The sequence below is a fragment of the Siniperca chuatsi genome, linkage group LG6 (genome assembly GCF_020085105.1).
Source record: "Siniperca chuatsi isolate FFG_IHB_CAS linkage group LG6, ASM2008510v1, whole genome shotgun sequence".
Classification (NCBI taxonomy): Eukaryota; Metazoa; Chordata; class Actinopteri; order Centrarchiformes; family Sinipercidae; genus Siniperca; species Siniperca chuatsi.
The window spans coordinates 5,041,468-5,185,646 of record NC_058047.1 but is presented as its reverse complement, the minus strand read 5'-3'; the positions used below and the strand labels follow the sequence as shown (position 1 = coordinate 5,185,646).

The 144,179-nt window shown below is 39.4% G+C and overlaps 7 protein-coding genes and 2 long non-coding RNA genes across 21 annotated transcripts; 5 read left to right on the top strand and 4 right to left on the bottom strand.

Annotated features, from left to right (window-relative positions):
* Positions 1–17,221: 17,221 nt before the first annotated feature.
* b3galt2 (UDP-Gal:betaGlcNAc beta 1,3-galactosyltransferase, polypeptide 2) lies at positions 17,222–27,778 on the top strand. Of its 3 annotated transcripts, none has more exons than XM_044198504.1 (2): positions 17,222–17,423; positions 25,371–27,778. In XM_044198504.1, exon 2 carries the CDS (start codon positions 25,720–25,722, stop codon positions 27,046–27,048), a length of 1,329 nt encoding a protein of 442 aa, XP_044054439.1. In that variant the 5' UTR covers positions 17,222–17,423; positions 25,371–25,719; the 3' UTR covers positions 27,049–27,778. The 3 variants fall into 3 exon arrangements, with proteins under 3 accessions (XP_044054439.1, XP_044054440.1, XP_044054438.1); XM_044198505.1 differs by having other exon boundaries at positions 17,222–18,123; positions 25,458–27,778; XM_044198503.1 differs by having other exon boundaries at positions 17,222–18,123.
* Positions 27,779–43,976: 16,198 nt separating this feature from the next.
* Positions 43,977–46,922, top strand: LOC122877229. Its single transcript, XR_006378209.1, has 3 exons — positions 43,977–44,127; positions 45,296–45,424; positions 45,513–46,922. It is a non-coding gene; the product is annotated as an uncharacterized LOC122877229 (long non-coding RNA).
* Positions 46,923–62,553: 15,631 nt separating this feature from the next.
* glrx2 (glutaredoxin 2) lies at positions 62,554–67,069 on the top strand. Of its 5 annotated transcripts, none has more exons than XM_044198492.1 (4): positions 62,554–62,647; positions 63,959–64,025; positions 64,512–64,688; positions 66,133–67,069. In XM_044198492.1, exons 1-4 carry the CDS (start codon positions 62,589–62,591, stop codon positions 66,295–66,297), a joined length of 468 nt encoding a protein of 155 aa, XP_044054427.1. In that variant the 5' UTR covers positions 62,554–62,588; the 3' UTR covers positions 66,298–67,069. The 5 variants fall into 5 exon arrangements, with proteins under 5 accessions (XP_044054427.1, XP_044054428.1, XP_044054429.1 ...); XM_044198493.1 differs by having other exon boundaries at positions 62,636–62,760; XM_044198494.1 differs by lacking the exon at positions 62,554–62,647 and adding an exon at positions 62,648–62,786.
* Positions 67,070–67,347: 278 nt separating this feature from the next.
* uchl5 (ubiquitin carboxyl-terminal hydrolase L5) lies at positions 67,348–74,516 on the top strand. The gene is made up of 11 exons (XM_044198487.1): positions 67,348–67,537; positions 67,990–68,053; positions 68,143–68,248; positions 69,038–69,163; positions 69,926–69,987; positions 70,441–70,571; positions 70,782–70,845; positions 71,198–71,300; positions 73,113–73,226; positions 73,490–73,588; positions 74,140–74,516. Exons 1-11 carry the CDS (start codon positions 67,462–67,464, stop codon positions 74,182–74,184), a joined length of 990 nt encoding a protein of 329 aa, XP_044054422.1. The 5' UTR covers positions 67,348–67,461; the 3' UTR covers positions 74,185–74,516.
* Positions 74,517–76,638: 2,122 nt separating this feature from the next.
* On the bottom strand, positions 76,639–79,073 carry rgs2 (regulator of G protein signaling 2). Its single transcript, XM_044198488.1, has 5 exons — positions 78,919–79,073; positions 78,713–78,802; positions 78,156–78,217; positions 77,754–77,920; positions 76,639–77,574 (listed from the first exon to the last, which is right to left on the bottom strand). The coding sequence occupies exons 1-5, from the start codon at positions 79,011–79,013 to the stop codon at positions 77,380–77,382; spliced, it is 609 nt and encodes a 202-aa protein (XP_044054423.1). The 5' UTR covers positions 79,014–79,073; the 3' UTR covers positions 76,639–77,379.
* A 5,121-nt stretch (positions 79,074–84,194) lies between these two features.
* LOC122877228 lies at positions 84,195–90,775 on the top strand. Its single transcript, XR_006378208.1, has 3 exons — positions 84,195–84,771; positions 86,208–86,518; positions 87,355–90,775. It is a non-coding gene; the product is annotated as an uncharacterized LOC122877228 (long non-coding RNA).
* Positions 90,776–90,893: 118 nt separating this feature from the next.
* Positions 90,894–94,159, bottom strand: LOC122877226 (regulator of G-protein signaling 13-like). 2 transcript variants are annotated; one of them, XM_044198496.1, is made up of 5 exons: positions 93,823–94,159; positions 93,402–93,461; positions 93,028–93,089; positions 92,704–92,870; positions 90,894–92,488 (listed from the first exon to the last, which is right to left on the bottom strand). In XM_044198496.1, exons 1-5 carry the CDS (start codon positions 93,900–93,902, stop codon positions 92,300–92,302), a joined length of 558 nt encoding a protein of 185 aa, XP_044054431.1. In that variant the 5' UTR covers positions 93,903–94,159; the 3' UTR covers positions 90,894–92,299. The 2 variants fall into 2 exon arrangements, with proteins under 2 accessions (XP_044054431.1, XP_044054430.1); XM_044198495.1 differs by having other exon boundaries at positions 93,028–93,092; positions 93,823–94,149.
* Positions 94,160–99,368: 5,209 nt separating this feature from the next.
* si:ch211-117l17.6 (regulator of G-protein signaling 21) lies at positions 99,369–103,919 on the bottom strand. Its single transcript, XM_044198489.1, has 5 exons — positions 103,738–103,919; positions 103,564–103,659; positions 103,422–103,477; positions 103,056–103,222; positions 99,369–100,597 (listed from the first exon to the last, which is right to left on the bottom strand). The coding sequence occupies exons 1-5, from the start codon at positions 103,812–103,814 to the stop codon at positions 100,412–100,414; spliced, it is 582 nt and encodes a 193-aa protein (XP_044054424.1). The 5' UTR covers positions 103,815–103,919; the 3' UTR covers positions 99,369–100,411.
* Positions 103,920–116,675: 12,756 nt separating this feature from the next.
* LOC122877227 (regulator of G-protein signaling 8-like) lies at positions 116,676–125,014 on the bottom strand. 6 transcript variants are annotated; one of them, XM_044198500.1, is made up of 5 exons: positions 124,996–125,014; positions 121,483–121,547; positions 121,126–121,187; positions 117,907–118,073; positions 116,676–117,633 (listed from the first exon to the last, which is right to left on the bottom strand). In XM_044198500.1, coding segments are annotated over exons 2-5 (408 nt in total). In that variant the 5' UTR covers positions 121,485–121,547; positions 124,996–125,014; the 3' UTR covers positions 116,676–117,456. The 6 variants fall into 6 exon arrangements, with proteins under 6 accessions (XP_044054435.1, XP_044054434.1, XP_044054433.1 ...); XM_044198499.1 differs by lacking the exon at positions 124,996–125,014 and adding an exon at positions 124,745–124,866 and having other exon boundaries at positions 121,483–121,963; XM_044198498.1 differs by lacking the exon at positions 124,996–125,014 and adding an exon at positions 124,745–124,860.
* Positions 125,015–144,179: the final 19,165 nt, after the last annotated feature.

Below are 144,179 nucleotides of genomic sequence, written 5' to 3'. Positions count from 1 at the left end.
TGATTCTGCCACCAGAAAGGGGTCAGAGACAGGCTGTGGGTGTTGAAAGTGACCAATCAAAGGAGGGGAGACGTCAGCCATTGTCTATTCCATTCCCACCTCTAATGTCTCATAAGTCAACTTAACAAGCGAGCAAGTGTTGAGCAGTTGCAAGTGCATAGGGAGGGTCGAGCTTGCGCACTTGGAGCAGAAATGCTCTCTGACGAGGATGCTTTTCCTTGCTTTTTGTTTACATTTGCATGCGGTGTTTTTCCTCTTCCTCATGTATTGCTACATTATACATTTTATGGAGTATTACCACCAATAAATTAATATGCATTGCTGCCATCTGCAGTCAGTGGAAATCTGTAGTGGTTGTGCACGATTGTGCATGTGCTAGTAAAGCATCAGATAAAACACACAGACCTGTTCATAAAAACATTGCTCTACAATGCCAGTAGTGACCAAAACCTCTACAGGGTACCTTTATAACAACAGTGTATTAAGTTTCACATTTAATGATATTTTTTTTTGTGCACACAGAAATTTGAATTTGAATTAGGGCACATTTTACAGCAACACACAGATAAGTATTTAAAGAAGATTTTAACATGACCAATTTCATATATTTTGAACTGTGACATTACAAGAATTACACTTCACAAGCAACTGCTGAATGTTTTCCTCAAGCTCTTTTAGGAAGACCCTGCACTTACATTGATGAAAATGAATCATTTTCTTCCATTACTGCTGCTCCACTGCGTACCTTTATCAGCTGTGGCATTTGAATGAATAGAGAAATGGCAGTTACTATATTGAAAGGCTGCATAAAAAGACAATAATTGAGGCCAAATTACATGCGTTCAGGGAACAATTTTCGACAGAAATTGCATAGAAGCTTAATGGTAAAAATTTTGACGGGTCCAAAATTTATGTTTTGTTTATCTCTATGTGAGATGTCTGACGTTTAGTTCCTGCTTCTAACAAGGCTTGCGAGCCAATGGTATAACAACATTGGTATCACGTGGTCAGTTAGTGTGGGGAAAAATGGACACTTAGCACATATTAGTTATGTTAGTTAATAGTGTGAGAATAAAACATTTTAGTGAATGTTGCTTGCCTATTATATTAATACCATGTTGAAACTTTTTTACACACACACACACACACACAGGGCATGAGGCTTAACAATTCAAAGTGTTGTCCTGCAGACTTGCTGCAGGGAAAAGTTGATTAGCTTTTGCAAACAGGCTTCCATTTATACAAAGAAACAGGGATATCAGAAAGAACATCATGTACTGAGGACAGTATGTATTGTAATGACCATTGAGAGGAGAAGTATCAGTTTTGGGGAACGAAGCAGAGACTTTAGCAACTTACAAACAGAGGAAGTGTAGGATTCCTCCACTAGGGCGCTGTCTCCACACGAAGGGTGGAATCGTGTGCCAAGAGGCTGGGACCAGCCTGTGCACCACCGAAGGGAGAGCTAAGTCTAAACCACAGCTCCTCCCCACCTCTGTAGAAACCTGTCAGATAGTTGTACGTTCTCATTTAAAACTCTGTGTAATGTTAAGAATAGCATTCTTTTTTAGGATGATGGCTACAGATTAACAGCTTGCTGACTGTGGTTTTCTGAATAGAAAAGATCCTTGTACAAGATGCTTTTGATCCTCCAATGCTTTAATAAATGCCAAATTAAGGAATAGCTTCTCTCCAGACTTTTCTTTTGCAAATAAACGAACGCGCTGACAATAGTCTGGCCCACAATAACCCATAAAATTACAGTTCTGCATAAAAACAAAATAAACAACAACTACCGACAGCCATGGTCCTTAAAACCTTAACTAATGTGTTGTCACCAGTTAGATTGTCAAAATTAGAAAAATAACAGCGTCAGTCCCTGAGGAGCTACATTAGCATTAGAGGCGGTTGCGCCCAGTTACCTAACATTATAGTTCCCTCAAACAACGTAAGTTACCGTTACAAAGATGCGTATTCAGAACTACTGTAAATCTGCTCATTATACTGTTTAGACCCAAAACATGACTGTTATTGAGGGTGTCATCTCATATAGCAGTCTAATGTTAGCCCTATTATGAGACACCTTGCTGACGTACTTGTGGCTAGCTAGCCACGTAGCCAGCTATGTTGAGCTCAACAGCTACAGTACTCACATTAATGTAAAAATCTGAAAATACTGACATCGGATCATACAGTCGTCCTTTCTCCCTGTAGCCATTGTTGCTGTGTGGCGCTCAGTTGTTTTTTATAATCCGCTATGAAAACACTTGGACTGATGTTAGGTCAATACTACGCTAACACTAATACTAGCTAACGTAAACTTTTGCTGTAGCTGTCTGTCTGATGTGGAGCACTGTGAGTTATAATAGCATCCCTACAATGTACTGTACTGTACTCTTTGATTGGATTAAAATGTAAATTTTTACCTTATGTCTTATAGTGTAAGGATGACTGAAATGTCATTTTACAGTAAGTGTTGCAATATAGGAGATTTGTTCTTTCTCTGTAAATAATATTATAAAGAGTACGGTCTACACCTGCTCTATAAATTATGAATTGAATGAATTGACGTGTGTCATCTAGTGGCTGGATGTTATCAATGTTATCAATAGTACCTTTAAGCAGATGTCCAAAAATGACGAGTTTTTATCATAGGGGATATCGTATGGGTTTATCATAGAATTGCTGTCAACACTACACACCTTGTGGGATATCTTTATGCCACCCTAATGAAAGAACATGAATACAGAGAGGAGGAGATGAAAGCTCCTGAAAACTCCAATTAAAATATGTATGTCTTTGAAAATGTGCTTGCCTTTCATCATGTCTGATTCATTAAAACGACGTATGTGCTCGCTTCTGGACTCGCTTCCTTTCAACCTCAGATCAATTATACAGTATTTCTCTCACTCGCTCCCTCTTTCCCCCAGTTTTTTCAACCATTATATATATATAAAAGGGATGGTATTTTCCCCATAGAACCATGCTATAGGTTAAATTTAAGTTCTATTTTGTCAACATTTAGAAATGAATCAGCTTTATGAAATGTATTTTATAGTTCTGCCCTTGTTGAGGCTCTGTGATCCTCTTTGATGCTTTGATTTCAGTTCAAGGCCTTTTTCTCTGATTGCCATGGAAATGCTTCGGTGACCTGATAAAACCAGATTAATTTCAGCCCAGAGATTTGAAACATTTGAAGTACTTCCCCCCCCCCAATTTTCAGCGCAGCTTTCATCAGCTGTATCAAATTTCAAAACCCCGCAGTCCAGGTCTTTGCAAAGATTCAATAATGTTTAATATCTGCTGCTCATTCAGTCAGACACACTGGAATCTGAGCTGAAGAGCTCCACCGCTGCTCATATTGAAGCAGTTTAGGATTTGTTCATTGACTCTGCCAATTGTTGCCTGTTGATAAGAAATAAGGGAAATATTCCTCGCTTTTTTACCCTCAGTCGGCTTCATTTCCTTCCTGATGTGTTTTTCCGTGGGGATAAGAGGCCATGAATACCCTAAGTATCCTTGAGGAAATGTGAGCAGAAAGCATGGAGTCGATCCAGTTAAGCATGAGTGGTTACTTTCACTACTTCGCTGTGTGTGAGTGGTGTCGAAAATGATGCACGAAATAATGGCACTGTAGTTTTCATCAGTGACAACAAAAAAGAAAAATAAAACTTTATACTTTAGGTCATCACAAGCACTTAAGATGAGGGAATACTTACTGTCAGACATTTCTAGGATTTAATAAAAATAATGTTTAGTCTGTACCATTTAGACTTGCAGAAGGCAGTCGCTCTACACCATAGAGGTGCAAAATATTAATACATTATTCAGATATGATATGATATGAACAGCATTCAGATTTTTGCAGTAAAATTCGTCCATTAGTTAGGGAAAGTCTCAAAAGTGCATGCAAAAGGCCATCAGAGCTCTTCAGATTTTTTTGTCAATAGCACTTAAATTTCCATCTGGGCCTCCTCACATTTTATACACTAACTCCAGTTTTTAAAGAAAAATCATGCAATAAGGCCCAATGCATTTCTGACTTGTATATTCCCATTGTTAAAACCTTCCATTCTATTTCTACTTTCCATTTACATCTGGACCCTTAACATGTACACAGCTTTTATTTAGACTCAGTTAGACTCAATTTTTTCTCTTTTGAAGATGGGGTTGAAATACAAATCATGTTTTATTGTTTGATTATTTTGTTTCATGGTTAAAATAAGCATTTAGGCATGTTGAACTTGATTTTAATCCTTCATGGGGAGTTCACAAAAAAGCTCACCATTTGCCAGCAGAGCACTTAAAAATCCTCCCCTAACAGCCTCGTTGTGATTCAGCCCTGCCTGTATTAATATTTTTGTAGATTAGGCACAGTGAGGGGCAAGCTAGGGGTCAGTGCTAGAAGTAGGTAGTACAAGCTGATTTCTGCCCCCACCCGCTACTGGCCAACAGCAGGCTTTACAGCGCGCTGCTGGCTCTGCTGATTAGATGAAGTACCTCAGTTTATCCCATCTACTCCCTCAACCCTGACCAAGAAGCTCAGGGAGCATGTTTATGCTCCTGCCAAAACATATACTGCTGTGAATGAAACCTCCATAAAGACGTGACTGCAGACGCACTTCACCCCCCCAGGTGACAACTCACACTTTCCAGTTCATCTCAGGATATACAAGAAAGAGAGAAAAGGGGAGAATAAGAATAAAAGGGAAGAGGGAGACAGAGACATGGACCAAGACAGAGAATAAACAACAAGGAGGTACAATGTATGGGGTCGATGCTACCATTCTCAATGTGTTGCCTACAGGCTTGATGTCTCAGAAATGTTGCATTCAAACCAAACAGGGATAACTAATTATACATTTCAAATGCAAAGCCTGCCTACAGGGTAGTTTGGCAGGATTGCATGTAAAAGGATTTATACGTGTCTGCTCTGCTCCACAGAGAGAAGCCAACGGATGTGCATGCCAAACTGCATGCCTCTTCTGAGTTAGACAGAGTCAAAACAAAACAATCACACGAGAAGCATTATATTCTCCTCTCAAAGGCATTGCAGGGTTTGACAAGGGCTAAGTGGTGCTGTTGTAAGCATCAACCTCACGTTAAGGAATTGCCGTAATTCTTCTTGGAGACGTCATAGCCAAGAAGTAACGACAAATCTAAACATCATGTTGTGAGCATGCATCAACCCTCCAAATCCTGGAGCCATTGCGTGGCTGTAATGCATGTTGGGGTGTTTGACCATGTAAATCGCTCATGACACTATTATTTTACTCTTAAAGAGGCAATATTAGAGTGTAATCACCCTTTCTTGTCAGCCACTAGGAAATATAAGATTGGTAATCAAGTAATCCCAACAGAGATCCAAACCAAGCAAAATACTGAGCAACAAGATTGCTATTTTATTTCATTTTTGGGTTGTCACCAAGGGCCCTATTTAAAGAATCTATAGTGCGTGGTCTAAAGTGCATGGCGTAAGTGCATTTAGGGCGTCTCCAACTCTCCCTTTGCTAGTTAAATGCCGCATTATCTGGACGCAAAGTAAGGCACAAGGCGTAAAGGGGTAGTATTTAGTCCCTTAATTAATCATAGGTGTGTTCTGGACGTAACATGAATTAAACCAATCAGAGTGATGTAACTGCATGTATGGCCAAACTGGTAGATTGTGACATGCCTCCAATAGAACTCAGGGGATGCTGGAATGACCCACTTGCAAAGAAATGCAGAGCAGCAGTTTAACAGGAACGGGGAGTGCACAGGGACAGCTGGCATTAGACTCCAAATCATCTGGCAGGAGATTACAGATGTCCGTTAACAGCCTGGCAGGATAAGTGAAGTTTACAGCAGCACTCGTCTTTGCTGAGGAACAGGTATGTGGTCATTGGCCGGTGGACCCTCTGCCTCTGCCGTCTCTCAAATCTCTGTCCCATCAACAACTCCATTTTACTGCACCGATATTTAACTGAGGAGGATGAGTGCTGCTGCATGTCCCTGCATGTCTAACAAGCAGAGTGTATGTACGTTGTGAACTCACCTATGTAAGGTGCATCTTACTATCTGAATAATGCGGCCTTTAAATAGCAGGAAAATACTGCACCATTGACCATAGACCAGGTTTTTGTTGGTCAATCGCTTTCTGCTGCCTCAAGATAGCAATGCACCTGACCACACCTCATTTTGAGACCAACACGCCTATGGGCATGAAAATGACAGCTGCGTCAGTCAGAAACTAGCAATGACACTTGCGCTGTGCTGTGTGCTGCTTTGCGATGGGTGTAAGATAGGGCCCTAAGGCTTTATAACCTTTTAGTTTTTGTAGGTCTGTCCTTTATTGTTGAGCAGTTGAAAATACAGGCAATGGAGAGGATGTATTTGCTGTTAGTATTACATAATATTTTTAAAGCAATATAATGTAATGTAATGTAAGTTTTGCTTGAGTCAGTTGTTTTAAAGGAATACTTCAACATTTTGGGAAATAACATGTTAGTAAGCTTTAAAGGTGTTGGAAGGTGGGTTGTGTTATCATCAGGCAGAACCAGGCTAGCTGTTTCCCCCTGTTTCCAGTCTTTGTGCTAAGCTAAGCTAACCGGCTGCTGGCAGTAGCTTTATGTTCACCGCACAACCGTGAGAGTGGTATCAATCTTCTTATGTAACTCTAGGTAAGAAAGTGAAGTATATTTCCTAAAATGTCAAAATGTCGTTCCTTTAAGGACACCATCATCTGAGTGATTGGAATAGGACCACAGTCAGGAACAAACAAACCTGTCTCCCGGTCAGTTATGGCCTGTTTCTTCTAGTTCTACTTGTGATAAAACCCTTTAAAACTTTGTCTGTGACATGTAGTTTAACAGAAGCACAAGCAGAGTGATAAAGTCGGCAATTACCTATTTAAAGTTTGCCAGCTCCTCCTTAAGCAGACTTTGTCACTCTTCGTCGCTCTTTAATTTACGTCACCAGATTTCATTACAGGAATCTGGCAGCCCTGTGCCTTGTGCGTGTGCGTGTGACGCATATGACGCAGAGGGGCTGAACAAAACGTCGGTATTTGACGTCCTGGGATTGAGAACAGGCTAGTTAATTAATAATTGTAAGCCCAATATTCACTCTCTTTTTAGCTCTGTTTTGATCTCCATGATGCTCCACTATGTTCATCAGCTAGCCACTGTGCGTGTCATTTGGTGCTGTGCAGTTAGTGTACAGAGGGTTTTCAGAGCTTCTTCTGTTGCAGCTGAAAATTATGCTGAAGGAGAGCGGTGAGAGTGAACCAGAACTGTAAAGCTGCAGACCATAAAAAAACAATGACATAAAAGACGCTAAACTGCTTTGTAGACTTGGGAGAAACTGCAGAATCAGGTGATCATTCTTTGTGGGTTTGTCACTATGAGCGACACCCTTCACAGGGGCGGCTGTGGCTCAGGTGGTAGAGTGGGTTGTCTGGTCATCGGAGGATCGCTGGATTCTGAATCCCAAATTGCTCCCGATGCTGTGCCATCAGTGTGTGAATCGGTGAATGTGACAAGTGTTGTAAAGTGCTGTATAAATACAAGTCCATACCACATTACACATTGTCATTTGATCCATTATTAATGTAAAAAATATTGATTAGAGCAGCTTTGAGAAAAGACAAAGTTTTGTATTTATCAGTTGGTACTGAATTCAACTTAATCAGCCCCAGATATACTGTGGCCATTTTGAGCAATTTATCTCCCGTGTCCAAATGTGATGGTGTATGGTTACCTCCTACACTACATTAGCAGAGGATAGTTATGTTCAAATATTGTGAACATAACCTATGCTGTGTTCTGTACAGTACAACACTGAGTAGAAATGTTTACTGTTATTCAACTGCACTAACAGAATAAGAAAGGGAAAGGGACAGAGAGCATATACTACTTAACAAAAAAAAGAAATTCAGTCTATGAGCACCCGCAGACACAGAACCTGCATTTCAAAGCCAATGGAAATTGACTAATGTATTCTCTTTGAAGGCTGGTAACCTGGCCAATTTGTGCCGAGGTTTACTTTTAGATACAAGCCTGTATCATCATGCAGATTGAGTGAGCAAGGACTTGCTCAGCACATGTGATGATATCAAATATGATTGGGGTGGCAAGAATGAAGCATATGTGCATGTGCCTTATATGAGCTAAAAATATTGTCATAAAAAGCACAGTAGTGCAGGTCAAGTAATGGAATGAGAAGCATAATGTATGAAAAGCAGATGGTGTATTTCTCTGATATGAATTAGATTTAGTAAAACCCCTTAGGGCTATCCAAGATAAGAGTGATCAGATGTCAGATCCATATGGAGAGAGAGTACTTAAGGAATAAAAACCTCTGACCTGCTTCATGCAGTTTAAACAAACTCTGGTGCATTTGCCTGTTTGGTCCAGTTCATTTCGGCTGGTGACATACTGTTGTATGATCTCAGGTTTGTACCATAGAAACGCACAGAGACCGCCTGAAAAGGTGGGTCTCAGTGCAGTTATCATTCTAAAATACCACATGGCCATGGGTCATGACATAGACTGTTTGATGAATGATCCCTGGCATTACGATAATTTATTTAATTTGTGGTTGTGTGGAAATGACCATGTGTGCTGGAGGTTTGGGGTTCAAAGTTCATCAAACGTGCTGGTGAGTATTATGCTTAGATGAGTTTTAGCTTATATTTTCTCTCTTTATATTGTAGCATATGTTGGGACTCCACAGATGAATTCATTCATTTGGGTGGTGTTAAATGAACTTTTGTAAGGAGACTGGATTCTCTTTTGTCCCACAATCCTGAGAGCCATTGAACACAGCATTGGCCAGTCTGACCTGTGACCCAGATGTCACCAGGTCAATAAAAAGGTCAACGATCATTGTTTTTTTTTTTTCATTTCTCATGGAATCCTTCACTGTGGCGGACAGCCGTGGCTGTCTCCCTCTTAGTGTGGCCTGCTCACCAGCAGACACCCACCTGAACTCTCTCCTCTTGGCTTCGCCGTGTAATCTCCTCGGAGCAGAAACACGCAGCAGAACCGAAGTCTCCTGATCTACCAAAGCACTGCGAAGGCCTATTAGATCTCTGAAATAAAGTATAGCACAAACAACATCCACACACAAACCCTGCCAGCTACCTTTACATGCTATGGTTCCATGTAAAAAAGCAAAGCCAGCCTTTTTATTTGATAGGAACAGCTGAAGAGGGGCAGGAAGGACAGGTCTTTTTTACAGCAGTATTACGGGATATCTGTTTAAAAAGGGCTTATGATAACTCACAAAGCTCATAATGAATGTATTCAGTGATATGTCACGAGATGAGATCATAAGGTGATCACAAATATGCTGCTTTCCCTTTTGAGCCCTATTACCTACCCTTCAAGACCCTCTAGCCTATTTGTCCGTGCGGGGTTATTTCATAGTGGCTGAGTGTAAGATGAGGCAGTGAGGCTGCTGATGTGTGAATACACCTCTGACAGTAGTCACAATTCAGGTACTTTTGAAAAACACCCATAAACAACGGTGGAAGGCAAAAGATGCTTACAGAGGCAGTAAGTATAGTCGAAGTAAAGCGCAAGTGTTGGTGGAGGAGGCAGCGGTCCATTCAGGAGAGTCCTGGGCTTTATGTTGATTCATTACTCTATTAGGCCTCATGACAGAGATAAGGACCAGCATGTTTCAAAGTGATAGCTGACCTCTGCGTTTTACCCATCCCACTGTCAACACACCGAGCCGCCGTTTTTCAAACACACATGCTCACTTATACACAGGAGGGCAAACACGGGTAAGCTGACTCTCACACCCACACATGCATGTGCACACAAAAACTGAAAGGAACACATTGACAGAGAGACCCGCACAATGTTGTCAAATACACATTTGTCATTTATTGTTTTTGGCAGTACCTGATACTATACCTTATTACTATATTATTACTATACTTAATACATTTTCTGGAAACGTGTTTATTCTAGGAAGTTGTGAACTTAGTTACTGTAAAGTAACTGTACTTAAGTACACTTTTGTGGGACTTGTACTTTACTTGAGTATTTCCATTTTATGTAGTTGTCACTAGTTATATTTCAGATTACGAGTTTACAAAAAAACACGCGATAATCCAAGAAAATACAATGCATTGTTAAAGAAGGTTGAGTTGGGGCCCCTCGTCATATGTTTCAGATGTTTGATACTGTTAATACCTTTTGCTGTAATCCTGTACTTTAAGAAAGATTTTAAATGCAGGAATTTTTCTTGTAATGGAATATTTGGATATTGTAGTATTTATACGTTTACTTAAGTAAAGGATCTTTTGTATTGTTTATTATTATTATTTTGTACATATGAGTCAACCTGGTTGGTAGACCCATAATTTATCTGGCTTATTAAGACCTGACTAATAAACATTATTTGATCTGTAAAGAATTTAATGATTACGTTCTTCTATTATAATATGTTGCTATATATAATTTAGTTAATTATAATTCTGTAAATACTTTTATTATTTGATAATGTTGACGTATTCCTTGCTGATACTGATATTCACTGCGTGATGGAGGGTGTAATGTGATCCACTGATACACACACACACACACACACACACACAATCACACTAACTTTAACACACACACACGCACACACTCACTAACAACAGCAACTATCAACTATTACATTTTCATTTGTGTACGGATTAAGCAAACACGATGCAACGTGTTAATTACAATATAGGTAGGCTTACGGTTGGTAGGTTAGTTAACTTTTGGACAGCGACAGGTGAGCTGTTTCCCCATTGCTTCCTGTCTTTATGCTAAACACCACTTGGGGGGGCAGCGTTACAAACTGGCAACCCAATATCTGACATATCCTCACCTCACAAAATTGATATACACAATTGCCTAATTACGGTATCCAGCAGACACAAAGCAACAGTAACTTTCATTCAGAGTCATGTTAAATGCTCAGTTCACTAGGTAGTCGCTAACGTTGTTGTTTGGTGTTGGGCAGGTAGTGTGTACAGTGGGTTTTTAGAGCTAGTATCTCAATGGCTACCCATTTTTCAGCACTGTGTATTTATACAGACTGATTGCTATTAATAAAAGGCAGCCTAATGCAATTTGGGATAATGTTGCTAAAAGGAAAAGTATCTAACCATTTGTTTGTGTTGCTGACAGTTATAATCCTTCTCTGCTCATTTTGTCATTGATGGGTTGGGCACTTAACTGAATTTGTACTTCTTGAATGGATTGCAGTAATAACCATAACATCATAACAAAAACGGATAACTATTGCACTTTGGCAACAATCTACAGTGATAAAATCACATTTACAGAAATAAATGGTGTTTATTAAGAGCATCCTCATGGTTGCAGAAGATAATGATATTTTTACAGTTTTGTCTACTCTGTCACAGTGAGGTCAGAGGTCATCTTACCGCAGCTGATATGTACTCAGTCTCTGGTGGCCCACACAGAGCCTTGAAGCTGAGCTGTGTGGTTGACAAACAGCTTCTCTAACTACTCTGCCTTCCTGCCTTCCTCCTACAGGGTATAGCTCTTTAAAGCTTATTAATATACAACTAATTAGATAATGGTACTAATAGCACATATTAGAATTTGAAGCATGTATTATGTAATGGATTAGATCGTTAACCATTTCTAAGAGCCAGTTGCAGAATACAGATACATATATTTTTAGTATTTACAACAGGGGATAGTGCTGCAAGGCTGTTTAGTGCACATGTTTACGAAAAGTTTAGGAACAACGTGATGCTTGTTAATACGTAGAGCATATGTATAATGTGTCCATATGAGTCTATGAAACTTTTTAGCCGTTATTTGAGTGTAGTAATAGGCAGGAAATGTTGGGAAAGACGCTGAGACATTGTGGTTATGTGGTATGGGCCTTAACCCTTAGGCTACCAGGGCGCCACAAGCCAACGAACCAATGATCGGAAAAAAGTTTTTACCGTGTTGATAGCATGTAATAGTGTGTAACATGGAATAGGACATCAAGTGGGTAATGGAGATGTAACAGTTAGGAAAAGATGAATTGCTGGATTTGATTAAGTGGAACACAAGTCAAAGAAAGACATGCCTTTGCAGACTAAGTGGCCTTGAGACTATACCCTTAAAAAGTTTTGTTTTCTTATTTTATTCAACAGCAGCCCTGGTTCCCATATATGTCCCAAATCATCATTTTTTGTTCTGACCTGCTTTCTGATTCGGAGCCTCAAGATTGGACTTTTGAGATTTTGTTGCTGACAATGACAAAAAAGTCTCTCTATTATGTTTTACCTGCTTTCCTCCACCCTTCTTTATTTCACTTGTATTTGCGTCGAGTGTCGACTTCATTTATGTTGAATTCAAATTATAACTTGAGCATATATATATACAGACCATATATTTATTTGTTTGTTCAGACCAGTTCAAAAGAAGTAGCCTCTGTTTTTTACTCTTTTATTACATTTGAACTAATTTCCATGTAAATCGCTTACTACGGCTCTTTGTCATGTCACTATGGTTCTTGATATTTGATTGCAAAGACTGTTAATTTTGAGATCACGTCACAGTATTCTCATTCCCTAAAAGCAATGTAATGCATCCTTTGTAACTGTCCACATGACTTTCTGCTTTCACCTCCTGCTCTTCCTGTTTACATTACTCATTTGTACACTGTGGCTGAATCTCAGACTGTCTGACCACATCTATATCTGGCAGTGACGATTGAAGAGCTCTGGCTTTCTTTAGCCCAGGCTATGACAAGTATGTTGTGTCCAGACAAGTCTGGATATGGTTTAAATGGATTTACACATGGAATTAAAATGCGTCGCCTGTATATAGACTGAAATCAGATTTCTTTTTTCCTGTGAAGATACACATACATGTGTGCTAGCTCTCATTACTCTGTCTCTATATTTTGACAGTAAACACCACGCCGCTTGTTGCCCATCTGCAAGACTCCACACAATCCATTTTGACAGGCATGCTACTATCCAAACTGCCTGCCAACTAATTGCATGCATTTTCTGATTGGATCTGCTCAAGAAAAATTATTTCCATGTAGATCTGACATACATTACATTTTCACTTTATCATTAATGTGGCTGAATGCACCTCTCGTGACATTTGAGGCATTTTTTATGATTCCTCCTGCATGTGCCATACTGTATGTTTGACTGCACGTGATTTTTTAACTTAATCATAATATGCACACACGTAATTAAAACGTGTTGACTGCAGGTGCAAAGGTAGTCGCTATGAGCAGAATCCATTTTTTGCTGTTATGATTTGAATAAGTCACATTTAAACCTGTGTAATTTTTCATTATTAGTTTCCAAGATAATATGAAATGAAGTGAATAATGCTTAATGCTTTGTGAGATTTTTGTTCATTGAACAGAGGCCCGAGTCTGAGTGAAGGCAAAGATATTTACAGAGACATCCCTGCCTGCACTTGAGGCTCTGCCACAGGATATTGCAACTTGCCTTTTTTAAAAGAAGCAATAACAGCTCGCTTTTCATCTGAGACTGCATTTCTTAAAAGGCGTAATGTTGAGATAACCAACTTTTCCTTCCTCCAGCAGTGTCTGAGAGAAGAAGAGAAAGTAAAGCAGTAAAGTTAGTAGTAATTAGAACAAACAATTGACTTATCAAATGGATAAACTCACAATGTGAATAGGTAGATATAACTGCATCATTTGCCTTGTCAGTTAGCATTTATTTTCAGAAATTCTCATTTTGGCAAACTGACCATGACTGAAAGCATAGAAATTAGAAATTATTCAAATGTGAAAAGGTTTCCAGGTTGCTATGCAAATGTTGCACCATTTGTGTTTGAAGTATTGCTTTGCATAGAAAAGGAACTGGGCTGTACGTTCATACTTTTTTCACATTTTAGAAGTGTGTTTGAAACAAAACAAAAAAATACAATAAAGAAATGTGGTCTCTGTCTTTATTTGCTTTTCCATAGCAGTCACATTTTGTGAATAGCACCTCACTTCACACCGAAACACACAGACATTCTTTTATTGACGTTTCACTTCATGGCATGGGCGTTTAAACTTTGTGACATAAAAGGAGATCACATTACAGGAGCTGCAATCCAGGTTGTAAAAAAATGACTACAGAGGCATCATAAAAAATTAAGGAGGAAGTAATAACGAATGTGTTTGTGTGCATGTGCATTTGAGTACTGTACATGAGGACATCTGTGTATATGTGTCTGTATGCAGGAGACTGGGTTTCTCTGACTTACAGCAGGAGAGCCAGACGTGGTGTTCCAAGATACTCCCCGAGCACCAGCAATTAATGATGACAATTTAAATTTTGATAGGGCGGTCTTTGCCGAGGCAGCCGGGCTAGACGAGTTGAGGAAGTCACCTTTCTAATAGATGCCACATGATATTAATGTACAGAGGCGCGCTCCTTCTAACCTGGCAGCCGCGGGAAATCAATCACCACCCCGGCATTACTTTCTTCTGACAAATATGCTCTCACCGGCCAGGTAGCAGAGCTAATGGCCTCCAAAGTATATCTGTCAAAGACACAGCTCCTATTAATTATTCAGTCATCTGTGCTCCTATGCTGTGGTGCTACCTTACAATATTTACAGTGCTGCAAGAGGCCGCTCTCCCAGCGGCTTACTGTCCCTGAAGTGGCGGGCTGCTTTTGCATGAGCCATAATTCCGTCTGCTCCGCTTCTACTGAGAGAGGGAGAGAGACAAGCTTGCTTTCATCACGCCGGCCTCTGGAGGTGCATGAGTGTAAACATGACTGAAGGCTGATTTGCATTGTGTTTAGTCATTAACGAGGCAGGTAGGTTTTCATCAGCAGGCTGTAGCGGAGGGAGAGAGTCAGTGCTGTCAACGAGCATGTGTGTTTTTTTGTTTTGTTTTTTCTTGTCAGTCTAGATGCGAAAGCATGCTAAATATAGCTGGTAATCATGTGTGCATAATGATGCATCACTAGTGTAACAAACAGGGCAAAGGATGTGTTTTAAAACTGTGTTTTGTCCATTGAGAAACGTTAGAGGCAGCGTTAAACAAAGAGCACAGTGGTGGCAAATCCAGCTGTTAGACAACCACTGGCCACCATGCTCTTACGGACTTAAATCCCCCTTTTTTCCGCCCACAGGGGTGGAGCAGGGTGGTTGGCTTGGGAGGAGGGGCAGAGGAGGGAGTGATGCTGCATTCATGTGAGTGTGGGAAAGTTGACTTTCTGGAAATACCATCCACTTTAGCATTAAGGTGGAAGACACTGCTTGCAAATGTTTTTGTTTCTTTTTTTTTTTTTTCTTGTTTTTTGAGTGGACTCTGATAGCTCCATTACCCTACTAAATTCTGACATTGTTTGGGATCATATGGCCATCTACTGTAACTTAAAGTAAATCTTCATCACGTTCACAATCAATAGTAAAAGTATGCCATTACCAGACATAGATATGTAGCAATTAGAAATTTCTGGATGTTTTTGTTTTGTTTTTTGGACCAAAAGTGGAGACATTCTGCACAGTAAGCTGCATAATTTCCACTTAAAGGTGGGGTACTCAAATCCAATACACGTCTTTTTGTCAAATTCAGCGAATATCTCCTCACGTTCCTCTAGCTGTCCGTTCTGTGTGTGCGCTGAAAAAAACTCCGGTGTTTGTACACAGCCCTGGCTCTGTAAATGGGAAACAAACAACGAGCCACACAACACTATTCCAGCCATTCCAGCTCAGGTAACTTTAAATGACTTTCAGCTTTCAAGTTTGCCAAGCTATGCTGTTGTTGTGATGTTAGCTATAGTAGCAGGAGAGTTGTGAGCGTCGCTGTCTGGAGCTGCTGTGCTGGCTCTGGGAAACCGTCTCATCCCCTCTGGCTGTTAGCTTCGCAGCAGCAACTGTAGGGACAGTTTGCTAACCCACAACCTAGCTAACATTAGTTATATTACTTGCTGTATCGTTTGCTCTATATCATGGTATTTGTCATGGTATTGGATTTCTCCAGAATCGCATACCCCACAGATAAACAACAACAACATTTCAGTCATATAGGATCATTGTCAGCTTGCTTTCTAAATGTTACTTAATGTGACCGGTAACAATCATTTATCAATTAGTAATCAGCTTGGGGATACAATTTAAAGTAATACACGAATACTATAAGTGGCCAAAAGTATGTAGACACTTAAGCATCACACCTATATGTGATTATTGACCGTGTCATTCCAAAACAGGCATTGATCTGCTGTTCTACCAGTTTCTACTCTTCTAGGGAGGCTTTCAGCCTGATTTCAGAACCTGGCTGCAGGGATTTGCTCCCATTCAGCCAAGAGCATTAGTGAGGTTGGCCACTGATGTTGGGCAATAAGGCCTGACTTGCAGTCAAGGTTTCAGTTCACCCTAAAGCTGTTGGATGGGGTTGAGGTCAGGGCTCTGTGCAGGCCGGTCAAGTTCTTCCACACCAAACTGGGAAACCATTTCTTTATGAACCTGGCTTTGTGCACGAGCACATTACCATGTTGAAACATGAAAGGGTCTTCCCCAGACTGTTGCCACAAAGTTAGTAGCACACTGTTGCCTAAAAAAATCATTGTCTGCTGTGGCAGTGAAGCACAAAACCATGAAAAACAGCCTCACACCAAAAGTACTTAAGAGGTAAGTAGACAAGGGTGTCCACTTGGCTATACGGTGTAGGTAAATCACAGCTCAGTTTTCTACACAAAAGGCTACTTGTTGTGATTGAAATTATGTAATTTCAAAGCCTCAGAAGAATTTAGTGGTGGCTTTTTGACATCTTTATGCAAGTATGGATATTATACACCTTTTCAAGTAGGCTTATGGGTTCATGAAGGTAAGCTTTACAGTATATGTGAGACATTTTCATTGTAATGTAAAAATATGGAACTCAAAAAATGTAATGTTTTATGCACGTCTTCAAAATGTATATGACCACGTACCCTATTTGTACAATATAATTTAAAATGGGCCTATGCAGTAGTCTAACTTATTCATTGCCTCATCCAAATCATTGCTTGTGGGTGTGTCAAACATAACTGCCATTTAATGTAATACCTCTCAAACTTTAATAAAATGTTTCTCTAAAAAGGTCGAATAATAATAGCTTGGAACAAGGAGCAAGTTTTAATTATAACAGTATGTGTTGGAACACATTTTGAGCTTGGGCGTGTTTGTGTGAATGTGTGTGTTTGGGTGAGGGGGGGTGTTTCACCCACATCCCATGAACGCAACATGAGCGTCTAACTGGATCACGTGAGATGCTCCGCTAATAATGCAGTGACGTGGTAGAGTTCCGTCAGTGTAGCGGGGTCTGACAGCCAGCCTGCCCGGGCCAGCAGCTGCCTTGTCCGGCTGGGAAATCCGACAGAGCTCGGTCCAAGAAAGATCCAGGAGAAGAAAAACAAGACGGAGCGGACTGACAAACCGGGGAGCGGGAAGGTGAAGGTAGACGACTAGTTGTTTTTGTTTTTCCTTCAGGACTCAGGGAACATGTTTTGGCAGTGATTGGACTCAGAGGTGGGAGAGGATATTATTTTTTTATTCTGTTTTTCGCCATCGCTTTCACTGCGCCGATACTGTACATCAGCCTGCCGAGCATCGTGAAGGACTCCTGCCGCTCTGCCGCCGCCGCTCTCCTCTCCCCTCCTCTCCTTCTAGCAGATAGGGCTCCGGATAAACGTGTGTGGTGTTTTCTCTTACATTTTTACATTAAATAACACCTCTGGAGAGGAAGATAAACTAGGATAAGATCAGGAAACAACAGTGAAACAGCGAGGGGAAGCAAACATATTTAATAAGTAGCCTAGTGAAGGTAGAGAGACGCTGTGGTGTTAGCCTATAACGGACAGCAGGAGCAGGAGGGAGAGGGGAGGAGAGGAGGAGTCGCAGCAGGAGGAGAACCAAAAACCTGCAGGTTTGTTGAGCCTGTGGGGATGAGGACGAAGAGGGACGCAACACATCCAAGGTGTCAGTGTGATTAGAGGAGAGGGAGCTGGAAGAGGAGAGCCACTAAAGTAGCCCACAGATTGTTTCCAATCCAAGGAGGCGGTGATGGCGGGTAAAGGCACCGGGGTTCACACACTCCGTCAGCGGACCGCAGCCCTGTCAGCAGCCTCAGCAGCAGCAGCAGCATGAGGAGGAGAAGGTACGCAGCACTGCACGTCTCATCAGTCCTCCACATCCCCATTATTCAGTTAGCCTTCTCCGCCCTCCTCTCCCCTCCATTACATCCAGCCATCCACCCTTCCCAGCCGCCTTGACTAGTATCCATCCATCAATCCATCTGCCCTCCCTTTATGTCCTATCATCCTGCATCTCCTTTCCATCAGGCACTTTTTGGACCCCCAGTGGCTTTCTAAAATGTTGCAGGGACACTCAGGCAGGTGTCCGAGGCAGGTGTACCACTGGAAAATTAAGAATACTTTGATTTTACTATTACTACACTTCCCAAGGACGAATGTTGATGATAGCTTTCATTCCTCCTTGCCCAGAGCAGAGTCCTTTTTCCCCACTATCAGAGATTCCTGAAGGTACAATCACTGTCATCAAATAGGAGTCAGCTTACTGAATTCGTTTACAATGATTCAAGTTTAGGAAACCCCTCCTTGGATCTGCCAAGAGGCCAGGGAGTTCCCATTGATCCAGTTCAATTAACAGGGCTTTTTATCCACTTCATCACGTCCAGCTGCCTGAGCTATTTGGCACTGAAGCCTGTGCATGCTTAAAGATATCTGCTAACTGCTGAGATGGATTTTTTTTATTTATTTTTTTAAACAGCAGCTAAGTTCACCATTTGGGTATTCACTTTGCCCAATAGACTATGAAACTTTAATAGGATCTAATTTTCAAACCACCTCATAATTTATTGCTGTGGTGTCTGAACCGACATCCCCGAAAAGAGTCGAAGCGAGGAGAATACGGCGGGCTTTATTAACGAAGTAAAACAGAAATACTGCTAGAATTAAATTCTGTGGTAAAAGTTGGCAGCAGCACAATGAGATGGGTTGGATATCACTCTCGCTGAGTGGAAGAAAATCACTGTCATATAATATTTACTACAGCTACAGCAGCTCAGAGCTGCCAAAGCTTTATTTCCCAGAGGTCTCTTGTATTTTTGAGGCCAGTTTTAAGAGGCTGCTCGATCCTTTATTGTTACAGCTTTTTTTGACAAATGAATCGAAAGGTTGCATGTCTGCATTATATGGCTTTGACTTGTGTGTTTAAGGGTCAGTTCACTTAAAGATCGAGTTAAAGTCTTTTTGATTAATCAATTTATTGTTTGGTCTAAAACATGAAAATACCCATTTCAGTTTCCTTACAACATAGAATCTTCAAATAGCTTTTCCAAAACTCAAATCCTCTCAATCTAGAAGCTGAAACTGGGGAATATTTGGCATTGTTGCTTGAAAAATGACCTAAGCTCCCGTTATTCTTTGTTAATACACTGTGAACAGTTTTCATTGGAACTAAAACAGAATACCTCCCTCTACTGTATTGAGGTGGAGGCAAAAGTCACTGGGATGGTCAACACAGGAGCAAATAAAACGGACTGCACGGCTAGATGCCACCAGAGAGAGAGTTATAGAGTAAGTCAGAAAATATGGGGTGTTTTTGTAAATTGGGTGAACTGACCTTTTAAGGATCAGATATGGTCATGTTTTGTGATGGGGGGCTCCAGTGGCCTGGCCCAGATCTGACCAGCCTCTAGTGATGAAGGGGGGGAAAAAAAACCACACAGCTGGCCATCCAGGGTCACTCATCTGCTCTGCAACACTTAGCGAGAACGCAACCCTCCCTCTCCCAGCGGTCCTATCCTAGTTGAGTCAGATATACACCAAACAACATTTTCAAAGGGTCAGTTCACTGAAATACCCCAAAACACATTTTATCCATGGCTTACAGTTTTTTATTGGGACTATTTCTTGGATAGAACGTTTGATCTCGTGAAAACTGTACACAGCAGTGTAGTGCAGTGTGGATTATCCAAGGGAACAGGAACACACAACACAAGGAGTGAGTGAAAACCTTTTTTTATGCGTGAAATCAAGCACAGTATATGGACACAGGTACACTTAAGCAAAAAGAGGAAAACAAAAGTGAATCAATGGTCAGTGTCTCCTTTTTACTTCAAAAACTGGACAAATGCAATGCAATAAATTATTATTTTTTTTAAATAAATACATTTAAAATAAAATTACACTTTGGAAAATGTTCAGTACTTGAATGTAGCCATTATTTTAAACTCAAACCAGTATTTTCCAACCAGGGCTACTTGGGTACTTCTGCAGTTGCCAAGGGGGTACGTGGAAAGATTGTGGAGTAGCTCCACTAATTTGGGGGAAAAAAACATTACAATTTGATTTAAAAATGTATGTCCACATGTGGAGTCAGCTGTAACACCTGAACACCATGTGTTGCGATTGAGAGTGCTTGAAAAGTAGTTAGCAAGAGAGCAGAAAAGTTAGAAGTTACCGTAAAGTTGCAATAGTTAGCTAAAGTAATGGATAAACAGTTGGAATAGTTTGCTAATGGAGAAATGGTTGAATTGTTAGCTAACAGTAATACATAAATAGTTGAAATAGCTAAACGTAATGGATAAATGGTTGAATAGATAAACCCACTTAAATATTGTCAGTTCATCTGTATGAAAAAATATTGTATCAATATCCACTTGTATATAGTTAATAATGTTAAATAACATCCAGTTTAAAATCAATTCAAATGAACACATTTGAAACATGACAGGTGGTGTTGAATAAATGAGTACTTTAGTTCATCCAATAGGAATGTGGGGATATGTCTGAGGAAGAAAAACAGTTGGGAACCATTCACTTATACAATACATTTTTTTTATAAAACATTGCAATTTGCTACAGATTATAAAAACCCCATACCTCACTTTGGTAAAGGAGAATTGGGATTTGTCAAAATCACTCAAATAACTCAAACTGAATCAGACAGAGAGATTGAAAGTTAGGAAGAGGAAGAGCAGCAACCCTATACCTCATCTCTATTTCACTTGTTTTGTGAACTCTTCACTACAATCAGATGGTAAACAAGAGTCAGAAAATGACAGATTGTTGAGGAAGAGTGCAGCTGAACAGGGGCAGGAAAGTGACCAGGACGGGGAGGGATAAAGATAAGACCGCAGCAGCACTGAGGGGAGAGGTGTGGACTCACCAGCAGCCGCCTTACTGTCGAGTGACTCCTCTGACTGAATTCCCTGGAAGATTCTTTTAAGATGAGACCAGCATGACCTCGACAGAACAAAAGCAGATGTGAAATTCTTAAAGCGTATTGCTGTGCAGGCCAAGCCACAATGGCAGTGAAATGAGTTCAGATGTTTCTTGCCAACATAAGAAATACAGTAAGAAAGCAATGGGAAGAGAGCTCTCAAAGAGAGAGTGAGCGGTAGAAGATGAAGTTGTTTTAAAGGCAAAGACATTTCAGGAGACTTAGGTTTGGTTTTTGGCTCCAAACTGGAATGCTAACAATGGAGACTGAGAGCCAGGGTAGTCTCAAATTAAACAGAAACAAAACAGTGGGCGCTCTCCTTGCTTAGTGCTGGCCATATTTATTGGGTATAACAGCTGTATTCTTACCAGACTACAATAAAACATTAAATAGACAAACTTCATGACCGATTTGAGGTTTGTGAAGCCTTCTTGGAGTGCAACACTCCAGGGTTTGCTACATAATTAAGGTTACATAGAACAGGAATAGCCTAGTTTTCATTTCCTAGAAAACATTTGGATGTTGGATGACCTTCCTGTATCATAATTGAAAACATTAGTATGTAGAGAAAGAAAATGAAAGAAAATTCTTTATAGCATCTATAGCTGCAGGCTGCATCATTCTGTGAAGTCAGGAATTATATATCTTTCTGATATGACTTCAAATTTGTTGCTAAAGCTGAGAATAAAGCCCCTACTTCAACAGTCAGCTAAGTGCTAGAGTTATCGAAAAACAGTAAAAGTACACATACTATAATGTAAAAATACTCCAAGTCTTGCATTCAAAATTGCACTTAAGTAAAAGAACAGAAGTATTATCAGCAATATGTACTTAAAGTATCAAAATTCTACTCATTATGCAGTAATATTATTGGATTATTGTTACTGATGTATTAAGGTGTAAGTAGCAATTAACTGTTAGTCAAGGTGGAGCTACTTTGAACTACTGTATATACTGTTGGGTAGTATATTATATAGCAAAAAGTTTAATGTTGATATTAAGTTGATCTTTGTCATTAAAAACGTATTATACCAACTAGTAAATACAAAAATGAAATAAATGTAGTGGAGTAAAATGTACAATCTGAAATGTAGTGGAGGAGAAGTATCAAGTACCATGAAATGGTAATACTAAAATAAAGTATCTAGAAAAATACTTGAGTTAGTGCACTTAGTTACATTCCACTAACTGATGTTCTGCAGCTGGATTCAACCAATTCAGTTTAGTCGAATAGTACTGCCTTGAAGCAATGGATGAAACAACTAATTGATTAATTGATTAGTCGATAGACAGAAAATTATTCAGCAGCTATTTTGATAATCTATTAATTGTTTGCCACTTTTCAAGCAAAACTGAAACTGAAATCATCTTTTAAATTTTCTTTGTTATATATGATATATGATATGAATGAGGATTGTTGCTTCAAGGCAGTGGTATTAGACGGAACAGGAACCTCACTCAGCCACATAATCAGTCAGGCCTATTTCAGTAAAACTGAATTTAACCTCTAACTTCAGTGAAAAGCCTTTTTAAACGGCTCACAAATGGGAGCTGTATTTTTCTGGAGGAAAATGTGTCACTATCACAAAGTGCACTGTTATTCTGAATGAAGGTCATACTCTCATCGACATCAGCAAAGCTGGTTTTGCATGCATTACACATATTGTGGAGGGGAAAAAACGGGCTAGGCTGTTTTTGTAGGCATGGAAAGAAAGAAAGCAACTGTGGAGAATGCGTTCATACCTCGCTGCAGAAAGTTTTTCCTCTTTTTATTCTATTTTTTTCCTCAAGGTCTGAAGCGTATGTGGTGACAACAGTAGAATGTATGCCTAGTATGTCACTGTGTCACTCCCCCTGCCTTCGTTCTGATTTTTGACCGCTGCAGAATCGCTGGGGCTTTAATTAGTGCTAGTGTAACTAATTGGCTTGCATGACATTGATGGTAGGCAAGAAAATGAATTAATGAGGAGAGGCATTGGCAGATTAAATGGAACTGCTTAAAAGTAAAAATGGATGTCTGATCTCCCAGGGAAATTGGCATTACGTCGAAAACAAAAAACAAAGTCAGACACTCAACCGTACAGGGTCATCTGTATGTTGAGTGTGTGGGTGGGTCGACGTGGGCGTGTGTGGGCATCCGTAACGTGTATCTCTGTGTACATGTGTATTAATGTGTATATGTGCCCCTCTGTGTGTGCACACTTCATCAGAGCTCACGTAACTAGATGTTCATTTACTTGACAGCAAAAATATCTCAAGCGCTGGATATGCTTTGATGTAAAGTATGTTAACCTTTAAAACAAAGCCGGCCCTGGCCCCTCTCATTCTCCTGTAATTGCTTGCGCTGGGTAAGCACACTCGCCTGAAAAGGTTATCGTGTTCCTTGCCAGTTGTCATGATGAATGAGCAAACATAGCAGGAAATGAAAATAGGAAGTTTAGAAAATCTGCCTCACACTAAACCAGCATGTAGCACTTGCACAAAATAATGCTCTGTTGTTCGTTATTCACAAATTATTAAAAAGCAAGCAAACAAATAAACAAAAAGGCAACGCAGGCAGTCAGTAAATTAACACACTCAGGAAAGAAGGATGGATTCAAGACTTGCACTGCTGCTACATTAATATTCACTAGAGTCTAGTACAAACTGCAAGTCTGCTGACATTCTGTTTTCTCTGGTGATGTGTGTGTGTGTGTGTGTGTGTGTGTGTGCGTATGTGTGTGAGTTAACATGCACAGCAATGACGATGTATGTGTCTAGTGTGGATATAATTATGTGTGATGTGCACATGCATCTTTTGTGTAAGTATGGACACAAGAGTGATCATGTGTGCAGTATGTTTGTTTTGTCATCATCATTAAGTCTGGTCTGCATTAGATTTTGTTAGTGGGTCTGTGAACACAAAACACGATTATGTGTGCAGTATTTGGTGCGTATATGATTATGTGCAATGCACGGATTGTTTGCCTTGGTGAGAGAATCAGTGTGCGCATACGTGATCGCCTTTGTGCCTCCCTTGGTGCACAACTCCCTGCGGGCAACAGATGCAATCATTCACGTCTTGTCTGCATTGTTGCATGTTTGCGTGTTTGCATGTGTACATTTATGTGCACGTTTCTTTTTATGTCCTGTATTTATGCCCGTGGTCTCATTTAGACAGTAGGCAGCATTGATAAGCTGAAGGTGGAAGGTGAATGGCGGGTGAAGACTGTTATCGCCAGAGGCTGGCTCAGGCTTCGGCACCACTGCCTTCTGGACCCTGAAAACTCATTTTGACAGATGCATCTCCTCCCTAGCTGTCGACGCACGGTGGGGGGCTGATGACACTCGCTCACCCAAGCGGCTCAGAGTAGCGTTAGCCGGCACCACGTTGAGCAAACCTGCAATTTATACTTCTGCCCCAGGCATTAAGCTGAATAATGACATGCAAGAGGCAACCACTATCTCACCATTCCCAGCACCAAAGTATTTTCTATTCTTCACTATTTTTATATGGTCTTAACTGTGAGATGAGTTTGTGATGATCAAGGAAATGTTCTTATTTTCTGTCATTGTGTAAAGTAATAGTAAACACAACTGACTAATTGAGCACATTTTGCTGTGAGACTGATGTTTCCTGTGTGTTATGCTGTATCTCAGCAACAAGGAACACATCTGGATGCGCCGTTTTTTCAATCACACAGACGCACTGTATGCACAGTAATTTTTACAGCACCAGTCTTCCCTTCTGCCACTGACCTGCTGGCAACAGTATTCTCTAAATCTCCCATTTTCTTTCCTTAGAAAGCCACGTTCCCAGAGCCTGCTGTGTTCTACATCCCTGTCCAATCAAAGATGCTACAACACTGTCATATTGACTCAGCTTCTCCCTTTCAAAATGTTAAGTCAGCTTACCAAAAGTGCCATTTACCAATGCATCCACACAAAGCTCTAGTTGAGGCTTTTGCATCTGGAAGAAATGAATTCAGAATTACTCTGAGTGTGTCAAAATAAACCATAAATACAATGATTAAGAAATAAGCTCGGTTTTCCCCACAAGTAGAATAAAAAAACACATCTGCAATTCAAACAATTGACATGTGGCTCAGTGCCAGTGAATAGGATGTGCTTTTCGGACTGCAGCCAAGACTGTTTTCTGTTTCTTTTTTCTCTTTTCAGATTTGAGAGAGCAAACACAAAGGAGGTGACCCTTATCATATCCTGAAGGAGACGAAACATAGAGCATGATCTTCTGTTTGTCTACAGTGCCAAAGACGAGTCAGGGAGAAGCCTCCATGGCCAGAGAATCATCGCCTTCCTATCTCCATCAGGAGCCCTTTTAAACCTGCTCCAAGCTGCACTGGGGGGCTCAAACGTTCCCCTGACTCCACTAGGAGGCTCACTCCAATCCATCTGCCAGCTCACATAACCCTCTGACTGTTGGAAACCACATGTTTGAGGTGACTTTATGTGATCGCCGCCGCCCATTCTCGAGCAGCAGCAGCCTCCTGCGACCCCGATCTGTACCATGCAGTGGAGACGGCGGCACTGTTGTCCCATCAAGATGACCTGGACCATCAAGCGTTCGCTCTTCCGGACCCATGTGGCTGGCCTCCTCTCGCTGGCTCTGCTCTTCACCCTTTTCTTATTTTTTAGTCACCAGGACTGGCTGCCAGGACGCAGTGGGCCCCGGGAAAACCCGCTGGCCTACACTGTCAGGGGCTTCCGCAGCCCCAAGGGAGAAGCCAACCAGAGCAATTCCCTGAGGAGCCTGTGGAGGGAGACGGGGTATGTAGCGCCAAAGCCTCTGCTCAACCTCAGCTCTCAGCAGGCGGATGGAGCACTGGGGGAGGCAGCAGGAGCAGGAGGGGGAGGAGGAGGAGCCAGGATGGGCGTAATGGGGCTTGGGGACTCCATGAGCACTAACAACAGTTTACAGAAGGAGATGGGTGTGGGAGGGAGACTCAGCGCTCAGCCCTACCGCTACATCCTGAACGAGCCCTTCAAGTGCAGGGACAGCACACCCTTCCTCATCCTCCTCATCGCTGCAGAACCCGGCCAGGCTGAGGCCCGCAATGCCATCCGCCAGACATGGGGGAATGAGAGCATAGCAATGGGCCTGGTGTTTGTCCGTCTTTTCCTGCTCGGCACAGGAAAGAGCTCAGACACTTTCCTCCAGAGCAGCATAGAAGAAGAGAGCCGCGTTTACCACGACATCATCCAACAGGACTACCATGACACGTATTACAACCTGACCATCAAAACCCTGATGGGCATGAACTGGGTGGCCAGCTATTGCCCACACGCCTCCTATGTTATGAAGACGGACAGCGACATGTTTGTCAATACTGAGTATCTCATCCAAAAGCTGTTGAAGCCCGAGTTGGCTCCTAAGCAGAGGTACTTCACCGGCTACCTGATGAGGGGTTATGCACCAAACCGAAACAAGGACAGCAAGTGGTACATGCCGCCGGAGCTGTACCCAAGCGAGCGCTACCCGATATTCTGCTCCGGCACGGGGTACGTGTTCTCAGGGGACATGGCCGAGCTGATCTACCAGGCCTCTCTCAGCATACGCAGGCTGCACCTGGAGGACGTTTATGTGGGGATCTGCCTGGCGAAGCTGCGCATTGACCCAGCGCCCCCTCCCAACGAATTCCTCTTCAACCATTGGAGGGTGTCTTACTCTAGTTGTAAGTACAGCCACCTGATCACATCCCATCAGTTCCACCCCAATGAACTTGTCAAGTACTGGAACCACCTGCAGAGCAACAAGCACAACGCCTGTATCAACATGGCCAAGGAAAAGAACGGCAGGTACAGACACCGAAAATTTCATGGAGAGAGGCCTCCCTGATGCATCCTGTGATGACCACCCGCCTCAAAAAAGGGAAATGGGAGCACTGTAATTACAGCCAGTGGAAGGCATGTTGAACTCAGCACTATACACTATATGGGGAAAAGCACATTGTTTTTGGTATTGTGTACAGTCGATGATCCAAACTATTTTTTTAATTTGAGAAAAAATGTTAAGTATCGTAAACCTGTTGAGCTATTTCTAAAAGGGCAACTGGGGGACAAGTCTGTGGTATGGAGCATGCACAAAACGTGCTGGTGCTCAAAAGAGGTGTTTATGATAATTCAGGTGCCAACAGAAAGGTGGTAATTCATGCTACAGGTAATGTGAGGGCTCTCCTCTAAAGGGTAGTACAGAATGTCACTCTACAAATCCCAAAAAAAACAAAAAAACAAAACTTAAGACACAATTGTGTTTACACAGACAAAGGGAAATGCACATGTATTATGTCGAACACTACCTAAATATGAATGAAAGTATCTTTGACGTTGACCAGTTATGCTGCCCTGTTTCTCAGTGTTTACTTTACAGATTTATCAAAGAATACGATTCCTCTAAAGAGAAGGTTTATCTGTCATATACTGTATTTTATTTTAAAAAATCTACATGAAAGCACTCAGAATCACATCAGAGATGACTGAGATTGTATTTTTTAAAGCTTTACATTGAGTATGACTGCACTTGAGCAAATGTGCAATGAATCAATTAACAATTAAATGTACTGAATTCATTTTGTTTGCAGTTGTGTGTGTGTGATTTATCTGGGACCCTTTTTTATAAATTTAAGCACCTTCAGTATAATTTGTACTGTATATACGTACAAGCCAGGACTCATATTGTGATGATTTAAACATATTGATATTTTACAAAATTCTGTTGTCAAAAAAATCTATGATTTTCAGCAATATTTTAATCATTGCTAAGAATACGAATAGAATAGAATAAGAAAGTTGTTGAAATTTTTGTTTTAAGTGATTTGATTGGACTCCAATGGAGTGCAAAAAATTTAAGATGCATTGAACATCAATCAACAAAACATCAAATACTTTTATCTATATGGTGCTAATCAGCCAGTTGCAGCTGCTGAAGTCTTAGCTTAGTTATGATGTGTTTACTAAGTGGAGATTTACTTACCACTAATTGAAAAAGGGTTGCACCACACAAACTAGTTGTTACATAGAGGTTAGTTGTTAATAAAGATTTACACCCAGTAAATGCCAGGTGTAACTGTTGCGTAGCTAACTGAACTAGCTAGCTGTTAACTAACCAAACTAACCTTGCTAACATTTACCTGTTTTGATTGAAGAGTAAAAAGTAATATGGTCTATATATCTGAGCTGACACTAGATCAAAATGCTGTTATAACAATATAATAATGATAATAATGTAAACTTGGAAGAATTAAATTACATTTTACAAAAATAACAAAATAACTCAAATTACAGAAGATTATGCTAGCTTTACGTCTGTGTCTGCCCTCAGTCCCTTCTCTCAGCTCTCTCCAACAAGGAAAAGCTAAAGCTACACCAATGGTTATCCGTGTTTGTCTTCGCCATCGGTCACTTTCTTGTTTTGACTGTAATCCTTCCTCAGACACAGACACCAGATTTAAAAGCTCAGAATACTGTGAAATACAGAGAGATTTACCTGCCGGTGATAGGCTTAATCAGCATTGTGTGAACTCGTTTGGCAAGGGCTTGAATTTAACAGACGTTCACTTATATGGAAAAGTCCCGCTCTCTAACTTTAAGTTTTAATGGTGCAACATGATTTAATGGATCACTAGTTTGAAACTACACACACACTGATGATTAACAAATAGGTTGCGCAACCCATTCCAGGATCCTTTACGTGCCATTTGTTTGGTTAGGGTGTCATCCCATAGATATAAATCTAGACGTGACATGTCATAATGACTTGCCATTCTGGGATGGAACCATGTGACAGCCATCTTACCTTGTCTTTATAGTCCTTGTATTTTTATACCAATACACCAATACTGTTTTTTGATCAAATGAATGAACGTATGACAACAGTGCCTGTCTAGAACGAACCAAAAAAACAAAGATTCTGGTAGAATTTTGATTATTATAGCTCCAAGAGAACAAATCATGCTTTCAGTCATGAAAAGAATCTCATAATTGTGCATTTATATTGCAGACAATGATTATTATTTTTTTTTTTTTCAATTTTGTAAGTAAGTAAGAACTGTCTTTGGTATTCTGAATGGCTAATAATCTACATAAAGTAATATCTTTTATGTAGAAATCCTAAAAACAGTATTATGGCCTATATTGGCAGACAGATTAATGTCATAAATTGTACATAAGGCAAGATATATTTCTCTCTATATATATTTCATTATCACTTCCTGTTTTGACATTTTTTCTGGTCAACCGGCATGGGGTTTGTTTTGATGATGAGAGGAGAGGTTGAAGAGCCTTGCTAACTGTAAATGAGGAGTTATTTTTGTTTATGAAGCAAGCTTTGTTTGGAAAGGCTTACTCTGTGCCGTAGGCTAATGCCATTGCAAGATAACATTATGGATATTAAATTTACAGTGATGCAGATAATTGTTTTCTAAATTGCAAGCTGGACCTGGACTGCTTAAGTACAAAAATCTCCTTTCTCCAAATGCATTACTTTACCTGATCAAGACTTGGATTGTTTTTTATTTGATTTACTGAAAGGAAAATCGTGTAAAGGCATGAGGTAAGCTGACAACAAGAGATGTTAATATATGGTGACTGATTGCAGGATTTAAGGCAGCTAATTTTGGGTTAACGTTAGTGCGACCCCTCGGCCTCGGATAACAATATGTTTAGCTGATGGTGTTGTTGGTTAGTGTTCCGTGTTGTGGTCAAGGACGTGGCTAATGTCTTGTGTTGATTTGCCTGAGCTTCACTTTTTTTCTGGATTTGTCTTGAGATGTTATGAAATGGGATTTAGGAGTGAGGAGGAGCACTTCTCCTTGTCGTTAACAATTATTTGTTATGACGTTACTAAATGTTACCTTTGAGCTCTAAGTTAGCGTAGCTAACATTAAAACAATGTTTGCTTGTTACAACTTATCTGTTTAGCTAACAGATCAATGCTGTTGAGAGCTTGCAATCAGCAATAACTGACTTAGTACTCAGCTGGTCCGTTGGTAGCTAACGGTAAAATTACCTAGTTCACTAACTGTGTAGTTTTAGTTGACCCATATGTAAAAAATATATCTCTCATCTACTGTATACTGACGTGTGGAAAGTGGAAGTTGTTTCCCCTTGTATGACTATCGGTAGTTGCATTGTTACTGAACAATCATGCCATCTAGAAACATAATTCTAAACAAACCAGGCAAATAATGTGTATTTCCTACAAACATAACCACTGATTGTTAATAAAAGGTAATAGTGTATTCAGTGGACCTTGGAGAAATGCATTAACTTCCAAATAGAAAAGTAAAACATTCAGAGGACTTCGGGTCAGGTAAAACAATGTGAAGACAACCAATCTCAAGGCTGAGTGATGAGAAATGAATTAAACAACAACTCTTCAGTGTCCCCGAGGAATATAAAATGTTCTGCAGCAAAACACCTAAGTTGAGATTTTAATTAAAAATGAATGCATATGATTTTGAAAGGCTGCCAGCGTTACATCAGATGGAACTGAACTTTTAGCCTGCGCAAGTGTGTGTGTGTGTATTTGCAGGTGTGTATGCACGTGTTACGGTGGAGAGAGGCAATAAATAAATACACACTCCAGTGCTCAGGGCCACCAACAAAAAGAGCATATTAAAGTGATTACTTTAAATAGCCTATATCAGATAAAGGTAATCTAAATAAACTAATGGAGAGCAGGAGCTCTTGCACTTTTTCCACTTCACTACACATCTGTCAGTCTTGTTTTAATCACCTATACATTTGATTTTGTTTAGGGAGCTGTAAAATGGGCGAAGTTCACACAATGGTATATTTTAAGCCGTTAATCACTGAAGTCTTAAGGGAGGAGGAAGCTGAAAGATGAAGACAGAGGAGAGAGAGAATATCAACATGTTCATCTCAGATAAAATGCACAGTGCAAAGAATTATTTGATGCTGGAGCCACAGGCAGGGAAACAACAGCTTTATTTGTTACTTTGTACGCAGTGATGTAAGAGTTTATACCATCTTATCGACCTCAGTTCAACAGTTATCTACAGTTTAGGAAAATTTTTATGGAGACATCACATCATTATCTTGAAACAGAGTTTACAAAGATGCAAAGCTTCAGCTGTATGTTTTGTGTGAGGTAGACATACAAGGTTTAAATTTAACTCGGTGACATGATCTTCAGCATCTCTTGTGTCTTGTGGCTAGAGTCTTCTTTTGAAGAGTCAGAAATGACCTTAAAGTGATCCTTATAGTATTTAGTGTAGTTTTTCCTGGTTCCTGAAAAGAGGTGTGAAACTACTGTAGTACTCCTGCAAAGACTATCTAGATTCACAGATGTACACTTACAGGCTCCAGAAGCATGTACCCTTTGATCTACTATGATGGTACAAAGTAGATTCTGACAGTTTAAGGTACAAATTTGTACCAATTTAGCAGGACATACAGGTACAGTTAAAGGTGCACTTCACAAAGTCAGTTAAGGTGCCTTGATCGCTCAGCAATACAGGAAGTGACATGATGAAACCTTCAGAAACAAGAAAGGGTCAGGAAAGGCAGGAGTGAAGTACAAAGACAAGGAGTGCTATCTGTTACAGAAATCTGGGACAAACATTAAGCTTCTGTTATATCATTGTGGTTTCACTCTTTTTAACATTGTAGCAACTAACTAGCCTTGCCTTTTTCTTAAAAAAATAAATTAGCTGATCTACTGTAAATGCCTTGGTAACCTGAAGTCAGGTTTGATAGTGATGAGTTTCAGAAATCATTGAGCTGGCTGCTGTTGACTTGGCAACATTCAGGTATGGCAGTGTTTGTTTAGAAGTAGGTTAAGGTCAAAAGGAGCCACATCATGTGGAATAGACTGCGGAATATGCTGTACTGTATTCAGAACACTCTCGCCCATCATTCAGGAAATATTTAATGCCACACCACCTGTTTCGGGGCACAGGGCATCGTTCAACAACCTGAACATGATGTCCACATAAAAATGTAAAAATGCTATGGCTTTTTCAAATCATTATTCAATAGAAATATACCAGTCAGAAATGGATTGACTGGAACTGTACTGACTTCAACTGTAGTCAGTGCAACAACATCCTTATTCATGGCTGAACCAACCAACTTTATCTCTTGAATCATATGAACAAACTTCTTCTCCCTGTGAGGTCAGATGTAGCTTGGTCAATCTGCACGAATACATCCAGTCGCTATTTAGCATTCTTTTCAATTCAAAGGTAATTCAGTCTTTGGACTATGCAACAGGAGGCATCTTGAAGTTTTGGCCTGACAACACACAAACAGACAGTGAGCTGTATCCTTGCTTTGCTTTGCCCAATCCCAATCAACTTCCCTTTGTGCACAACAGTTTCTTTGGCAAGAATTAAGCTTTTTGGCCAGTATCTTTTGAATCATACCGGAGTTTCCTACATGTGATCACTAAAATTGTTGTATACCAGGTATGGATTTACTGCCATATAACATGTCATTACCCTTCATTCATGGTATCTTATATTTTGGCAGAAACTCATACCTAGCTCATTATTTTGTCATTTTGAGACCAAATGGCTTTTTGAGAACTAAGTAACAGAATGAAAAGATGTTACTAATAAAAAAATTACACATGGCAAGACTGTTGACAACAAAATGATTAAGAGGCATAAAAATAACATATGAACCCTTGAAAATAAAATAAAAATATGTAAAGATAACACTGAAGAAAATTTCAAGTCTGACCTTAAAAACTGAAAACTCAAGCACATAAATGGACCTCAATTTAAGATATATTTTGTCCAAGATAAAACTAATTCACTGTTTCCTTTCATTATGGTGGGTAAAATCCATCTCATCATACAGTAGGCAGCCCTCTCAGCCATGTGACTCCACTCACTCTCAACCACAGCATCCCACAAAAGCTGAGAGATCAGTCCGTATTTTGGCCACAACGCTGTTGGAGAGCTTCACCAAATTGCCAGCTCTGATAATAACTGTGCCTCTTGCTGCTTTACTGTCGTGACTGTGGTATCAACTGAAAGGTTACAAATCATAAAAATATTCACGTGTCACTAACAATGCACTGACCAGCCTTTAGGTCTTTCATTAAACCAAACCTTGTAGTCGCCACATAGGAAAACCAATCCAATTTCCTTCTGAAAGCCTCTGTCATTCCATCACAGTGCAATTCATGAAATACTCAACCGGTCCCAGGTATTCATCACCCTCCATTAGTAATGATTAAAGTCACGACTCAAAGCGAGAGGATATTGGGAACAAGGTTTGGCATCATTCATGCATGTCCAATGCAATCAGGGCGCCAGATTACCAGCATCCGGCCGCACTCAGCCCTTTAACAAATGATGAAAACGAGAGAGGGCGGGGAAGGAAAAGGGATTGGGAAAGAGGAGGGAAGTCTAAAATAGGTGAGAGGGAAAACAGAGGCAGAGATAGATAGACTGGTCTGCTACTGGAGAGAGGAAGAAGCATTACGGGGTGAAGTGTAGGGAAGCAAGGAGTGATGGCAGGCGACTGTAAAAGAGGAAAGGATGAGAAGGAAAGAGAAAAATAGCAGGAAGGAGGCAGTGATGAATGAAGGGGAAAGGCGCAATGACTGATCAGTATTGAAAACCTGTGCTGCTGTAAACGTGGTATAAAAGGCTGTGGAACAGTGGAAATGGATTGAGATGTCTGTCATGATGGAGTGGAGGCTGTGGCCCGGCTTTAACATCACAGCTCACTGTTCCTCAGAAACCAGAGAAGAGAAAATACACTTGAGGAAGAGTAATTTCCATAACTGCCAGGCCTGGAACCTGAATAATACCTCTCTGTGGGACTGACAGATGACTGATGAATCCTATTGGAAGTTTTAGGTGAAGAATTACTGAATTTGACAAAGAAAATGATAAATGTCACCTGCTGCAACTGAAAAACCATTAGCTGAATTCTGCAGCAAATAAACATTTTAAAACACAGAAAATGGCATTGTATGATAATGAATGCTGTCTACAAAGCTAAAATGCAGCAACTACATATTTGGTCAAAACTGAGCTAAGACCAGAATCTGAGACTTCTTTTTTTTTTTTTTTTTTTTTTTTTACCATATTAAAAAATATATCGAATAGAAATGGCCTATAACTTGAAAACAGCATTTGATGTGTAGTAACTAGAAGACAAAAATGTAAACTAAATCAAACCACAGTAACTGCACTCTGGCATTGTAAAGCAAGAGAGCTATGTTAAGTCAAAGCTAGCTGCAATAGCCACAGTTAGCCTTTGCTAAAACTAAATTCACTTACCTTTCCCCTTACTGTTTCCTGTAATTGAAAAATTGAAATTTTGATGGACTGACATCTTGGTAATTAAATGTATCACTAGACAGCCAAGTAGTAGCTCTAGCTTAGCAGAGTAAAAGTAACTACCATAGACTCTAGGAATTAACACAGTTTGTGCTAGCTACCTATAAAACACATGTTAAAATATATTAAATTGTAGATTAATTAATTATATTTCAATATGAATATTAACAAATGGTAGACAGACCAACAAATTTGATAACACTTGTTAAACAAGTCCAAAAGGTAACTAGCCTAGCTTAGCAGAGTAACTGCTTTCTCAGCCTCTGACTTATGGAATTAACATAATTTGTGCAAGCTACTTCTAAATCATGAATTAATATAAATTGTAGATTAGGTATATATTGATTTCAATATAAATGGCTATTAAAAAATGACAAAATGATAAAATGTTCCTTTTCTGATCCAGAGATAATTTTCTTTAAAAAACTAGCATAAACAACAAAGTTGTAGTGACACATTTTGGTTGTTTTTTTCCACTGATGCTAATCCATAAGCAGAATGCAGTATCTGCATTTTCAGGTATTATGTTTAGTGTATAATTTGGGGGTAAAATTGTTTTTACTACTCTCTTTTTTGTAGGGCAATATACCCTTTAAAATACACCTGTTTAAAGCAGCCGCCACACCTCCCTTAGAATCATTTCTACAAGACACAGGCAACATCCGCTGCGTCTCATCAGCCGAGTTAAAACTCCCAAATGCTTTCAGACATATGGCAAATTCCAGCCAGGACTCTGGGACTCAGTGATGGGGTGGTGCCAGCATTGAGCCAAAATCTATTTATAAATGTAATTTGACAGTGACACTCCACATTGCAGGAGAGCTGCTGGACATCCAACCTGCCAGGGCTCAGATAAACAAATCCAACCCTGTTAGCACTTTGAAGGGCCCTCTGAAGACATGTGGTACTGTTTGTATGGCACTCTGGCCATTAGCCACACAGAGCAGTTGAAATGGAGGCTGGCCATTGTTATATAATGGATAATCTGCACACAGGCAGCAAGGGTCACTAGGAGCAGAATAGTTAATGCCATGCAATATGGTCAGGTATGATTTCTCCAAGGTTGACAGAACAAAAGCACATACAGACATCAATTTTAATTTGAAGTGTTCATTATTAAGACAATAAACTGCAACGCTGTATATGTCAGGTTTGCAACTATCACTGACTTACAGTGCAGTATATAGGTATTAGGGCAGTGACACATTATCCACTGCTTTTGACTCCAGCACAACAATGACTACGTGGTTGAAGTGCCGATGCTTAGCTTTAAGGACTTGTAGCCCCTTTTTAGGACAATGCAGTAAAAAAAGGTTGCCAAAGAGTTTTTTTTTTATGACTAAACAATGGAAATTTATTGACTGGCCAGATTATTCACCTGATCTCAATCCAACTGATGATGCACTTGTGAAGACCAAACTGAAGGCAAAAAGGCCCAGAAACAAGCAGGAGGTAAAGATGGCGGCAGGCCTGGCAAACGATCACCAGGGAAGATGGTAAGTGTCTGTTGATGTCTGTGGTTTGTAGACTTCAACTTACTGCAAAGGATTTGACACCTGCTATCAGCTATGACTTAATTTAAAGCCACTATATTCAAAGCCACTATGTGTCGAATTTGTAGAAGTTATTGTAGAGTTTAAAAAAAATATTTTGAAAGTTAATTCATCATTATTTTTAAGTTTTTGTTTGTAGAAAAATGAGACATTCCTGGTGAAAATGGGTGCAGTCTTATTTCAACCCATCAATCTCAATGTCCCCGGGTCTGATTTGTGTGGGAGGAAGGTGGAGATGGGTATCTGTGTACATTTGTAAAAGTTTGTTTGTGCAATTTGGTTCTTTAAATAGGGGTTTACATATGTTTAAACTAGCTACAATTTTTACATTGTTTATCTGATTTGGATGTAAACACACTCAAATTGAAGCTGAAAGTTAGCACGTAAACCACATAGTCATTGTTTCATTTTAAATCTAATATGCTGAAGTAGAGAGCCACCACAATAAAAAATGTATTACTCTTCTAATTTTTACAAACCGCATTGTATAGTACAAGCATGATCCATCCTGTAGCCCCCTGTAGAAAGCACTCTGGTAAGTCTCAGAGACCTGTACATAATTCTTCGGTGTGCATGCAGTGACAAGTTTTATGTTTCCCATTTGTTCAGAATAAACAGTACAATAAAATGTAACAGGAAAAGAGTGCCAGCTGCAAAGAGAAAAACTTCATCAACAGAGAAAATCCAAGGAAGGAGACGTAGCAGTAGCACCCACATTGATTGACAGGTGATCTCTGACTGCCAGCAGCGGCGCAGACACACCACAGCACTGAGCGATTCGCACCACAGATGGTGACAACAGAAAAAAAAGGAGCTCAAGTACAGTATTACCACAGTAAGACCATATAGACTCATCCATTTGCGTATATGAGCTTACAAACGCATCTGAAAAATTGAGTGACTGTTCTTTATTATATCATTGCAGCAAATCCAGTTTGTTGGCCATTGGAAAGTACATCTTGAAACTGTGTTCCATTAGCAATAAGTAAAAATAGAATCAAGGCTTCTTTTTTTTTTTAAAAAATACATTAATCTACACAAATCAATGTGGGAGGCACTAATTATCTCTCCTCAGGCCTGTCCGCCCTCTCCCTGATGGGATGTTGTGGAGGGCAGCCGCTGATGCAGCTCCTCCACCTCTGCCAGGCTCATGTTTCAACGCGGTGTTTACCCTTGCACTTTCTGCGATGACAAACGAGAACAAATCACAGGCCAAGAGTGCATTAGTAGGGTTATTGGGTTATGTGCCGGTAAAATATAAGCCTGACAAAATGCTTTTTCCTGGAGAATCTCAGAGGTGTCATCCGGCAAAGTGGAAAACAGAGCTCCTGCTATGTAACAATCCTTCTTAGTGCTTCAGGCAAATGTATGATGATACACGTTTGGGAACTGTGGCATGGTACCCATTTTAATTAGGGGAATCTCTAACAGTGTGGCTCCTTAAACCTTTTCAGTGTGGGACCTGGGGTAGACGAAACTGGTTAGAATTACTACTCAAAGATTTCAGTACGATTCATAAATTGGCATGATTTTTGAGAGTGCTTTGATGGACATAATGATGGACACCACAAAGCAATGCACACAGAAATGGAGAGCCAATTCACAGCTGGAAAATATAAAATGATGAATAAATATTTAATTGCAAGGGTTTGGGTAAGGTCCAGGAACATTTCAAGAAACATACCTTTTCTTTTTACAAATATTACACTGCCAGCAGCATTCCAAAGTTGTAGTTTGATTGATATCTGGTACACATCCAATATAATTTTCTGTAAATATGGCACACTGGACTAATTTCTTGTAGAGCCCTTAACTGCCAAAAAAATATGCAGAATAATATATAGTGCATACTTAATGGGATGGAACTGGGACATAGCTGTAGTGTCACCATGGGAGCCAATGTCAAAAAAGTACCAGTGCTGTGGGTCAATTCATCATTTGCAATGACCTACAACTCAGATTAACAATCTATTGTTGTAATTCTTTTTTTCTAGTGTATAATACTTTTATCAGTTTACACAACTAAGCCTCTCCCAAAGGATCAAATCTGTGCAGCAAGCCAGGGAGGCCCTAAAATGTATAGTCTGTTTCTCTAATAGACATTAAACTAATTTTGTAAACACTTTACATTCAGATGACATCAGACAGGTGTTAGAAATAATGTCTTAGAAATAAAACCAGATGAAACAACACAGGCTGTAAACACAACATTGCCTTAATATCATAAGTTAACCATAAATTAATGAAGCGAACTTGTTAGCAAACAGTTGCAATTCAGAGCAACATTAGCCTTCATTCAGAGTCACGTTTCTGGCCACCTGGCTAATGTGAGTCCAGTATTCCCTCTCTTTTTAACTCCTGATGGAAATATATGGCTCTTTAGCTGCTAAATGCTCCACTATGTGCACCAGCTACTCGATTACTTTGTTTGTCTGCCATTCGGTGCTGAGCAGGTATCCTACAGTGGATTTATTTGCTAAAAAAGCTGCCTGCTACAGCTGGAAACAACTCTGATGAGGGCGGTGAGACTGAACAAAAACAGTAAAGTTGCAGGCCATAAAACCAAAATGAGCTCAAAGACACTGGGAACTGCAGTCGGGTGATTATTTTCTGCGGGTTCATCACCAGGCGCGACCCCTTTCACATTACATGTAGTTATTTGATCAATTGTTAATATTAAAGAATATTAGAGCAACTTCATTGTAGTCTAGTCATTGTAAACAAGTATTATTGAAGGTCTATTCAAGGATTTAAAGAAATGTAAACATTGTGAATGAAAAACCAAAAATGATAATAACAAAGATATTCTCCAATTGTGATTTTGCTGCTATTATATAATTTGAAGAAATACATGCTTCTCTCCAGGTTGAATGGATTCTCAAATACTCCAGTCTTTATGCTAAGCTAAGCTAAGCTAAGCAAACCATCTCTTGGCTCCAGATTCATATCTAACGGACAGACATAAGAGTGGTATAGATCTTATCTCATCTAACTGTCGGCAAGGAAGCAAATACGTGTATTTCCCAAAATGTTGAGCTATTGCTTTAAATGGTGTTTCAACATGTGCATATAACCAGACATTAAAATAATTAATCAAAAATGTGTCACCTGGATCACATATAATGTGATACACCTCATTTGTGTCAAATGATCCAGTGATCAGAAGTGTTGGCAGCCAATAGCTGCTAGATTAAGTCCTAATGCTGACATCAGCTTGGCAGCAATTCCTTAATTTCCTTCAACACACACACAAGAACACACACAAGACACACACCTCAATCCTCCCTTCTCTCTCACACATTTCATCCACAACCCCTACTGCAGAACTGCTGCTGTCTCCTTCACGAGACCTTGTTGGTGGATACCGGCGGCTGGATGTAACACAGAAGAGGATGCAGCCATTTGCAGGAGGGCCAGATATATGGCTGAGAGAAGAGATTTTGACAAGGCTCTTTGCATATGGCAGACAGCTCTGACAATCTCACGTTGTGCTCGTCCCTCTGTATCCGCTGAATGGACTTGGTTAACACTAGCGAAAGAGAAAGGGAAGAAAACTGACAAAGGTATGTGGAGGGCTGAGAGAAAAAATATGACAGAAATTACAATGACAACATCCAGACAAACACATTTAGCAGCTCCAACATTTGCAAGTGTATAAACTCTAAAGCAGCAAATATACATGCAAAAGAACTGAATATAGGACACCAAGATGTAGAGCATTTTTGAGTTCACTTTATTTTAAAAGAATCTCTTTGCAGCCCTCACACACACACACACACACACACACACACACAAAGGGATAAAGGATGCATACACTATAACCGACGCTCCCTCTTGCCTAATTGAGGTGATTGATGCTGTGCACTAACTTGTAACATCCAGAGTTTCATTAAAACAGAATGCAGCAATCAAGATAACGGCAAAGGGGGCCTAAATAAAAGTGTCAGCCTTGAAATTGAACAGATATAAGTCCCAGTTCTCACTTAATTCCAAAAATGGACAATTTGAGACAAACAATATGGTCAAGGCTTTTCTCACTTTCTGTTTTTAATTAGTTTGGTATCACCAGTGACAAAGTAAAGGTCACAGTCATGATCATGGCTGCATGGTTTGGAGTGAGAGACCAGGTTGAATAAAAGATCTCTTCGCCATGACCATCGAGCATACACTGTCATGTATACCAATGGTTCCCAACTTGGGGATCTGATCCCCTAAAGGGGTTGCAAGATTAATCTGAGGAGGTTACAATGATCAATAAAATCAGGGGAAAAAAAACATTTTGCTAGACTTTTCCAAGCTTTTCCCTAATCTATTAATCTTTATTGACTATTCAAATGAAACAATCTGAGAAGGGAACAGTGCTGTTTGCTTTCATTGCTCACAACTCAGACATGCATTGCAACAAGGGGTGGCAAGCAGACATTGCTTTGTTTTCCGTTGGCTGCCGTCAAAGATTCTTGTATTGTGGGTAATGCCTGGCCACGTTACAACAATGCTGCAAATGCACAAGATGTCATCACACACCTGGCAATTGAAATTACTTTTAATTGAAGTCACTTTGTATTAGAAATTTGAAAAAAAATGTAATATTTGAAGTGTAATGACCCATTTAAATAATTTTATTGCCTGCCCTATTGACCTGACAGTAAACTAAGCTAATAAATAAAAATGGAGGAGGACACTAGCAAGCAAAGTCGTGCTGATCGGATAATCCCACCACCGAAGCATCTGAGAAGCAGTGTGTATGCTTCTGTGTATTTTGGGTTCTACACCGTAGATGGCAAAATTACCACCAAAGATAGGACCGTTTGCCGACAGCAGCTGCCTTACTCTACAACGACAACAAATCAGAGGACTCACCTGCTAGCTTGCCACTGAAGTGGCAGCCTGTACAACCTCGCCTGGCTGACTATTCAACAGGGTTAGTGCAGTTGTATGACACCACACGGGAAGATATAAACCCATATGGAAGGGTAAGACATTCTCTGACCACCAATGGATGGATATCACTGGCCAAAGTCGCTGTCACTGCATATGAAAGCTCACACATTACGCTACACATGGATATGGGTATGCGTATATCTTGACTTTTTGAAAAGTGATTAATTAATTAAACCCTAATTCAGAGAGGTGTACTTCACCTTGAAATAACTTCAAATGAAACATCTACAAAATGTTTTCACATTTGCAAGTTTTTGCTAATGCATATTACATTAACAGATAATGTTGACATACATTTTTATGCTCCATCTGCTTCTGATAAAAAATAAAATCACCTTGATTAATGTTTGATTCCATACACAATCATCGAAAAGGGAGTGGCTGTAAAACGACGAATACATTTTATAGTATCACAACCCCTCCAAAATGACTCTTATTATCAGAATTTGATCCATTCGGTCCAATAACATTTGGAAAGTCTAAAGTCTATGATTAAATAATTGTATTCCATTCATGTGTGTGGAGAACCAATAGGAAGTCAGCTGGCTCGGCCAGTGGAAGTCAATACACATACTCTAAACCGGCTCAGTTAGATGCGCATGGGCACAAAAAAGATGAAGTGTGAGGAAGCCAGACCGTGACGAGGCCTTTTCACTGTATGACCCAGTGAGCAACTTTCAGAACAATGAAGGGGCACCATCTAGTTTTCTTTAATACATCCACGGATTTGACATGGTCACTCACCCAACCATGTTTTTTCGTTTGAGAGTCTATCTGAAGTATGACTATTACTCTGATCTAAGCCGTAAGTCTCTTGTATTGTGCAACCAGCCTCAGGTTGGAAACAGAAAACATATGCTGCTGCATAACCCAGCACAAGGGTACCTGGACAGGCCATGCAAGTTATGTCATGTAATTAGGTTAAATTTACATTTGAATAGAAATTTGGCTACAGACAAGGCTTACAGCACCATTATTAATGTTATTTGCTACACCTGTGTTTGACAAATCAAAAAACTAGTAAGGGGACATTCTCAGGAGATAATCAAGCTTGATTAGGCTCAAACTAATGCAGATTGAGGTCAAAACACACACAAACAAAACTTTTAAAAATGGTCTGGGGACTGCAGCATGTAAATAAATGTGAAACCTGACTAAGCCACTGGACCATTGTGTATTGAGTAAATAAACACATGTTTGGACAAGCTGTTAGATTAGTCAACCCCATGTGGCCTGTTGGAGAAATGGAAGTGGTGCTTGTGCATTCAAAAGCTTTAAATACATGGACAAACACTGACTATACCACAATGAGCTGAATAGAAAACCAGCTGAAAATGGGTCAACAAATGTGAAAAAGCCAATAAACAAATCACTTCTCAGCATTGTTACTTTTGTGAAAGGCAGCTCTTCTACAAACCCTAGGCTAAAATTCAGTCTACCCTATTATGATTATGAATTGGGTACTTTTCATTATTTTGTTGTATCACTGCTGTTATTGCCTTTTCTGAAATTCCACATGGAGGTCTTTCGCTCCTGTCACAGACCTGATAATAAAAGGAAAAGTCAACATTTACATTGTTCATGGCACCAGCACTGAGGCTAGGCTTTCGTTCCACAACATTCCTCAAATTTACACCTGAAAAATGCAACATGAGGAACGGCGCCTGTATTGAACATGTTGCCTGGGGCAAAACTCTGGTTCCCGTTGTGTTGCTTAACGCGCTGTGCTGTTGATTCTCAAAACTTGAGTCAGGCTTGTAAACCTTAGTTTGTCTCTTAATATGCACTTCTGTCCCAAACAAACCCAACTGCACATTGTATGGGTGCTCTTCAGCAGCTCTTCATATCATAAACATTCCTTTCTCTGTTTAACACACGGGTGGTCAAGAAAGGAGTTGAGCTGAACTGATAACTGTAAAAGGTACAGAGCTTGCATTTTCATTGTCACGCACGCCACAGAGAACCCTCTAGCTCAGCTCATTTGAAAACATCTACGGTACTAGGTAGCTTGTTCAATACAGAGAGATGGTGATCACAGATGAGGAGATGAGCACTGACAATTGTATTCTGCAATACTACTGCAGTAGAGTGGCAAAGTTAAAAACCTCCAGACCAAAGCCACGGTTGGTTTATGTTTTAGAACTCAGATAATTGGAACTTGCTCCAACGGCCACCATAAAAGATTCTGCGTCAATGAGATAAATGGCAGACATTAGTTCTTCACTGTCTCAGTTTTCCATTAAAGCTAAATCAACGTCTGTAATTTGACTATATTTTTCTATATTAAAAGGCACATTTGACAATAAAAGCAACCAATTGTTGAGAAAATTACCAAAATGTATATTGATTCCACAGCAATGACTACGATGGAACATTTGTCAGTGGTCAAATCAATGAAAACAAAAACCACAACAAATCAAAAGATGGAACATCAAAAAGACATTAGGATACATAAGAGAAGATGTCCTCTAAAAATCTGTTGATTGTAAGTAATGCTCTCATAGACTTTGTCAAGGACCCATTGTCCTAGTCAGGCCACCAAGAAGCTTTCTTGCCTGTGTTTTCCATGGAGACTACTGCTAATGCACTTTCAATAGCCTCATTCACTGACTCATCAAGACTTGCTGAATAAGTGTTTACAGTATGTGTGTCTTCATTATTTGCATCCTATTTATGCAAAAGCAAAAGCTGATGCCCAACTGTACTATGTTATGTAAGATACATGAATCCCATTTCACAGATTCCCTAATGAAAAACATATTAATTAACAAAAACATTAGAACACATTGCACATGTTAATAGAGAGCCGAAGTGAAACCGGAACTTCCAGGTTCTGTTCCAGAAGTAAGCAAACACTCATTCAAAATCCCATTTACATTTGTAACAATGCTAATAATTAAAAATCCAGCTTTGTAACATAGCCTTTCTCAACAGTATGTCATGTGGCTCACTTCACATGTCTAGATAAGGATGGTAGTATTTTTGAAAAACAATATAATGTTATCTCAGACAGCAGGACAGAGAGGAGCGAACACTGTAAACGTTTTTAAACAGCAGTGATTACAGCGAAAAAATTGGAAAAATGACTAGAAGAGAGCGTTGGTGAGTTTTATGGATATGGGCGAAACCAAGTTACAGTGAAGTTGGTACCCACACTGCCGTACTTGTAAATTTTCATGGGAGCTGTTGTTTTTTGTATGCTCACAAAATAATCACTGCTTAACTTTATAAAAAATCATGAAGGTTTCAATTTCTAATTGCAACTGCTGTAGTGGAGATGATTTGTCTTGTAAACCCCAGGAACACGCTTCATTTTTCTTGACGTCACTTCAGCTTTCTATGGGTGCACCTTTAAAGATAATATATTTGTCTGGTTACCAGCTAATTTTTTTTGCTAGCTAAAGCCTTGCCTCAGGTTAGCTTCTGTCGCACAAAGTTAGTTTTACTGTATTGCTCAATGTAATTTCTCAGAGAGGGCTTCTTTCATTATTCTTTCTGAAAAGCTGGAACATGATTAGATGAAAGACCAATCTGCATTCAACAACTATGCTAGCTCCTGTGAGGCTAGTTGTGCTTCTTTGGCTAAGATAACGGAGTATGCTGTATTCTGCTAACAAAAGTAACAAGGTGCTCAGTAAAAGTAGCAATACCACACTGTAATAATACTCTCTAACAAATAAAAGTCATTCATAAATGTTAAGTAAACATATGGAAGTAAAATCAGAGTGTGTGCAGAGTGTTACTAATATATATTATATTATTTGATCATGAATGGTGATTCATTAATATTTAATTAGTATTTTACTGAAGCCAATGTAAGTATTTCATATAGGCTTCTAGTTATTATTAGTTTAATCATCATATCTGACAAGTCTAGCAAGGAAATTAAGCTGTTGAATAAATGCAGTGAAGTACATTTCCCTCTGAAATGTATTGGAGTAGAAGTATAAAGTGGCACAAAATAGAAATACTCAAGTAAAGTACCTCAGATTTGTACTTAAAAACGTAAATGTATTTGGATACATTGCAACATTGAGTTTTGAGTTTCTGATTGTGGGTCTTGGCTGCTGTAAGTCATGATGTGCAGTCCAAGAACAAGCCTGAGCTTTTCCTGTGCTGTATAATTCTTCCCTCCACTCTCCCTGCCATTTCCCTGTGGCTGCTCATATCAAATTCAAAACCCTGGTGCTAATGGAAGTGTAACCTTGTATTGTCCAGGTATCAGTCGAGCCTTCTACACCAACCCTCTTCCCTCTGTTATAACTGGCAGCTCTCTCTTCCCCACGGTAGCCTGGACATCACTCAATCCAGGCTCCAAACCTATTCTACCTGGCCCCCCAATGGTTGAGCGACCTTCCTATTCCAGGCAAGACTGCAAAGTCACTCCCTGCGTTCCATGGTATGTACAAAGTGAGGCTGCATTTGAGAAAACTAAAATTGCCTCCTCTGACAGCAAATGATAGAATGAAACAAAACTGTCTCCTCAGCAGTGATGACGGACTGCTCCACCCAAAGAAATGGGACTCACAGCATTGGATCTTTCCATAATCATGCTTATGTTATCCTTTATCATCAAGCATCACAGACCAGCTGCGTTGGTAATTATCTGTGTACTGTGTGCAGTTTACTGACATCACCTCACATCATTTATGTGTAATGAGGATGAACATTTCTTAACAGCTTCCTCCTTTTGCAATGCTAATTGCCTGGTGCGACTATAAGCTTTTATTCATTATTCAAATTCCTGAAATGCTCCAAACTACTCCTCAGTCTTGTACAGTTTTCTGAAGTTAAGATTGAGTAATAGGGATCAATGGCAGTTTTGATTTTTTTGTTCATTGTCAGGTGATGGGATCACCGCAAAAGTTCTTTAATTATATTCCCCACAGTAACAGTGTTTACATTCTTTCATTTACTTTGTGTCATAGAGCAGTGGTGGGCTACTGTCATCATTATGGAACTGGAGTTACATTCATGTAACTTTTTAGCCTTGTCTCACTACTAAATAAGAGGCTACTGTTACGTTTTACTGAATGGTTTGACTCAAGTGCAGGACTCAGACAAGGTGTGTTGGCTGAGCGGAGTGACTGGGTGAAGGATCTCTGGCGAGTGAGACGGGGAGGAGAGACGGGAGAGACGGGAGGAGTAGCCATGCCTCCAGACATAATGCACACACACAGAGAGACAGCCATGGGAGAGACAGGACACACAGGGCAGGGGAATAACATATGGAAACACTAAGGGAATGCAGACAAGCTGTCACAGCCGTAACAGCTACTGCCGTGGTCCGTGGTGGAGGTGCCATTGTTAGATGTGTGTTACCGAGAAAGGACAAGTTTATTGAGCCTTTTTTAAACTTTCTTAATTTTGTCTTCATTCTCAATCATCTCCACTGCATCAGAAACTTGTAGGAGAAAACACAAGCAGCCCAGGCTGACCAATCACAGTTCTTGCTGTCTCCACGCGGTGTCTCCATAGCAACCATAGCCCCGACGTGTTGTTGTTGTTGTTTTTTGAGGAGATGCATGACTAAGGTCGGCTATGTGCATAGTTTCTGAATCTACACTGTGACCTCTTAAAGCACAACTAAAAATCCACCATCACATGAAGTCAAGGCAATTGACTTGAACCTTCTTACTGCTGATGGTTTGATGTTGTAGATTTTGATCAATGTCCAACCATTCTCTGGCTAAAGCTTCACAAATGTAAGGATTTTCTTAGTGTTACTTCATTGCAAATTGAATGCTCTTGGGTTTTGGACAGGTAGTTGGACAAAAAAAAGAATTTGAAGGACAAACACTTTTTTGACATTTTATAGACTATATAGCGATTACTCAATTATTGAAAAGAATTCTAAACACAATAATCAGTAATGAAAATAAAAATGTATAAGCTACAGCCCTAATTTAGGAATATGAGCAGTCTCTCTTAATACGTTCATTTAAACTGTAGCTAAATCCATAAAAATGTAAAAAATAAAAAATGTTATCATAATGTTTCATCTTTGAACCAACACAGGGGTTATGATCTCCCCCCTCACATACAACCACTTTGCTGAATGAAGACCATGAGATGTGGCTGAAAGCTCAGAAAGTGGACCTTATGGACTTTGATTCATTTGTCGCATATTCTGTTCCCAAAAATCAAGAAAAAACTGGTTGTTATAAAAGCAAACCCTGAACAGAAAAAACACACTATACACCACTACTTCTTATAATATTAACTTGGTGTCCATATAAGCCCTGGATACACTGTGATCTATATCTGCCACATTTTGATCTGAAGAAATGACTTGAAGAAGTCCTGTTATCTTGATACCAGTGGGGAGAGCTGCAGTACTTAAAGACACAAGCACTTATTTCAAGGAAAGTCTCTAATTGGGTCAGAAAGCATTATAAAATGTTCAATTATCTCACTCCATTGGCAGATGTTTTTTCTTGTTTTAAATGAAAAATTACATTGCAAAACTAAATACAAACCCTGATTGTAGAGAAAGCACTGTTTTCTAGTGTGTATTTAAGTTTATACTTGTCACCATCCGAGACATGTGGAACAGCTTTGCATGCCAAGATTTGCAGGAATAAAAGATATTTGGGTAAACACACTCAACACTTCATTGGCTGAGTTTTGAGAGATTTTGATGTGCTGCAGAACAGCCTGTTCAACCTCCAAAGACTCTTTATTCAGTACATCCTTCACTGGCTATCCATCCACTCTAACATTTTATGAAGTGCAACTGCAGCTGCTGCTGCTACACCAAAGGCACAACTTTCAGAAGTGATGCAGGGATTCAAGGTTGGCTGGTTCCTGGTCTGGGCGATATTACCCTCTGAAGGGAGGGGCCATCAATCGCACTTGTCTAGAGGAACAAAACCCTGTGTCTGCAGCCGGGGAGTTTCTTGTTTTTATTTATTTAATTATATTTCCTCTCTTTTTTTCCCTTCTTTTCCCCAAAACTCCCAAGGGTTCTCCAAAGTTCAAGATTGCATCAAAAACCATCAAAAATAAAATAGAAAACATCTTCAGACAAAATGTGAAATAAAATCAGAACATTCCCTTTGAAGGAAGACTATGTGTGTGTGTGTTTGTGTGTGTGTGTGTTTGTTTTTGTCATGTTATTTTTTGGGGGGGAAACTGTGGGATGTTCATTCCTGTTCTTTCAATCCTCTGTTGGACACAAATTCTAAAAAAATGCATTATTTCAGTAGATGATGAATAAATGAACCACATGCATCAAAAAGAGAATTAATGTGATTTTAATCTCTGACTTATCTACCAACAACCTGTTTCACTCGGTTCATTTTCTCAATTAAGTTAATTGACCCAAAGATTTGGAAAGATTAAGTCGGGTCATGCTGCCAATTTTGCTGTTTCATTTCACTCACAGTTTTGTTTTCAGTCGTATCAGCTCCTGGTGTTACCTTGTGTTTGACTCGTATTTCTTAGACTCTTCTTCTTCCTCCTCTGACATCCCTCTGACCGCTCGATGACCACCTTCCTCCGGCGCTCCCTGCAATTACAAAACATGATTAATTTATTTGGAACCGGTTACATCCTGAGGCCTGATGAATATGATGCAGTCTGTCTCTGCCAGCCCCCTTTCTCTCTCATTGTACACTCATTCTCATTACCATGCACAGCAACCTTTCCTGCACAAGGTCAACTTTCGCATGTGATGTACAACAGTAACTACAGTTCACCATTCCCACTCAGGGGAGATAATAAAATCAACTGTTTGCAAAAGGGAGCACCATCATTCTTGGCTTATTTTAATTATCAAGTCTGTCTTCCTATAAATACACAAGATCAGTCATGGCTGGGAAAGTTGAAAGGGAAAGAAGCAGAGAAATCAAGGAGCTGAAAAGGACAGAAAGAGAAGTGGAGGGGGGTTAGGGTTGGGGGTTGCAGGAAGTGACAAAGCAAGCAGGAAAAAAGCATGTGGGAGGGGAGAGATAAGTAAAGGTGTGAAATCTGGAGGAAGACATGGAAAGGGGAGGAGAGCGAGTTGAGAAAGGGATGAAAGAGGCAGAAAGGATGATGAAAACACTGAATACTTTGAGAATCAAATTTCTCAGAAATAGCATCAGTTCTGCTGAGGAATAGATTAGTCTCTCATCATTTTCTCTCTAAACAACCTGGCCACACAGGATGTGTGTGATTATTAGCTCTGTACCTCTGGGAGAGAGATTCATAACCTCCAAGCTACTTTTTTAGTGTTCAACATCAACTCTACATACTGAAGGAAGTGCTGTAAGAGGGCAACACATTGTTTCATGATGACAGGCTCCTCCACTGCTGAGCTTCTTTTATTCAAGCCCTACTAACATTTTAGAGATATTTCAATAAATAGCCTTCAAAAATAGAAAAAAAAAAACACAGCTCACTCTGTATCAGCTGAGGTGCTGGAGCTATAGACTATAAAGCTAAAATAAGATTTTTGCATAGATTTGAGTGTGCGGATGCTTTTTTTCTTTGAATAAATAGACTTCACACAAAGAGTGTCTTTAACTGGAAAGAAACAAAACAAGCCTGACAGCGCTGTGTGTATTTTTTTCCCTTTGAATTTGGTCATTATTCTGCACAGAGCTGAGAGGAAGCCAAGTGTGGCAGGTGAGAGCATCTCGACTAGACAGCTGTCAAAGCCACTCTGAATGCAAGGGCAGAGCAGGAGAGCAGCATCACCGGCGGAGGCCTCACCACTCTGACTGGTGAGAAGCAGGTACAGCAAACACACAAACATGCACACACTGGAGGAGTCACACTAACACACACCCCTGCATGGGTGGTTTCATTGCTATGGCAACCGGTGATTGATCCCCTGAGTTATGCAGCGAGAGAGAGAATATTAATGAAGAAGCAGCATCGGCGGGTGGAAAGTTATGGCATAGTGGGTGAGAAAACAGCTCATATACACATAGGGGCTCACACTAATATGCCGAGGCAAGGATCAAAGAAAACAGCACGTAGAATGATTTGTGTTTGGCCATGTCTGCAAGGCGGCACTGTCACACTGCAGGCTCGCAAGCTCGATTTCAAACTGCTGCTTACTGCCGATTGTGTGGATGACTGTTAGTACTGTATGAACTGTTGGTTGTAACCATACCTGCCAACACTCGTTTTTCCCGGGTTCTCCCGTATTTCAAGGCCATCTCTTGGCGCCCTCCCGTTTTGCTGAAACTCCCGTAATTTGCATGGCCCTCAAATTTCTGAATAATCATCATACACGGATCCAAGTTTTGGATGTTTTTCTGACGTCACCCAAGTTGCCAGATAGTCTATGAAACACAATCCACACACTACATACAATTTCAACCTATCTGTCACTGCAATCTGGCAACCTCTGGTTGCTCTGGAGGATCGTTGTCAAGTCTGAAATGATTAAACTAGTGATGTCTACTGTTGGGCCCTCCTTGTCTCCACTGCAAAGACGGTCTCTCCGCGGCACCTTGCTAACACTACCAACAGCTCAGTGCAAGAGGCACAAACTGGACCTACAGTTAGCTCTGCTATTTATACTTGCCACGGAGCTGCTACTACAGTTAGGAGGGACAAGAGACCTCAGAGCCTTGCCTGTTACGTTACAGTCAGGGAATTCAGCTGAACTGAACTTTCAAATCCAAGCAGACCCATACAAGCTAATTTTGAGGTTTTACACGCAATGTGTGCATTGTTGGAAAATATCACCTGTATTAACATAATATGCTAACAAGAATCTACAGTATGTGAATTTGTCTACAGTGCCAAAAAGAATAATTTAGTGTGAGTTCCTCTTTAAGTTTGAAAGTCATGGGTGTTTACCAGGCAGGGAAGGTCTAAAGAAGAGATTCAGATGCTATCGAGATGCATTATAGGAGGCGTAGGATCCAATATTTTTGGGGCTTGACCCGTACTAAGGACTAAAAGTCAGGATGTCTTGCCCTCTGATACACCAATTTTGATTCTTTTTTTTTTCATCTGTGTCTTGCAAGTCCCTTCACTTTATGGAAGTTCAATACTAAATTGCTGGAGTGCATATTTAAATATGCGTAAAAATGCATTGGAGCTGTTTCATTCAAAAATACAGTGCAGCCTATTCACAATTGAATCTGGGCCCATTTCAAGAATAATTTTTAAAGAAAATAACATGCAGTTGAAGAAAACCAAGGTGGCACAAAATCAAAGGTGTACGCCTCTGGCCATAGATGGTTATTACAGTAATGAAGATTATTGCAGTAGCTTGAAGCATTAATCATTATTATTTTTCTTTCTATTTTATTAAGGTACAGTATATTGTAATATTGATTACTATGCCTAAAACAGTAATTGGATCGTGCTGTCCCATACACTGTAGATATATTTAGATATCACATCAATTTTTGTTCAAGAATTCACTATTCCTACTTATTTCCACCACATTTTTCAGCACAATTTATGGTTTTAAGTTTTAAAAGTAATGAAGTGTCTGCAACAGACTTTTTCCCCACTATCAATTAGCTAGAAAACTGTGAGAAACCGAAAACAGAGAACATACAAACTAACCAGTTAACCTAACCTGCGTGTCTTCAAACTGTGGGGGGAAACTGGAAACAGAGAGTATGCAAACTCCACACAGAGAGCCACTGTGCTGCCAGTCATTGTTTAAATCATATATACAATTAGTAGTAACTTGGAACTGATTCTTTTTCTGAAGGAAAAAGAACGAAAAAGAGCAGTGTTCCTGGTACCCCCTCCACCCACAGATGCTCTTGGCAGGTAAAACAGAAGTAATTTATGAAAGAAAAAAAGATAAAGGCACATTTTTTCATTTTAAGAATTTATTATTTTCCTATTGATAGGCTAATCAATTGATTGACTGATTGTGTCAGCAGTAGTCTTCAGTGTCAAATCATCATGGCAGTTTGTCTTGACATTATCGTGTCTTCCATGCAAATGCTGGCTCATCTAGAATCATTGCTTTTTTTTTCATTTATGCAGCACATTCTGTATATGCGTAGCCCTGCAACATGAGATGTGTGCCACCTGGGTAAAAAAAGAGTTGGTACACTTTCTGATGCAGTGTGAATACAGTCAACGAAATGGTGGGATAGAACATTAAGATCAGAGCCTGCAGATAAGAGAAGTATCAGCCATGAAGACGAAAGTGATAAGTGCTTTGTCATTCCTGTGAGCAGAATCATCTCAGAGATGCATCAGGGAATGGTTTATTATCAGAGAGGACAAATGCAAAATCTTTTGTAGAAAACTGTAGCTGAGGGGGGAAAAAATCTGTCAATCATCAGTCTATATAGGAAGAGACACTGCAGACCATTCATTCTGATCAAATGCTCGTAATCCTGTTGTAGAAAATCAGCCTGTTTCAACACTGCATGTAAAAATAACACAGGCGCAATTCTGTGGCAGCATGAAAGGATTCGCTGTCAGTCACACACTTGCTTTTCAAAAGGAATAAATAATATGCATAATAATGACAACACATCCAATACCTGATTTCTTACACAAGGAAGGAACACATTAATTATTAATGTGTTCCTTCCTTCCTCTGTAAGCAGTTATGGGTGGATACAATTGCTGTAGTAAATAGCATATTCTTTCTTTCTTTGAGGACAAAGAGGCTCAGCATGCTGAAACCTCGCTGTCTTTGACTTCAGGCCAACAGCACTGTAACCCCACAGCGGCAACCTGGAGACCCACTAGCCCGCAACTCATTTATTTTTTTCTGCTGATGCGCTTTCCCGCGAAGAAGATTATTGTGCTTCTGATAAAGTGTTTAAGTTGCCGCAAGGTCAACGTAATTCTGGCTCCAGATAAAGAAACACATAGAGACCTGGAGCTCTGCTTGGGGGCTCTGAAGCCAGCTGATAAAACTGCACTGGGGGAAGGATTCTTAAAAAAGATAAGAGAGAGAAGAAGAAGAAGAAGAAGAAGAAGAAGAAGAAGAAGGAGAAGAAGAAGAAGGAGAAGAAGAAGGGAGAGTTGGGGGAAGATGGATCGCCAGCTTCCACAGCCAACAGGACGTCATCTGTGATTGCTGCAGGCCACCCACACAGGAACAGCGGCAGCGACAGGCCGTTTACTTATCTACCTTGGCCTACTGAGCCACAGGGGTCGAGGATTATTAGAGATAAATGCTACATTTTCCCCCCTGATGTGTGGTACTACTGTGTACTACATAACTGTATTAGTAATTGTTCTGTTTATCCCCACTTTGTACATACAAATCTGGCGTTAAATTTGAAAAATGCACGTAATATTAAACCAAAGCAAATTATTTTTGACTGTAAGTATGAACAGAATACATAAGTACAACAGTGTCAAAAGTGTCAGTTGTTTCTGCTGCAAGTGTTTCACTTCACAATTGATTAGATCCTTTCTTAAATATTCAGTGTCAGGCTTTGTCCCTGCATTTTGGCTGTTGAGGAATACAACAAAGCAACTCTGCCCTCTTCAGTATAAAAGCAAAATTACACAAAACACACCTTGTTTGGCTTTGACTCGGATTTGATCGAGCACAGGTAGAAAAAATGGTTCCCCGCCTACATACGGTTAAAGCCAGTTCTTCTCACATTTTTTTAATGCTGAATTGAAGTGTGTGATATTTCAAAATAATGAATTAATCTGTCAAACATTCGTCCAGTCCATTTGTATTTTTAGAATACATTCATGCCTTGTTCTGTACGTTGTCATTAAAATATCAATCAAGTGTTAGAAAATAATAAAATTAAATGCATTGATACATTTAAATGGCTTGACTCACCTTAAAACTATTATGTATCTCAGGCTATGAATAAACAATGAATATTACGTTTTTGACACCCAGCACTGCTTCTGATTTAAATGTCAATCAAATATAAATGCAGTAAACATTTTGGACAAGATGTACAGCGGATCAAGCACCTTTGAACATTTAATCAATTTATTCATGCATTACCATTTAATGTGCAGTTTGTATGAATGTGTGATAAAAAAAAATGTGTTTAATCAATTCAGAGAAAATAACACTGTACAGCAAGGTGTTGTTGATCTTATTTGTAGGAGACAAGAGCACTTCACATTGTGGAGCGATACAGATCAGTGGAAGTACGGTTCAGTAAGTGTTTCAGCATCGTCCAGGGGGGCCGTTTTATTTGCCATCTTGTATCAAGAGCTCCAGGATTACTGTGCTCAAGGAGCTGTGAAATCTCTTCCGACACCTCGAACCACTGAAACAACTGGTGTCCGCCTCTCCTATCACAGAAACACACGCTGGCCAGCGTCCATCCTGAATAACAAGGAGACAACCCCCCTACCCTCACACACACACACACACACACAAACACACACACAGTCAAACGAATTGGGACCTGTCCTTTTTAGACTTTTAAACACTAACATGATATGCCACCAATCCAATTTGTGTCAACAGCAGTCCCTCCACCCGTCACCTCGACAGCAACAACAAAAACAGCAATTCGTGTTGACAGCAGTCAGGAGAATACTTACTTGACACATTGTCGTAACCTTCCCTAAAACAAATGTCACCGTGAATAGCACGGCCCGTCTCAGCTGACACAAGCCATGTCCAATCTTTCAACACAGACATTTAAAAACTAAAGATGACACATGAGCAGGAGGGGATCACAGAATTCATTTAAACCCTACAAATAGAATCGTGGACACATGTTTCTGATTTTATTCTATGTAATCCTTCATCTAGATGATAACTTGGCGTTTCTGTAAAATAAGAAAACATTTTTGTTTTTATTGAACTTTGTACTGTTATCTTGGACAAGTTGTCCAAATTCTTTTCTTAGCCATGTGATGACATTTTGATCTGTAATTGTAAAAAAAAAAAAAAAAAAAAAAAATAGCAGTTTATGTTTTGGAGGGTTTAGGCTTCTTGATAATGTATAATTGAAAAAATAAACAGCTTGTGCCCAGTCCCAGAAAATGTTTCTTATAAATAAAGAAAAACATTCTGCCATAAAGTGCTTCCTCAAAACTCGTGTTTTCATTTCTTATTTGAGCACAAAAGTCACTGAGGGTCAGTGAGAGTCCACTGCGTCCCTCCTAAAACATACACATAAAGACACGCTCCACCCCAACAATACACACATATACTATCGTACTGAGATGGTATTATTTGGACTGAAATCACCTAGTTTTGAGGCCGCTACACACCCTTTGTCCACCCACACAGGTGTTTTCACTTATTGTGCCTGGTTGGACGTCTTCTCAGGACATTGTGAGTGTGTACAGTCTTGGTTGACACCTCCCTCACTCTCCTGCTAGCTTTTTTTTTCACACCTGTTAAGGTGGGACAAATCATTCTTATTGGTACATTATGTTTGGCGACCCAGCGTAGCTCCACCCAACGTCACACTGAGCAGAGGTCTAATCAGACAGAATGATTGAAAACACCTGTGTGGGCGTGCAGGGCCTTTAACATGGGTCACAATCGCTATCCATGGTCCTGATCCCATGGCAGTCTCGCAGGTAAGGTCACATCTTGGTAACCAGGTATTACTACTAATAAAATATAATAGAATAATAAAATCATCAGCTCCATCCTATTCAACTGTGTGCATCGTATATAAGCTAGACTACTTAGTCTTGAGCTACTCTGCTTAAGAAACAATGTCAGAGAATCTAAGAGAAAGTCAAACTTTCTGTTCTAAGTCATCATCAATTAATAATAATTATGTATCTCAGGCTTTGAATTAACAATGAATGTTACGTTTTTGACACCCAGCACTGCCTCTGATTTAAATGTCAATCAAATATAAATGCAGTAAACATTTTGGACAATTTTGGACAAGATGTGCAGCGCATCAAGCACCTTTGAACATTTAATCAATTTATTCATGCATTACCATTTAATGTGCAGTTTGTATGAATGTGTGATGAAAAAAATTTGTTTAATCAATTCAGAGAAAATAACACTGTACAGCAAGGTGTTGTTGATCTTATTTGTAGGAGAATTAATAATAATAATTTTATGCATAGAACATGTATTTGCATTTTAAAACACCCCTCTCAATCATTTTGATCAAATTTCTAAAGGCAATGCTGTACAAAAGAAAACCATGACAACCAAAGAAAAGAAAACAAACTGTATATGTGATTGGACCCAGGCAGCCAATCGGCAACCTGAGTCATGAGCGTAATCAGGAGTGGCTGCTGGATTTGCCAAGTCCTGCTGGCAAGCTGGTGATTGTCCACTGGAAAAGGAGTGGTTGGAGGGGGGGGGTAACAGTACAGCTAGCGAGATTCATGACAGCCTCTTGCAGAACCTCATGGACTGATTACACGTCCAAGAAAATGCATGCGGCAAACGGATATTAAATCAACAGCTTATTGCCATGCCAGTGTAGGACCGAGCCCGAGCATGGGCAAAATGCATCTGCAGCTCACCCCTATAAGCACTTTAGACAGTGGGAGAATTACATTTCTATGGGGGCTCCGGATGAGTTAGGCAATCTTCCTTTCCGTGGCAATGATTAATAGTGATGGTCCCATAAATTGTTCTGTCTGAGAAATATATTGCTGCCATAGTATCTGTTGTTTTGCACTCGAAGGCCACTCTGCCTTTGAGGGCAGTGGTTGGATAAGCAGTCAACAAGTGAGTGTAGATCCAGGAAAATGCAGAAAAACCGATTGTCACTTGCCATGCACAGATTTTTTTTTAAAGCCATTTGATGTGAAATTAAGCTCCCACAGACCGAACAAATCAGAGAGGAAGCATTATCTCATTCTATCTCGTTAACCCTCAACCTGTATGCTCTTACAGCATGCGCGCTGTCATCTGAACAAAGGAGTCTGTATTTTTAGCTGATGGGAGGACTATACTTGGACTTTCACACAGAGTGGAATATGCTAAGAGGACTATACCGCAAGCAAAGACCAGGTCAAGAGTTTTTCTTGACCTGGTCTTTGCTTGCGGTATTGTCGTCTTAGCACTACTTGAGTAAATGTACTTACTTACATTGCATCACTGACATCAACTAATTAATGTATAAATGAAGGGGGAAGTCATTTACCTTAAAATCGACCTCATTTGTTAATTCAGGACTTTATGTATGTTTTAAAATCTCCTTTTCAAATGAATGGCCAAATAACAGGATCTTTGAATTACTCCTTAATTTACCCTGGTATGTTCTCAGCAGTAGATTGAGGAGTAGTTCATGAAATTCTAAGGGATTTTTCTTTGTGACTATAAACCATTTCAAGGATTTTACCTGTAAAAACGTCTTTAAATATCTGCATCTAAATTTCTGAAAGCTACATGAATCGATTTCTGGCCACTAGGGGCAGAAAAACATACAGCTGACAAACACACAGCCACCGCATATCATGGCTTATAAAGTTGTTATTGTTAAAGTTGCAGACTTCCACATCCAGCAGACATGACACAATGTTAGCATTCAGTTAGAGTTTCTGGCCGCCTGACAAACATTACTCCAGCATTTACCAGCATTTTATCTCTGTTTCGGTCTCCATTACCTGAGAAAAAACACTTGGTTCTTTAGCTGTAGGATGACTGATTGTACCGGCTAGTTGCTGACTTTCTACGGCTGTCAGTTTCGCTATTGTACAATGGGTTTTATTGGAGTATTTTTGTTAGAAATGGCTGAATCATACAGTACATTTGTGTCTGTAAAACCAAATGAATGTTAAAAATGCTCCACAGAGTTATTAAAGTGAATGTTTCAATTAAAAATATAAATTAAGGCAGAGTTGAATAGTTTTATTATTTGGAAAAACCCTACAGTACAGTTTTATTGCCGATCTTGGCCTTTAATAGGTCCTGATTTCCTCTGGTCATGGTGATGGCTCAGTCTTGACCCCTTTGGAGCTGGTCTTTAAGACTTGGAATCAACCCTGGCAATCCTGACTGCAGCCAGCCCTGACTGACAGTTTTCTCAACACATACAAATAGGGAGTCTGGCTGCACCTCAGCTCCATTCTTGACTGAAACTCGCATGCAGTGAAAAATCACAGTTACACACACTTTACTTATCCGCATGATAAGTGCTATAGATTTTAGTGTTAGCTTATTGATGAACTGACTAAAAATGAGTTATTAGGCACTTTTGCCAATTGCCTGCAGAAACTCCACAGCACTCAATCAAGCTATGGCCAGGAGCTATGCTTTGATCAGTGGAGACTACAACTGAGATTTTTCTTTAGTATCAGGCTGCCTGGTCTAAAGCAACTTGCTAACTGTAGAGAAAATATAATCATGTGTAGAGAAACTGAGAAAGCAAACAACCGAAGACTCACCACTTTCTCTAGCTCTCGCTTTTTTCATTCTTTACACAACTATTTCTGTCACAACCGAGTGCAACACGATGAATGCCTTCCAGGAGAGACTGTCTGAAAATGTGCGCTGTTATCCCCTTATTCAAACGATATTGTGTCTCCCTCCTCTCTATGAGGTTTATCACTTCACCTTCCAGTGTGGCCGTTTGAAACAATTCTATATACTTTTGGACATGTGGTTGGACAACACGTCGGATGAACCAGTTCTGATCTAGCATAACCCGACCTTAACTCTCTGTGCGGAGTTTACATGGCCTTCCTGTGGAGAACATGTACCTGGTGTTTGTGTGGGTTTCCTCCACCATTCCAAAAATACATATACTCCAATACAATCAGGTGGAGTTTAGGCGGTGAATTGCTGATATGCATGAATGTGAGAGTCTATTTTTACTATCACTATTGATGGACAGGTTTCCAGTCCATGAACAGATTTCCATGGGTGTCTGTCTTCTGCACAATATGTGCGGGAATAGGCTCTAACCCCACATGACAATGACCAGAGAAAAATTACATAAATAAAACATAAATGAAAGTCCTTGAACACATTGTGATTTGTATCACAAACAATTGTTAAACCTGAAGAGGCAATGTCAACAACTCACCCCATGCTGGCTCTAATTTGTCAAAGTGAACCATGAGACCTAATGCCAATGAGATGTGTGATATTGATCTCACTAATGGCTGCTCATTCTTTTCAAAAGACAAATTATCCACAGCAAATGACACTGAGTCCATCTTCTTAATAATGTTCTTGGTTTTTAAGTTACTCTTAAAGGTGGGGTGTGCGATTCTGGAGAAATCCAATACCACGACAAATATCATGATATAGAGCGAACAACGGCACACCAAGTAATATAACTAATGTTATGCTAGGTTGTGGGTTAGCAAACTCTCACTACAGCTGCTGCTGCGAAGCAGAGAGGACGAGACGGTTTCCCAGAGCCAGCACATCAGCTCCAGACAGCGACGCTCACAACTCTCCTGCTACTATAGCTAACATCACAACAGCACATCTTGGCAAACTAGAAAGTAAGCTGAATGTCCGTGGGCAAGTCCAACGTTACCTGGGCTGGAATGGCTGGAATAGTGTCCGAGCCACTTTGTTTGTTTCCCATTTACAGAGCCAGGGCTGTGTACAAACACTGGAGTTTGTTTCAGCGCACACACAGAACGGACAGCTAGAGGAACGTGAGGAGATATTCGCTGAATTTGACAAAAACGTGTATTGGATGAGAATCGCATACCCAACCTTTAAAGTGACCTGATCTTCTAATCTATTAACTTTTATATGTACACGCACTCATTATCACTAATTATTGTTAATATATGTATAATATATATATTGTTTCTATTATGGCAAGTGGGTTTGTGTAACCGATATCAGATAACAATTTGCATATAGGCAGGCATATTAAATGTGCTTAATTCATTTTGTATACGTGGGTGCATACATCTCTTATATCAGGAGACTGTATAGATGTTATAGTGGCATTTCCATTACATGTATCATAAATTAAATGGCTCTATGGCACTCAGTAGTGCGACTATGTCCACCAACAATTTGTCAACAAATGCCAGTTCCACGTGTCAGACTTTCATTGCAGCTTGAAATGTTTTTCCATACCTCATTACCAACCTGTTTTACATGAGGGAGGGCGCACACATTTCCCTGACTGTGCCTGAAGTGGTACATGAAATATGCTTTTGAAAATTCTTGTCACTTTTAAGAGTTTTAGCCCATTATCATATTATCTAGCCATTCAAGACTATTAAGTATTTGTGCCAAGGTTTGTCTTTCTACCGCTGTAAGAGAAAAATACTACAGGACAGTTATGTCTAAACCAGAATGAGCTAAAAGTGCCTCCACAATGCTTAATTTGAACAATAATGGAGGATTTGTCAATTTTTCTATTTAGGAACACTGAATTTGATTGGTATGACATGCCTCCATTCAGAGTGTATGCGTGTCGGTGATGGGTGACATCCATTGCCATGGCAACCCTTTGGCTAGCCAGTGGAAATCAGTTTTTCCCTTGCACCATGACCAAGCTTTGGTGACGGTATGATAATTGTACAGGTTATGTTGGTTTGATCTACTTAACAGAGATGATTCAACGATTTTACATGGGAAGAAGTGCAATGTAAACACACACTCACACTTGTGTGAAGATGATGGGCGAAGCCTTCTCCCAAAAGGAAGCGCTTACCTTTTATGTGAAGAATTAGGATTTACACCTTAAAATCTAGCCAGGGAGGTGAAGACTCCAGCTTGATGTTGAAGCTGGAGCCTGACCAAAATGACTGACGTTGTAGAGATCAGTTGGATCAATCCTCCTCGTCTTTTATCCCACGTATAGATGCTGTGAGCAGGTGTTTGAACCCTAACACTATTTTCCACTGTCCTTCATAACATTTCTGGATTTGTGGCGGGATATTACCCACTCCAGGGCAAAACTGCAGATCTCTTTGATGGTGAGAAACCATTCTGAAATGATGCATTTCTTGCTTGGCTTTGGAAAAAAAAAGGTATTTGAAGTGAAGCACTTCTGCGCTGCCTCATCAGATATCTTTAGATTTGTGATTGATTCCCCAGCCTGTGAGCCTATTCTGAGATAACATGGTTAAATTGGAAATAGTTACTTCTGAACTAATGCAGGGAGGGGAAACGAAATCATTTGAGGATGAAGGAGGAATTAATCTGCATTTGCACCAGTTTTGATGCCTGTGCTGTACAGAGTGTGATGACAGAAGAATGTTTTCTCTACTCTCTGCTTGAATTCCACTGATCTCTTTAACCTCAGCACACTCAGCACAGGTGATGAGGTGACCCTTGCACATATTATTAATATTACTATTACCTATTAATCCTGTCAGAATCTGGTACTAGTCCTGACTGAGTACATACAGAAGTGTGTTTTGGTGCACTTTCTTCCTCCTTCATTATGGAGGCTACTTGGCAGTTTAACCTATCTATGGTCACCCAAACACAGAAACCAGTCTCTACCACCATTAGGAGGAGAAAAAGAGAGGGAGGCACAATGCAAATACCACCTAGATTTTTTTTTAAATAGTAGAATAGTAATTGTAGTGTTAATGTTAATAAATTCGTAATAATAGGAATGACAGCTATAGGAAAAATAATAATATAATAATGTCAGTATTAGTAACAGAGCCAATAACAACAACTGTAGTAGCAGTTGTCGAGCAGGAACACGGGGGCAGCAAGTGGCCCACCACAGATCCAGACTCTGCAGCTCCGGAGGCAGAAATACCTGCTGAAAGCGACAGGAGGAGAGAGGAGAGAGACGAGAAAGCACAGAACTACGAGAGAGAGAAGATGTCGAGTTAGTAACATGCAGTAATGGGATAAAAATCCATACAGATGGAGAGGGAGGGAAGGAGAGATGAAAGAGGTGCATCATGGGAAGTCTCCCGGCAGTCTAGGGCTATAGCAGCATAACTAAGGGATGGTTCAGGATTCACCTAGGCCAGCCCTAACTATAAGCTTTATCAAAGCTTATAGTTAGGAGCTTGATAACTGAAGGCTCTGGCTCCCTTTCTACTTTTGGAGACTCTAGGAACCACAAGTAACCCTGCATTCTGGGAGCGCAGTCTTCTATAAGGTATTATGAGATCTTTACGATACAATGGTGCCAGACCATTATGAGCTTTGTAGGTCAGGGGAAAGATTTTAAATTCTATCCTGGATTTTACAGGGAGCAAGTGCAGAGAAACTAATATTGGAGAAATATGATCTCTTTTCCTAGTCCTTGTCAGGACACGTGCCACAGCATTCTGGATCAATTCGAGCAGCCGGATAATAAAGAATTGCAATAGTCCAGCCTAGAAGTAACAAATGCATGCACTAATTTTGCGGCATTGATTTTTGCAACGTTACGTAGGTGAAAAAAGGCCGTCCTTGAAGTTTGTTTCACGTGGGTGTTAAAGGATAAATCTTGATCAAAGATAACTCCGAGGTTCCTCACGGTGCTGCTGGAGGCCAGGACAATGCCATCTAAAGTAACTATATCTTTAGATAATGTGTCTCTGAGGTGTTTGGGACCAAGTGCAATAACTTCAGTTTTGTCTGAGTTTAACATCAGAAAGTCGCAGGTCATCCAGGTCTTTATGTCCTTAAGGCATGCTTGAAGTTTAGCTAACTGGTTAGTTTCATCTGGCTTGATCGATAGATATAATTGGGTATCATCTGCACTTTACACCCAACATTGCATCTTGAATACATACCTTTAGCGTACCAATCTGTGTAATCACATGTTGTTGACGTTATGGGCGTTACGTTCCAACTGCAGCTTGCGTCAGAAACTACTTCCGGTAGTCACGTAAGGTAGGCTTCAGGCATAAACAGTGCAAATACGGGGCGAAAGCAAGCGTACCCAACAGCCCGGGGTGGTGTGTAACTGCAGACCTGTTTGTTCACTAACCGCATGTCTCATCCAGGTCAACAGCGCGATTATTTTTTAGCCGTATGTTATTTTTTCTCCATGTTTGCTCGAGCAGGATGTCTTCCCAGGGTGGCATGGACCGGCTGTCGAAGGTCATTGCCGCTAGCTTGACTAAAATTATAGCTAGCTAGCTAGCTTAAGAAATCAACCACAGACAGACCATTATATATAAAAAAAATACTTGCACCCATGGAGACGTACTGTTGACAATAGAGAATAGTACAACATTGCCGGATTATCATTTACGCTTCACAGAAGTTGAAAATGCTAAATGGACTAAACGTTAGTCCATTTACTTAACGTAACGTTACCTTTACCATGCCGAACAGAAGTGTTTCATAATAATCTCACATAATTCGAAGTTGAATACATTTTAAAGTGCCTTGTTCATCGGCAAACACACATCGCGTGTAGCCTTTACGATTCAACAGGTTCATCTAGCAAATTCGGCATGCATGTGATCCATTAACAATCCATTATTTCATTAAAAAAAAAATCAACCTTTATCATCGGCCGTCCTGTTGTTGTCAGCGTTAGCTAACTTTACCTCTGTTATCGTCCACCAAATTCTTGGCGGTGTGCGGTTGTGAAGCAATTAGAAACATTTGGATTTAACTGAAACAAGTACTGGGAGGTGTATCAAGTGTATACCGAATGTAAAATAAGGTGGTCACGTTTCATTAAACATTGAGAGGCACGTTTTACGAAGTGTTATTCGTTTTCACATTATAGTGCCGTCTCGATATTGCCATATTTTAATGGAGTTTGGCATGTCCCCTACCCACGTCAAATCTGAGCTAATTACCAGTGCCAGTGAAGAGCATGTGTACTCCTAATCCAGGATTACCTAGCACACAAACCGCACTGGAGTTGTAGACCAGGCGTTATAATAAGGAGTAAAACAACGGTATTTAAGACGTGGTAAAATCAGTAGCTAGGACTGTAACAATGCGCATGGGTATTTTCAGACCAGTGGTTAAACAACAGTTAAATGTTATTTTGATGCTAATTATTAGCCTTCAGTCCGTCTCTTCCTGTGATATCTTCACGTTTCTAAGGTTATTGCATGAACCTGGTCATAATGTTCATTCGTGTATTGTGTCCGTTTAATTCCAGAAGATTCTAATGTACAACAGTAGAGCAAATGCCTTAAAGTACTGTATGCTCCAATATTGTGCTTTTGTCTTTTTCAGAATGGGGAATTTCACATCCTCCACTGCTGGGGGTCTGTCCAGCACAGCCTGTGTACAGTATGTTAGGGTAAGTAGATGCTTACTGAACTGTTATGAAGTGGACCCAAAAGTAGCATCTGTATCATATCATCATATTTAAAAAAAAAATAATAATAATAATATATGTATATATTCTAACGCTATGACAGACAAGACCCTGAAATATCCAGAAAGTAGTGCAATGTGACGTTAATTCCCAGACAATTGCTGATTATTTAGCAAGTCTACATTTCCCATATGATGAGGTGAGGGTTAAATTTGAATTGTAACTTTTAGAAAACGTATGATTTTATAAAGTTGTTCGATTGTAGAGGATGAATGTACTGAGTTCTGTTTATGCATCATCTGGCACAGTTTTCTCACTGACTAAAAATTAACCATGGAAATTTAAAAATAATTCAGAGTTAAGGTTCCTTTGCCTTTGCCCAGCAACTCACTTAAGGCCTGGTATGTGTGGTCTATTTCTGTGTTCTACTGATATTTAATTAAATCGTATTTTTGCCTGACCTTTCAGGAGGTGGTGTCACAGAACTGTGTTGTGATATTTTCCAAGACCACCTGTCCTTATTGCAAAATGGCCAAGAACGTGTTCAATGAAATTGGTGCGACCTACAAAGTGATTGAACTGGATGAGCACAATGATGGGAGGAGACTGCAAGAGGTCTTAGCTCAGATGACTGGTGCCAGAACGGTAAGCGCTTCATATTGTATGTTGGGATCCGAATTTAAAGTAACTTCACAGCCTGTTATTTCAGCATCTATTGAAAAAAGAATAAACACATGCATATTTGACAGTTTGCTTGTTCTGGCAGCTCTGCATTTAAGTTAAATTTAGGTTGACTTGACTGGTGTTTTTGCAGTTGTACAGTGGTGTTACAGAGTAGAGGTTCTTCCCACACAAGTTATCTGTGGCTGAGTACCTTGGGCTGAACAATCAAAATATTATCAAAATCGCAATATGGCCAAATGCAATATCCAAAATGCAATTTTTTGATAAGGTAAAATGTGTCATAACACACCATTATAAATGGTGTGTTATGACACAGTATTGTGTCACAAAGTATTGTGGTGCTACAGATATGCCCCGGCCTACAAATCATATTCTCCAGACATAAGGGAACATAGTTGATTGGTACAGACCCCAGCAAAAATCACATCATCATTTTTATGTTTCTTTCAGTGAAAATGAAATGCAAAAATGACCATTCCCACTTAAATCGTGACTCATATCGCAATATATCTAAAAAATAATCGAAATATGATTTTTTTTTTTTTTTTTTTTTTTGCTTATTGTTCAGCCCTTGTACAGACACTGGCTTGCAGAAAAGCACTTTAACCAAACAACAGACAAGTTTAATTTTGGCCTGTTATCAAGTTACTTAGGAAATTATCATTAATTAGCGTCAGCTGATACCGCTGCCGCCATTTGTTATTTTAAATGGCGAAAGTGACGATCAGCTGCGGCTATAAACGAGAAGCTAGCTGAATATTTTTTTACACGGAAAATTAATAAGACTCACAACAATTAGAACAGATATTGGTGAAGGCAGAGCCAAATGACAATAATATTTGTAGCAATTTAAAAACACAACTGCATAGAAAACCAAAGTAATTTTCACCCTAAAAGATGGTTTTAAATGCTTAAAGGTGGGGTATGCGATTCTGGAGAAATCCAATACCATGATATAGAGCGAACAACGGCACAGCAAGTAATATAACTAACGTCAGCTAGGTTGTGGGTTAGCAAACTGTCACTACAGCTACTGCTGTGAAGCAGAGAGGACGAGACGTTTCCCAGAGCCAGCACAGCAGCTCCAGACAGCGATACTCACAACTCTCCTGCTACTATAGCTAACATCACAACAACAGCATGTCTTGGCAAACTAGAAAGTAAGCTGAATGTCCGTGGGCAAGTCATTTAAGGAGATATTTGAGGAGATATTCGCTGAATTTGACAAAAAGACATGTACTGGATTAGAATCACATACTAATGTGTAATGGCTGGATGTAGTGGAAGCTAGAGGGCTGCTGCTTAAGGATGTCATGTTCAAGATATAACTCTACACTAGACCTCTTTTCTTTTTAAGAATTACTCATGGACCGTGCTAATGTTGTGACATGATTTGTGTGTTCAGGTGCCGAGAGTCTTCATTAACGGAAACTGCATCGGGGGTGGCTCTGATACCAAACAGCTCCATCAGCAGGGAAAGTTGGTGCCCTTGATCAAACAGTGTGCTTCCTGCTGCGCTGCGACCAGCTCCGAAGGCTCGGGTAGCGGACAGTTTGAGTCCACTAAATGACTAACCGTTCTTGTACTTTTTTTCAATCCTGTATTTATTAAATGTTTGCTTGATCTCGTGCTACAGGTTGTACATTGCTTAAGTTCAGCTATGTTATTTATCAAAGTGCATTGGATACTTGATGTTAGGCTACATACATTTTCACCCAGGGATGTACAGTATTATTATTAATGCTGCCATCTTTTAAACAAAACCTGTGAATAGTGGAACTACTTCTCATATCTTCTGCATGGTGGTTTTATTGAAAAATATTAGTCATAAAAAGGCACGATCTCTTTAAGCATAAAACATCATCAAACTGAACATCATTGGATCGTGTATATCAAGTATTGACCGGATTCGATACTCATATATTCTTTAAATTGAGTTTATTTGAGGTCATGCGAGATTAATACAGATTTTTGTATGATTAGCACATTTTATTGTGCCAAGTATTTGAACATTATATCTTATTGGGAAATGTTAGTTTTTTTGAATAGACTGTATGTGAAAAATATAGTAATTTTGTATTTATTTATTTTTTTTACTTGCTTGTCAAAGCATTTTCTACATCAATGTATCAGAGAATTCAGCAGTAGCTGTGTTTGTGTCTGAATTTCTATATTAGTAGGTGGTTGGTTTAAAGTGTACCATGTAAACCATGATGCTGGTCAGTGTTATGAATATATAGATCAATTGGCGTGTGTATAAAGTCACAACCACTCTTAAACGTTTCCTTAATGCCTTGAATGTGTATTTCTAATTATGAATAAATATGAATGAAGGTCCACTATCAGCGTCCCAAGGCTTGCTTTTTACCGAAGAGTGCTCCATTTGTTACCCCCCTCCTCGTTGGAGGGCGGAATTTGGTTGTAGTTAATAGTAGAGCTATATTTTATAAATTAGTTGTGGGTTATTTATTTTCAGTTTTCTCTTTGCAAAGATAGATACATGTATATGTCTTAAAAGATGTTTGTCGCCAATGTTTGGAATGAGTTTTTGTCAAATATTTGTCACCGTCCTGTGGTATCCGCTGTGAAATAAAACGTGCGCACCCAGATTGCCCACATAGCACCGCATCACGGTGAGGTCACTCCAGTGCTTCAGTAGTGGGTGTTCTGCTAAGCTAGGATATTAGCATCTTGTATATGTGCACAGTAGGTTGAATAAACAACATTGTAAAAAATGACTGGAAGCGCAGGAGAGTGGTGTCTGATGGAGAGTGACCCTGGCGTGTTCACAGAACTGATAAAGGGTTTTGGTGAGTGAGTGGTAACTTATCTTAACGCTAGCTGATCATTCAGTGTAACGTGGCTATCCGACAGCGCTAGCTAGCTAGCTATTGTAAAGCTAACGGTAACTTCTAAATGACTAACTCAATGCACAAAGAAAATGCTATGAGGATGAAACCAAAATATTTTAAAGGCTATGCATTCTCAACAGCCAATTCTCAAAAAATGTGCATGTAATAAATAGGCAGCCTTAGCTAACCTAATTAGGCAAGCTAACTGGCTAGCATTACTCAGCGTTCAAAACAACGGCGCGTGAAAACAAATTTATCAATGATGACATATGTTGTGCTCTGCTGTCAACCCGCCACGCAGAAAAGCCGTTAGTTCACTCGTGTTAACGGTCCGGTAGATCTTATCGTTACTTCAACAGTTAGTACTACAAGTGTGAATACATGTTTGATGCTTTATTTGTCCTTGTCAGGTTGCAAAGGCGCCCAGGTTGAAGAGATATGGAGTATGGAGCCAGAGAACTTTGACAACTTGAAGTATGGTCATACTTGCAGCTTCATTATGTTGCATGCTCCCTTAGACAGACATCTATTTATTTTTTTTAATCTGATCTGTTCTGTTCCAGACCAGTTCACGGGTTGATTTTCCTGTTCAAGTGGCAGCCAGGTGAAGAGCCAGCAGGATCAATTGTTCAAGATTCGAGGCTTGACCACATCTTCTTTGCTAAACAGGTATGTATAGCCTTGCCATTTAAAAAAAAAACAACAACAAAACAAAACAAAAACGTGCACACTGATCCTTTTAATATTAGCAGGACATTGTTATTTTGCAGCTGTAGTATAATTAACATTAAAGGAGTCCATAGCCAAGGAAAATGGCAGCCTCTATCTGCTTCTGTACATCTTATTTTAAACTTGGCTTCTTAGTTTATGCATGTGTGTCCTTCTAGATGCATTTGACTCAATATCTTAACTGCTGAAGTATAGTTCCAAAAGACAGATTATGATAAAGAATAAAAATTCTTCTCTATATTTTGCCAACTAAGGGTGCGTCAGATAGTAACCGCACTGATCAGAGCAAAAGAGAAATCCAAGTGTAATTGCAAGATATTGTTACCTGTAGTGCAGAGTTGATCAGGCAAATTTGATAATTTGAGGTAATGTATTGTTGTGCTACTTAATTGGCTGGGCCTATGACATTAAGCACACAGCCCACAACAAAGTGTGAGGATGCTTCTCCTCACTCTGATAAGAGCGTTATTCTTTCTTTACACAATATTGGAAGATCTTGGTCTATATGGATATAAGTATTAACATACCATTCTCAGATTTGAAACATAATTTGCTGTCACAGAGATTTGCAAATTAGTGATTCATGAAATTGGTATCTGTTGCGCTTTTTAAAGATCTAATCATTCAATTTACATATGATATGATATTATGATATGATATCATGTATCAATAAGGGGGTTCTTTTATCTGTCCAATTAGTTATTGTGTATTTTATGTGTGTGTTTTCAGGTCATCAACAACGCCTGTGCCACCCAGGCAATAGTCAGCGTTCTGCTCAACTGCTTCCATTCTGACATGTTACTTGGAGACACACTGACAGAGTTCAGAGAGTTTTCACAGAGTTTTGACGCTGCTGTACGTTCATGGTATTTTTCTCTTGAATCCAAAAACAATGTTGCTTTGGTTTAGTTTTTGAAATTTCTACTTTGAATTATGTGCATTAGTTCAGGAATTTACTTGTCCATCCATTTCATAATATAGTTTTCTTTTAGTGTAGATGTTAGCTGTAAACTGTGAACCTACCCTTTTAACTTAAGCGACACCAGCATTTAGCTTGTAAGTCATACATTATTCATTACTCTTTCTAAAAATAATGTTAAAACTGCTTTCCCTCTGGGAGCAATAATTTATCACCGAACTCGCTATAGTAATTTCCCCTTCCATCTCGAACACTGACAGTTTTATCCTCTTACCTTCAAAACCATGATGACTCAGTTGTCTGTCCCACAAATTTTCAGAAGAACCAGGCTGAACTGATTTATGATGCTCAACTTCTCCTTTGGTTTGGAAAATCTCAAAGTAGAGAGACTTCTTCCGCCTAGACAAAGCTACTCTGTGGCAACAACTAATTACGAAGGCAGAATGAGCAGGGCTGAAATCGCTGCATAGAAGAATCTGTATATTTATAGGCATGATATAGAAGCAACAAATTAGTCATTTATTTTAATTAATACCTTTTTAATATTGCTGAAATTGAAGCACTAATTGGATGCGTGACTTGTTACTTGAAAAAGGAATGTATAATGTGTCCCATACAGCCCTTCATTATGCTGCTGCATCTTAAAGGCTAGGGTTATACAGTCAGCATTATAATCCTGCATCTCCCGCTCTCCTCAGATGAAAGGTTTGGCTCTTAGCAACTCTGAAGTGATCCGACAAGTTCACAACAGCTTTGCCAGGTAAGCTCCTCATATCATATCCAGCTGGAGAAGCTCTGTTTGATTGGCTTCATGTTATTTTTAGCTCCCCATTCTAACTTAGTGAAAAGTGATTGGCCCATTTATTGCTAATGCACCAGTCTGCTTTTGTGAAACAGGCAAATGTGAGTGAAGCTGGTTCATTTGTTGGTCACTCCAAAAACTAACTTTTTTCATCATGTGTAGAGCTTTCACAACTTACTTAGTGATGACATTTTTAATTAAGGCCAAAAATGTTTAACATTCTGTACATCACATTCATTTGTTGACTTAGATTTGGGTTGTGATTTTCTTGGAGCAGAGTGCATTCCTACTTCCCTACTCGTGGATTTTTAATAGACAAAATATAGTAGTAATGTATTATCTACATTTGTTTGTGTGACACATGATTATTATGATTTAGATTTTATAATTGCATGTGTTTTGTATTTGCAGACAGCAAATGTTTGAATTTGATGCAAAGTCATCAGCAAAGGACGAGGATGCCTTTCACTTTGTGAGCTATGTTCCTGTAAACGGCAGACTATACGAGCTGGATGGACTTCGAGAGGGACCAATTGACCTTGGTAAGCAGAAAAATGTAATTTGTTATTTTTCTTTTATGTTTAAAGTCCCTCGGTGTGAGGTCCTGCTGTGCACAGCTGAATTTGTTGTATTGGCCCTGGCCCATTTCCCATAAAACTGTCTGTTTTATAATGATGTACAGTTTGTGCTTTCAGTTACTATATATACAGACACCTGCAGTATTCTTTAATCCCGTCTGTGTTTTTCACCAGGTACATGCAACCAGGATGACTGGATCAGTGCAGTTCGCCCAGTGATCGAGAAAAGGATACAGAAGTGAATATCTTTTGTGCATTTATTTTAGATTAATTTTAGGCTAACCACATACTTTTTATCAGTTTATCTCTTCATCTCAGTTCATCTCTTTCACTTTCTTTTAAAACACCAGAAGAGGATTAATGTAAAGAATATGTGCAGTATGATGATCAAAGGGTGTGTTGTTGTTGATGATTTTGCAGACAAGCTTTTTCATCCATCTGATTTGATTAATTTGCATTTCATTTATTTTCATAGTTTCTAAAGATAGTATTCTCTTTGTATATACTGACCTTTTCTGCCAAATACTGTATTACCTTAATTCTCACGTTTCATTCTGTACTTATTAAAATTGAATTATTTCCCTCTTCAGGTACAGTGAAGGAGAGATCCGATTCAACCTAATGGCCATTGTATCAGACAGAAAGATGATATACGAGAGAAAAATTGCAGAGCTCCAAACCCAGCTTACTGAGGTGAGCAAAAGAGCTGAATCCTGTGCAGACTTGACAAAGAATAATGTATTCTTTTTCTCTCAGTGAGGCTACTTGTGAAATGCATCAGTTGTCAGCTTTCAAAAGTTAGACATCTCAACTATGTTGTGCTCAAGTAAAAAATAAACAGTGCTGTGTTTGGGACTTGACGCACTAATCTGTTTGTCATGTTCGTCACATCCGTTGCACCTGATGCCACACCCAGCTTATTTATTGGGTGGTGTTGGAAATGTGCTGTGTGTCACCTGTAACCAACCACACCTAACACTGATGTCAAGGTATACTGATCACACCCTGAGTACACATGTGCATTACTGCAGCAAAGTGAAACATTCAACCACTGGAGGCTAGCAAAAACAAGGTTTAACTTTATTTTATGAACGCACTTCTTAATAAATACTTCAATTCCCAATTTGACATTAGGTCAAAAGTGGAAACCCACATGCAGGGCTCCAGACTAACTTTTTCTACTAGTAGCACTGGTGCTCCCAACGGAAGGTTTTAGGATCACCACATTAATCAACATGCAACTCCCTGGGGCCCTAAGGAAAATTCTGCAAAGGGGCCCTCCTACCTGACCCGTGAGCCATGTAAACCATTTGCCATTGCCACACTGTCACACCTGACACCACAGAGCTCCCTTTACAATCCTCCATCCTTTAAAACAGTTTGCTCCGTCTGTCAGTCTAATAAGTAGACCTGTACAGAACGGAATGAGGTATAAACAAACCATATTTATTGTATAGAGCATGTTCTATAGAATCTTAAGATAAGTGAATATTAACATTAACATAAATAAGAATTTGCAGAAGGATAGTTCTGCTTCATCCTCTCATCGATGTAGTAAACACTGACACCCACTTTGACACAAGGGGGAGGCAGGGCCCTACGCAACTTGCATAGTGAGCGTATAGGGCCACACACACACACCAATTCTCGCTCCCTCCTGATGTTTCACATTAGATACGATTATGATTTTAAAAAAATCAACACAAAACAAAAAAATGTGGGGCATATTTGCAAGTTGCACTGGTTATAAAATTTAGTAGCACTTTCTCCAAAAATGGTTGCAAAATGTGACTAAATGGTCGCAGTCTGGAGCCCTGTCATGCAAACATATTTGATTTATTGCATTATATTAACTATTGCCTTATTCGGTTATCTATCCATCTATCCATCCCATTGCATGCATAGGGATAACTAATATTGCATGCAATATTAGAATTGAATATTTTAAGTACAACTAAATGTTATTTCTAGAGCCGCAACAGTAAAGTTCACAACAGCAAAGTCACTATATAAACTCAATAATATCTCACTGGAAACAAATCTGAAATGTCAGTAAAATAAATCATATTCCTGACATTAAAATACAGAGCGAAGTTTAGAGAGAATGAAGAACTCGGACATCAGTCAGCCGCTGTGCGTGTACGTGTGTGTGTGTGTATGTGGAGGAGCTCACCTCCGACGCAGGGCAGAGGCTGCAGTGTGATAATAAATACTACGGTCTTAGTCCCGGGGCCCGTTTTAATACCGGGTTACCGTACCCATCCCTAAATTAAATAATTGTTCTTATTCATCGGGTTTCAGGCACTCTTTTTGATGTGTTTATCGTGTATGTTCATATCGCGATGACGGTTTCAGTCAGTATTGTAATTATTTCAGTTGATAGTTTAATCAACATAAGAATCATCTTCACCAACTGTCTCCTCATCAGAGTGGTGATTTTTCCATCCAAACTAGTCAGGATATATCCCGGTTATATAGAGACCTCTTCTTCCCTTCTGTTTCCAGGATGAACCAATGGACACAGACCAGAGCAGCACGTTTCTTAGCTCCATCCAGTCAGAGATTGCCAAGTACCAGCTCCTTATTGAAGAGGAAAATCAGAAACTTAAAAGATATAAGGTGGGTTTCTCCTCAACACCACATTCCCTACAATTACGTGCTGTATTTCATGTGACATTCACTCTGATATAAAATACAGTACGTGTGGGGTTTTTTTTGTTGTTGTTTTTTTGGATGAAAAATACATTTTGAATAACCATGAGCACGTTTATATATATATATATATATATATATATATATGTGTAGAGGTCCTCTTCATTTCCTTCGTATACATCAGTCATGCTCAGTTTTCCCTCACATGTTGGATTTATGTTTTCTCACAGATTGAAAACATTCGACGAAAGCACAACTACCTTCCTTTCATCATGGAGCTACTGAAGACGCTGGCAGAGTACCAGCAGTTAATACCTCTGGTGGAGAAGGTCTTTTTTCCTTTCTTTCTGTGGCTTTCCACAACACTATTTTCTTTCAGTGCATGCATGCTGGGATGATTTAAGTACCATAACATTTTGAAACATCGTTGAATATCCCTCCTCATCAAACATGTATATTTTTAATGGTGTATTTTTGGTTGCCACCAACAAGTAGTTTTTAGGGACTTTCATGGACAAATAATGAAAGTCTCAGGAAGGAAAAATAATTCAATAAAATGAAGTTGCCAAGGCATTTCTTAAATAAAACATTGATCATTGCAATGATGTTTAGAAAACCAGAGCTTCGGTGTTTATTCTGTCCACTAGAGGGCAAACGTAATGTCTCACGAGCATGCCAAGCCTAGTTCATAAGTAAGACTTTGAAGTTATTTTTGCTTTACAATGCTTTCGGTATGTTTTAATCAACTACAGTAATTAAAATGGAATGTCTGCAGAGTGTGTGCCCAGATTTGATGATTAGTCATAAAAAGAGTATTCTTAACTAATTCCTGTGTAAATTCTAGACACTAATGAAAATGTCTCTGGGTTTTTCTCACCAGGCAAAGGAGAAACAGAGTGCCAAAAAAGCCCAGGAGGCCAAGTGAACAACAACACACACTTGAACAGAGAAGCCTCTAATCACACACAAACATCCAGAATGCTACAGTCACTCTTTCATCACTGAGCCACATACAGATACTGTACATCATCTGTCATATTCATATTAATGACCATGGATGGTCTGCAGCACTTCCTCACTGTGGCATCCTGTGAAAACCATCCAGAGATTAAGAACTGCACTGCAGGCGTAGCAGAGAGACTGTCTGGCAAAATACTCTCTCCATGTGTGTCATCAGCTCTAATCCATGATAGAAGGAAAGATGTGCTCAAATTATGTTCTGTCTTATTTTCATAATAAAATGTCTAGTTGTTTGAGGATTGGTGTCTTCATGGCCAGATTTTCAAAACTGATTTATAACTTAATTTTCAACACATCAGTCAATTATAGACCTGTCTGCAGATATTTTTATTTAAATGCTCCTGACTGAGATAAATCCACACAGTAGTCAGACTTAGTTGTAGATCTTTGCCACCACCTACTGGTAAAGGAGAGGAAAAACAAGGTACATTACATTACACAAAGCCATCTGCTCAACTTTTTTGGTCCAATGTAAATTAATTAGTGAAGCAGTACATCCGAGTATGTTTTGGTAAGATGAATATCAAACCTTTTTAAAAACCTATTTAACAATCTTGCATTCAAATCTGCGTTCAACCGTATGAGAGCACACTGACAAGCTGCCAAGTCCTTATAAGTGCATCATTAAGAAACGACTGGTACAAGTTTAGTGACTCGTGTGTTTTTTGGATAGCTTCCTGTAGCAGTATGTTGATGTTTTGAACGTGGGAGTGGCCTCTGATTTGTCATGTAAATCAACTTCTGGTTCGAACTTTACAAAGCAACTATACTTGGCTGACTTACGGGTGCTTGAACACAGCGTGCGTAGTATGACGTATCAGCAGTCTTCTGACCAAAGTAGAACGTGGCCCATTTCTATTTTTGGCTCCAGTGTTTACATGCACACCTTAAGTACTCCTTGGCTCTGATCCCAGTAGTCTGTTGCCAAGATCCTTCATGGCAACAAATGCAAACCCACAGGTTTTACTACCAGCTCAGAGAGAGAGAACATTGTGACTGTTTTCTTATCCTATCTGAGGTCAGGCCACATGCAAACAAAAAGTATTCACAGTGACAGTTTTCCAGTTCTGGGTGTTCATGAATACCTTCTCTACCTCACTATACATGCTTTGTCATCAAACAAAGTAATAATCACATTGTCTTTTCATCGCTCTTTCATCCTTTTATATTTGGCTAAGATAACACAACATAGAATGTATGGCATGGTAGGCAAACAGTAATAATCACATTGTCTTTTCATCGCTCTTTCATCCTTTTATATTTGGCTAAGATAACACAACATAGAATGTATGGCATGGTAGGCAGACAGTGTTACAGATGCTACAAAAAGAATTAAGTCTTAAAAATAGCCAAAAACATCTGCGTAACGGAATGTGTGCTGTGTAGGCCTACTTTGAAGGTCAAGGGAAGTTTATTTGTACAGCTCATTATCAAGTACAGTGCCTCAAAGGACTTTAGAGGCCCATAAAAGCGGCGGTTCCATACCCAGACAAGGAAAAAGTCCTTGAAAAATAACATTAGCATTAAGGCTGCAACTGATGATTGTTTTCCTTGTTATTCGTTTTGTGATTAATCATTTAATCTATTAAAATGTCAGGAAAAGAAGCCTGAAATTGCTTGTTTTTTTGTTTCCAACAGTCCAAACCCCCAAAGTATTCAATTTTACGATGATATAAAACAGAAAAGCAGCAAAGTTGAGAAGCTGGAGCTAGAAGAAAAGTCAGGGGATCAGTAAGGTCAGTAGTCTTAATCCTCCGGGGATAATAACTAAACATGTTCATACAAAATTTCATGGCAGTCCGTCCAATAGTTATTTCACTCCGGACAAAAGAGGTAGGTGGACCGACCGACATTGCCTTCCTAGGGGCAAGCCGCTAGTGTGGTTTATAATGGGATTACAATAATTCCAATATATAACCCTTTATTGATATAGTAACACACACACACAGTTTCCCAGCCAGTCTGGGTTTCAAAGCATTGAAACCATGTTCAGATCACAAATCTACTCCTCTAACCTGTAGGCCAGCAGAGCATACGGTTCTGCAGAGTTGTTGGTGTAAAGGATGATCTCATTACACCACGACAGCAGGCCCCAGGTCTGGGGAGAGAGCAGGAGCTGTCAGCCTGTCACGAGCAATGTCCGAGTGTCTGGCCACTGTCAGCCACTGCTGAGTTCAAAGCTGGAAACAGCCTCTGTACCAGAGAGCAGACACACAGCAGGCAGAGGAGGACTCTCTCTGCTGTCAGTCAAGGTGTTCTCTCTCCTTCTGCACTTACAATTTTAAACATTGTTACAGTACAGCAATTCAGCTGCGATGACGTGGCCCCCATCAAAATTCAGAAATAAACACATCAGACATTTCAGAATGGAAGAATAATTTTTATTTCTCGAGCAGTCCAGCTGCCCCAAACTTAAATTCACATTCAACACATATAATGTCACAATATTTACAATACATAACATTCTTGCCGTAAATTCAGGCCAAATACAGCCTTTGGAAATTGTAGATATTGTTATATAAATTAATTGCACTTTTTGAGTAAACAGATCCAAATCCAGCAGAGCAACATTGCAATGAAGACCAGGGTCACATAGGAAGTCCTGTGTATATGACAACTGTATAAAGTCTTCAAGAGGACATCAGCACAGAAATACATTCTAACAGCATAAGTGTTTTGACAGACATCAACAGTCTTCTCAGCTTTGAATGCAGCTACAATGGCATTTTCTTGAAATGCATCATTGCTCGAAATACCAAATTCATAGCATAGTAAATAGCATAGTAAAGAATGTGCAGGTAATGGCCCAGTGAAGAAAATGTAAACTTAATCCCATCTGGTAGAAATGCTCTGTGTACTGCCTGCAGCAGCATATAACTTCCAACCTAATCATCTTAACTTAATTGTTGAAAGCTCTCAACAGGACAGACTAAAAATGGCTTCAGTTTTGCATTTTCCACACTCGCTGGTAATGTTTATCCTCAGGATTTGCATTTGGGTCCATTATCCCGAGGCGGTGCCTGGAATGAACATCATCAGCGGTCTGTTCACACAGTCACAGCAGTAAACAAATGACTTCAGCACTGGGTGTCTAGTTTGACTAGGACTTAATGTGCTTGCCCTCTCGTCTGGCAACTTCACACAGTTCTTTGTAGAGGTCAGAGTGGATAAACCTCGGGTAGGAGTTGTTCTCCATCAGGCTGTAGACTTTCCTCTGAGCTGCCAGGAAGCTAGTTGCAGTGGGCTCATGGAGGCTCTGGACAATAGCATTTTTGGTGTGGAAATCCAGGTTTATCTGTGACCAAAGAAACAGCCATTATGAGCCTTTGACATCAATTTTTAATAAAGAATATCTTGTGTATTTATAAAACCTGAAGGTACATAAATTCTGATTCAAATCAGTTGGAAGAAACTAATCAAATAACTCATTTATTTGGATCAACAGCAAATGCTATGCCATCTGTTAGCTGTTACCTCTTTGGGAGCTTCACTTTTAATGAACTCCTCGTAAATGCTGTTGGCCTTGGACGCCAGCTCTTTGTGTGACGTGTGGGTCCTGAAATCCTCACAGGCCGTCCAAAACTCAATGTTCTCTTCGCAGAACTCAGACTTCAGGAAGATACAAAAGGCAGCTTTCCCATCTGTGGTTGGGAGAAAGAGAAGGAGATGTGTTAAAGACAAGGCCGGTAACATAAGCCAAGGGACACATCCACTCGCTGTTTGCCCCATTCATGTAAGGTAAAGTAACTGCAAAGCCATTACAGCCTGTGTTTTATTGAGGCCAATAAACTGGCTTCATCCAGCACACAGTTACCGTGTGACCTTTGAGACTCTTTTATGTAATCGTGCACCAACGGTGCAGTGAATGACACTTACATGTATGACTGAGTAGTGTGTCAAGTGACTGCGCCCATTGGTTCACGTCGTCAGCAGTTGGCCTGAGGGTAGAGAGGACAGATCGTATTAGAGATAATTATAGTAGAAGCAACTACTACTTTAAAATGTCTAAAGCAAGACTGCAAAATCCTGAATGGATTATCAAAATCAATGCTATATTGCAAAAACTCTTCCTTCCATTGATTTAACTGCATCATTTATTTATGTTGTTTTTAAAGTTAGTTTCACTTTACTATAAGGTATGTCCATGCTGTCATGAGCATTTCATTTAGAATGAAATAGTTCATTTGAGGCGTAAAATCACAGCAATCTGGTTTGGTTTTATTTAGTCATAAAACAATGTATACATAACATACAGTGTGTGCAAAAGATTAGATTAAATATAAAACTTAATTTAAAAAAGTAAAATACAATTTCATTATATATTTCAAACTAAATAAACTATAACTAGCATGAAGCACAAACAAGATGTTATGCATACAAATTATTTTATGTTATGCATAATTATAACAATCCTCAAAATAAAAAGGTCTTACCTGTAAGGTCTGTTTCTCTTTAGATGTAATATCGACTGGGAAGAGTTCTTCTTCAAGAGAAGTCTTATTCTGTTTCTCCAGTTTTTCCTTCTGGAAAAAGGGGGAAAAAATCATCAGTTTTTTATGGCAGTGTCATACTGAGTATAATATCTTTTACAAGGTCATCACAACCAGAAGCATTTCTATTTAACACCAATTAAACTTACTTTATCCCCTTCTTCTCTGTGGACAGGTCAGTGGGATTCATACAGTCAGTGAACGCCATGCTTTGGGATAACACACCAGCAAGGTTCTCTCTCATGGTTCAAGCTCCTCTCCTTCTCCCTCTTGACTTGTCAGGCAACTTTATAGTTTCTCTCCAGCCGCGATCTGGAGTGTAACAGGCGAGAGGCGGGCCTGGAATGACAGGTCTTGAACGTGATTGGCTATTGCTGTGTAAACAGTGACTTGCTCTAGTATGACTCTTAGAGCCCGAGGCAATGATAGGCGGTTCCCTCCCTGAGTGTCCTGCGGGCTTCCATTTTTAAGTGTAAGGTCAAGATGTGACGTACATGGCAGACTCAATGCCCTTATTCCTAAAATAAAGTTCTGTCAGGAAGTGATGGAACTTCTCTCTCCTTTCTTCTGTGTTGTTATTTCTTCTTTTACATTTTGAGAGCATTTTGCAAAATTGCAGCTGCTCTGTGATTTATATACAGACCCATTCACAAAGCATGGGGCATTGATACTTTTACTTTCCACCTATTTTTCCAATTTGAAGTATATTCTTAAATCAAAGAAATACAAACCACGTAGCCATAAAAGTGCCTTTCCTGTCGATTCATTGTGACTTTTGCAACACTATCTGCAGTGTTCATATTGAATGAATTACTCACACAGGGTGTGGATCCATGAAGCATTACTTTTGTAATGTTGGCATGTTGAGATATGACAGGTTGGTACACAGATAAAGATGTAATATCCTCTTACCTCCATATACGGTGTTTAAAAAGAGAAATGTGGGCACTGCTGAATACATTGTTTTCCATTCCTCTCATATCAACTTAAGTTTATAAAACACTGATAGGATCAACCTGTTCCTCATTGGTAGTTAAGATGTGTATGCATTTAGGGGTAAATCTGGGTTAACTTCAGTTGAAAAGTGAAGGTTTTTGAGACGTCCATGTTAACTTGTTTCAACGGCACCTCAATGACTATATTTCAGAATGTGGTTAAAACCTGCTTCACATTTGAAATGTAGTTCAGTCAGTCAGCAACACTGCGGCCAAGGAACTGACCATTTATAGCAAAGAGTTGTACAGTTAGATTTGGCGGAAAAAAGCTTTGCTTTGAGTGAGCTCAAAGAATCCGTTGCTGCTAGGAGAACTGATCCCCCATCAACAAACACATGCAAAGAAATATGAACTTATTAAAGTCAACAATACCTCAAGCTTAACCATAGGAGGATGTTAGAGGGAGCTGTGTCAGCAACTGTGTCGGCATGAGGACATCAGTGATAGTGAGAAGTGTCAGGTTATCAAGGTCACCTTGTACACCTGCATGGGTATGACTGGTCAGCTGGTAGCCAAGCAGCTGATAAATGAGATTGTAAAGCGTGAATAAAACAGATGATATTGAGTTCAGTGCTCTGTCTGGTTTATGTAACCTAGACATCTAAAAAAAACCTGCCAGTTTTAACTCAGTTGCAACTTCAACACGTAAAAGCCTTTTGTATAGTTAAAGCAGCATTGATGATTTCAGCCACTTGGGAGCTAAAGAACTCCACAACAAGCTGAAAACTTGACTTCAGACATATGATCGCTAAGGCTTTTGGCTGACGAAGACACGGAGCAACATTAGCATTTTTAGAATTGCTTTGAGTTTGCTTTTTTGTCCAAGTGACAAATGTAAGTCCAATATTCCTTTTGGTTGTTTGAGTCTGTTAAGCTGCTCGCTGTTCTGACTTTATTCACCAACTAGTCACTAACTTTGTCTGCTGTTTCGTGCCATGGGCAAGTAGTGTTTGCTGTCTAAAAGACTGTATATTCTCAGATAGATCATTGACCAATTTACATTCATTAAAGCACAGGTGATCAATTTAATTACCTAAACGTGCTAGATGTCATGTACAGACCTACGTGTCTTTGTACAATACCCCAGCACTCTTGTTACCTCCCTCTTTTTTACCCAGATGTAGCAGGGTGTCAGATGAATGAAATGCGTAATTGTTGCTAAACCTGCAGGCCTGGTTTTTCTGCACAGCAGATGAGTACTGTAACCCACACCATCTTCACATCCCTGCCATGTTTCCATTCAGTCATGGTTTGCACACGTTCATGAAAATGTCATTCCGTTGTACTGTAGGTAGAATTTCTCTGTGTGACTCTACACGTCAATGCAAATCCAAAATAAATCATGATTAAAAATAAACAAATACAGTCTATGTTATGATGTATTATTTAGCAGCAATTAAGTAACAGAAGTGCAAAAATAAAAGTTAAAAATGAGAAAACATTTGCAACACCTGATGCTCTGTATGTCATCTAAAAACTGGATAACATTGAAAAGAGTTTAGAAAGTAATTTCCTATCAGTTTCAGCTTGAGAAACTGACTATTTATGCACTGTGAACTCCTTATTCCAGTAAGAATGTATTTTGACATCGACATCATATCCCAGAAACACTAAAAGGGCATTTCTGTTGAGGAACAGGACACACACGTAAAGAACAATCACGATTTGTTCTAGATTATCGGAGCTATAATGCATCTGCGTCACCTGTTGTGTCATGTTGTGATTATCACTGGCCTCCCTCTCTCTGTTGCAGCAGTTTGGAGCTCTGCTGGGTGAAAGCACGGTGTTCACCTCGTGTGTTTATCATGATGTGCAGACTGCGTGTAAGCAGCCGTCTTTTTAGAAGTGGATGAAGAGCAGAGCCAAGTTTCCACTAAGGTCTGACCAGAGGGCCTTACGCAGAAGGTGATTCCCAGCACTGACTTGCACTGTTGGTCCTCTTTGTGTTTGAAAGTTGTGGTATTCATAAAGCCCAGCTGCACTCTCGACCGGTCTATGGGCCTTTGTTTTCTGCTTAGCGGCTATTATTGCTTAAAGAAAGATGTGCACAACATCATGGATGTCAAGAGACGCCACCAGCAGAGGAGGACATGGTTGCAAGGCATGCAGAGTGGATTACCAACACAGCTAGTGTGTATGTGTATACCACAGACTGTAGAAAATACCTATATGAACCACTTTGGCTGGTGCACATGCACTCAGCCCAAAACAATTAGGAGGTGGAAAGAAATGAAAGAAAAGCAATGGATAGTAACTACTCTGAAACTGACTTTCCATTTTGGCAGCAAAGTCTGTAACTCATGAGTAAAGTTCAACTAATAAACGTGGGATAAAACCCCAACAGGACAGCTGTGCCTGATCTCTGCACGTACATTCTGCAAAACCAGCACAAGTTCTTCTCATGTGGAATCCAAGTCAGAGCTGGGTGGGTTGCTCTGAAACACCTTGTTAAACCTCACTTATCTATCATGATAAACTGAGGGGACAGTGGACATGGGGATGGACAGTCCTGTGCTACATGCCACCTGTGCCCCATGTGCTCTCATTTACATAGCTACTGGAATACAGAGGTCACAGTGTTAGATAAGGCACCAAGTGATCATACTAGGTGTGTCCCAATTGCAGTACAATTTTAAGCAGGTTTTAAGGACTTATCAACAAATTTGAGAACACTTAAAGATGTCATTAGGCACACAAAATGTGAGTGTGCTTTTGACTGACCCTGTTGTCCCATATGCAATGCACAAAGAAATGAAATGAAAACTAGTTGCTCCAGGAAGACCACAGAAAACAAACAAGGAAAGTTGCTTTCTTTTTTTTTACATTTAATTGCCTGTGTCATTTTACAGTTGGAGTTCGACCGATGTCTGTCTGCACAAGTTTTGTACCATTTCCTGTTAGTACAAAATGTTAACATTAAATTTACACTAACTGAAAAAGCATTATACTATGAAAATTAGTATGTATACATTTGGTATACTATTAGTATGTAGCGGGCGCGTAGCAAGGGTATGCCCGGATACACCCCTTTTGCGTCCTGCTCTACTGTGCTGTGATTGGCTAGCTCATTACTTAGACGCGTCCTTGTGATTGAATGCTAGCTCCACCGTTTTTTCTTTCAAATTTTCGGCAAGTCCCGCTAGCGACACTAGTGACCATGGATGTATAATAAGACTTGGATACCGGACCCAAAGATGGCGCCTACTTAGTCCAATAAGAATATCTCGCCTGGCGCATACACCAAAAAAGTTTCTAGCTTCTGGGTTTACTTCCGGGGGTATGCGGCCCACAATATGTGCAGTAGTGTTCCTCCTGCTGCGAGTTCCCGCTCAGCCCATAGACCTTACATTGTGAAGATGTCACAGATTTTTAAATCACTTTTCCCGGCTTGAGGAAAGTTTTACAAATATAAAATCGAGTGGCCACTGGGGAAAACTGGAGGCGAGGATGAGTAGCAGCGCCGTATTCAGTTCTTATTATGCATCCGTGCTAGTGACACTACTGACGTTGACGATAATGTAATAATAGTTAACTCGCAATTTAACCCCTTGTTCATATAACATTAGCTTCTCAGTAAATTATGAATTCATAACCACAACTTTATTAAATGTACATATTACACTCAATCTTGCACCTTGTGTTGCCATCGAGAAAAACAAAGGGTGTTTAGAGAACTGTAAAGATAACAAAATATTAGTATTAGTGTCAGCGTGGTAAATTAACCAATCAGATCTTATCTATTTCGTAATAAAGACCAACCAGAAAATAAATGCAATAAGTCATTTGCTGTCTTACAGAGTTACACGAGAAGATTGATACCGCTCTCTCATATCTGTCTGTTCAGTATGAAGCTAGAGCTGATGTTAAGATTAGCTTAGCATAAAGACTGGAAGCAGAAGCAGCTTGACCTTGTCACCACCTTGAGATTGTTAGTCCCAGCACGGAGCTCCGTAAAGCCATACATTTTTACATTTCCGTTCGTGTAGGAGTGAAGCAAACAAGATATCATGCCTTAATTAGTGACCTTTAGGAGTGCTGGTAGGTGGATTTTTTTTTTTTTAAACTTTGGACAGAGCCAAGCAAGCTGCCTATGACACTCTACTGCTATTTGTCTCATCATCATTATTATCTGCTGGGTGTGACCTCAAAACATTTCAACATGTTTGCCACGTATAGTTCTTCGTCCTTTCTTCCTTTTGTGTTCTCCTCTGGTCCTGCCTCAAAAGGTCACCATTATAAGTAGACAATTTATATAAGTCAAGTCAATTTTATTTATATATTGCCTCAAGTGACTTTCAATTAAATAAGGGTATTTTTTTTTCTAAGTTTGTATTTTTTTTTAACGATCGTGAATATGATTTGTTTTCTGGAGATGTCACTAGTATATTATGGCAATTAAAAGTCTGCAAAACCAGTGTGGGCGGGGCTAACAGTTGCAGCTCGCTGTTGTCAAGTTTCTGGAGGAGTCGAGGTTCGGAAATATTCAGATTTTGCGGTAAAATAAAAAAAAAAAATACTAAAATAAAAGTTATATGTAATTAACATGTCAAAGTAAATATCCATAACGGGAGATTTAAAGAAACCACACTTGGACGAAGAAGACGTGCACGAAACAAGTTAGGATTTGGCTAACTAGCTTAAATGAAGCTAAAACCCGCAGGGGACAGCTAGCATCACGCCCGCAACAACTCAGCCAAGCTCGGCTTTGCCTCCAGCTTATCAGTGTCAGGCCGAACTCTGTTTTTTTACTGAGGAGCTCAAACACAAAGAAAATCGGCAAAATGTCACCTGTTCTTTCATCACGGATATACTTGACAGTTGCCGCCCCCCCCCAAAAAACTTCCGATGAGATCTTGCAGCACTTGTCTTCACAACCTCGACTTTACTGCTGCTGGGACGTGAGCTGGCAGATTCACTGGATCACGATGAAATCATTCTCCACATTCAACTCCAAGCCTGCACCTTGTGATGTAAACTGGAAGCGTCTCCCCCCACAAGCCACCCATGGTAAGATAAAACTCTACTTTTATGCCAGCCGTGATCGTTGAATGACAATATATACTGTGGTTAATATTAAATATGATGCGGTCACTTAAGGTGCACTTGACTCTCGAGCTTGTTTGCCACTATGTGTTGGCTTTGCCTTTGGAGCGGCTAAGTTCGTCGTTTTCTGCTTGCACAGGACATGTGAGATTGTAAACTGCTTGATGTTGTGTGTATTTTTACTTTGTTTATGTCTGGTTCGTTTTCCTTTGGTTTGTGGTTTAGGTCAGTACATCTCAGCTGTCATTTTTCTTTACTCTGAATAAAGCAGAAACGCCACAAAAAATTATCACAAACAAATATATATATATATATATATATATATATATATATATATATATATATATTAACATTCTGCCAGCACCTGCATTCTGATTAGCATGACTGGTGGAGTGTGTCACCTACTTAGCAGTCTGTGAGGGCGTGTCTTTGTACCTTGATGACCTAGGTGCTATTGGCTTCTGGCCTTCTGGTGTCTTCCTGTGTACATACTGAGACCAGCAGTGGTGAAACATTTTCCAATGTTTGGGCAGGCCAAGACAGAGACAGTAGACACTAATCTTCCTGCCCTGGGCAATGCTTCGTCCTGGGATGGCAACACGTCTCTGTGTTGACTGATCCACGTTCTGTTATGTTGGGTTGTTTCGGTGTGACAGCAGGCAGCACAGTATCCTTTTTCTAAGCATACTGAGCCTGTTCGAGAGCCAACGTGAAACTGAACTACAGTATAAACTGTGACCCTATTTTATTAGCACAAGCAGAGCCCTCTAACCTCGTCACCATAATGGCTGCCTTGGTGGATGCAGAATCAGATCATGGAATGTCTTATATGAAGGTTCAGCTGCAGGAAAATACTTTTCCTGGCTGGCTGAGAAGGTATGCAAGTTTCAGCGTGCTCTAAGCTCTACAGGGGTGGTCACAGCATCTTTAACTGTGCAGTCAACTTTATTTTATATCATTAATTGTAAATTGGTTAAAGGCGTGACACTTTTTCTTGTCATTTTTACATTTCCGTTCGTGTAGGAGTGAAACAAACAAGATATCATGCCTTAATTAGTGACCTTTAGGAGTGCTGGTAGGTGGATTTTTTTTAAAACTTTGGACAGAGCCAAGCAAGCTGCCTATGACACTCTACTGCTATTTGTCTCATCATCATTATTATCCGCTGGGCTTTGTGCCACCGGGTGTGACCTCAAAACATTTCAACATGTTTGCCACGTATAGTTCTTCCTCCTTTCTTCCTTTGTGTTCTCCTCTGGTCCTGCCCCAAAAGGTCACCATTATAAGTAGACAATTTATAAAAGTCAGTTTTATTTATATAGCCCAATATCACAAATTTGCCTCAAGTGACTTTACAATCTGTACAGCATACGGCAACATCTATCCTTATCCAACTTCAGGTGTCCTCAAACAGATAGGACCTGAGCCACACGACCTCCTCTCCAGCATGGAACCTGGAAGAGGACAGACTACACAAACAGACAAACTCAAGCACACATGTAGGAGAAAGGAACAGACACACACACAGAGGGAGAGAGAGAGACAAGAGGAGAGGCTGAATCTCCCGGAGGACGAGGATCCAGATCCAAAACATCTGGAGAGAGGCACCGACAGCCAGGAGAGAGAGTGAGGTCCCAGGACTGACAGGAGGCCTGTATTCTGAGAGCGCAGAGCACGGGGTGGGATATAAGGCTTAAGGAGGTCAGAAGAGGTATGAAGGGGCTTGCCCATTTACAATTTCATAAGTCATTAGAAGCACCTTAAAGTCTGATCTGACATGGAGCCAATGAAGGGAAGCTAAAATTGGTGTGATATGATGAAATGTTTTAGTTTTAGTTAATATTCTAGCTGCAGCATTCTAAACCATTTGAAGTTGTTTAGTAATAACACGCGGTAGACCTGACAACAAAACGTTACAATAATCAAGTCTGATTACTAAATCAGAAACCTGAGCTCTCTCTCATCCTTCTTGTCAGCATCTAGCCTTCGTCTAAAATTTATAGCAGTGTATGAAGGCAGTGTATTAGAAATACAGCGTGGCCAGGACGACAAGAAGACACGGCGACACTCACGCAGCGAGTACATTAAATGAGTAGTACATTTTTTTTATATTTTGGTTTATGAATCACTGGCTTAAACCTCCTCAAATTACTTCTGGCTTCATGTAGACCTTTCAGATTGATATTTTTATTGTCAATATCAGAAATTATGGACAAGTACTGCAGTCTGTCACACATCTGTAAGCTTTGGAAGTGACATTATGTGGGTTACACTTTAGCAAATATAAGTAAGGACATAAAGTAGCAATCATTTTTTGCCACAAGGCACTTATATTGAAGACAGTTGCTCATTTAGCTGAAAACACTCTCAGAGCCACCAAGTCATTTTTGGCCTTGTCTTTGGCTTCTCGCCTGGTGGCTCCAGCCAGTTGACTCACCAGTTAGCAAACCTCTTCACAACCTTCTTCAGCTGCTACAGTTACATTAATTGGATGGGCATTTTGAAAATAGGCTGCATTATTTACACTTCTCATCTTGTCCACTTGAGGCAGAGGGAAACGTGATTGATTGATTGGTCGATTTCGCCGTCCTCTCTCAAACGGCCAACAATGACAAGCCATTTGTGGACAACATGGCCAAAATGAAAACTGTACATTTGCCAGCCAAGCTGTGGTGCCTTCCAGAGAACCCTGAAACCTGATAGAGAGGCCAATATTTTCCTCATGAAACAGACAACATGTGCCAACTAAGCCATCAAATTACTCATCAAATGTTTTGTATAATGGCTTCTTTGAGAATATATCATGTAAGGTTTCACAAGTTCAGCAGTGGTACATTATTTTAATTGACACTTTGATGTTTGAGATTTGTGTACACATAAAATTAAAAATAGCACATGGTTTAAAACAAGCAAGGATTATTTTCACAGATTTCCTAGGTTGAGGTGGTGTGCAAAGGGAGACTGTAAACAGCTCAAAATCACTGTAAAGGCAATAAACACATGGATGCTCCAGCTACATCTAGTCAGTGGTGATCCATTTTTAAAATTTACCAGTCTGCAGATTATCAAATGAAAGCCACTAGCAACATTATTACTTACTTTCTATTGTTGCTTACTATTACAAACACCAGTCCTCTTACATTTTAAAGTCAGTGTCCCAGTTGCATGAACCTGTGCTGTATAGAGAGTGTTTGTATGGAGAACTGCGGCCAACATCTACCAGTTATAGTTTTGGCATGAAATGTACGGTGGGGCCAAAATTGCATGATAATAAATTCAAACCCTGTAAGGGTGTGTGTGTGTGTGTGTGTGTGGAAGTCAGCACAGAGACTACACACACAAACCACAGAGGAACCACCCTTTTAACAGAGGCTGACTTTAAAGAATACTCCGCCTGTAAAAGATTAACTGACTGGTTTATCTGTATGGCGGCTACACCCCACCGGTAATGTAGACTCACACATGTAGACCTAGGAATCATGAGCATATGCAAGAATACACTGCATAACAAGAATGTTTTTGTATAATTTTGGCTTGACAAAGAGTTTCCACTCATGTGTGAGGTGTTGTCCAACTTAAGTGGCACTTTGTCAACAGAGCACCGTCCAATTGTATGTTTATAAAACAAGCACATAATTAAGCTGACACAATGTTGATGGGTGAGCAATTTAATCAGTCACAGGCTGTACTTGTACTACAGTAAATCACCTGCATCAGTGTTGACAGGCTGCCCATCCCACATCCCTACCCATGTAAACCCTGTCGCACATGTTTGTGCATACAGACACGTTTTTAAAGGAGAAAAAAGTAGTTGCTGTTGCTGTGATGGTGCAGAATACTCCTGCATGCTTACATTTCTGTTGTTTAGTTTTGCTTTCCAATTTTTCTAGTATGGAAAGGAATAACTGGTAAGCTGTACAATGGAAGTGTCCCAAACATTTGCTGTCAGTAATATTTTATGGGCTATGTGCACAAAATGACCTCAGTTTAAGAGTGGTGCATTGCAAGTGCAAAGGTTTTCAAACTTTCTACACAAGCATGGCCTGGGTCTGTTTTTGTTGGGAATGCTCTGATCTCCCAGGTGTCCTGACCTACCCACGGTGCACTATGCACTTCTGCCAATCTAGAGACAATCTTTGAGCATTTGAAAGGTGGAGGTTAGATTCTGAAATTTTTTCACAATCTACATTTGTTGCCATTAAATTTGTACAATGTGTAAGCGACCAATGATGTAGCTGTTAGCCACAGCCAATGTCGTGGCAGCATATTACATGTCAGCTCACCAATTCATTGCTGTATGTATTTTACAAACATCCAACAGTACGCTCATTGTGCCTTGTCTTCCTAGCTGTTTGTTTGATCACAAGTTATATATTTTACGTATACTTACTCACCTTATTGAGATGTTGAATCATTTGCGATCAAAGCACAGAGAGCTTCAAATGCACATTTCAGAATAAAATACAAAACACAATTTGGTTTTTGAGTAAATAAATGAAGCAGTGCCTCTGATTACAAAAAAGATAATGGATGGCACAAGCCTTTGTACTGTTATGTAGTATTTAGTAGCATCTGCATGTATAATTTGCTTCACATCCACTCTGGAACCAGTGTGGGACCGTAGTTCACTCAAATTCAAAATTTGAACACTCATTGGTAATCTGTTCAAATGAAGCCTGTTCAGCTGGACAGCATTTCAGTAAGGAACAGAGAAAGTACATTGCCAGGCTGCTTCACTCATATTTCAAATATGAGTGTGAGTGTGTGTGTGTTAGTTTGTGTATTTCAGAGAGTGACACTCGCGCAGATTGAGACCAAACAGCATTTAACAAGTTCTGTTCAAACATTAATTACTGTCTTGTATGAGTGTATCAGAAAATTGAGTCTGTGCATCCTCTTGCCTGTGATATCACTCCAATGTGCTGTACTGTTCAAAATCAACAGAAAAAACAGAAACGTAGAGTGACATACTAATTGTGGGTTTCCTATTCTGTGCCAATCCTACACCTGTGAGCCATGTGCATTTTGGCTGATCACTTTCAATTTCTTCCAGTGTTTTTGCCCCAAAGGCAGATTGACTCACACTTGTTTGATGGCAAAAATTAATGTGAATCTCTGCCCTAAACAAATAAATAAACAGCTAAAGCAAACCTTATCATTACTTCTGTTGAGTAGTAGTACAGTGTTTCATTATGCCATATGGCTACATTTCAGAGAAAATCAAATTTCTCACAATGACTGATTTCATAAGAAACTGGAAGTCCAGCCCTTCCTGTTTCTCAAACAGCGCATATCACTTATACACTTCATTTTCAAGTCAACAGATGCCTTTTAGTGATGAAAAAAAGGATAACAGGAAACTGCAAGCACCCAATATCCTTTGTTGGTTAACAAAAGGATAATTTTTACTTTGATGTAATTTCCCATAAAGTTTGACAGAAACAGAAATTGAATTTCTGAGCCACCAAGCGAATGCTGGATTTTCTTTCAAATATTTTGTTACTATGGGTGGATTATCTTCTTATCTACTGTATATCTGTACTCACTTGCTCATTTTGAATGTCCACCTTCTTGGTGATGGCCACCCAGGTTTCTCATTTAAAATGCTGAAAATGTTTGAATATGAGAGACCAGTAGCATTACTTATTAAAAAATATACTGTATATATGCTTTGTCACTTTAGTAGGATGGATTGTTAACACTTGCCAACAACACACTGCACTGTAGTTGCTTCTCCATAACAGTGAAAATAAGTCTTCGGCCCACCAGAACTTGGCACAGCCTTTATATTTCCATGCTTATGAGGTGGAGTATTGCTTTAAACACATAACAGACAAGAATTATGCAAACATCCCATTCATTTTCTAATGTGATGTTTTAAGATCTATTTCACTGGAAGTGTGTTGTTGTCTTCTTTAAACAGACCACAAGACTAAATTTCAGAGCACAAAACACTAAAAGCTGTAATGTGAGAAACGAGAGCAGAAACTAGAGCCTCTACTGTGTGTGTGTGTGTGTGTGTGTGTGTGTGTGTGTGTGTGTGTGTGTGTGTGTTACTAAAAAAATGTACCTTGGTTACAAGTGGGCAATTTAAATAATTTAATGTCATTCAAATCACTAACATTTTAACAAGCACTTTAACACTGCAACAAACTTTGTACTCAAATGGTGACAATTACCAATAAATAATACATTGTTTAACTTTTAAGTTAACTTAACTATTAACGTCTAAGACTACCTAAGAACATATTCAAACAACATGCTTTGGAAAGCAATAACAAGGCATATTCTCAGGGAATAGAAGGAGTTTTAACATCCTGTCATGCAAGGTAAAACATTCTATCTCTATAGTAATTCCACTCAAATAGTTTAGTTCATAAAATCACAACTCTTAACACTTCAGTGCTATAAGAATTTGATTTAGACTAAGATAACAGCCAGTAGTCGTGTGCTGAGGAATTAAATTAGATGTCACCGGCCGTAAATGGAAACTTCTCAGTTGCTGTAGTGCATTTTGGTTCAGATTTCACATAAAAAATGTGCACGATTATGTTTTGTCATCATATAAAATATATTCATCCTGGATTTGTATTGAAATAAAAATACTACTTGTACTTGTAGTTTGAAAATGATAAACCTTAAAGATACTGAATATTAAAATATCACCCATAGGCAGCTTAAATCTAAAAAATATCAGTATCCGTTTTAAAAAAACCCATATCGGTCCAATCTAAAACAAAAAAAAAAGAGAAAAAAATTCCTTTTTAAAGTGTCCCAGAATGCCTCTTGCAGAACTAAGTGGCCTCCTGCAACTCTTTACTAAGGATGACATATCACTATTGAGTCCTCTGTCCGCTATGGATTTGTTGGCTTCCTTAGTGCCGTCATTAGATAATTGGCCAACTCTTATTGCGACAGCTTATTCTGTGTCAGTGGCAGTTAAAAGCTACAACTAAATACTCTCTCTCTCTCTCTCTCTCTCTCAGACACACACACACACTAATCGAGTGTAACTGTTGCATTTTACATCCTCTGTCTTTATCTGCACAGGAAACACCTCTGCAAAGAAGGCCAAAGGAGGTCCACTGCATGGTTTGCTTACGCAGCTCCACCGTTAGAGGGGGCGTCAGTTGCCTTACGGATTCATTCATTGTCAAAAGTGTTCAATTCGCCTACGTACACAGACTTGTCATCCAGTGCAAACACACACTACAGGGTGATTATCATTAAAGCTGGTTGTGTTTATTCTTCTTCTTGTAACACAGACCTCAGGTGTGAGGTGCTCAGTGTGGGGATCCTCCCATGATGGGACTGAAGCATAGTTTGCTTGTGGATCAAGGGACGACCCCGAGGTGTGAGGCCTCTGTTTGTGTCGGTGTGGTCGCATGGGTCGACCCTCCTTCCTTCTTTGTTGTCAGTCCTTCCTCCTGAAGGAGCTCAAACATTCCAGTTGTGGATTTTATGTCCTTTGTCTCTCCCCCTGGCTGCGCCTTCATCCCTTCGTGGCATCGGCGGCAAGGTTTTCCAGGAGACTTCTATAAATGTCCGAGCGGAGGAACCGCGGGTACGAGTCTCTTTCCATCAGCCCGTAAACTATCTTCTGAGCGTCATCAAAGCAGTACATGGTGGGAGTCTTGACGTTCCTTTTGATCTGCTCTCGGGTGTGATGGTCTATGTTGATCTGCAATGAGGCCGATAGATAGGAATGAGGGGATTTGAGCCAAGGGCAAGAGGTTTGAGGTTCAGCATTTGAGCAGGCACTTTTCCTGTTTAATACTCTGTCAGTGCTCAATGTGTATCTTAATTTTTCAATCAGACATAACAGTGTATAAATATGTAAGTATATGTAAGAGAGATATAGTGTCTGTGTATGAAGAGTTTCTAAATTGAATTTACCTCTTTAGGAGATTCTGCTTTGATGAACTGCTCATAAATCTTCTTGGCTCTTGAGGACATTCTGAATGAAGACTTGATCTTCTTGTAGTCCTCACAGGTGAGCCAGAACTCAATATTCTCATCGCTGTATTCAGATTTCAGAAAGTTGCGAAAAGTAGCCAGTCCATCTGAGAAAAGCACAGAAAACACACCACGCATGAAACACATATAACCCCCTCTTTCAGCTTTTTAAAGAACTGATTATTCTCTTTAAACTCTCTTTCTAACAAACATAATTTATTTTTCTAGCAGTATTTCTCGTCCTCGGGGGGAAAAGCAACCTACATTTAGACTCGAGAAGCCTTTCCAGTGACTGTGACCATTGTTGGGTATCTTCTAAACTTAGCCTGCTGGGAGAGAATGTAAGTTAGATTACTCAACCAGAATCAAATTTTGGTAAAATAAAGCTGCGGTGAACTGCAAGGGCTGTAAGGACACAGAAGCAGTCTAATCAAGAAAGAATAGCAGATGTGCTTATCAAATTCATACAAAAATGTCAAACCATGGGATATGTTGGCGTATGTGTGTGCTGTGCCAAAGCAAACATGGTGTCTCTAGTTCATTTGAATCCTTTCATGATGCCATAGATGGAAATGATAGGAGCAGTCTGGCTATTTTAAAACTGAAATGTATGCAAAACACTCCATAAGTCTCCTTACCTCTCAGAGCTTGATGAGTGTGAGAACATGCACTGGAGTCGGCACATAAAGTTCTTTCCACTGTAGAGATAAGAAATACATGAATACATCCCTATTGGATTTACTGCTGTTAAATTAGCTTAGAGTGAATCTTGTCAAAGCATGTTGGGAATGTCAGTAAGACAATAAGTAGAGAGCATGTGGTCTAGTAAAGTTAGATGACATTATTAACTTAAAGTATTTTCAGGAGATACCATGAAGCATCCATAACATTCCTATGTGTGCTCTTGTGTCTGAAAGGTTTGTCGTGAGAACTGAAAAAGCAAAACATCGCTTTGCAAATCAAATAGATACATTAACTAAAAACCATTTTTCATCAAGCCCCAAGTCAGCATATTTGCTGGAAACCCCGGCTTAGCGTTAAAGTAAAAGTCTCACTCACATGTTCTTGTTTCTCTTCCTGTCATCTCTGTCCATGATGAAGTGTTGTGTGTTGAGTGGTTCAACGATTAGGCTGGGCATTGTTTTGTTAAGTCCACACTCTCAGGCTCTCGGTCCTGTTCATGCTGCGGCTGAGAGACACTTAGGAGGGTTCCCCCTGCGACGGGCTTTTTATACCAAGGTTCCTGTTGCTACGGGCCGGGGCTGCTGGGATATATCAGCAGCTCAGCTCAGGCTGAAGAGGAAGCACCCCTTCCTCCTCCTTCTCCTGTTCCTCCTCTCCTCCTACCTCACTGTTAGAAGCAACACATTCACACTGTACTGCATGTATACCTCCCTCCTCTTGATGCCTTACTCCCTATTATGTCTTTCTGCTTCCTTTCTTTTCCTTCTGCTGTTACAGATCCTTCCCTCCTCCTAACTGGACGAGCCAAACAACACTCTCTGTGGCTGAAAGCGCCACATTATTCTTAGTCTGGCATCACAGATGCAAATTACAGTAACAGTGACTGTGATAGGCAAATTGTGACCTTTGCGCGCTGTGTGTTTTGGTTGTTTAGAAAAGTGAAGCCTGTTGAAGACAAATGGAAAGATTGTTCTTCTGTCTCGTGCCTTTTTGGATTTTTGTCTTTGTGAGAAAACAAACTTTTACATTTATTGATCCTGCAAAGGGAAATTCAAAAAATGTTGCATAAATTCATGAAACACGAGGCTACAGCCATATGCGAGAAAGAGGAAACGGCAAATTGATTGCAACAGAGAGACACAGCAAGGAGACAGGAAGTTAGAAGAATTTTCAGAACATAATATCATGACCACTCTGTTGTTTCAGCCACAGAGTTATTACTTAAATGTCAAAACCTTCCTACATGGTCAAACTGTAGACTGATAACCTTATATGGAGGGTAGAATATGCAAGTCTGTGTGTTGTATTTTTATTCAAATGCCAAATGTACTCTCAAGTATAGAAAGGCTTCTATTACATTGACATTGACATAAGGCTAATTCAGCTCAAATTGAAGAAATTGTGACATCAAATCACATAAGAGAGAGATGGCCAGCAAGGTCAACTACTACAATAATAAGAAATCAAGTTGTGGTGTGAGAACTTGTAGTGAATTGGACAGTTTCTTGGCGAGTGAGTAGCGTTAGCTGAAATTAGCATTAGTAGGACTGACCCATGACATATTATATTTCCTTCAAATCAATGCTGCTTTATGACATATAGTTTGTCTGGCGTGGAAGTAGAAGCTGCTGCAGATGATTGGAACTGAAGAACGAGCTGTGGGAATTTATAGGCTTCAACAGCCGATCCTGAACTTCTATATTATCTTAAAGGCTGGGGCACGAACCAAACTAGGTCATACGAAGTGTTGTCCAGCCACATCTAAGTGTTTATAGCTGTTCCGAATGGCCACACTCGGTCGTAAAAAGCCTGCTGTCATAGAGAGGGGCGAGACGTGATGATCGTTTAAAGGTGGGGTATGCGATTCTGGAGAAATCCAATATGCCATGATATTGATTGGTCACATTAAGTAACATTTAGAAAGCAAGCTGACAATGATCCTATATGACTGAAATGTTGTTGTTGTTTATCTGTGGGGTATGCGATTCTGGAGAAATCCAATACCATGACAAATACCATGATATAGAGCAAACGACACAGCAAGTAATATAGTAATATATGTTAGCTAGGTTGTGGGTTAGCAAACTGTCCCTACAGCTGCTGCTGTTAAGCTAACAGCCAGAGAGGTTGAGACGGTTTCCCAGAGCAGCACACCAGCTCCAGACAGCGATACTCACAACTCTCCTGCTACTATAGCTAACATCACAACAACAGCACAGCTTGGCAAACTAGAAAGTGAGCTGAATGTCCGTGGGCAAGTCATTTAACGTTACCTGACACACAAATCATGGCTGGAATAGTGTTGTGTGGCTCGGTCTGAGTTTTTTCAGCAGACACACAGAACTGACAGCTAGCGGACCGCGAGGAGATTGGCTATTCGCTGAATTTGACAAAAAGACGTGTATTGGATTAGAATCGCATACCCCACCTTTAAGGCATTCGTGGTTTTACACAAGAAATGTGATGGAAGTAATTGAAGAATTTGAAGAAAGGTGAAGAATTTAAAAAAAGCTTGAGAGAGAAGTTCAAACCCATGATGTTCTGACTGTGAGGTGACAATTACGCTGATAACTACTGAGGCAACATGGCACCCACCAAATAGGCCATCTTAGTCAAAAGAAATTATGGTAGAAATGCTAGCTCTGGTTGCAAAATGTCAATAGTGTGTAGTTGGCCTGATCGACTAGAGGCCTTTAGAGGCATTGAACTGAGGGTCCAAAGCTGCGCTGTTAGCTTTTTGTTTCCTTCTACTCAGGAGTACCACAACGTACTACTGCAACAGAGGTACTGTCACTTTGTGTAAAAATCATGTATAAAGCTGCTATGGTAAGTTTAGACATAAGTTTAGACAGGACAGAGTCACACCATCTGCCTCTGACTACACATTTGTCAGATGGGTTTCTACACATTTGACTTAGAGATGCAGTATTCTGCTCATTCATGACCACTTAACACAGCAATTTATTAAAAATGTTCCCAAATAAATGTTAGTCAATAAAAGCAGCATTAGATTGACAAGGCAATTACGTAGGTAGACAAAACTAGAATGGTGTCATTGTCTGGCTTCTGTGTGTCAGAGGTGTGCAGGTCCAATGCTGATGTAATGCTAAGTGTATAGCCCAGACTGGCGATGAGATGAGTTGAAACTTGTAACTACTTGCAGTGCGCCGGTCTGCAGCGTTCTGAAACCTGCCGATCTACACTAATGCGACTAGAAGAGACGGTGTATTGTCTCCATAGCAACAACTCTGTACTTCCGTTCTAACTGGCTTTTCAGGTTTTTTTTGTAGATGGATATAATTTGTAGCATCTTAAAATATGTATGAGCATAGCGATAGTGAGTTATTTGCTACAGTTGCATTTCTAGTATTAATGAAACGGCGAAAACATAAAAACAACTAGAGGGTCATACATTGTCGTTGTGCAATGTGACAAACAGTTTGTTGATTGATGATCTTATTTGAGTACATTTTGTGCTTGTGTCATACAGACACGGCTGCTCCTCAAACAAATTGATGAGGTGATCCTCTCTTTCCTCCGTCCAAAACGCCGCCATTTCGACCAGCTGACAGTTTACTGACTTGACCAGCTGACTTCGCTACGAGCTGTTGGCTGTTGAAACAGGTGATGGGCCTTACGTTGTAAAACCAGCCTCTGGCGACTTGACAAGCTGAGTCACAGGGGACGACATCAGCTGGCTCGAGCTGAGACGGGCCAGTTTACACCACTGCAACTTTTCCCTGCAACGTTCTTAAACGGTTTCGTCTTGTCGTGAATCTTCTTCTGAACTGGGCTGAAGTGTCACGCTCAGCTAGTTTCTAGGTCAATGCTCATAGAGATCCAAGAAGATCTCTAAATCTTTTTAGTGGATCTGATTTAATTTGTAGTTAGATAAAATACTTTGTTCAGAGACTATTACAGTTAAGATAAAATTACTGATTTATACATGTGTTGACAAACCAAAAAGAATAAATGTAATCCAGTGCTACCAACCTTCTGATATGTTTAATTTCCCTACCAATTAACGTTATAATAGGTTTAGAGAAGAGGGAGCAGATTCTGGCAGAAAACCTGAAGGAAAGGGAAAAGAAAGGTAATTAAAAATACTTCACATGGGTTCTGTGTTATCCGAAACCTGACTGAATGTATCCATTTTTTCATTAGTCACTCCTGCTCCCCATCTGATGCCACAGGCCATTTTGTTACAATCTGCCCTTTGGCTTGTCTTCACTGATGCTGCTCTCTGTCTTTTGCCCAAACACGGTTATATGTACTGAGGCGTTACGAAGAGTCACCAAACACTGCGAATTGAAAGATGTCCCTTTCTATTTTATTATGTCTACAGTTAATATATGGAGGAACAGAGCAGTATAGAAAGTACAATGCAATACATTAGCCTGTAGCATCCAGATCTGGTAGTGAAGTTCCCCAACTGTGACAACATGCCATCGACAGTACTCACTTCCTTTTTGCTACCATGGTAACTGTGCTGGGCTGTGTGAAAACAGTGACAGATTGTGTGTGAAGAATAGTGTGCCATGTGATGCAGGAGATGTGAGACCTTTGTCATTTATCAGGAACAACCCCTGACATCCCAGTGTACTCAGTTATTGACGTTTGACATTGAAATAACTGTGGTGCTCGTCATAATAAATGCTCACAAATCTGTTTATTGTGATATCTGCAAATAGTTTCAGCCTGCTGCCCAAAAAGTTGCATTTATATACTACTAATTTGCAACAGCGAATGCATTTTGTAAGAATTGTTAGGACGCCCAGGCTACATTTTTCATCAACATAACGAGGAAATGTTGTTAAAAAACTCACCTGCCAAGTCACAAAATGTTGATGCTGAATTTATCAGCAAAACATTCACTGTATTTCGTTTATCCTACAATACCCACTCTTGCAATACAATATCTGCTCGTAGCAACTATAGCGTTATTAAACTTTTTCATATTAATGCTCAGGCACTCAAAGCACTTGGTTAAGATTAGGAAAGACGGTGGTCTTGGTTAAATATTGAAAAAGCATGCAATAACCTGAAGCACGAGACAGGACGTGTTTAACATTTAAATAAAACCACGATCTTTCACTAACCTTAACCAAACACCTTCTGTCTAACCACATGTGGGATTCAGGATGCGAACCCCCAGTCTCCTGGGGTACATGTCCTCTCCAAACTTAATTGGCAAAACATCTTAGTAGTGTATCTATAGAAGTATATAGACGTAATTTCTAGGGAGTCAGGGTTGTGTAGCCAGTGGCTATAGCTCTTATCCAAAGTGTCTTACATTTAGTATGTGTGGATGCTTGGAGAATTAAATGCTAATAACACATTTGTATCATGTTAAACTTATTGAGGTACAAAGTAGGTAACATAGGTAAAAATAAGAATTCAGATATAAGCATAGAAGTTCATGCTTGATCTTTTTAACAGTATGCGTGACAAAAAAAACGTCAGTAAAAAAAAAAAAAATAAATAATCCAATGGCAAAGAGGATCCTTGAACCGGGACAGGGCTTACAATCTCCTCCCCCCATATACGACCATGGAACGTCAGCCACAACACAACACATAAGCTAACTCCATTCACTGATAAAGACCATTACATATGGTTGAAAACGCTGAAGCTAGTAAGTGAACCTTTTGAGAAGGTATAGAGAAAGAAAACTAAAATGTAACTAAAACTTGAATTTGAATTTTTGTCTTAACTCCAATTCGAGCTTATTTCATATTTTCTTTTTGCACCATGCCATTTATTACACCTTAATAGACTGCTTGGAAGAAACAAAACAAGCTTCCAAAGTTTCAACAAGATAAGGCCATAATGGTAATAACATACAATAAAATATATATCTAACTATTAAGTATAATTAATTAAGATTAAGTAATAAAATGAAATATAAAAAGCTTATCCTCCACTTTTAATACTTTTATTTGAACAGGCATTATGATCTTTTCACAACGTACAACTCTTTCAGGTTATTTCTCCAAGTAAAGCACTTGTGTATCTCTGCCATCATTATCTGTGGGTGATGAGATTATTCCCCTAACAAGGCAGCACATTCAGGCTGATCTGTTACGCATCAGGTTGTCTGATGACTCCAGTGTTGTCGTTTAAGCCCCTGAGTTATTATTAGCTGCCTCAGTACTCCTTTTTAAGGCACATTTTTTAGGAATAAGGCCATTTACAGAACAGAGTGAGATCAAGGGTTACCGTGGGGTTACTTTTTTCCAGTTTGGTAAACCCTGTTGCTGGTGTGTGGAGTCATCTCTGCACCTAATTAGAGGATATATCAAACATGTGACCAAAAACAGAATCTCCTTGCTGGGTGAGCTGTGGAAACTGTTTTTTTTTTTTTTTTTTTTGACTCATGTCCATCTCCACGCCTTCAGTTAGACAGTCAGTCAGATAAATATAAACCGTTGTCTCAAAATTCTGACTATATGGAAATAGTCAGAATATGAAGAATAGTTATAGACGAGTGGGAACTACCACAATCATCGGCTGAAATGTGTCAAGAAGTCAGTTTTGTACAATTCTGAATTTAATGCCCATTTATGAACTTCTTTATGAAAACTAGGTCATTTTATTCTACAGAAACCATTTATTTGTCAGTCATCATCATTTATCATACTGTACACTGCTCCATAACGTTCTAAGACTTTCAGTTAACACATACAGTATTTCAGTCAACTCTAAACTCTGCACTAATCATAAGTACTGACACAACAGCATTATTTCTCCCCTACATACAGTACAAATTCTTTTTTCCACTCACATTACTTTTCTCTTATGGTGTTTGTCCTGCTTTATTATTTTCCAAAACATTTCATCTTCACCTCTCACCTCTCATACCATGTGAAATAACTTTTCAATTCAGCCAGATAGAAAAAACAGACAAAAACTGAGGATTAGAAAAGCAGCGCTGATACAGTGTTTCGATGGCCTTGTTTCTCAGCTAAATGTACCAAAGAGTCCTGGATTTGTGCTTTAGACTCAGGTAGGCATCTGAATGCAGGAATCTGGGGCAAGAGTCTCTTTCCATCAGCAGGTAAACATGTTTCTGGGCCTCATCGAAGCAGGAGAGGCTCGGCTCCCCCAAAGACTTCTTGATCTTCTCTCTAATATGGTGGTCAACATTGATCTAGAGGGAGAAACAAAGAGAAAACACTGTAAATTGTGTTAAATACAGTGGCATTTACACCAAATATATTATTTGCACAATTACTTCAGTTTGATTGGTCATTTGTGTACCAAGAAATAAGATGCTTGAATATTGAATATATATATATATATATATATATAGAATATATCTTACTTCTCCTCCCAGAAAACTGTGCTGTGCTTTTAAGAGTGTAACTAGAAAACACAACCCTCAAAACATAAGAGTTCATGGTTGTAAGGAGACAGATTTTGGCGTCTGATATTAATGCTTATATTAAGTGATTCCTTTTCTGTAAAAAAAAAATCTTAACTCAAGGTTAATTTACTAACTTTTTCTCGATCAATCTCACTGTCTTCCTCAGCAAATGGAATTTGCTCAGTTATCTGCTGAAGGAGACCGTGAGATGAGTTTGAAAGCTTTGGAAAAAACTAGCAAGTGGAAATTTTTTGTCAAACTACTGTCAAAGTCAAGAGTTGTTTTGTCGAAATTCTTCCTCTGTTTTAGGTCCAACAGATGCCACTGCTGTATGTGTAAAAATAACAACAATTGCTTTTACCTTTTCTTGTGATGAAGTGGTAACAATTGCCTTTGCCACAAACTGGACTTGGACATTTGATGAAGGTGACAAAGAAGTTTGAACAAACTTTTACAAAACTCCAATTAGGCTACATAAATCCTAATAGAGTAATTTGGGATCTGGCGGGTAGTGCTGCATGAAAATTGCTGTCAGCACCAATCACAGATATAGAGCTTATGAACATCCATTGCATTTAACCATGTCGTTTAGCTGGGGTCTCTGAGACCTCAAACAGAGCTTTAGGGTTAATTCATGTGGAAGCTATTACAGCAAAGACAAGTCGTTCATACTATTTTAATGTTTTAATGTTTTAAGAACTAAAATTGGAATTAGTGTTGACTGTTCAGTCTCAAATCTAGCAGGATGAAACATTAACAAACATGTCTGATTAAAAACTAGTTTTGTTGGCAATGTTAGGTCTCCTTGTAATTAGCAGAGAAAACCTAAACCAAACCTAGATTAAGAATAGACAACTTTTCCATCACGATCAACACCAAAGAAAACAAACTATAGGTGTGATCACAGTATGAAAGGTACTGTATAGGGCTTGTCTCATCTGCACATATTTTTAGATTTGTTAAACACAAGTCAGAGGATAATCATACACATTCAATCATGTATGAGACACATTGCAGAGCTAGTACAAAATGTCAACAGGAAATGTTGTAAACATGCTTTGTGGTGACTTTAGACTGGACACAGCACATTTTTGTCTTGCTTTATTCATGTGTTTTAATCCATGTGTATTTGCCTCAAACATTCAATGGATGTGCCATGTGCAGCTAGCTAAATACACACTGACTGTGTGTGTGTGTGTGTGTGTGTGTGTGTGTGTTACAGCTTAGACTCATAAAGTCAGTTCCGTTTTAGATCCAGTTCTGAGTTGGTACTTCACTTTTTTAAATTAGCATAGACTAGTGTCCAAAATATTCAGGTAGCGGGTTATCTAAATAGCAAATATTTTAATATACCTGAAAAAACACAAAAATATGTTGAGTGTTTAAGCTCTTAAATATTAAGTTAGTTATGACCGTAAATGCTCAAAAAAAAGTTGTTGAAACCTAAATGGATTTTATAGATTCAAGGGGTTCACATTTGATAAGCAGATTCTCTACTTGACTCAGATTTGATAAAAGGCTATTGAACATCTTCACCTCAGCACACCAACACTGAAAAATATACAGGATACAGCACTATAAGCAATGGAAGTTGTGACATTTGCTTCATCCACTTTGTGAATCTCTACGGTTAAGTGCACATGCGCCAGCCTGCATGCTGCCAGGGATCATGCTGCTGGGATCAATAAAGTATGTCTGATTCTGATTCTGATTCTGATTTTAGGCCCTGATCAGACAGATGGCTTTTTGCGTGATGCAAAACACGAGGTGGACCGCACTGCCTTTTTTTCGTTGAAGCAACCAATTTAAAATAAAGCAGCTTGCTGGTTTTTTTTGGGGGTTTTTTTTCGATCCGAGTTTTTTCAACTCGAGGCGTTCAGAGCGCTCCTGCAAAAACGTGGGGCGGGGTGCATGAGCAGCATGCAAAACGCTTACTGCCTATAGAAAATAGCTGGAAAAAGAAAACCGCGGCCTGTCTCATCAGGGCCTTACTCATTCTTCTTGCTAAAAAGAGGTGCCATTTCTTGTGCTGATGCCATTTCTTGTGCTGATGCAATAAAACTTAATACCCCCCAAATATCAATTTGGGAAAATCTAGTATGTATTTGGATTTATGTTTATCATACTAAAGTATGTTAAAGGTCAAATAATAACAGTTTATTTCTACTGTCTGCTGGCTATTCGTCCATCTCTGTCTCTTTCCACCATGAACCATCAACCTTGGTATCACTGACAAACTGACCTCTCTGCAGGCCGTAGGCTGGATGAACTCCTGGTAGATCTCCTCTGCTTTCCAGCGAAGTTCATCCGGCGAGGCGGTCAACTTAAAGTCTTCACACGCAAGCCAGAACTCAATGTTTTCTTCACTGAACTCAGACTGCAGGAAGGCACGGAATGCTGCTAAATATTCTGTAGAGAGGGAAACATTTAAAAGTAATTATTCTTTAAGATTCTTTAAATCTCATTAGAAAGATCATGAGGGTAAATTCTCTGTGAAACAAATTTTAAAATATGATTTCCAACAGATACTGTTGTTTATCATTTATTGTGTGTATTTTATCTGAAAATTAGATCCCCATTCTTTTAAAAAAAAAGTAACATTTCATACTTTTATCCCGTAGCAATTTTTCCAGAGTTGGGTGGGGTTTATCATCAGTCTGCCAACTGTAATAAAGAGAGATTTGAGTGTTCATTTTCACTGTAATGAAGAGCCAGACGTTTGAGATCTATAATAATGCAACATACACTACCTGAGTTTTGAAGGATATGTCTCATCTTTTATTTTTTGTGCCATGAGGTGCTGTATGTCCTTCTTATGCCTTTTTTGATTATGAACAATATCAATTCTGCAAAACAAAAAAGTTAAACTGTGTGCTAGTCGATGTAAAGTTTAACATTTTAACAGTTTAAAATGTCTGGCTTACCTTCTGGACCGCCTCACATTTTGCATCAGATCCTTTATTTCATAGAACCGAATCTTTGAAAACAAAAGTTTTGGCATTTTAACATCCCTGGTAATGTCCTCTAAGGAGTTACAATAGTCTGTTGCGGTGTTTGTAAACGGTAGCTTTCTCTCCTGCACTCGCCCTTAAACTGGCAGGAAAGATGTAATACCTATGACGCCCAGGGCCTGCTGGTACAGGTATCTAAATGCCATTTGGATAAGCATGCAGCCGGCTGCTGCTTTGGCTCAGTTACTGCTGTCACTGACTCACAGCTGTAAAATTCCAGTGGGATACGATTTGTCTGTCATTGTAAAATGTAAATGGAGTTTGTAGAGAATGGAATGGAAAACTGTCGCACAGAGACGGACAGGGACCTGAGAACGTGCAGTTAATTAAGTGTGGGCATTATGACGATAACATATACCATGAGACAAAAGAAATTTGTTAACTGTCAGAAGGTTTTGCTATACCATTTCTACTGAGGTATCCCTTTACTATCTCTTGTATTAGGTAGGGATGCAGATTTTAGCATCAAAGTGAAAAGGTACCTTAATTCTTCAGGTTTATTAATTCACTGAATTAACTCAAAAACAGACATTCATCTCACTTTTAAAAAAAGTTACCTTAAAATGTCCTATTGGAGAATTATTTTGCCTTTAAAAAAAAAATAAAAAATTAAAGTATATATTCGTGACCTGTTTTCAAAGTCTTTTGTGGGGCTGAAATTGACGTGGTAGAAAAATAGGAAAATATTAAGAGACTAACTGATTGTTTTTTGTGGAATTTGCTGACAATAAGAAAAAAAGAGTAAAGAGAATGACAGTCTCCGAGTGAAAGGAAATAAAGGCCCTTTGTCAAGGTCTGAAACTGTTAAAAAATGATTCACTGAAGGAAGCATGATGGTATCACCCTGGAAACTTGTTTGTCAAAATATAGGTTATGTGTAACCCTCAGATTGCAAACACACTCATATTGGATTATAGACAACCAGAGCAGAGAAACTGTTTTGGAAAAGGGGTCGGATAAAATACTTTAAGATTTTGATTGATTCAGCTGCAGAAAATGCTGTGCCATCCAGCTCTTAAGATCAGAAAGACAGATCAAGTATTGGACAACATTTGCATTGTCACAAAGTTTAAGGAGACTGATTGAAAACTGAAAAAGAAAAACTCATGAACTGCAATCTTAAAATCTATAAAGGCCAGACAATATGCACACAGAAATTGAAACATGCACTGAGTCATGTAAGTACAGTGCATGTTATAGCATTAAAGGAGACAGGAAGTTAGCTGGGAAGTTTCTGGATGTACTGAAATCAAGCAAGTGACCCTGACAGTTCTCAGAACAACCTCTGTGACGAGAATATCCCCTATCTTAAATGTCATACATTTATGATGCTGATATGCATTAATAAACTCATATGTGCACACACTTTATCTCAACCTTAATAATGTATGTAAATCAGCATGACATAGTTCCTCTTGTCCAATGCCCTGTGACACAGATTGAAATAGCATTGGAAATTTTACAACATACACAGCCAGTGCTTGTGTGTGTATTTGGGTGGGGGTGTTAATGTGGGTGTGTGTGGTGCTTTCAGGATTCCCTCAGGGGTGTCACCATTGTGTAAAGTGGTATGTTTGTGGTTAAGAGAATGATGAAGTGGGTTTATTTCAAACTTTCCGCACAAGAACTACAGGAGCTGAAGTAGATGCACGTGCGAGGTTAGGGAGGTGACTTCTCAGCGGGCGACACCCTTAATATTGCATGCGTGGTTGAACACTACTTTCATCGGGGACATGAGAAAGTTCAGAGAATGCAAAAATACTTTGGGTAATTCAGCGTTCACAGGGTCATCATGATTAGTTCATTGAGCTTGTGAAATGGCCAGTAGTGGAGGAAGTATTCAGATCCTTTACGTAGGTAAAAGTAACAATACCACACTGAAAATACTCCACTACAAGTAAAAGTCCTGCATTCAAAACCTTACTTAAATAAAAGTATGTAAAGTATTATCAGCAAAATTTACTTAAAGTATCAAAAGTAAAAGTACTCATTCTGCAGTAAAATGTTCCCTGTCAGTGTGGGGGTTGAATAGTTTATTTAGCTTAGGAAGTAGGAGAATTATCTGAAAAATACCTAGTTTTCAATAGCACATCCATTGTATAGTATTTCCTCATTGTGTGGAAGCTGGTCCACAAAATGTATACTCTAGTAGGCCTAATCCCAGCCAGACATTGAAACAAATATTTAAAACTCAGCTGGAGACTGCGTTTTAAACCAAGTCATGGAACTAACATTAGCTTACCTAGCTACAGCTAATAAAAATCTGCTAGCTACGGTTATCATTTCAGCCGGCAAGCTGACAGGTGTAGCAACAGTAACTGACGGGACTTACCAAAAAGTCAGTTTCCAAACTGAGACTGTGGTTTTGCTTACTTATAGCCTCTGTGAATCTAAAGATTTCCCACAAACATTGGTACTTGCTTTGTCTCTCACTTCATATGGATTTGTTTTCTCTTCGGATTTACTGAAGAACTAGAAAATGTTGGTGTTGATTTTCCACTCTTTCTACCTTTTGCCTTTGCCAAAAACACATCCAAAGAAACAAACAAAACATATTTTCTCACTTAGCCTGTTGTGTTACCCCTATTGGGATTATTTCTTAATGTGTTTAAAAAAATGTTCACAGTGAGGTATGTGGATTATCCCACATAACTGTAACACTGTTTCTAGAAAGACAAGTTGCTTTGAGTTTTATTGAGACTCTTGTGTTTCAAACCATTGTTTAACTGCACTAAGGTGCACTAATCACCAATCAGTCACCTTATGAAATGTTCTAGATTGTGTCAACATTTTTCCATCATGTAGCCTGTTAGTTACTGTAGGTTGACTACTTGATGTCATTTCTCAGTGAAAATGAAATGCAAATGGAAACAGAGACCGGAAAGGAGAGTGGATAGAGGCATACCACAGTCAACCAGCTTATCTCAGTGATCCAGATCTGTTGAGTCAGACTGTGTTGTATATAAAGTGTACACAGGATGTTGTTTGCTTCATAGGTTTACTCTAATTTTAGACTGTACAACTTATTTCATCAGTTTACTTTAGTGGTCTGATTACCAGCATATTACATATGGATTTCAACAAACAGTGATACTCCCTTCTCAGATTGTTTCATTTCAGTAGTTTAGAGTCCTTCAGGAGTTAAGCTGTTCAGCATTTCACATAAAAAAATGCAAGGATTTGAAAAATGTTTATTTGAAAAAAATAAACATAGTTTTGTTCAGCAGATGCTTTTTTCCCTTTTCCTGTCTTGTCAATCATCTTGTGACTCCTCAGATTTATCTTGCGACCACTTGGTGGGGGCCCCTGACCCTAAGGTTAGAACCACTACTGTTGAGGACTGGTGCTTCCTGGTGTTCGACAGTTCATTTGTGTACAGTGTGGTTCCATTTGAATGGAAACAAGAAGAAGAATTTGGATGGATTCTTGGTGGTTTCTATGCAGATGACAGTAAAACTTGATCTTGAACTAAGAATATTAAAAAAGAAAGGAATGAGAGTTATGACACAGCGATCTCCAGCGTCCACCACCCTGTGCAGAAGTAACTCAATCAAGCTGGACATTGAAAGAGGTGGGTCATCGATCATAGTTGCGTGGTTGCAAAAATGCAGGGTGGGGCACTTCCACTTCAGCGTCTCACAAATGATTGTGGCTCCACAGCTTCAGAATACCTTAACTAAACTGACAAGACACTTGAATCAAAAATGGCTGGGTCATCATCTCATCACAAGAGGGTTGATTTCCTCTTGTATGGTGTTTGGCACAGTAGTGGAAAATAGTTGATGAATGACACTGACAGCAGATCACTGAGAGCAGTATCACTCCAGTGCAATTCATAAAAGATCTATTTAAAGTATGAATGCCAGACACTGTTCTGTGGTGACAGCATGAAGAAACGAGTCTTCTCAGTGTTGACATGCTCAAGTTGATGAACAGATATTAAGTGAACCTCTTAACACATTCTTTTCACATTAGGGTGTAAAGAGAGTTATTTTTAGCTACACGTGTACTGATCATGTTGTAGATTTTGTTATTGAACTCCACAACTTCTTCCCTGCTCCTCTGGATTACACTTTGATTTTTTCACATTACATTTTATTTCAAGTGCACTCAACTAAGGAGGATCATAATACACCTACCTGTGCTATACAATGCCATATTTATATTGCATTCTTATTCACTATATTTTAATATTTTTCAGGGTTTCTCATCAGTTTCAGTTCCAGTAACAAACTATCAACGGGTGATTGAAGGCCTATTCAGTGTGTGATGGCTTCATTGTTGTAACTTGTCCAGTGAATTATGCAATGTCTTCTATTTAGAATTCCTACTTATGTGAATTTACAGCAAGAGTATTTCACAAAATATGTGACTGCTGACAAAACAATCTCTTCAAGTTCTCCTCGCTTGTTCTGGAGCTTTTGGCCATATCACACTGACTTCATTTACAAATAAAGTTTAGTTTGTCTTAGAACTTTAGATGCTCAAATTCCTGTTATTCTGAGCACTTTTCTGACTCCTTCTCCATGTTGGCTTCATCTGCTGATCAAGGCTGTGTGACATGGTCGAAAGCTCCAGAACAAGCGGTAAGTGGAGATTGCTTGGTCAACTGCTGTCTCCAGTGTCAAGAATGAACTATCAGTGATTTTTCCTTTAAGAGAACAAATCTTTTCTATGAGAACAAACACTGTCAGCAAACTATCCAAACACCTATTTCATATTTAAAATCCAGTTGTTGTCTTCTCTTATACCCACCATAAAGTAGCCATATCTGTTTCTTTTGATTTTGGAGTGTGTTCACAACACCAGAATTTTCCGATTGTCAGCAATATCTCCCTTTCATCAGGCTGCTGTATACCGCCAACATTCGGATGTTTTCAGAGGCTCTATTGTGACATTAGCATTACATAATAATGGAAAATCATGAAATATTTCATCAGACTAGGCCTGACTGATTGACAGGAAGTGTGTTTTGTGTGATATGAATGCTTATAGCTGCAATAATATACTGCAAGGAAACTGAAGGCCATGGAGAAGTATGGCACTTTTATTTGTAACTAGTATACTGCTTAACTCCATCGTAGAAACACATTATGGTTATGGAATAAAAAACAAGCCGTGTATTCACCTTCTGGCAGGCTTAACTAAGAAGTCTTGCCTACCAAGTTCTGTACATTGTTTTATGTATTTCTATGTATGGGCAGTGTAGTTGTTTATCAGATGTGGCTGATTTATCTTTTATCAATCTAGCACCGACTTAACTAAACTTGGCACAGAGGACTGTGTATGTGTGAGTCAGGTGCTATCTGAGTCATCATACACAAAATCTTATCAGGAAGAGGCCTTTTCAAAAGCCACATGATATATGTAGTGTTGTCTCTGAAGAGGGTTCATGGTGTACGGAACAACTGTTGTTAGTGAGTGTGTGTTTGCTTATGGACATTGTTTCTGCAAACCAGATGAATACTGATCACCCAAAACAAATTTGGTCCGTGGAATAATTACGCAATTGACATCCCATCATGCTCAGGGTCACGCATGAAAGTGCTGCACTTGCAGTGAGAGGTAGAGGGAGAGCACGCAGAGCAATTTCTGTTGATGTTGCTGAGGTTTCATGAGGACTACTATAGCCGCAGTAACTAGTCTGGGTCTGTCTGACACTGTGCGGTCATGCCTGGATTCATCTGGTCCCTGCAATGAGCATTTCCACCATGCTCGGCAAAGTTAGACATCTCATCTAAAGTTACAAGTGCAAGTGAGTAGCCAGCTGAAGGGGAGGAAGCGAGGACTTCCAGTACTCTTTTCTGCATCAAATTTCTACAAAAATATTTCTGTTGTACTTTTATTTTATTTTAATACCCTTCTTGCTGTTTTGTCGGTAATATATTGTTGTGCAGAAAACAAGTGTCTGGTAGGAAAATGTTATAACTGGTCAGATGAATCATATGCCAAAGGAAGTCCTTGTCTCGGTTTTTGTTGCTCACGGATGAGAGATCTGATGAGGGATGGCTGTGTTACAGTATGAAGTATTTTGTCGTCACATTGGCTTAAAGTGTGAGGTAAATGCTTCATTCCACTCTGAAGGATTACATTCATGTTATTGTGATCAGACTGTTTTCTCCCTATTTAGCTATACTTTAGTGACAATTTAGCTACAGAGCACTAAAGGGTTTTATGAGCAAACAAATAACATAAGTTACCATGCTGTCCCAGTCCCCTAATTTGAACCCAGTTGAGCACCAAATGGTTGATTTCTTGAAAAAAATAAAAACAATAATATATATATATATATATATATATATATATATATATATATATATATATATATATATATATATATATATCTACACATAGTGTTGCATTGCTCCAGTAGAGTTTCAGAATCTTGTAGCTTTGAAGTTTACTAAAGCTATGGTGTTGGCCTGATTCCATACTAAGACAATTTTTTTTTTTTTGGTGTTTCCATTTTTTGTGATTGAGAACGACACATGCAAAACCTTACAAAAAATGCATCTCAAGCATGTAAGTAAAATGTGACACGAAAGTGAGCAACATATCACTAAGCTTGTCCAATCATGTTTCTATCACCTCAGAAATATTGCAAAGATACGATCTATTTTAAATCTTAGTGATGCAGAAACTGTTGTGCATGCTTTTATCTCCTCACGCCTTGATTACTGTAACAGCCTGTTCACTTGTCTTAATCAAAAAACTCTGACACGACTGCAGACTGTACAAAACTCAGCTGCTAGGCTGTTAACCAGGACCAAGAAGTATGACCACGTAACACCTGTTTCAGCCTCTTTACACTGGCTCCCTGTTGGTTTTAGGATGGATTTTAAGATCTTGTTGATTACTTTTAAGGCTCTTCATGGCCTGGCCCCAGATTATATTTTAGACCTTGTAATCCCTTATGAACCTGTACGTAGTTTGAGATCTTCGGGCAGGGGTCTCCTGTCTGTTCCTGAGTCCAGGATGAAAACTAAGGGGGACAGAGCTTTTGCTATCAGGGCCCCGAGGCTCTGGAACAACTTGCCCGAAGAAATCAGGCTGTCTGAGTCAGTGTCTTCGTTTAAGTCTCGTCTCAAAACACATTTTTATCTGAAAGCATATCCTGATTTTACCTGAGCTGTCTGTTTATTTTACTGTTTATTTTATTGCTTTTCTGTATTTCATGCGTTTTATTTCTTTATATTTCGTCATTCACTGTGTTATTTTATTTTTCTTGTTGTGAAGCACTTTGTACTTTGTTTTGATAAGTGCTCTATAAATAAAGTTTTATTATTATTATTATTATTATTATGAAAGCAGTAATATTTGAAAAAAAGAAACTATTTCACATTATAGACATTATCAGCTGCTGCATGTAGAAGCTGTTGCTCTCAAAATAGCACCGTCTTCAACGATGTAATCATCATGTGCTTTTGAACATGTGTTCACTTCTTTTGTCTGAAGTGATTCTCTTGGCGTGCTGTCCTTCAAAATGGTAATCCATTGTTGAGGTTGCTGAGAACCACCACTGCCCCCACAGCCTGGCAGTGTCGCAAGTGTTTCACCAGAAGACTGTGTGGAAGTGAAACAGCTTTCGGTAGTCGGGGGAGATGAGGCCAGGGTAGATTCAGGGGAAGTCAGACTGACAGGTTCCTATTATGCCGTCCACTGTCCCCAGACAGAAGTCCCTGTTTCAAGCGTCACACTTCACTTCCGGATCTGTCTGACTGATCTGTTTGTCAGCAAGAATATTTAAAACACTGACTACATTTTCCTGTTTTTATAGTGTAATAAAAGATGAAAATTCTCAAAATGTGTCAGTGCTGATTCTACCATTTATGACTGTACAATCATAAAACAGAATGAATATGGATGACAAGCCCTAGCAAATATGGAAATCCTGTACCCAGTGCTCAACTCATTCTTGCAACATTCTTACTTTTGAATGACTGATAATGGCTGACTTATTATGGTATAATTGCAGCAATTATAGTACATGTAATATAGATGATAATAAGGTGTAGGTTAAAAGATGCCAGAGATACCAATAGAATACAAAAATGCAATGTTAAACCTATAAAATATGGTTCCCTACCCCTGTTTCGTTTTAAAATATGACACTTACATCTGTAGTTAAACCTTACAGTACAGTTTTGCAGTTCAAATGAGGCTGTTACTGAACATTTGATAAGACCAGGCATTTGTCTCCATCTAGTGGTCATGTGTACACACTGATTCATAAAGATTATGGACAGTAAAGAGTGAGTGATGGTACTGCAGGTTCGGTGCTGGATTAGGTTGAATTACTGAGCTGGTTGTGAAAAAACTACCTCCCCAGCTCATCAGAGGCCCCAAAGACACCCTTCTTTTTCTGTGTGACTTTGTGGTAATTTGATTGAATGCACATCACAGGGGCCCTGAAAATATGATCTACTCTTGAGGCCTCATCATGTACACAGAGTCAAAATCAGGCTTAAGGCCTTTTATTTTATATTATTTATTAAGCATTTTTTGACAAATGTGTTTTGTTTGTGGGGATTTTTCAAATTCGAATTCAGGCATGAACTCATCTGAAACTCTGTTCATAACAAGCTTAAGACATTTTACAAACATGTTGTATAATTATGGCTGCATCTAATTATTTTCACTATTGATTAGTCTCAAGGGGACATCTTAAAATTGCTTGTTTTATACAGCCAATAGTCTCAAATCTATTCAATGTACCTTGATATAAAACCGATAAAAGCAGTAAATCCTAACATTTGGGAAGCAGGAAACAGAAAATGCTTGGTATTTCAGCTTGATAAATGACATTTTTCTGTTGATCGGTTGAAGGTGCTCTGTGGAGTTTTCTTAAAAAAAAAAAAAAAAAAAAAAAAAGGTTTTCATTGGTGAAAAGCATAAGCAAACAATAAACACAATGCTGAGTTTACAGGTCACCACTTTTCATATTTGATCTCCCTCCACACCACCCCCACCCCCTACCCCACCCAACCCCTCTTTCCGTCTGGCAAGAGATACAGAAGCATCAGCTGTCGTACCATCAGACTACAGAGCGGCTTCTTCCCTCAGGCTGGGAGACTGCTAAATTCACCATGTAAAATAGTTTTCATTTCTATTTCTACGACTTATTTATTCACTGATCTACTGTATATCATTTTTTTGAGTAGCGTAAAGGGAACTACTATAACAAATCTCATTATACAACCCTGTGTTGTAAAATGATCAATAAATCTATCTTGTATCTTGTATAAATTATTCAGTATACTTCAGGACCCCAAGCGTTTTAATGCGACCCTGCTGCGAGGAAAGTTAAGTTGAAATTCTGTGTGCATCTTAACATATATTCAGTGTTAAGCTTTGACTTATATGATGAAATCAAAGTCAAATATTTATTACAGAATGATACAGCATGGCTGCAGGGTCTCTCTCTCTGTTTCTCACACAAACACATTTGCAGCACACTGGTTGGGAGGAAGCTGGAAGAGAAACACTGTTGGGTCCTAAGATTATAAGATATTGGAAAATAAACACTTTCATCACTCCTCCTATAAGTATTAAAGCACTGGAAGTCTTCTACAGGAGGAGTTAATCTTTGGGAGTTTCTGTGTTGAGACGGTGTAAAGTTTCCTTCTCCCCAGTTGGGAAGAAAGAACAGTTTGTGGCAGTCAGCAGAGACTCGGTTGCCTTATCTCCCACCCATTGCGAACTCTGCCACTTGCGTCTCCCCAAGCCCAAAGTCATGGGGCATTATCTCAGCCCCTGCCGCTCACATTAGGTCGACCTGCTGGGGTTTTTCTGCCTCCGTACCTTCCCTCACTCCCCCCGTCAATCCATCCACCCTTCCCCTTTCCCCTCGTCCTGCTGCGCTTCTCCCTTCAATCACTTGCTGCTTCCCTGACTCCCTTCTTCCCCTTGTCCTTTCCATTCATCTTTTCCCCAATGTTTGCGCTCTGACTTAATTTCCTTCTTTACTCCTTCCTTTCTCTCCTTTATTTTCTGCCTCTCCTAATACCCTCACCTCCCTCACCCCTCATCGTGTTCCTTCTCATTGTCCCCTCTCTACAAATCCTTCTTTTTCTCATTACTGACTCCGTCCTTTGCTTCTTCTCCCTACTGCTAATACTTTTACCCTTCCCTGTCTCCGGTTATTTCCATCCAGCCTCTGCACGCCTTTTTCTAATTTCAGATTCCTTATTCTCTTTCCTTCTTCTCTTCCCACTTTTTGACCTTCCCCACCAAACCTTTCCTATCCTATCCTATCCTATCTCTCCCGAGCATTAAGCCCATGCCGAGTTCCAGCAGGGCCAGAAATACAATCAGATAATGCTGGACCTCCAATCAGACTGTCAGAAGTTAGTTCTCTGCAGAAGTGCTTGAGCAGAGTAACTCCTCTCAGGACATGCACACAGAAGAAAAGTGGCAAGAAATGTCATAACCTCATGTTTCTGTCATAAAACAAAACAAAACAGAAGAAACAGGAATTTATTCCTCCTCACTTGTGTTTTTAGTTTTCGCTATAAAACAGCATCATAATTGTTCAGTGCACAGTGAGATATGTTGCCAGGAGAGAAAAAAAAGGTGACATGTTAACATTGTTACATCTCCCCCCTGAAAGAGCAACGTAGGATTATTTTTTCCCCAATGCACTGGCACAAAATACGTAAAAAGTCTTAATTACCGTGTCATCCCTAGCTTTCAGGGAGGTTTTATGTAAATTTCACACCATGCTACTGCTTTCTCTAGGTATCAAACCAGATATTTTGACTTTGCCTCAGTCACAATAATGTGTTTATATGTTTTTATTTTTATATATTATTAGCTTAGCATTAAGATTGGAAACAGCTAGCCTGGCTCTGTCAGAAGATAATAAAATCCACCTACCAGCTCGTCAAAAGCTCTCTAATTAATTTGCTGGAGTCTAAAGTCATTGTCATTATACACTTTGGTGTCTAAATATACTAAAACAACCTTAATTAGTGACTTTAGAGGTGCTGGTAAGCATACTTTGTTACCTTTGTCAGAACCAGGCTAACTGTTTCCCCCTGCTTCCAGTCTTTATGCTAAGCTAAGCTAACCTGCTGCTGGCTGCTTCATATTTAACAGAAAGATTTGAGAGTGGGATCTCATCTAAGAAAGCATATTGCCAAAATGTATTACTAATATGGGCCTGTAGGCATCAGACTTGAAAATGGCTTCAAGAAACACAGAAGAACTGTTCTTCTAATACAGAACAACAGGAAGTTAGTAAATCACTATGATTAGACTATGTAGGGATGATGTTTGTGGTTGATGTTGAGCTCACCGTTATGCCATAAATGCTGCTTGATAACCTCAGCTTACTTAATTCCCACTGGATGTTTGCAGTTTGTGAGCCATCAAAAATGGATGGATGGAAACAGACTTTCCAATGTTGCTTGGGTTACTGATGGGATGTCTACATTATCAGCAAGCCACTGTTGACTCCCACAGGTTTGGCCAATATTTCAGCATTAAGTCTTTCATGATTCTGTAGGACGCTTGCAGTTTATCAGCTTTCCGTTTATGTTGACTTTTTTCAACATTCTCTCTTCACAGCTGAGTGTTTAAGCCATTTACTCACTGAAGCAGTGGCAGCTGTGTTTGTCTTCATTTTTTTTTTGTCCTTAACGGAGCAACAGTATCAATAATATACGATTTGGTGAATTTTAAATGATCAAATACCTTTTCAGTGCTGAACAGAGGTTAAAACTGTAAAGACTGGACAAAGCAAGGTGTGCACTCCAAAGCCTAACTGTCAGGCAAGGCAGGTATAGAGTAAAAGCAAGGTTTAATACGTTAGTGTTAATGGCAAGCTTCGTTAACAGGAAGGCAACAGCATAGGAAAAGTAGTCCACAGGAGATAGACAGGGAAAAAAACACACCACAAGTCTTTTTCACGGGATACATTTCGTCATGTCACAGGAAACACAGTTGTAAATAATAAAATTAATGATGACTGAATTCCATTTAGCTACTTCAGTTTCAGGGTCCTGGTATGGTGCATTCTGGGTCACTGTCACACTGTAATTGCTTACTGGGACAAATGAATAGAATGGAGCCATCGTCACACCAGCAACACCAGATGAACTGGCAAAGTACTGGAGCTAGAGGCTAGCATATACTGCGGAAACCTAACGGGGCAATAGGGAGCAGGTGTCCAGTTGTGATAAAGGAGGGAGCACACCGATGACCCATTTTTTACTACTGTGTTAGACTCCTCTCGACTGTGCTGGCATTCAATCCCATGTCAGTTTTGCAAATTTTGCAGTTAACATGATTGCCTATCATCGTGTCTGTATGATGCAGATTCCGGTGCAGATTATAAACTCTTTTTTTAATTATTAATACCAGTACACATGATGGGTTTTAGAACAGAGTAAATATCTTCATAGAGAAAAGGCTTTGAAACTGCATTTAGAGCATAATGTAGAGAGAGAGAAAAATTACAAATTTTTAACACAAACTGTTTTTTGTAGGCTAGTCAGAATTCTTTGTGGGGTTGGATTTGTGCTGGAGGAATTCCTAAAATCCTGACTATTGCCCTGACCTTATTCGAGTCCTAATCGTAACTCTAAAACCCTTAAATCTAAATGCAGAACCAAGATGAACACCTGAAGATCTGAAAAACATGCCCTAAATCAGGGAGATTTTCCCCCTTTTTTTCTGTTGTTGCACGGACATTTGCATGCTCATAAATTAGAACACACACACGCCCACACACACACACACACACAAGCAGCATTTGCATACACACATGCTCATACATACAGCCATTTCTTAATCATCATAATCAGCCACCACAGCTGCAGGACTTGTCCAGCAAAAACAACACAGCACAGTTTTAATTCTAACACAATATTTACTGTCAAAAATAACTTATTTAAGAGCAGGGAGTGAGATGCTTTAAAGTTGCCATTATTGTATTTTCATGTGATGTATATCCAACACAAACAAAATTACATGGGTGGTACATCACAGACAACTAAATAAACTGCTGGTAACTGATTATTCAGAAATGCAACCAGATAATAACAGGTTTTTGGATTCTATACCAGCACACAGAATGTTGTTTGTTAATGTTACATATGTATAATGAGAAGGTGGAATCACTCATCAAATATAATCATACTGAATTGTAACAGACCAACATGAGGATGTCACACTGGGGTTCATATTGGGCAGTTGACAGTTTTTTTTCACGGGACACACAGTAGAGCTTTGGACTTGAATAGAATATATTATTAATTGTACAAATTACTAATTTGTGTGCAAAAAGTATACACATTTTACTCTTGATACTTGCCTTTCCAAACAAATGTCAACCTTTCAGAGCTTGATGTCAGCCTTAGTCAGAATTACACTCCTTGTTTGTGCAATATAAAGTGATCCAAACACAAATTGACTTCAAAAGCTTCTTAATACATTATTTAGATCATGTTTGGCTTTTAGATCCTGTCAGTCCCCATACCTACAGCTCTGTATCTCCTTTCACTTCTGCTTCCTCTGACAGACAAGCCTTTTTTTTTTTTGTTCTAAACTGAGATTCTAAGGAGAGTCGGCTGAAGTGCAGAATCAATCATTCAGAGGGGCGTTGGACGAGCTTTTTTCCTCACGTTTCTTTCATCGCTGTTCAGCCTGTTCCAGAAGAGCTTGGTAGATTTCTGATTTCAGAAATCGCGGATAACAGTCGTTTTCCATCAGACCATATATCAGTCTCTGTGCCCTGTTGAAGCAATTTGGCCCCGGCTGAGAGATACTTTCACTGATTTCTTCTCTCGTCACACAGTCAATGTTTATCTGTGTTCAGAAAACAGCAACTTTTATTTCACTCATGAGGTCTTTCTGTTTGGAGGTATTTTTATATTATCATGCCTGTTTAGAAAGTTAACTACATTTTCAAATAGTAAAAGAAAAAAACTGAGTAGCACTAAACAACAAAGACAGGGAAGTTAGCCTATAAACACTGTATTTCATAGTAGAAGTGAATGAAACTGGAGGAGTGACAGTAACAACAAGTAAGCCGGCAATTGAGACTGATTCGAAGTTACACAGGTCTGACTTTATCCATACCTGTCTAGGCGCATCAACTTGGACAAACTCTGTGTAGATCCTTTTGGCAGCAGAAGTCATTTCTATCCCACTGGTAATTTTCTTGTAGTCCTCACAGGCCAGCCAAAATAGAAGGTTCTCCTCACTGTATTCTGTCCTCAAGAAGTCCTCAAACACCAGCTGTCCTGCTGCACAGAGGGAGTGGGAACACTTTGAAACATGGACAGTTTCATTGCATTATAGCAGTCCCTCGAGGTGTAACCAAATCCACTATACATATGCATTAATGCACTCAAATACATAATACCCTATTTTACCCCAAGCCATGTACAGTTATGACTACTGTTGATAATTGTGCTTATTACTCCCATTTTTTCTTTTCATGTGTAAAAAGTGAAAGATACAGAGTCCCTGAAGTCCCGAAATATGATATTTTTTAATCTTGTGTGCTCAAGTTATCATCTTGTGATCAAGACATTGGGCCTAATGGAGTTTTTAATTAACTGATTTTTATATTCTCATCCTAAAACTCTTTTGCTCGTGCGAGTGTTCCAAGTCAGATTCACCAAACTCTTAACTGCATAAACTTGTTGTAAATTGCTTGTTTCAGCCTGATGAATGGCAGCTGTTCATGAGGGGGTGTGCATGTAAGGCTACCTGTTCAGCTCTTTTTGTGGGCAAGTTTCATTCACAAAAATGTTACCAAAGAGTAAGAAGACTTTCACAATGCACTGAAATCAGCAGGCACATTTAGCAGTGTCAGTGTCAGTAGTGGTATCGGATGACCTGAAACAATTATAAAAATGTTAATAATAAAACTTTCAACAATGTGCCATCTGAGCAGCGCTGTACTGTGACAGTCACAGACATAAAGAGGAATGGTTTGACATGAGGTTAAATGCTAAAAAACTTTTAAAAGCAAAGTGGTCCTTGACTAATGTAAGAGGCGGTCAAGGGGGACGTGACCAGAGATTATTATAGTCTAGAGTAGTTGATGTTACACTGCATGGACAGAGGAACAGAGGATGATACTGGACAGAGACCTACATAAAAGAGCCTGAGGCTGCTGTCAGCGTGACAGGATTTTCTAACAACTACTGAACTGTTGCTGTGCTGAAATACCCAGATAAAATCTAAAATAAATGGCGAGCCATGATGATGATGATGATCTGGTGAACAGAATGTTAATTTTGAATTAAATCTGTTTTAGTTAGATATATATTTTTGTTTATTCATATTTAAGATCCAAATTTATTCAGATTAAGGCGTTATGATTATTAAGTCAAAGTGTTTTTTCACTTGTGAAGGAAGGGAAACTATCTGTACATGACTTGTACAACAGGTCTGGACCACTCGCGAATTTTATTCATACTTTAAAAATAATATGTCTAAATACGAGAAAATTGGTGAATGCCACCGATTCTCGAAAGTCACTCATACTGTATGTGCCACTTCAGAATGAATCTGTTCGTACGAGTAGTTCTTGTAGTACTTGTGTGAAGAAGCCCCTAGATCTTGTGCGCACAAGATAGAAGTTTTATTTTCCCAGGACTTTGGAGGGTCTGAAGGGGGGTGCAAGTCACATAAAAAAATCAGAAATACAAACATCTGGGTGAAAATTGGATTCTCTGTGACAAACAAATCTTACTGGCTTTCAAATACACTGCAATGACCTTTCACAGTCTTTATCAGCAAACTGACTCAGGTGTGATACCTTCATCATGATTCCTCCCTGATGAAGACCATGAAATGTGGCTCTGAAAACGTTTTTATTTTGTAAAACATACTGATCCCAGACTCAAGAGTTTGAAGAGCTTCCATACTCAAATCTTATTTTCAACTCAGGGGGAATCAGCAGCTCATTTGTGTTTTCTCCCCATTTTGTCTCCACTTTGTATTACCAGAAGATTTCTGACCTTGTTCTTGTTACATGAAGACCTTTTTTACTTTAAACTGCCATCTTGCAGCAGGAAACATAACACTATTGTGGGCACAGGGACATAAAATCAGGTAAAAACAGGTTTAAACTAACCTGCTCTTTTTTGAAAATCTGGGTATTTTAGAAGAAAATCATAAGAGCAGTGAGCCTTAGCTAAAGGTTAAGCCATTCTGTTATCTTTCACTCCCATTCTCTCTTCCTCAACATATTCCTTGTTAGCTCAAAGGAGTCAGTGAACAAAGAGATGATGCAGCAAACTGCCAGGTATTGTGGTGGATGTCTGGAGGCACTTTTAACTTCAAAACCTTCAAAACCAAACCCTGCATCCCAATGTGCACTGCCTCAGCATCATATAATTGCACACACCTATATTTCTTGTTATCTTCTCCTCACACCTATTACCTTTTGTTACGGGAGTATTCACGGAGCTGCGATTCTAATGCAGGTGTGAAATACTTAGCACGTCTTCTGGGAGCACAAACAAACAGCTAACTGCGAGCACCAGTGTTAGTCACAGATATTGCTTTACATAAATCACAGCTGGCGCTCTGACAGTAATTGACAGGAAACAAAATATTGTCCAGAGGCCGCTTGTTCCCGTCTACGAATCACTCCCGGTCCATACCTGAGTTTTCAGTCATAACGGAGCCGACGCTTTAACGATTTACACGAGATGTAAAGGTACATAAATGCCATCAGATTGCAACTGCCACATGCACAACTATTTATTTTTCGCTACTGTTACTGTTCACCGATTTGTCATATGTGTCACTGCATTTCTTCAAAGGCAAATGGAGCAACTGGGATGCAAGACAACATTTATCTTCTGGAAGACTGTTAATCTCGACACAGGAGACAACAGGCTGAAATATTACAGATCAGCTGAATTCATTTCAGTAAAGTAATGAGAGAGGAAAGACAGCAGAAAGAAAGAGAGAAAGAACCCATCTGCCCCTTTAGTCATTTTCAAATAGAGGCCGGGAATATGGTCAGGTGAAAAGCCATCAGTGAGTGCCGGCTTTATAAATGAATAAGAGCGGGCTGGACTCACCCTATCTACACTGGCAGATCAGATTAGGCCTCTTATCTCTGCCATTGTCATCCTCCTTAAATATAAATGGATTTGATGAACTTGAAGGAAGAATATATCCTCGATCCTCCTAAAGGAAGCCCGACGGCAATTCAAGATGATATGCGGGGCCGAGCAGCAGAGAATTGCGAGTGTGAAAAGACAGGATGGAGAATTGCGAGAGGAGCATTTGACTGAAAAGTGAGAGGAGTAAATCCATGAGTGAGCTTACTTTTACACTCCAGAAGATGGTCGAGCGACTCTCCCCATGCCATAACATCATCAACAGGAGCCCTGCAGAGCAAAAATGTCATAAAATGTACATCTTGTCAAACAGGTGATGCACAGTATTGTGTAAAGGACAAAGGTGTATCTCTGTCAGATTAACTTCCATAAGATCCAAATTTTTATCTACTTATTACATCAGAGTAATTGATGATTAATGGTTTATCTGTTAAAGTTTTAGTTAAATGTATTTTTTTAATTAACTGATATAAATCAATCATATTGTGAATTCATTAAAAATATGTACGGCCACCTCATTTTTTAATATTTCCAATTGTAGAGGATTAAATTAATGACAACTCACATCTCAGCCGATACTAATACCAGGTATCAGATAGTCAGTGTTGTCCACTGGAAGTGGGTTCCCTCCTGAACAGTTGCATGAAAATAGATTTTTTTTTAAAAAAGGCAATTAAAAGTTATTTTCTTGTACATTATGTATGGTGAAGGAAGTATTCAAAACTTTCACTATTAGTAGCACTAATTAATATTTCTATGTTTACAATGAATCAAATTACTATGTGTAATGTGAAAAGTGTCGCTCGTAGTGACAAACCGTTAAGTAAAGCACTTTGTAACTATGTTTTGAAAGGTGCTATATAAATAAAGTTATTATTATTATAAACCGAAAATTACCACCCGACTCCGCAGTTCCCCTCAGCTCTACAGAGTGGTGTAGCATCTTTCAGTTCATTGTTTTGGTTTTACAGCCTCATCAACCTTGTTTCCAGCAGCAGCAGGCAGCTGTCTTCAGCGAAAAGCTCTAAAAGCCAACTGTACGCTACCTGCCCAGCACCAAATGGCAAACAGACAAAGTTAGTGACTATCTGATGAACATAATGGAGCGTTTAGCAGCTGAAAAGCCTATTTTTCTCAAGAGTTGGCGAAGACCAAAGCAGAGCTAAGGTGATAATATATCAGTGTTGTTACAGCTCGTACTGCTGCCTGCAAGTGACCCAAAGAAAAATAACTAAATGCAACTTTAAGTAAAATTAATACCACAATGTAAAAAAAAAATGCAATGTTACAAGGAAACGGCCTGCATTCAGAATTCAATTTCAATTGTAAAATCTGTAAAGTAAGAATTAATTATGGCTCTAAAATGAATGTAGTGGTGTAAAAAGTGCAATAATTTCCATTGAAGCTTTGTGAGGTAGAATGTAATACTAAGTTAAATACCTCACACTTGGTACATGAGTAAAGGTACTTGGTTACTTTACACAGTTGCACATAAGGCTATAATTAGAAATGTGTCAATGGGCACATAATGGTCTACTCGATGGTTTAATAAGATTATATTCTAATATTCTGTGGGAATCACTGAAATCAGTGTGTGGACTGGGTTCACTGAAATTCCTGTTTCTGTAAGTTTAATTGTAACTTGTCTGCAATGAGTTAGATTAATGTCAGCATGGCAGCTGACAGCTAAACTAGGAGTATCCTCTTGTCATTAGTTTACTTGTTCGGAAATCCTAAATTAGATGAAAATTTTATGATCCCTGTGGGGAAACTGGGTCGTTGCAGCAGCAGAGAATCAGATAAAAATAAGTCAGAGCAGTGAATGTAATACAACGAATTACAGCAAGTGAACATGCTGAAAAGTGGAGCAAATAAATAAAGAACTAGCTTCTACACTGACAGACTCACAGGCTGGAGTAGATGTGCAAGAGCAATTCACATTATCTGATGTGTGGATGGGATAACAACAACTGTACAGAATTTGTCTATGACATATATAAATATGCATTATAAGCAGGCAGGTACAACAGCTTCTGTACATAGAGAGGTATGTCATTTTTATCTCATAGTTGTGGAAGCTCCTCATAATTCTGCTGAAGCCTATTTTTTATGGATGGGAGGAACTTTTGAGGAATGCACGTTTTTGTCTCATCTCAGGTAAACTCACCCCTCTGCATCCCCAACAAAATAGACCAGAGGACCTAAAGTTGTCAGTGAGGTGTTGTAGTCACATGAACATGAAAAACTACAGCAGTTCTCCCCACTGCCGAGCCAAACCCAGCAGTGAGGGGTGGCTGTTGGTGCAGCCGAGCACCACTTTTCAACAAGGACGTAATGCTACTTAGCATGCTTTTTGAACCTTTATTTACCTTGGGTAACACTCTGCTCCACAGTGAGACAGTTTCACACATTCACAAGCTGTTAATGTAACTGTGCTTCAGGACTGGTGGTCTACCAAAAACACACAAAGTGTAAGGTTACCAAAACACCTGATATTGCACTGGATTTTTTTCTTTCTGGTATGTTATTGAGCCAGCAGCAACGGGCTGACCTCGCCAGCTAGTCATCAGCACCTGGATGAGTACCTGGAACAAGACTGCTCCAGGCAGCGCAGTCCAGCAGCCTGCCTTATCAAACAAACACTGCTGAGTGAGCTGTGTGTGTGCATGGCTACACACATGTCTTAATGATAAAAAATATCTTTGCATAGTTTAGAGAGACTTGTGTTGGAAGCAAGGCTTAACTTCATCAGATTCTTTGATCTGAATGCCATTCACTTTTTTCCATGCGGTTAATGTCATATGTTGGGTTGCTAAATGTGGCCAGTGTGGCTATGAACGGTAGCAGAACAATGCTGTCATGAGAGGGTGTTCATGAGAGGCCTGAACAAGTATGGAGTGGAAAATGCAGTTCTACAGATGACTAGAAAAGCACGCATTGGCATATTCAAGATAAATTGGTACAATTCCTGTTTTAGATGAATATGTAAAACACAATAAAACTGTCTGTGGGTGTACAAACTCTGACCTGCTCTTTTTCCCGCTGAGCAATAGATCGGCAACAGAGATATTGTTCAAAGCCAGAGAACCGGCAGTCTAAATGTTGAGTCCTCTAGTTTAGCTCACTTGCCCAAGTACTGTCCTCCTAAATCACTGGATTCCTTAAAAAAACGTTTGATGTCCCTCTTGATAAGAAAAAAACTAATTAAAGAAGTTCATCTAATTTGTATGAAAATGCTAAAAAGTTCTGACCGCTTTAACAGTGCAGCTTTGAACTTTACTTTAAAGTGATGCATTTTCAAACAGTCCCTCAGACATAAGGGACAAGGCATCAGAGTAAAGGCTATTTCCTAATGTAGCCACTTTTTTCTTTTTTTTCTCTTTTTGGATTGCATCACATTGAGCGCAGAGCACATTCAGCTCAAATAATTCTCACTCGTCTTTGGACCTTTTTCATGTTTTCTTAGGGAGGAAAGGAAGGAAGGGAAAGAGAGCTGGAGGCTTACTGAGAAGCACAGAGAAGCACAGAAACACAGAGGGAGAAACTTCCAATAAAAACTGCACAGATCACAGAAGCCCTATCAGAAACAGTTGCTCACACACTTGCAGACAAGAGAGAACCATCCGCAAAACCCACCCCAGTTTTATTTTAGCAACATGCTTTTTATCTGGGTAAGATCAGAGAAAGTCAGTCATTACAGAAGAACAAGGCAGACCGGAGGGGAAGTAAAACATTCAAAATGTTCAACAGTATCACAATTCTCAGTGCCAGACAACTAGTTTGTCCAAAGTCTCGAAGTTTAAAGCCAATTTGGAGCTCATACTTACAACATGTGTTTTCTGTTGCCAAAAAAGACTGAAGTATGTTTCGTAACAGCAAACTGTTGAGCAAATATGCGTGCAACAACGCACTCTGATCCTTATATGCTCAGGCTTCTTTTCCCCTACCTGACAAACCCTACAGGTACAAGCCCATGCATGTTGAGCTGTAGCACAGGCAGGCCCAGGCTTTACAGAAATGCCAGCTTTCACTCTTTGCTTTTTAACCTCAAACTCCCTCCACGGAAAATATGTTTTACCTCCGCATTTTGGCTGTAAACGGCCTCATTTGTTGCCTTTCGTGGTTGGAAGACTGTGCCTTCTGAAGCTACACAAGCCTGAATGAAAGTTTAGAAAAGCAAACCTTTAAGAAAATCATTAGTTTACAATGCGAAGTAGAAGGAGACAGGAAGGCAGGGCTGTGACTAACCCTGCCCTGATAAATACTGCTGTAGGCCTGAACATTAGTTTGTCTTGGATTTGGATTTTGGCTCTTGAAGATAATCATGCGTCACTTTGGAGATGTGCAGTTCTCAGAGTGCAGTTCTCAGAGAAGTGTTCACATTTGACAATGAGCTGGCAAGGTTACTTATAAATTTAATAGAAGTAACCATTTTTACACCCTTAGGTAGCCATCACACAGATGTCTCTTGCAGTGAGACTCGTCTTTTTCCAGTTGTTTTCTATAAGCAGTTAGCATTTTGTGTGCTGCTAATGCGCCCTAGGTGCCTCGCGTTTTTGCAGGAGCACTCTCAACACTTTGAGTTGAAAAAACTTCAACAAACATAACCTACCGGAAACAAATGCTCAGTCGCTTGGCAGGACCAATGGACTCCCTGTAGTTAGTGGTCATTTTTGTTATGCTAGGCCCGACGATTGACAGCAGATTGTCAAACTGTCCCATCCTAAAATAAGCCCTGAACCGACCATCATCCAGGCGAAGCACCTGGACCAGCTGGTTGTACTGCCCATGATTTCTCCTCTTTCTGAGTGTCTCATGTACCCACACAGATCCCTGTTTTCCTGTTTCCAGCAACTATTTGGGAGCAGCATCTCACCCTCAATCAGAGCCAGAGCAAGTTCCCTCTGCCTGTCCATTTATATATATATATATATATATATTTATATATTTAAATAATAGGTACAGATCTGTGAGTTTATTTCACAGCAAAATCAGGATTTAGGCTAAGATTCGGTGGTTGCCTAGCAACAGTAAAAAAAAAAAGCACCACACTGCTTTTTTTAATGGTATGCTTCAACAATCTGTCTGATCAGGCCCTTAATGCCCCATAATAAATCTGCAAATGGTTGATATGATCCTTAATTAATAACAACAACTTAAGAGTTCGACATTGTATCATTTGCTCTCACTATGCGTGTATGTGCACACATATGCAGCAAGCTAAACACACACAGACAGGAGGTGGTCTTTAAAATGTGTACTGGAAGTAGTTGGAAAACTGTGAAAACAGTATTGACAACAAATTCATTGATAGAGATTTACAAATCAGAAAATGATGAGATGTCTAAGAGTTAGACAAAAGATATTGTAAAAATGAGTTAGGACAAAAGGAAGAAACAATGTCAGCGAAAGAACAACATTAAGTAGTACAACACAGTAATTAATCTAGTAAACATACACATAGAGTTCACAAGAGTAAAGGTAAGTAAGTAAAAGTGAAATACATTTCAGTTATCCAACAGTAAATCAACAGTTACGTGAAGGTTGCATTAGCAACACATTAGCTCCAGACAGTATAACCAGTGGCTTGTTTGGTTAGCAGCTGTTCATAAAGGAACTAAATTCTACTAAATCACAAGTCAACAACCACAAACAGCTGTAATAAAAAGAACACCTACAGATAATGCTTCAACAATTTGGGGAGTGGATAAAAGAAGCTTGTCAATATTTGTTTGGTCGCAGATCTGACATGTCAGTTAAACTATTAACTGATCTGGAACTGTGCCTGTAGTGGTTGCTACTAGCAGCACAATGTTCAACTGAAACCAACTGCTGGTGGCAGAATATTGTATTTCTGGCTTTCATAGGGATCAAATACTTGAGTATTAAGATAGTTTTTCTGTTATCTTAGGCTTGAAGGCTGAGAGCAGGGAATGTAATGGGCAAGAACAGTGGCCGAGACAAAGACCAAGTCCTTTTTTAAATCCTCTTTATTGCCTTGTTTTTTCCTAGCCCGACCCCTGCTCTTGCAGATTACAGGATTCAGGAAGTAAACGAAGTGTTACAGATGATGTTGTCAATATGAAAATGCCAAGGAAACAATGCTCAAGGAATACTCAAAGTTTTTGATATCTCTGACATTTGTGAGACTATGGATGGTAGCTAATGTCACTGCTTTTAGCATGGACTCACACCATCCCATACAGGACACTTCTCAACTGAGATAGACTTTGGCCTATGTAAGTCTTGACTCTGACTCCCCTGTAGTCCGTCTTTCCTACTTATATTGGATTTCACTTTAGTGGTCTTGACTAAAGCTCTGCTTTTTAGAATGCACTCTTAATTTAAATCAGCTAAAAAAAAGGCAAAAAAGTGGCACTACTACAGGGATAACAAACACAATCGAGTGCTACTTGAATCTGAGAATTTATAACAAATCAGGTGCTCCAGAAGCACTAGGTGAATAATGTGCATTTGAGAGGAAAAAATTCAAGGCACACTGCTTTGTAAAAGCAAAAAATGACCATGAACACTTTTATTCACATGGCCACATGTAAAAAATAAATAAAAGACCAAAAGCATATCAGCTGCACACTGGTATTTCTCAGGGTTAGCCATAATTATTATTCATTCTTTTGTGATTTTATTTTCATTTGATTAAAGGTCCCCTGATATTGTATCATTATTTAATGAGATCTGTTTCCTGTTGAAACAGGACAGCGGGGGGGTCAGTCTCAAACGTAAAGCAAAGGCTACTTACGGTTAATAAAAAGGCAAATGTTAATTGCAGGTCTTTGCTGGCATGTGCATCCTGCATGACCTGCAGACGCAAAACACACCCATCCAACATGCCGATCTTCACTTTCACTTTCCACCTTGTTACATAAAGGACACACTGGGTGTAAATTGAGAGGTGCAGAATTGTCCAATATAGACGTAATTCCTTAGTTTACCGTCCTGAATTTTACTGTATCAAGATTTCCCACCAGTGTCCATAAATAGGGTCCATAAATCTATGTCATCTCAACTATCAGATATTGGACTTTTTTTACTGTTGCAACCTCACTTTGTGATTCAGGCAGATAACTGTAGGACTATTTTTACATACACTTCCTTCCTTGTAGACCTCTAAATTTATCACACATGCAGTGCTTGGCAGGATTCTTCAGCAGTTCGTGGTTGCGCTACTCACCTCTGGTTATGGCACAATATCTCCTCAACATATTCTTGGTGCCTATTTCCTTTGCATGAACCAGACATCTGTACAGGAATGAGGAGGCTCTTTGACCCAGTTCACACAGAACCTTCATAAGCATCAAACTCTCCAGAGACAACCGGTGGCAGAAAGAGGCAGATGCTCAAGTATCAGGCAGAGGTGGGGTGTAATGTCCTCATCTAACATTGAGAGAGAGACAAGGGGAGAGGGATGGGGCTATGAAAATGACTGATGGGAACACAAATGGCAGAGCTGTGATGGGAGGAATGGGGGGGGAGTGAAGGGAGACGAGGGACAACGCTGACAGCTGAGCGGGCCTACCTGTCCACCCATCTCTCGTTTTCCGTCTTGATTTGCAAGTCCTCGACAGGACACTTGCCGGGGCCGTCCTGGAAAACAAGAACAGGTGTCATAAAACACCGCTGCGACTGGGATTTGCATCTGTAATGACCCCACTGGAGATGCTGAGAGTATGATGTTCACAACAAAAACCTGTCAGATACGCGCCTGGAATGGTATTCATCACCAGCTCAGCTGCATCCTATCTGCCGTCCTATCACTTAACGATGATGGAAAACAGCTTTTTTTGTCAACACAATAACGTGTTGTTTATCTTAGCATTTACCTCAATGTCCAACTTTGTGTTCATTTGTGGCAGAATCAGACTCGCATGTTTAATGTAACACACCTGGTTAATACACTGGATTAGTAAAGTTAGAAAAGACAGCTGAGCGTGAGGGGTTTAGAAATTCAAGCAATCCCAGCCTGAGCTACTCACACATCTAAGCTGCCCTGATACCATCAAACATGTTTCATATTTATGTTTCATATTTATGCAGGGTACTGAACAAGTCCTTTAGTGTGTGGAGATCACAGATTCAGTGAGATGAAGTGGAAATGTTACATCTAAGAGCTATATTACTGTCTGACTAGGTATACATAGACACAGCTCTGCTTTTTAAATGTACAACAGGCTGCAAGCTATGTTATCTCACACATCTCAAGGTGGCAGAACTGATATCAGGCACAACTTGGGTCAGCGTGGTCTCCATTTCATTTGTATACTTCTGCGTGAGCATCCCAGCTGTTATGTGGGTAGGGTAGCTTTTTATTTATCCCGGAGGGGAAATTTCATTCTCGCAACAGCAGAGTGTGCTTGGTACTGTTGTTACAGTATGTTATATTGTTATAATGCTGGGTCACATCAGAAGGGTAACCTACTGTTCATTAAACTGGTCGCATAAAACATTATTTGAGAAATACAATGCTGCCTGGGATACATATCAGATAAAACATTCATATTATGTTGGTATACTACTAATAAGGTTTGATGTAACATTCCTTTATTATACTTTGGTCATGGACAATTTCTGATTGTCTGATACTGTAGGTGTCCAATAAAATCAAATATCAAGACACCTTAAAAACAGTTGCAGCTTGTCTAAATCAAAGCAATTTTAACTGCAGGTTACCATAGCAACAGTACTTCTGCTTCATGCTACTCTGACTCTCACTGGTGAAACAGATCTAATTATGGGTTAAATGTACTACAAACAATTTGAACACAACTTCCCCTTTAGCCTGCGGTAAACAGCCATGGTAAAAGTCCACAATGCCAGAGTCCAATTCAGTACCACCAAGGAGCCAAAGTTTACAGTGCAGTTGATGATAATTTGTTCCCTTATTTCCAGCAGCAAGAGGCAGCTGTTTTCAGCAAAAATAAATATAATAATCTGATGAACCATCTATATGCTATCTGCCTAGCATTAACAGGCAGACTGACAAAGTACAAACATAGTGGAGCATTTAGCAGCCAAAGAGCCAAATAGTTCCCCTAGGAGTTTGTGGAGACCAATTCAGAACAAGGAAGAGAGTGAATATTAGACTTACATCGGTCAGGTCGCTAGAAACATGACTCCAAATTAATGCTAAGGTTGGTCTGTGTCTGCTGGATGTGTAAATAGGAAACCGTTTGCTAACATGCTTATCATTATAAGATGATAGTACGTCAGTGTTTTATTCACAGCTTGTTCTGCTGTCCCCAAGTGGCCAAACAATCAATTAATACAGCTTTAAAGTCCAGACATTAATGCAAATTACATATAATGATAGTCAACACTTAAGAACAACTAATGAAGTATATTCTAATCTTAATTAAAGCTAAAGCACCTTACCAAAGTGGCTGACCTTGGGTTAAGTGAATGAATCAGGGCAACAATTTCCGCTACATTAAAATGTAGTACATCGATGGTACATTTCACATTTCAGATACAGCCAAGGACTTTAAATGTGTTTTCTTTGTAGATTTTTAAGTTGTTTGGATGCCTTCCATTCCCAAAGCATTCAAATTAGAGTTTTTATGGCGTGAGCTGCTGAAGGACATTTCTGCTCACCCTGTCTCTGAGACACACACTGTACACTGGGAATATGATCAATATTAATATGATGGGGAGAACATCCGTTTAGAAAGTATACATCAAGGTGTGTTTTAAATAAGCCACCTTTGCTTATGAGACCTTGATAATTAAACAGTATATACAAACTGATTTATACTGATAAAATTTTCATTTACATAAACCATTAATGTAAGATGCCAATAATTTGGTTGGCGAAGGCCATGGCAGGGCCACATACAGCATAATGAAAACAAGCTATTAAAAGCTGACTGCAAAAACAGTTTCACTTCATTATTTATTCGGGTACAGTATTATTGACAATGTGAATGCAGCTGGCTATGCTTTCTCATGATTAAGTGTATTGCTGTATGTTGACTTTTACTTATGTAAGCTAATTAAGAACACATACTGTACACTAGGACTTCCTGTCCAAAGAGCAAAAGTAAGTCCTATTGAAGTTTGACATTTTTTTATTTTCTAATGATGTCTGTACATTATCAGAAAGATACTAAAAGTCAGTGCAAAGCGAAATAATGTTTTAATTGTTACAAGCTGTCACCAGTGACCCCCCATTCCCTCAACCCCAGAAAAAGTCCAGTATAAAAAGGTCTACTGTAATACCAAAGGATTGGAAAACACCCATTTACAAATATTTGAACTGACAATAGAGACTCCCAGAAACAGGTTAGCTTACTGCATTTTCACCATCGGCAGTTCTTATTTGAATAATGCCACTGCAGCTCATGCATACTTAGTAGATGATTGACTATTCTCCACACAATCGTCTGACTTTGCTTGTCCCCTCTGTGGGATTAAATGCACACTTTTACTTAGAGCAGATCCATGGCGACTGCTGCAGAGCTTGTGCTAACTCAAAGTGTTCAGTAATATCATAGAAAAATAATGGTTGTTTATTTGAGCAGTTGACCAGTCTGATGCCAGTGGGATCCATAAAGATTTACATTTATGTTGGCTTTGGGGAAATGTATGACTGACCATGATTAAAGAATAATGCAGAAAATGAATCATAGTCATGGCTATTTTGAATATAACTGGATGCGCTATCATTATAATAATCAGAAATTACACTTTAACTATTACCAGTTTGTCAAATGCCAAATCCTAAATAATAAGCAAAAAATGTTGTAGGTGAATAATTTATGGGACTAAACTAATCATTTTTTGGTCATCAATATTCATAATGCACTGACATGAATATAATCATGGTGTGACTCTAAGAACTGTGTAAAGGTCATAATTATTATATTTATGCCTCACTGCTGGGGCTATATGGCCAAAAATATTTGGACACAGTGTGTACTTTTGGTGTAGGGCTGTGTTTTAATGGTTTGGGCTAGGCCCCTTTGTTTCAGTTTAGAAAAACCTTAATGTTACAGCCTTATTATATTTTAGAAAATAATGTGCTTCCAACTTTACGCCAACCGCTTGGGTAAGGCCTGTTTTAATATGAAAATGCCCCGTGCACCAAGCCAGGTCCATAAAGAAATGGTTTTCCCAGTTTGGTGTGAAAGAACTTCATCGGCCTACACAGAGCTCTGACCTCACCCCCACCCAACACCTTTGGGATGAACTGGGACACCGACTGCGAGCCTGTTTCACAAAAGCGATTTGTGAGAACTGCTGACATGTAGATCACAAATCGTAGCAACATTACATTTGACATTGTTGCTCACAAATTGCAGATACATGCACAAGTCCTACAGGGCTCTTGCATAACATGGTATGGTATTTGTTTTGGTTAGTGAACCATGTCAAAATTGTACACAAAACAAATTATCTCATGTTGCAAATCGCAGCTTGCATGTTGCAGATTTGGTGAGAACGGTCTTACCGCCCAACATCAGCGGTCGACCTCACTGATGCTCTTGTGGCTGAATGGGGCCAAATCCCTTCAGCAAAATTCCAAAATCTTGTGGAAAGCCTGAAACCAGAAGAGTGGTGGCTGTTATAGCAGCAGATAAACGCCCACTGTTGTTCAACAATCACCTATGGGAGTAATTTCCGGGTGTCCACATACTTTTGGCCATGTAGTGTGTATGATATGTGCCTCATTAGTGTACTTTTGGCAAAGTTCACTCACAGATCAGGTCAAGGAGAAGCATAAATGGATGCAGAGACTGGGGAAATTAATGCAAAATTTAAATAAAATGATATATTTAATTGTAATTAACTTTTCTTAGAACATATTTGGTCTGGGATTTCAATTTCTAATCAATTTAATCTCCCTCTCTCTCTGTGTGTCTCTCTTGCTGTCTCTCTGTTGCTCTCCTTCTGATTACAGATGGAGAGTGACTCAGAGAGTTGATTAGCCTTCCTCACCCCTGTTTGGCTGTGTCGACCCTATTCTCTAATTACATTACGTTTGACAGAAAGCTCACAGGCCATGCCCTATTCACAGCTGAATTACAAATATACTGCCCCCATGCACACAGCATTTGTAAAAAGTCAAGACAATAACAAAAACAGGAAGCAACACACAGAAAATTAAAATTTAATAAAATACTTTTGGGGGGGAAATCTTGATGCCGCAGGCTCTGATAGTGCATCTCAAGGGCCCACATATGTCCTACAAAGCTTTTTTTTCTTTGAGTTGTGATGCCATTCTGTTGTAACCGAACAGAATGTTATAATGTGGAGCATGAAAGGGGGGTCTAACTGAACTATAGCTGCTGCTGTGAGGAGCAGGAGTGAAAGCCTGAATTGTAGGTGATGTAAATAAAGCTCTGTGCTGCTGAAGCTTTTATATCTCCTTTTTAATGTTTCCTATGGCGTTTTTTAGACTGTACAATACAGCTCCACTGTGGGGAGCTGTGTCTCTGTGTCTGCTCTCTCTCTCTCTCTCGCTGGCTTCCTTCCTTTCTTTCTTTCTGTCTGTCTTTCTCTTTGTCTGTCTCTCTGGCACATAGCATCATATGCAATGTGGGCTGTTGTTGTTCATGTTAAAAGCTCAGCTGGGAAGTCAGAATCCCTTGGACTGATGCTCTGTGGCCTTTGTGTTTCACAGCTCTGTAGCTTGGACCGACCATCTGCGTTAGGGTGGGGAGATGGTGAATGTGTGTGGGGAGAGGAGGTGTGTGTGGTGTGAGTGATAGAGTGTGGGTGGTGGGCAGGCAGGCATGTGTACGAATGTGTATTTGTGTGTCTGTTCCTGTGCGTGCATGTGTGTAAATTATTTCATTTCCATTCTCCAAGCATGCTATCAAAGTGAGTGCACTGTACAGGTGTGTATGGTAGTAGGTGGTGTGTGTGGTGGTGGTGGTGTGGGGGGGTGGTAGTAATCTCTCTGTTGATCTTTATGCATATGCAATGATCCTGTACTATGTGGGCAGCACTTGAATTGGGATGAAAAAGGTGTTGTAACACCAATTAGCAACTGCACGGCATGCAGCTTTTATGGGTAAGGAGTGTTTTTGTCTAATTTACCGAGATGAATGGCTGAAAACAAGAACTAGGCCTACAATTATAGTATCTCATTCCCAGAAACACCTTTCTCCAAGAAAATGGAAATAAGTCTTGGACTTTATTGTCTTATCCTGACATTTTTGTAGTTGTTTGTGATTTAATGTCCTCCTTCTCATAATGTCAAATAAACTCATCTTAATTATGTATAAAACAACAGATATATCCATATAAAAATAATAAAACTTCCAAAATAATAATTGCTTTGGTCAAATTTGAAGATTCAGAGTCTACAAAACATTGACATAAACCATCAAAAACACATTAATCAAAATCATTTTAAAGTAAGAATACATGTTATGATGATTTCGGACAGATTCAAGCCTCGGTAGCTGAACATTCAGTAACATGGGATTTCAGAGACAAGAGACAGAGGCTAAGATTTTGTCCGGCAGCTGTCTGGCAAAACTCACAGAAGTGGTTTGTCTGGGCAGGAAAAAGAAGGACCCGAGCCTGATAATTAAAAAAGTACTCCATCTATTTAGCATTGCAATTCCATTAAGTCTCAAAAGAGACACATTAAAAAAAGAAGACATATATCCTTCCCATTATTTTCCGCACTTTTTATTATCAGAAGCATATTGTGAACTGGAGGACCTGGTTTACTCTTAATTTTGACTTCTTGCAGCAGGGAACACTACAACGTTGGGTGAAAAAGACGCAAAGATATCACGACTTTCAGTCCACGATTTGCGTGAAGTTCCAAAAACACTGGAACACTGAACACATAATGCAGCTTGATACACTTGATAGAGGTTTTCATTAGACTTTCCTCACCTGGTTAATTGCTGCGTCTTTCAAACGCCATGCCCCTCAGTTTGTAATGCACTCTCCAAGCCCACGCAGAGAAACCTCATTTTTGTCACTTGAGTAATTTTCTCAAAACTATGGAAGAAGAAAATTATTATTATTATTATTATTTTTTATTTTACTTTGACTATCTAATTATGACATTTAACCACAATAAACCACAAAATAAACTATACTAAACTAATACAATTTGTGGTGTTTGAATTTATACATAGTGATTAAATTCTCGATTTAGTTGCTAATAAGATTCTAATCCTTATGGCCTTTCTTAGCTTACATACAAAACTCCCCCAGAACCACAAAAAAACATTGTACAACTGTTTTCACAGTACTCCCTCAGACTAGAAAACAGACTTACATGCAAGAGCCATTAGTAAAGGGCTGGATGCCAACATAAGTAGCAGTATATAGTTGGGCAAGATTCAAAAATACAACATTTAAGTATTCATACTGTACATGCTATATAAGCATTAATATGTACATATAAACTGTACAGGTCTCTCTTCTAACAGAAAGATGCACATGTACATACAGTACAAAAAAAAAATGAAATCACCCAAGATAAAGACACGTGCACACGCACTCGTACTCAAAACATCCACTCACTGAATGTTCACTCACATCACATGCACAATACAATATTCCTCTCCAGCGCTCCCCTCATTATGTCTTTTCGGCAGCTAATGATCTTCACTTTCTATACCCAACAAAGAGGAATGCCATTCTGCAGACAAAGTCTTACAGGCTACAACACAAGACAAAAGCATTGACTTTGTTGCGCACTTTCCTTTTTTCCCACAAAAAAGAAGGGAAAGAAAAAATGGGCCAGCAGCAATTAAATAGCCAAATTTCAGGGTTTGTTAAAGCTGAAGAAGAGTGTTCGTGGGGGAGCAGGGGAGGGAAAGGAGGTAGGCCCTTGTTCTTCAGTCAAACAACAAACCCTCTTTTGCATTTTTTTGCATCTCTCCAGCCTGAAGATGCAGATCAAGACTAGGTAATTATCCTCTGATTGAGTATTCATAAATGATTATGCTATTGTTTTGTCTTTAATGATGCAAATTACAACTAATTATCTCACGTTAATGGATACAGAGAGTCTTTATGAGCTGTGGAATTGTGCAATTAGGCAACTGTTTATCTAACAGTGCCACATGTAAATATTAGTTGAAGGTGTCTATGTATATTTAATGTAAGCGTGTCCATTTGTCTTACTCATCATCTGCATGAGTTTGATGGATGTCTAGGAGAAAAAGGCCTGACTCTGCATTAAGGAAACTAATTCCATTTGCAGGCACATGAATAATACAGCAGCATAAATAGGAGGAGAAAATAGGAGAAGAAATTCTTATGGAGGTTTTGTACATTTAGCAAGGTTTTGAATTTCCAAGGACTCTTAACACTTAACACCCCCCCACCCCACCCCTCCCAAATCAATAAAAGCACAAATTAAGTTGCTTCAGAGTTTATTAAATAAGTTGCCAAGATCATTTATATCCTTCCTTCTGAGTTACATATCTGTTGCCTGACTTGAATCGGTCTATTCCCTCTTTTTTTCTGATGGTTGTCTCATCTGTCAAGAAGCCTCTCGGAGACTCCAGTGAATCATGTCGCAATTTGCTGCTGGCACTTTCATCATTAAAACTTTTGTACCACCCTACGATCCTATAACTTTCCCCTGATAAGACTTTCTTGAGTGTGTGAATAGAAAATTAGTTCAGAAACAACTGAACAGGGAAAGGAGACAAGGCAGGGCTATTATTCTGAAGGCTACAGCCAAACACCATCCTACTGCTAGAATACATAAAAATCCCTCTGACTGATGAGAAATTAGATGAGGATGTTTTAGCATAGCAGTGCGGCTAAATGAATTAATTAGGCAACCAGAATTAGCCATTTCTGTTCATTGCTGTTTTGCATACAGATTGTGCTGTTTCAGCCATGTAAGCTTTATCTTCTGATGGTGGCATAAATCTCCCGGGGATACAAGTTGATTTCAGGTCATCTCAGCTCTCATTTCTTGCTTTATTCAATGATGAAGTTCAGAGTTGAAAGCAGCCAATCACACCGCTAGATTGATGTAACATAATAACAGAGCAACACAAAATAAACCAGAAAGAAGACCAATACAACTTCCCATCCACCTTTTTATGAAATTAAGAGCAATTCATCTACAGTTAAAGCCTAAACATCTATCAATAGAATGTACTGTATCACTAACTTATTGTTTAAAGAACCTGTGGGCATTAATAAATTCATCATTGTTTTCTGATGTCAGTTTTACTCGTGATTTATTTATTCTGCCTTGGGGCACAGAGAGTTTTTTACACTGCTGTTCAAACACTCTACCATAAAATAATTGAGTAGGTGTAAGAAATTGTTGAGTTTTCACCAATGGCCCATTATTGAACAAGACTTGAAATCACACTCTAAAGCCAGGCTCCCTGAGTGAACTCCATTTTTTAAGTTCCTATAGCAGACACTGGAAAAATCAAGCATATGGAAAAAAAGAGAAGGAAAATTACAATTTCCATTTGTGTTCATTACAAAACAGTAAAGTCCTCCCTCGTAATGGAGGTCATGCAGACGAATGAAGAGCTCAGGACTATTAACTGTATTGAAATTCCAGACTGGCTCATTAAAAATAGATAAATGTATGTGCACATATTGTGAAATGTTTTGTACAGTTTAATTTGGAGTTTAATGCCTTCAGCTGCTTGTATTAACAAGGAAAATCATATATAATAAATGGAGACTATTGTTATTGTGAATTGTTGTCAGTAGCTAGGTCAATTTCCATCCAGTTGTAATGTAAGGTTCAATGTTGTGGATTATATATGTATGTGTGTGTGTGTGTGTGTGTGTGTGTATGTATGTATATATATATATATATATTATTATTATTATTATTATTTTCTTCACTTTCTATTATTAGAAGCATATTGTGAACTGGAAGACCTGGTTTACTGTTAACTCTGTCTTCTTGCAGCAGGGAACACTACAGCATTGAGTGAATGTATCTGTCGGGACATACAATCTAGGTGAAACCCACTTTGAATTGAACTAATACTTCTAAATAATCCTTTTTTTCTGTAAAAACTGATAAAAAATGAAAAACATACAACAGAATACTGTCAATAATTTTGCCATACTGTTACCTATACTAAGGTAGCTATGGCTATTTATTATATCTGGTTGCATTTGGCCATTGTAGGCAAAATTGCAATATTGGAATATTAGATTTATAGTGTTTTGCATCAATGTGATGATGTCTTGATTTATCAGGTATTTAATCTACTATGTTAGCCAAACCAGACTTTCCCATCTGGTCATTTTACCTATAAACAGTTTCTCGATTTAATTTCTATAAAATTTACAATATTGCGATATATATTTAAATCACAATATAAAATTATGTATGATGGGTTGTGAATATTTTATCCAAATCACCCTCCATCATAGCCAATGATCTTCTGTAAAGTTATCTGATAAATGATTAAATGATAAATAACTTTCTCAACTTATTAGCTAATTTCCCAGCTCAGTATGCATTGATTCAAAGATAAACTGAATTTTTTTTTTCAAGTCTTTTGTGTTTTTTCATTAAGGTTCCTTTTACTTCCTGCACCTTAAATGCTTACATCATTGTGCACCAGTAGGCATGTGCAGAAATTCCTACCAATGCAACCATATTTTATGTTTTAACAATTCTGCCTGCAGAAAATACAACTGTGTCTCTCTTTACTGAGATCTATTACTAATATCACTTATGCATGACCCCTCCCTATGCTTCAGTATGTCTTTCCTTAATATCCTGTTTCAACAGGTACCAAGATCCTCTGTGCAGCTTCATTGTGGCTTTAGTGGGTATGTTTATTAGCTTTCCAGTCTTTCAGACTTTTTGTATTCCCTAAAGTACGTTCACTTTGGAAGGCAGCACCAGTGAGTGTGTTCCAGTATCTCTTTATGACTGCTTGCACTCACATCCTGACAAAAATGATTTTCCTTTAGTCGGTCTGTCTTTCTCCTCACATAACTCACATAACAATCAGGCGTGAATTGCAAAGTACATGTAAAATAAACAGATGGAAGCGTTCCTCACATGCCTTCTCAGGTAACCATGACAATGATGATTAGTTTGTCTTGAATATACAAAGGGAAATGTGTATTTTTACATGTTGAATGGTTTCTGCTGGTTCTCTGTCAAACAGTAATTGAAGGCTGTCCATGAATAAATCAGGAGCACAAGTCTCTCTTTCTTTTGTGCAGCTATTTCATTCTTCTTTTTCTCCCCACACTGCCCAGAGTAAGCACTGCAGTAGCAGCAGCTGTCTCAGAGGATGAAAACAGGGGTGAGCAGTCCTTTCCACATCTCTCAGTGCTCCACACAGGCTAAATTACGTGTCGTTGCAGCCCAATTTCATCACAGCCACTTGTTTTGTCTTCTTTTGATTTGTTTATTTGCCAGGGTGTTATAGCCTTACGCAAACCAATATGAAAGGGGCCACGTTACTTCTAATGCTTTCAACATCTGAACAGCAGCTTTTTTTCTTTTTGTCACTTGTGCTGCTGAAGACCCTCTTTTTCAAGGGTACAGCATCCTTCTGCTGCTATTTATAGCCAAAGTGTGCACACACAGAGAGAGAATAAGTGCACATGCACATGTGTTTGTGCATGAGTGTGTGCTTTGGGGGCTGATTTGATATTTGAATTGATATGTCCTTTAATGAAGAAAAAAAAATGAGAAGAGGAATGAAAAGATGCCAGTAATTTTCTATGCTAAATACACATAATACCCAGTTGTGTTTGGTTAAACATAACATGCAGTGAGTCATCCAGCTTGTACCTTGCTATTATGGTAAATACTGGGATCATTCCTAGTTTGACAAATCAGCTGTTTGCTGCTGACAGTGGATTGATGGCTGGGTGGATGCTGTACATTCTCCACCAAACTTTGGCTTCTGTGAATTAAAGATACACTTACATGTTGAGTGCCTGGTTGTCCTTATTATCTTCCCAGAATGCCATCCTGCAGGTTGGCCCTTATTTACAGTGCATTGTTTGATGCCTTTTCTGAAAAGCTGCATGTGCTAGTTGAAGAATGTGACACATGGCGCCTAATGGCATGCATCAGTGACATGCCAGCAGGAGAGCGAGAGGCTTCCTTATTTCCTGCCAAGCTTTGCTATAAAGTTGGAGTCTCACCCCAAACAACAGACCAGAATAAGTCCTCAGATAGGGATTAGTATGAGTGCAAACCACAATGGGGGGAAACACAAATAAACAAACACTGTCTGTTGGATTTGGTTTAGACTGTGTTGGACACACAGGCTAAAACACAGCAAATACCCATGCATGCACGATTGCATTCTACACACACACACACACACACACACACACACACACACACACACACACACACACACACACACACAGACACACAGACAAACACAATTACATGCACTCTTCTTAACATGTGTGTTGGGTAATAGACTCACTGAAGCTGAAATGTTCATGAATGCCCAGGGTTTATGAATTTCCATTGTTTTGTTTGTGAAACTGGTAAATTGGCCAACCTTTAGGTATTCAGTGAGATCTGCAGGCTGTATAATAACACAGAAGAGGCTCAATATTTTTCTCTACATAATCATTGTGGAAAACAGTGCATGCTTGATTGACAGAGCTTGTTAGAGCGCTCTTATTTTTCCAATCAGCAAAGTAATTATAAAGGCAGCCTCTTGGGTTCCCCCATGTAATCTGGTCACAGTGGCTAGATCACCCCCTGATAGGAGAGTGATTGCAGAACTCCCTCAAATACGCTAGCTATAAGCTTGCTAACACTCACCCTGCTGTCTTCATTAATGAAAATATCCCAAATGTTCCAAAACATGTTACAGTCATTTATGTATACACAAGCATTCATTTTCTTGTGTAGCAAATCAACTAACAAACTACAGGAGGCAGAAATGTAATGTAAACACCTTATGGAAAATGATAAACCCTGAGGTAACTTCAATATTTACAAACACTGCACAGCGAGGTCAGGTTAGGGTGAATACCAATTACTGTGGTAGCATTTGTCAGTTATAAAAAAAAGAGATTGGGCTGTCAGCACTTTTATTTGTGTTTTCAAAGACACATGAAATAATTCGCATGTTACCTAAAATGACCCACTGTCGTAGCACTATTTGCAAGGGTGATTTAGTGATTCCCGAGTTAAAGTTCTTTATCCAGGAGTTTTTATAGACTTCTGAACACACACTTCCAGACATTTAATGTACCTTGCTGCTGAGTTTGCACTGATCCAGAATGGTAATACTCTTGGGGTTAAATAGCATTTAATTAAATCTGGATCCACTATCAGATCTGCTTATCATGTCTGAATTCATTCAAATCAGTTTATGTTTATTGGGTTTATGTTTTAACGGCTTTATGCTATAAAAGATACTCAAATACTCCGGACCACTAAAGGTTTTCGTGAAATAATATATTTATTTAGCTAAATGGCTACTGGAAACTGGCTATTGGAACCCAACTCTATTCATACCACATATCACACTCCTGGATATCATGAGGAGCAAAGACTGTTGTAAAATAGCTTCTAGCCCCCAGTGGCAACACTGAGCACAGTGTTGCTGAACACACTCCAGTTGGTGAGCAAGGAATTTAATTTAAAGGCATAGTTGCACTTTTTCATTTGAGAGTTGCTGAGAGTTAGATGAGACTATCGATACTACTCTCATATCTGTACACTAAATGTGAAGCTACTGCCAGAAGACCTTAGCTTAGCATAAAGTCTTGAAGCAGGGGGAAACAGATAGCCTGGCTCTGTCCAAAGGTAACAAAATCCACCCACCAGCACCTCAAAAGCTCACTAATTAACATGTTATATCTTGTTTGTTTAATCCATACGAAAACAGAAGTATAAAAACAAGTTGTGGTTTTACTTGGGGTTTTGTACGGACTATTTCTTGGCTAAGAGCAGTAACTTCCTGGAGTGTAAGCTAACCATCTTTTGGCTCCAGCTTCATATTTAACAACCAGATAAGAAGGTGTTATCGATTGTCTCATTGGACTCTTGGCAAGACAGCAAATAAGTGTATTTCCTATAACATGTTTATATTGACTTTAATTTTCCATCAGAGTAAGTCATAGTTTTTGTAATTCACGCTGAGCGTCAAGCATCAGCATCTATTTGTAAATTGTAATGCTAGCCAAAGCAAACTGACGGCACAGCCAGCTAGGACTTGAGCGCTGCAACCTTTTAAGATGCTGAAACCGCTCAGGCCACGGCAAATCTTCTGCTGATCATAATGCATCGAGGAAACCTGCTTTTAAAACCAGCAGTGAAAAGGTGCTAGAATCAGATCTTACTATGTTATGAAGGTGCAAGGTGTCTGACAGCCAGAAGTCAGATGTGTTTTTAATTGGATGTAAGAGAGGTATGGCGGCACAGTTCCTGACTCAGGATGTGACCAAATACTGCTTTTTGTTCTGAAGCTGATCAGTATGCTAGAGAGACTTGCTTTTAAAGCATTTTAAAAGGCTATTGTGTCACCTCCGTGCTCGTCTTCTCATCACTGGATGGAGTACCGATGATGCTTTGAGAGTGTAAGCCCCCTTAAGCTGCAGTGATTGGACCTATCACGCTCTGAAAAATACATGAGGTGATACCTATAATACTAATCTTTGTCGCCACCTTTTAATGACACCATTCACTTAGCCACAGGAATGTTGTCAAAGCTACATCTCCGCTCTGAAAATGAAAAAATCAGAAATACTTTATTGATCCCCGAGGAGAAACTCTTTATACGGCAACAGGCAGCATGCACGTTGGTGCATGCGCACTATAAAGAACAGTGATTTCCCCGGTCTTTCAAATTGGACAAAATCCCACAAAACACATTGACACAATTTACTTGCTGTTTCACTGTTGACCCGGAAAGCAGCTGAGGCAGACAAATGATGCCACTGTTATCAATTCTGCATGCTGAGTTCAGAGGGAAAAATTATATTAATACACATGTCACAACGACGGGAGAGACCACAACAATAAACACTGAAATTCTCTCAGATACATCAAAGCCGGTGCGTAATGAACCCCTGTATCTTCAGGGCACGGAGACATATACTGTATGCCTCTAATGTGATATTTCCCATTTCAGCGTGAGCATTCAAATCATATTTCATCCACAACACCTCCTGCATTCTGCCTCAGTCCGGCCGACTCCCAGGGGCCGATGTTTGCACAGCAGCAGTCCTCGTCAAGAGGTGGGGACAACACATGTTGGGCTGCTCGACAACACAGACACCCACACCCCACACACACACACACACACACACAGACACCCACCCACACACACACACACACACACACAGACACCCACACACACCCACCCACACACACACACACACACACACACACACACACACAGACACCCACCCACCACACACACACACACACACACACACACACACACACACACACAGACACCCACACACACACACACACACACACACACACACACACACACACACACACACACACACACACACACACACACACACACACACACACACACACACACACACACACACACACACACACACACAAAACCTCAGCGCTGATGCTGTACTTAGGGCAATCATTTGATCCCTTCAGGATGTATGAAAATGAAAGAGGTTCATAGGTTGGTGTAGCAATTACCGGGAACCTACAGTTGCTTTTTCGCAATGGCTGCAGAGCAGCGAAATGGATTCTAAACGTGTTGGCCTTTCTCCATGCTCACTGGCCTATGGTAAATTATGTCCCGAGGAAGTGTTTTAATAACAGTTTTTTGCAGAGTTTACACCACGCTGCATAAGAAGCAGCGAGATGAATAAGTACCCCACCACCTGGGTTCTGGGTCATTCTGGTTAATAGGGTGTGATATAGTCACTGTATGACTGCAATAGTGGGTTCTGGTAGGAAGGAGAGCCAGGTTACTGATTACCCCTCCAAACATTTCAGCCTGTTTCAATATTCCAGTGGAGAAGCTCTCAGGAATACAGTGCAAAGATCTCCCAAATCTACAAAAGATATGTAATTGGGCACGTTCATTGTGAAAATGTATTTGGATAGCTTTTATTATGTTAATACACATTCATAATAATCACAGTTAACCGTTGGTACTGTACATTTTGTTTAAAGTATTATTTCTTGTTATTTCCATCCAAAATGCTCTTATCTTTTTTCTCTCTCTGTTTAATAGGAACACTTATTTTTATGAACTGTTAATGATGTGTGATTTGCTTTAATGTTGTTTTTATTATTTACAGATCAAATTTAATATAATTGTGTATCTAGGCAAGTCTGGTTCTCAC

What these genes read in the sequence shown, in the direction of transcription:
- b3galt2 (XM_044198504.1), top strand. Translation starts at nt 25,720, where the DNA reads ATGCAGTGGAGACGGCGGCACTGTTGTCCCATCAAGATGACCTGGACC.
- glrx2 (XM_044198490.1), top strand. Translation starts at nt 62,748, where the DNA reads ATGTCTCATCCAGGTCAACAGCGCGATTATTTTTTAGCCGTATGTTAT. An exon ending in GCATGGACCGGCTGTCGAAG is followed by an intron (nt 62,858 to 63,958) that starts GTCATTGCCGCT and finishes TGTCTTTTTCAG; the next exon opens with AATGGGGAATTTCACATCCT. An exon ending in CCTGTGTACAGTATGTTAGG is followed by an intron (nt 64,026 to 64,511) that starts GTAAGTAGATGC and finishes CTGACCTTTCAG; the next exon opens with GAGGTGGTGTCACAGAACTG.
- uchl5 (XM_044198487.1), top strand. Translation starts at nt 67,462, where the DNA reads ATGACTGGAAGCGCAGGAGAGTGGTGTCTGATGGAGAGTGACCCTGGC. An exon ending in ACATCTTCTTTGCTAAACAG is followed by an intron (nt 68,249 to 69,037) that starts GTATGTATAGCC and finishes GTGTGTTTTCAG; the next exon opens with GTCATCAACAACGCCTGTGC. An exon ending in GTTCACAACAGCTTTGCCAG is followed by an intron (nt 69,988 to 70,440) that starts GTAAGCTCCTCA and finishes TTGTATTTGCAG; the next exon opens with ACAGCAAATGTTTGAATTTG.
- rgs2 (XM_044198488.1), bottom strand. Translation starts at nt 79,013, where the DNA reads ATGAGAGAGAACCTTGCTGGTGTGTTATCCCAAAGCATGGCGTTCACT. An exon ending in ACAGAGAAGAAGGGGATAAA is followed by an intron (nt 78,803 to 78,918) that starts GTAAGTTTAATT and finishes CCCTTTTTCCAG; the next exon opens with AAGGAAAAACTGGAGAAACA. An exon ending in AAAGTGAAGCTCCCAAAGAG is followed by an intron (nt 77,575 to 77,753) that starts GTAACAGCTAAC and finishes CTTTGGTCACAG; the next exon opens with ATAAACCTGGATTTCCACAC.
- LOC122877226 (XM_044198495.1), bottom strand. Translation starts at nt 93,902, where the DNA reads ATGCCCAGCCTAATCGTTGAACCACTCAACACACAACACTTCATCATG. An exon ending in AGGAAGAGAAACAAGAACAT is followed by an intron (nt 93,462 to 93,822) that starts GTGAGTGAGACT and finishes TTATCTCTACAG; the next exon opens with TGGAAAGAACTTTATGTGCC. An exon ending in CACTCATCAAGCTCTGAGAG is followed by an intron (nt 93,093 to 93,401) that starts GTAAGGAGACTT and finishes ATTCTCTCCCAG; the next exon opens with CAGGCTAAGTTTAGAAGATA.
- si:ch211-117l17.6 (XM_044198489.1), bottom strand. Translation starts at nt 103,814, where the DNA reads ATGCCAAAACTTTTGTTTTCAAAGATTCGGTTCTATGAAATAAAGGAT. An exon ending in AATGTGAGGCGGTCCAGAAG is followed by an intron (nt 103,660 to 103,737) that starts GTAAGCCAGACA and finishes TTTGTTTTGCAG; the next exon opens with AATTGATATTGTTCATAATC. An exon ending in ACATATCCTTCAAAACTCAG is followed by an intron (nt 103,478 to 103,563) that starts GTAGTGTATGTT and finishes TCTTTATTACAG; the next exon opens with TTGGCAGACTGATGATAAAC.
- LOC122877227 (XM_044198497.1), bottom strand. An exon ending in CCATCTTCTGGAGTGTAAAA is followed by an intron (nt 118,074 to 121,125) that starts GTAAGCTCACTC and finishes CCCTCTGTGCAG; the next exon opens with CAGGACAGCTGGTGTTTGAG. An exon ending in AAGTTGATGCGCCTAGACAG is followed by an intron (nt 117,634 to 117,906) that starts GTATGGATAAAG and finishes TTCTGAACACAG; the next exon opens with ATAAACATTGACTGTGTGAC.